This window comes from Pleurodeles waltl, chromosome 3_1 (genome assembly GCF_031143425.1).
Source record: "Pleurodeles waltl isolate 20211129_DDA chromosome 3_1, aPleWal1.hap1.20221129, whole genome shotgun sequence".
NCBI lineage: Eukaryota > Metazoa > Chordata > Amphibia > Caudata > Salamandridae > Pleurodeles > Pleurodeles waltl.
Genome location: NC_090440.1, coordinates 1572600249 through 1572744427, shown reverse-complemented (window position 1 = coordinate 1572744427; position 144179 = coordinate 1572600249).

The window sequence follows — 144179 nt, the reverse complement described above, 5'->3', positions numbered from 1 at the left end:
ATTGACAGCTATATCTGGTCTCCAGTTTTAGCCCATGTGAAGGCTGACTTTTATGGTTTTGCATGCATCCCACATATGGTAGGGGCCATTGATGGCACACATGTTGGCTTGGTACCACTGCAGGCCAATGAACAAGTTTATCGCAACAGAAAGAACTTCCATTCTATCAACGTGCAAGTTGTCTGTTTGGCAGATCTCTACATTTCACATGTGTGTACCCATTATCTGGGTTGAGCCCATGATTCTTCATAATGCAGAACAGCACCATACCCCAGCTGATCTCACACCTGTACCCAGAGTGAGCCTGGTTGGTAAGTCACATCCATCCTGTTTGTGTGTGTACAATGTCAGGTGCTGCAATCATGAAGTGAGTGACTCATTGTTGCACATATGTCCCATTCCTTAACAGGAAACCATCCTTGGTTGTTGACGCCACTAAGGGATCTATCTATGCCAGGGGAAGTTTGCTTCAATGATCAAGGAGGGCCATAGAAGAACACGGCAGGTAGTGGAGCAGGCTTTTGGGCTCCTGAAGGCCAGATTTAGGTGTCTGGACAGGACTGGTGGAGTCATCCTCTACTCACCCGGAAAAGGGCATAAGATCACTGTGGCATGCTTCACAACATCGCCCTCTTATCCCACAGAATATCCCGTTCATCCCAGAGAAGGGGAGGTCTGCAGTGCCACCGGGTAAGAATTCTGAAATACCAAGTGAGTGTCACAGTGTTGAAGATGAAGGAGATGACTTGCAGGAAGCTCTCATTAACAGCTACTTTATGAGTATGAGTATGACGTGATGTAATGACTATGACTGTACAATGAACTTTGGTTTTGAGACTGTGTGGAGTTGAGTGTTTTAGCAACAACTAAGGAGCTGATACTCTGCAATATTCAGCCAAAGGTTGCTTGAAGAGGTACCCTTTGACATATCCCCACCTTGATTATGTTGCTTTGTTTATCAGTTTCCTTGAAATGTACTTACATTTCCAGTGTCTTACTATGTGATTTGCGTAATAGGTATGTTTTCAAGCCTAAACTCCTTCTTTTGTTTTTGTACAGGTACCTTCACCAAGACATCCTCATGTGGGCATTTCAGAGTTGTGACTATGGCAGTTATCTGATACTGTTCTGTCAGACAAAATAGGCATGGATTGTTCCAGGTAATGTAGGTCATAGATATGGGGTGTATAAGACCTGTGCCGAGGCAGTTTGCACAGTGTTTGGGTGGAAGGTCAGAATGCACATTGGACTTATTTTCTGTGCTGTGTTGGGCCGATTGCATCATGTGTGTCATCATATGGGCATGCAATATGTAGTCATTGACTGCGAGCAAATCATTCACCATTCACAATGGCTATACACCATTCTGAATGATCTGTATGTAGCTGTAGATGTGTTTCATCATTGCAGGCCACAGTGCCTGTGCCACAACACTCATGTGTGTTTGTGTTATACCAGCAAGGTAACTGGATTTTGATGTGCCTGTGGTCAGGGACTGTTGTACTGACATCTGTCTGCACCTTGGGCTATGTTGGATTACATTTGTGTGCTATGTGATAAGGGACAAGCTGCTGACATCATCCACTTTAGTGTTTGCCCATTCTACAGGACAATGTCTGACAAATCCCTCCTTCCCATGGTCTGGGGGCTATAGCTTAGAATATATACTTTGACTAGGTATGAGTCACATATTCTTATGTCAAAAAGGTCCAGACATATGAACAGCCTGTGTGATGTACACCGGATTTAAATGTTTTGTGAGAATTGTACGTAAGTGTTTGTGTGTAATGGTTGTAATCCTGAGCAAGGCACTGTGTACCTGTCACATATACCTGCTTTACACAAGTAAGTTATGTCTTCATCATATGGTTCACATGGTCTTACATCTCAACATAGCAAAATGTTGAAACTAAGCAAGCAGACAATGAGTTTGTGATGGGTGAATTTATTGCAGTGCTGATGCAGTAAGTACAATTTTGACAGAAAGGAAGAAAAATAATGAAGTGAAGGTGAATGAAATCATTGGAGTAGATGCCACACAATTGGGAGTTCAAATTCCAGAGAACTGGTAGGTAGTTGAGGATCAGTCAACACAATGAATGTGTGGAACACAAAGGAGATCCTTTAGGAGGAGGTCACTTGCTGGCAGTGGTGGGTGTCTTGCCATGTGCACCTCCTGGATTCTTCGCTGGATGTCCCGGCTTCTGTGGGGGGGAGGTCAGCTGCTACAGAGGCAGGAGTGTCTTGGGTTTGTTCCTCTGGTAGGTCCTCTCTTCTAGTGACTGGCACCAATGAAGAATGACCTGGTGTCAATACACCACAGGATGAATTAAAGTGGTGTTGTAGTGGTGTTGTAGAGCCCTGCTCAGGGTGATGTAAATGCCCCTCATCATCCCTGTTAGGGAGGCCATGTTGGTTTTGTGAGTCTCCCACTGTGCATGCATCTCCCTTTGGATGTCCCTCAGTAGGTACTTGATTTCCTGGAGTTTGGTTACTACAAGGCACATCATGCCTTGGGACTCCTGATAGCTCCCAAAACATGGCTGATGGTGTCCTGGCCAGGAGCAGCCCCAGTGGCATGGGTCCGCTGGCCTACAGCATCCCTCTCATGCCCTATACCTGCACAAGCCTATACCCTTGCCACAGAATGCACTCTTCCACTGTGTCCTGGACCCTCATTGTCAGATGTGTTGCACTGCAACCCAGGATCCAGGAGTGGGGGGGGGGGTCACCAGATGGTAGACACTCTGGTAGGGACACAGTTTGGGGGGGTCTGTGATGTTGAGGCAATTGGGCTGGGACGTGTTGATATAGCCACAGTGAAACTCACTGTTTGTGTTTGACTAGGTTGCCAGAACCGTCCTACAGGTCCAGACATCCAGGAGTGTCCTCTTCACAGAGGGCTTCATTCAGGTGGGTAGTGGCAGTCCCTTCTGTGGCCTCTGTGTACCTAGTGGCAGCTTGACCTGTTGATGTCAAAAATACAATGTTATTGGTTGATTGTTATGCAGGCAGACCCAGGACGTTGTTGTATATGTGACTGGAGTTGTCATGTGGTCAGTGCATTGTGAATGTGTCTGCTGCCAATACCATTATGGTGATGCATCTGGAAGACTTTGGGATCATTGTTTTGCACACTCTGCAAGCTGTCCTTCCTGTCCTCAACAGTTTCATCTTGGGTTAGCTGATCAAGATGGAGCTAGGTAGCCAGACATATCTCAGAGTTGAGAATGATCTGTGTCTTGGTCCTTCCTAGGTAAGTAAACTTCAATTAAGATTTAGTAGGCAAGGGTATTTGGACAAGGGACCACTTTTCTGCTGTTTGGAGTTACTGAGACAATGTATCCTGGGAGTTGCAGTCCGGTCACTCTATACTACAGACACTTGAGAAATGGTATCTCCCCTGGTGAGTAAACTTCAATTGAGAGTTCATAAAGAGATAGATTTAGGCAAGTGACCAATGTTTTTGTAGATGGAGTCAGAGACACAGGGCTAATTGGGCTTAGCATTCCGGTTGCTCCCTCTACTTCCCAACACAATAGAAATGTCAGACAAGTAAACTTCATTTGTAAGTTAAGACAGAGTTGTATTTGGGCATGAGTGCACTGGGCTTGTGTTTGCAGTTAGAGAGACAGAGGTTCATGTAACTCCATGTACTACACACACTGAAATACATGTTATCCTCCCATGTGAGTTCACTTCACTTGAGAGATCACAAACAATGGTATTTGGGCAATAGAATACTGGTCTGATGGTTGGTTTTACAAACACAATGCCTTCCCGGCCTTAATAGTCATGTCACTCCCTCTTCTTCTTCTTCCCACATTTGACAAATGGTATCCTCCAACTTGAGTAAGTCTAAAGTGTGAGTTGCCAGACAGTGGTCTTTAGACAAGCAAACACTGGTCTGGTGTTTGGAGTTGCTGAAACAGTGCCTTCTGTGAGTTGCACTCTCTCTACTACACACACTTAAACGTTCTCTCCCCAACAGTCCACTCCAATTGAGAGTTCATTAACAGATGTATTGTAGCATGTAACCACTATGCTCGTGTTTGCAGTTGCAGGAATAGTGCCTGCTGTTAGTTCTAGTCATGTCAGTGCCTATACTACACACACTTGACAAATGTTATCTCTCCAGGTGTGTACCTGTTGGAAAATGGGTTATTGGTAAGGGCAGGTAAGTAACTGCACTTAGCAATAGGCTACTAACCTCCACTTAGGTCCAGTTAGGTCTCAGAAAACTAAACCCAGCTCAACCCTTGGTAGCTTGGCAACGAGCGACAACGCTTAACTTAGGAGACAGAGTGTAAAGCATTCAAATATCACAAAACAGTAATTAAATAAAACACAGGAAACAGTTTAAAAATCCAAAACCAATTTTTAAAAATAGATAATATTTTTATCTTTACAATGACATAAAAACAAATAAAATCGGATAAGGGGAACCAGAGATATGAATTTTTAAAGAATTATTGTTTTCTAGCGCCTAGAAACAAAAAGCGCCAATTTGGTCATCTGGTTGCACCTCGACCGGGGCAAAGTCAAAGTCAAAGTTTAAGGCCGACCACGATGGAGCCCGGCTCGGCTACAGCCCGTGGGAGGCCTCAGTCAAAGTTTCACCTTAGGACTTCGTCGTTTTTCTGAAGATTTTCTTTAGCGGGACAAACCTGTCAGTCCAATCCGACCTCCTCCCCAGATACGTGTTGCGGGAGCCCTCGGTGGAGATTTTTACTTTTATACTTAGTCGTTTTTTCGAGGTGAAAATCCTTCTACAGGGGCAAACCTGGATCTTGATCCGACATCCTTGGAGCCCTCCTTGGATACTCTGGCTGGGAGGTCCAGGTCAACTTCCTACGTTCGCACTTAGTCTCTTTTTTGGAGATTTTCTTCACTGGGACAAACCTGCAAGTTAGGCCTGGTCACGGTTGAGGCAAGCCAGCTAGAGTTGCCGCGGCGAGTCAGTCCCTCTATGGAACTTTTTTCCAAAAGTTCTCCAAAGTTCTCCAAACTTCTGGATCTTCTTCCAGATGTTCCTTTAAGGTTCTTTTGGGGTCCACAGCTCACCCCAAGATTCCAGAAGCTCTGAGATGACTACAACTCCCAGAATGCACCTGGCGCAAACTCCTTTTTGGCCACTGGACAGTGGTCAGCTGGTTGGTTTCTTCAGGAGTTGGTGCAGGGGACTCTGGTTAGCAATTTTTCACCTGTAGCAAACAGGGAGTCCCTCCTTGAACCAGTTGAAGCCAGGCAAAGCCCTTCTTGTGGTGAAGCCCAAGTGTGCAGCTGGTTGAATCATTCAGAGTGCAGGGTCCAGGTACAGGCCAGGGGTCCAGCAGGGCAGTCCTTCTTCTCCTGTAGTTCTTCCTTGTTGGAATCTGATGGGGATCTGAGGTGTGGGTGCAGGTCTGCCAGTTTTATCCCTGCTACTGGGTGAAAAACAGGGGGGTCCTGGTTCTCCAACCAGGGGCAGGGTCCTTCCCCCTGTGATGCCCACTTCCTGGAAAGTGTGGCAAAAATCAATCCCAGGGAGAAACATTCCTCAAAAATCCATCATGGCTGAAAGTGATTTTTTGGAGGTTACATCTGGCTGAGCCCACCCACTGGTGTGGCTAAAAATCCTAAACACACCCATCTCCTGCCCTCTCCTAATCTAATCAAGGGGGCACCTCATTGTCTGGGTTTGCAGGATGTGGGGGTGTTGCTGGTTGCTCCAAATTACCTTCTCTGCCTTTGAAGACCAGTTTGAGAGCCCTCCCCCTTCCTGCCTCACCATCTGCTGAGGGGAGATCTCCTCCCACAGGCACATCTCTTTGTGTGAAGCCAGGCCACTTCACACCTCATCAAGGCAGCCTGGCCAGGCTGCCAGAGGCTGGCCAATCAGAGCACAGCAGCAAAAACACTGCAGGGCTGAACTTGGCAACTTTTCAGGTAAAGTTTAAAATTCTCTACCTGAACAAGTTATATTAAATCCAACAACTGGAAGTTGTGGGATGTATTATAACAAGTAATTTGATACCAAACTCTTGGTATCTGTTACTTAAGGGGACTTTTAAAATTAAAATAAAGTCTCCCCATTCTAGCCTATGGAGGCCATTCACTACAATGAGGGAAAACCAAATGTGTCTGTTTTACCTCACCAGGGCTTATACAACTATTTGTATAAGGTCCCTGCTTATAGTTACGTGGCACCCAGCCCTGGAGGCACATAGGGCACACCTTAGAAGTGACTTATATGTACAAATAAGGGAGTTTAAGACTTTGGAACTACTTTTAATTCAAAAGTCGAATTTGCATGTAACTTTAATTTAAAAGCAGCCAGCAAGGCAGGCCTGCCTTTTAAATGGCACTGGGCACCTCAGCAGTGCACCTATGGGGGCACTACCTATGCTGGGGTCCTTAAACCTCCATGCCCTACCATATACTAGGGACTTATACAGTAGGTAGGTTAACTTTGCCAATTATAATTAGCCTAATTTGCATATCCACTTTACACAGAGCACTGGCCCTGGGACTGGTAAGCAGTACCCAGTGCACATCCAAGAGTCAGTAACTTCCAGTACCTGCCCAAAAGGTTTGGGTATGACCAGGACAAAAAGGAGGACTTCCTTCAGTACCCTTAAAAAGATAATATGCCAAAGAGGGGTATTTGGAGAAGTGTCCACTGGTCTCGTGTTTGGAGTTTTAGAACAGTGCCTGCTTGGAGTTGTAGTCATGTCAGTACCTGTTTACACACACTATACAAAAGTCATCTCCCCAAGTGAGCTGGACTAGTGGAGACTGGGCTGGTGAGTGGTGTGACAGTAAAAGTGGGAAAGGGTGCATTGTGAGCATCATGCATTTTGTTGACATTTTTGTGTTGTAACTTACCAGACTCCATTCCCCAGGTATTCCTGTCAAGTCCTCAGTATGCCCCAGACCTTCTCTCAGGGAAAGATATGTAATAGGGCACTGAGAAGCCACTGCCAGTTTTCTTGGCCTGCAGCTGGTGCCTAGAGACCAGCGAACAGTCCTTGCCCATGAGGTCGTTCCACCTCTTCCTAATGTCCTCCCTTGTGCGCAGGGTGGTGCCTACAGCATTGACTCTGTTGACAATCCTGTCATACTGAGAAGTGTATGCTCCAAACAATTGTGGCTCTACTCTCATGAATCCTAACACCATGACTAGTAACTCATCTTCTGAAAAACGTGGATTTTTTAAACTGGAGGCACAAAAAAATACAGGTGACTTAAAAAAGAAAAGTGCAAAATGGTGTGACTAGACAAAAGTGTGTGCAGGGTGTTGTATGGGATGGTGAAAAAAGTGGTTCCCAATCTCTGTACTGTGTGGAAAAATGTTGCTCTTGTGTCTGTGTGTTGCAGTGTATATACAAAAGATTGTGGTCTGTCAAGGGGTGTGTTTTATAGTTGTCATCACCTACATTGTGCTTACAGTTTTGAAGAAATTTGAGATTTCACTGAATCAACTTGTAATCAGTAATTAAAGATGTGGCCACTTTTCTTTTATAATGGTCGGGCTCATCCCCGTGTTGTGTATTTCATCTCAAGTCCCTTCCCTGCCCCCTGTTAGGATTCCCCTAAATAATGATATGCACTTTACAAATTGCTCACAATTTAACAAAATCTGCTGTTTTCTACTACCTCACCATCCTGTCTGAGAGGATGACAGCATGTTAAGCACTTGGTATGTTGCTGTAGTTCCACCTCTGGGGCTGCAAAGCATTTAAAAGAGAGACCAGCATTCTCGTGTTGGTGGAGCAGTGGACACTGATTTGTAATAGGTCTGAAGAAACTGCAGTGTGCAAATAAAGTCTGTATCTCTACCTGTAACACTACTTTAGCTCTAAAAAGATGGTTTGTTCAAAGGTATTCACAGCCACTGGTTTCATCAAGCTTCCATGGAGTTGTGAAGGGGAGAGTGGGTGGAATACAGTACAACATTCTAACAGTGATCAAAAGAAACAATTCTTAAACCTGTCTGTGGGTTTGCATGTCATGATAATGATGCAAGCAATATCAAGCTACAACAACATAAAAAACATAATATCCGCTATCTCTATGTCATCATGGTAAGTGTACACATTTAAGTGCAGATAGTGTATAGGTACTATCTGCAAATCTACTCACCTTGCAGATATATGAACGTAGATGTTGTATCACATTATTCAATTTGCAGTACTAAGAAGACAAAGATCCCATTTCTGAGGCTTCACGTGACAGATTATTCAACTTCTATGGTTCTCTTGGTCCATATTAAACCATGCAAGCAAGGCCAACTGAAATTCCTAGCAATGAAGTGAAAAGTGGAACTGTGCTAGCCTTCAAGAAGCAATAAGAAAACTCTCCTGAAATCTACAGATGCCACTTGTAATACGTGTGTTATTTTGTGGCAATTTAATAACATGCCACCCGTTATTCAGATTTTTTTGAAAAACATAGTGATAAAGCAAATTTGCTTTTTGAGTCATTTCTTTCTAAACTAATGGCAACACACAAATAGAAGCAACGGAATACATGATAGAACATATGTTCTTCAGAACAAAAAAACAATCTGCATGTACTAAAGATGAATATCCAGAGTGGAGATTTTGTGTATGGAATGATTGGACATCAACAGTTTCAGAGTGAAAGTGAAGCTGTGTATTGGGTGAACTTAAAACGCACAAGAAAATGTTCAGCATGAATCGTGACTGCCATTATAAATGTTCACATTTGTGTTCATATATTCATTAAACAATAACAACAAAAATAGTCCACATCTGATTGTGTATATGAGTGTGAGAGTAAATGAAATACAGGCCCATATTTGTACTTTTTGACACAAACCAGCGGCGGTGCTGGTTTGCGTAAAAAGTTTTCCAGCCGGCTAACGCCATTCCTACGTACCACGCTGGCACCTTATTTAAGGATTGACATTAGCTGCCGCTGCGGGCTGGTCATAGCAAAAAAAAAAAAGACTCAAACCAGGCAGTGCCGGCGTGGGGGAAAAGTGGGGTTGTGAGTCAAAAAATGGTGCAAGTCAGGTTTGAGTCCAAAATCATGGCTCAAACCGGACTTGCGCCATTTTCTGATGCACAACCCCCATTGAAATGACTCCTGTCTTAGCAAAGACAGGTGTTGTGCCCCCTTGCCGAATGGTCATGCCCAGGGGACTTCTGTGCCCTGGGCATGGCCATTGGGCACAGTGGCATGTGGGGGGGCCCAAATCAGGCCCCCCAATGCCACTTTAAAAAATAAAAAATAATACTTACCTCAACTTACCTGTACTTACCTGGGATGGGTCTATCCATCCATGGGTGTCCTCCTGGGGTGGGCGAGGGTGGCAGAGGGGGACCCTGGGGGCATGGAAGGGCACCTCTGGGCTGCTTCCATGGTCTGAGATCATGGAAGTGATCCCACAGGTCCCTTAACACCTCCCCTCACCCAGGCGTTAAAAAACAGCACACATCAGGCTGTGTGCCATTTTTTACGCCCCTCCTGTGCATCAAAATGACACAGGAGTATAAATAAGGCGCACAGGCCTTAAAGTCATTTTTTGGATGGGAACGCCTACCTTGCATGTCATTAACGCAAGGCGTTTTCCCGCATCCATAAAATGACGCACACAGAGGTTTTTTGACGTTCGCGGGGTCGGGAGTCATAGTTTAAATATGGAGCAAGGTTTGCACCGAATGTGCGTCAAACTTTTTGACACACATTCTGCGAAAAGAGAGTATAAATATGCCCCACAATTCGTTGCATCTCTAGCTTTTTTTCTACATTGGACATGAAACATTGCAATCATCTCTACATTAATCATTAGAGTATCTTCAATACCTACCAAGGCCCATATTTATACTTTTTGAAGTACAACTGCGCAAACGCAGTTTTGTGTCAAAAGTATAGTGCCAGCTTGCATCATTTCAGAGCGCCAGCTGGGTGCCAAATTGATGGAATCCCACAAGCCGGTGCAAAGGGTGGGCTAAGGTCTGGTAAAATGACATTAGCCAGGTGAGGGTGGCAGTATGGGAGACTGGTGTTTTGCACGAAAAAATGACACTAGGCTGGTTAGAGGCAAAAAAATGACGTTAACCAGCCTATAGTCATTTACTGTTACAAAACCATCCATACCGCATGACTCTTGTCTTATGAAGACAGGAGCCATGCCCACCACCTCAATGTCCAGCAAAGGGGACAAGGGTCCCCTGGGCATGGCCATTGCACCCACTGCCATGTAGGGGGGCCCATTTCAGGGCCTCCAGTGGCACTTTAATTTTTTTTTAAGACTTTCCTCTACTTAACCTACTTACCTGGGATGGGGTCCCCCATCCTCTGGTGTACCTCTGGTGTGGGTGGGGGTGTTCCTGGGGTATGGGGTGGGCACCTGTGGGCTCTTTCTATGGTGTTTGACCATGGAAATGGGTCCACACAGGGTGGAGCTAACCGCCGAATATGGCGGCAGCATAGCGGAGCAGCTCAGGCCTGCCTGCAGAGCATCCTGCCGATCCCGGTGCTGCCCGGGGCTACAAACTGCTTCCGACCCGATAGCACCTGACCGGGGAATAGAGCGGCTGCAAGACGGAGGACAACAGCCTCCTGTAATGCCCCCTCCTGTGCATCAAAATGATGCAGGAGTATAAATAAGGCCCACAGGCCTTAAAGCCAATTTTTGGACGGGAACACCTACCTTGCATGTCCTTAACACAAGGGGGTTTCCCGCATCCAAACAAATGACGCACACAGAGGTGTTTTTACATCCGCGGGGTCGGGCGTCTTAGTTTAAATATGGAGCAAGGTTTGCGCTGAATGTGCGTCAACATTTTTGACACACATTTGGCGCAAACAGAGTATAAATATGCCACACAATTTGTTGCATCCCTAGCTTTTTTTCTATATTAGACATGAAACATTGCAATCATCTTTACATCAATCATTAGAGTATCTTCAATACCTACCAAGGCCCATATTTATACTTTTTGACATACAACTGTGCAAACGCAGTTTTGTGTCAAAAGTATAGTGCCAACTTGCATTATTTCAGAGTGCCAGCTGGGCGCCAAATTTATGAAATCACGCAAGCCGGGACAAAGGGTGGGCTAAGGTCTGGTAAAATGACATTAGCCAGGAGAGGGTGGCAGTATGGGAGACGGGTGTTTTGCACCAAAAAAATACACTAGGCTGGTTAGAGGCAAAATAAATGCCGTTAACCAGCCTATAGTCATTTCCTGTTGCAAAACCATCCATACCACATGACTCTTGTCTTATGAAGACAGGAGCCATGCACCCCACCTCAATGGCCAGCAGAGGGGACAAGGGTCCCCTGGGCATGGCCATTGCATCCACGCCCATGTAGGGGGGCCCATTTCAGGCCCCCAGTGGCACTTATTTTTTTTTTTTTAATACCTTCTCCTATTTAACCTTCTTACCTGTGATGGGGTCCCCCATCCTCTGGTGTTCCTCTGGTGTGGGTGGGGGTGTTCTTGGGGTATGGGGTGGGCACCTGTGGGCTCTTTCTATGGTGTTTGACCATGGAAATGGGTCCACACAAGGTGAAGCTAACCGCAGAATATGGCGGCAGCATAGAGGAGCAGCTCCGGCTTGCCTGCAGAGCATCCTGCTGATCCGGGAGCTGCGCTCCGGACCCGGCGGCACATGACCGGGGAATAGAAAGGCTGCAGGACGGAGGACAACAGCCTCCTGTAATGCCAAGCAGCGGTGCTAAAGATGCGGTGAGCGAAGATGGTGCGGCCACACAAAATGACGTGCATGCGCCATCCCTAATGAGTTGGCGGTGTGTGCCGTTTACCACTGGTGAGCAGAGCACACCGGAACACCAGTCGCTGGTACACAGTGACACTGTGGAAGCCCCGGGCCCTCAGGGGCCAGAAGTTGGAAAGTGGCAGCGGACAGAGCAGATGGGAGGAGCATGATGGCCAATGGGACTTTGCCCCCCCACCAGGCCCAGAGTAGAAGTGGATGGGCGGATGGCACCTGATGTAGAGCTGCCAGTCTCCCACTGCACAAAAGGTGAGCTGATACATCGTGATGGGGAAGGGCAGTGAGGTGTGACCTGGGCAGAGGTACTAGCGCTAGTGAGCACTGTGGTTCCGGCCTTCCATAGCCTGCCTGGGCATGGCCCATAGCACCCGAAAGGAGCGCAATGGAGGGTGGAGAACATACAGCTACAGTGGAAGACGGAACCCCCCCATTAGACCTTTAACCCGGGAGTCACGTGGGCAACCGGTTTAGGATGGACCAATCAACCTGGGGGCCGGGGGAGATGCCGGGTCCCTGTTGAGGCGAAACCCGGGGGCGGCTTGGGTTGCAGGCGGCCTGCACCTTGGAAAACCTGCTGTGACACTCCGGACCCCGAGCAGAAGAGAGGGGGCCAACATTGGTGGCAAGAGGCCCTCCTAAACTTATACCTGGCTACCATGACCAAGTGAGCCTGATGGGGGAGTAATGCCCTAGGATGCAGGAATCGCGGGCAGCGAGCCGGGACGCCGACCATGGGACCACAGCTCGGACCCCTCAGAGAGCACCCCAGCCACCCCAGGTGCAAGACACCCTAAAAAAGATCCTGGAGGCAATAGAGGACTCTAAGAACACTCTTAGACAAGAAATAGGAAAAGTGTCAGCTGAACTGGGACTTCTAAGAACAGACCACCGAAATCTTGTGGAGAGAGTGGACAATGCAGAGGAAGAGTTGAATAAAATGGACACATCCCACCGGGCGCAACAAGCTCAACTTGTCCACCTTACTGACAGAGTGCAGAGACTGGAACATAGGGCCGAAGACGCTGAGGGCCTCAGCCGGCCTAACAATGTCCGAATAGTAGGCCTACCAGAAGGAGTGGAGGGCATGGTGCCCTACCTGGAACCCTGGATGAAAGGATTTATGGGCCCTCACGAGCTCACACCGTTCTTTGCCCTGGAGAGAGCGAACAGGGTTCCCGACCAAGCCCCCTGCATCGCGACGACCCCCGAGACCTGTCATGGCCAAACTCCTCCATTACAAGGATCAGGACTTTGCTTCTTCAAAAAGCACAGGAAGAAGGGGCCCTTTGATGTGGAGAACACCAGGGTCAGTATGTACCCAGACTACACAGCCGTGGTGCAGGCCAAGAGGGCATCTTATACTGAATTTAAAAAGGCCCTACGGACTGAAGGGATTCGATATGCTCTGCTCTTTCCCTCAAAACTGAAAATAATGTGGGATGGCCACACCCATTTCTGTCTGACACAGAGGAAGCATGGTCCTTGCTTAAAAAACATAAAACTGGGACAGACAATCAGAACCTGCATGAGTCCCCACTGGCCAACGTTGAAAAAATAGACACCGCTCTGGTGACCGCACTCGCAGAGAAAGGGGGCTTGGACCAACCAATGCACAATCTAGCCAAGGCAAACGGGTGGCAATTCAAGCAGCCATGTCTATGATGGAGTCACCCTCCTCTAATAAGGAAAAACTAAGTTACATGGATGCAGGTGAGACAGGGGACTCCTAGGACCATGAGTCGGTTGTGGATCCACTTGGCGGTCTGCAGCTCGTGACACCTCAGACAGCTGAAGACATTATTTAGCCCCTTTCACTTCTCGCTACTGCATGGAATTCTACTATAGGGGAGCAGCTCCCAAAGTGCGAATATGGGCCGGTCCGGGCTATACCGATGACCCACACCACTGCAAAGCTCACAGACTAACATAATCCCCCATTTGCCCCTGGACTGTTCCAGAAGGGTGAAGACGATGGCTAGTATTAGACTGTTAACACAGATTTGAGCAGTCAGCCATTTCCGTTCTGCCCTGAGGATGGGGGGTTGGTGATTGATTACTACTGTTGATATCTTGCTGTTGGTGATGCCCAGGATGGAGATCAGTGTGCAGGACTGGGGGGTGGGTGGGTGGGGAACTAGCAGCAAGTGACAGGCTGGTTCCCTGTTGCCTGCAGTAACAACTCTTAAACTGATGTCTTGGAACATTTGGGGGATGGGGAGCATGTCAAGGCGCCACAGTATCTTGACAAAACTGAAGCAAAGGGGAGTCCATATTGCACTATTACAGGAGTCATACCTCATCAAAGTGGAGGCCGGCCGCCTTCATAAAAGATGGCGGGGCAACTGTTTGCCACCACATACTCTGCATATGCCCGTGGAGCGCTGGTCTGGGTGAGGGCAGGAGTGCTGTTTGAGCTAGTCTTGGTGGACATAGACAGACAGGGCTGAAATATCTTGGTGGAGGCCAACTTGTGCAGATGACTGGTGGTACTGGGGAGTATATACATGCCCAACCAAGATCAGGTCTCCTTCTTACACAAGGTGTCTGCTCAACTGGCCATTTACCCGGGCGGCCCTTATCTGCTGGGGGGAGACTTCAACGCTGTCCCTGATCCCGACATAGACAGTTCTACTCCACCTCTGCGTGAGGCGACGGCAATCAGGGTGGCTAAGGGCCTGATGAGTTGGAGATCTCGGTGGGAAGTGGAAGATATATGGCGGTTGTAGCACCAGCACAGCAGGGAGTTCTCACACTATTCCCATATTTATCAAATACAAACTAGAATCGACCATATGCTCTGTACGGCCAACATTAGCAGTACGTTCACACACCCAGAATATTTAGGCCGCAAAGTGGCAGATCACAGTCCACTGCTAGTGACGATGCAGACAGCTGAGAAACTACCACTGATCCCGATGTGGCACCTGTATCCTTAGAGGACGCGGCCTTCTGCTGCACCTTAGCATCTAAACTGGCAGAGTATTTCTCATTAAATAAAGGGACAGCCTCAGATCGGAAGGTGGAGTGTGAGACTCTGAAGGTGCTAATCCTGGGCCATTGCCGAGGTCAAACAGTTGGAATCAGAAGGGATCTAATAGAATTCACAAGGAGGAGGGGATGGCTGGGAAGCTACTGGCTTGGCTGTTAAAACCGTACAGCAGGGGCACTCCAATTTTCCACCTGACAACCCAGTACGGGACTATACTGCATGCACCGATGCACATTAATGATGAGTTTGAATCTTACTACATGACTCTCTATAGCTCACCACTGCAGGCAGAGAGGGGTGCGCTGACCAATTATTTGAGTGACTTACAACTGCGAATGCTGCCAGGACCTGACAGTGAACAATTGGGGGTGCCACTGACGGCACTGGAGGTGTAGACTGCTATAAAAGACCTAGGGACGGGGAAAACACCCGGACTGATGGTCCCCCCCACCGAATTTTATCAAAGGTTCGTCGGAGTACTGATGCCACGACTGGTGGAAATGTACACAGAGGCCTACGAGAAGAGGGAATTGTCTTGCTCTGTTAGAGAGGCATTGGTGATACTTTTACTTAAGGGGAAGCAGGACGGGGCAACGGTTGCTGATTATCACCCACTTTCAAGGTTGACCACTCTTGCCCCTATTGTTTGCCTTGGCTATGAAGCCCTTGGCAGAGAAGTTCAGGAGTAGAGGACAGGAGTGGGGTGTGCTCAGATGGGGGGTCCCACACATCACATGTAGAAACCCCTCCTTACCTATGTATGAAATGGGGCCGCAGTGCTTCAACAGGTGCTCCAGATGCTGGAGGATTTTGGTAAACACTCTGGCTTCCGGCTTAACAGACAAAAGACGTATGTGTTCCCTATGATGGAGCGGGTGATACTTCCGCTCTTGTGCCCGATGGATGTACAATGAGCTCCCCAGACATTCAAGTACTTGGGAAACTACATTTACCACAATAAAAAAGACCTCCAGGAGGGCAACCTAGGAAAAGCATATCGGACTCTGAAAGCAGAGGTAGCCTTCTGATGTTCCTTAAAGCTACCAGTTATGGCCAGGATTGTGCTTACCAAGATGGTGATGCTCCCTAGATTCCTCTATTATTTCACCAACTTCCCTCTGATAGTGCTTGTATTGTGGTTCCGGACAATAGATTCTCTACAACGCGAGCTGGTATGAGACGGGGGACGCAATTGTGTGGCACTGGGGACGCTTCGTCTGCCAACTGAGAAGGGGGGACTTGGAGCCCCAGATTTTGAACTCTACTATCTGTCATCTCAATTACAATGGCTGGTGCGATGGCTAAATGGGCTAAACTTGGCAGAGACAACATTGGACGGTGAACCTGGGCGAGGGGAGGAACTCATAATACGTATGCAAAGGGGAAAACAGTACCGCCCAAACCACTCAAACTGGTATCTACAGGCCTGGCAGCGTGGCATAGAGCCCTTTGGAGAACAAACACAACTAACCCCTGTGCACCTGCACTTCCCCTTGTGGGACTCCCACGTGATGCAACTGGGCCCACCTTAATCCCCAGACAACTTAAATACTGGACAGAGGCAAGGATCACTACTGTGGGTGACTGCTACTGGGGGGGATGTTGATCCCCTTCGGGGACCTTGCAGACCAGAGGGGCCTTGGCCAATTCCTGACTTAGGAAGCAGTGGCACAAGCCATGAAAGCACAATGGGGAGACAGTAGTGATGACCCACCCATGGTGGCAGCCCTCCGGACTGTACTGGTTATGGGTGGAGGTTCACACTTAGTTAACTAGATATGTCAGGCTCTAAATGGGATCATTCAGAGGCCACTAGATGGACTGCGACTCAAATGGGATGCCAACATAGATAGAACCATGACAGATGCTGAATGGCATAAGACTCTAGCCTGAGCATGTAAGATTTTGCACAATACACGTCTGACGTTTATACAATACAACTATGTTCACAGGACCTATCAAACCCCGCACAGAATTAACCAGATATACGGGGGATGACGGAGCATGCCCTCAATGTCAGTTGGTTGGTGCGGACCTTCGCCATATGACATGGGACTGCCCATCGCTAAGACCCTACTGGGGAAAGGTGACTGCCCGTCTCAACACAGTTTTACAAAGACAATTAGACGATGGGCCAGCGGTGTGCCTGTTGGGCCTTTATGACAAGCCTCTAGCTAAAAAAGTGGGGAATATGTTTGCAGATTTGGCATTAGTACATGTGTGCAGGAGTATGGCGATGGCTTGGAAAAGCAAGTCTGGACCCCGGCTTGCCATGTGGGTGGCAGATGTTACTCATTGGGCAAGGGCATAGGAGAGAGTACTGCAAAGAAAAGAGATGAGAGGACTGAGGTGCCGACCGATTGCCCCTTTTTGGGCAGAAGTAGTGGACGCATGGGAGGAGCTGGACATCAAGGGGGATGATAACATGGGGGGAGCCCTGACTTTGAACGGCACGGAGATGACTGAGCCCTAATGCGGACCGGACCGCTGCCGGTCTGCATTCTGGGAGGGACTCTCCCCTCAAAACCTCCCCTTCGTGTCCTGCCTCTCCCACATGCCCTCCCTCCCTCTTCCTGGCCCCTGGAAATAGGGGCCGACACAGACAACCACACACCACACACATGACTTTTGAAACTCTGGGCAAGTTAATTGGTTAATTAAGTGGGATATTTTGTTTCTTTGCACTTAGTTTTTGGCTTACATGCACAGGGAAGACAGGTATGCATCTCTGAGATGTTGATCGGAGCGATTAACAGCTCCCTGTCTTGCAAACATACAACTGAGACCTTGAGAGAGATTGAGATTTTTCCACTGTGATTCTGTATGCTGTGGATCGAATAAGGTACTAGACACTTTGTAACTATGTGTTGGACCTGGTCCTTTTTGCAGGGTCATCCCCAAACATTTTGCCTCCTTCCTCATATTTTTCCTGACCTGTTTATGTTGACTTTTGAACTCTGAGCACTTTTCCACTGTTAAGCTGTGCTAAAATACATATGCTCTTTCTGTAAATCGTACTGTTGATTGGTTTATCAATGATTGGCATATTTGATTTACTAGTAAGTCCCTAGTAAAGTGCACTAGAGGTGCCCAGGGCCTGTAAATCAAATGCTACTAGTGGGACTGCAGCACTGGTTGTGCCACCCACATAAGTAGCTCTATAATCATGTCTCAGACCTGCCACTGCAGTGTCTGTGTGTGCCGTTTTTAAACTGTTAATTCGACTTAGCAAGTGCCCCCACTTGCCAGACCTTACCCTTCCCTTCCCTTTTCCTACATATTAGACACCCCTAAGGTAGGCCCTAGGTAGCCCAATGGGCAGGGTGCAGTATATGGTTAAGGTAGGACATATACTAATGTGTTTTAAATGCCCTGACAGTGAAATACTGCCAAATTCGTTTTTCACTGTTGCAAGGCCTATCTCTCTCATAGTTTAACCTGGGGGCTGCCTTTACACATGATTAAAGCGTAGATTCCCTCTGGGAGCAGATAGACATGTGGACTTTGGGTCCTCTGAACTCACAATTTAAAAATACATCTTTTAGTAAAGTTGATTTTAAGATTGTGTGTTTGAAAATGCTATTTATAGAAAGTGGGCATTTTCTTGCTTGAACCATTTTTGTGACTCTGCCTGTTTGTGGATTCCCTGTCTGGGTTAGTTTGACAGTTGGGCTGTTTGCACCTCTCTCCAGACAGTGACACAAAGGGGGCTGAGGTGTAGCCTGCATATTCTGATGAGCCATCTGTCCTGGGAGGGAGATGGGGAGTGGTCACTCGCACCTGAAAGGGCTGTCCCTGCCCTTACACAATGCAGACTCCAGCCCCAAGGTGTGTTTCTGAGTCCTTGCCCGGGCAAGGCAGGATTTCACAAACAAGTGAGACTTTTCTTTGAAGTAAGCTTACTTCAAAGGCCAAAATGAGTATAAGAAGAGGACCCCAAACCACAGACTTTAGACACTTCTTGGGCTAGACACTCTACCTCACAGACACTTCTCGACAAGAAACCTGCTGGTGAAGAATCCCTGAACCAGACCTGCCAAGAGGAACTGCCTGGCTGCCCAAAGGACTCACTGGGACTGCTTTTCTGAGAAGGACTGCTGCCTTGCTGCTCTCTGGCTGTGCTGAGAAGTACTCTCCAAGGGCTTGGATAGAGTTTGCCTCCTGTTCCCTGAAGTCTCAGGACCAAAAAAACACTCCTGCAACTGTACTCCTTGTGCAGTGAAAATTCAATGCACAGCCTGCTAAAAACGACGCACAGCCTGCCCTGCATGAGAAATTCACTGCATGCCGAACCGGAACGACGTAGCCCTACTTTGCAAGGAGAAGATCGATGTAGCACCTGCGTTGCGACCGGAACTTCGATGAATGGCCCACCGGATTGACGCACAACTGACCCAGAACAACTCAGCCGAACTTCCAGAGAGGAATCGATGCAGCGGCTCCTATGCCGGAGAAATTTCCACGCAACGCCTACTGGATTGACGCAGCGCTTGTGACTTTGCTCCGCAAGCCCAAAATTACATACACCATCCCCGGGGTGCCTGAAAACCCCACAACCCAAAGAGGAACCAAGTCCATGCATTGGAAATTGATAAAGAGCCTTCCCCTGCATGGAAAATAACAATGCAAGTCTGTGTGCGAAGGGGGGAAACCGACGCACACCTCCCTGTTTTCCACGCATCGCCTCCTCTTCGGTCCCTTGCAGAGATTTTGAACGCAAACCAGGTACTTTGTGCTTTATTGTTTTTAAGAGACATTTATTTGTTTTTCAAGACTTAAGACACTTTATATCACTTTTACAGTGATATTTCAACATCTACTTATTGCATTTTAATCTTTTGACCTGCATTCATCTAGATAAATATTATATATTTTTCCAAACACTGTGTGGTGTATTTTTGTGGTGCTATATGGTGTTATTGTATGATTTATTGCACAAATACTTTACACATTGCCTTCTACGTTAAGCCTGACTGCTCAATGCCAAGCTACCAGTGAGTGGGCACAGGATAATTTGGATTGTGTGTGACTTACCCTGACTAGAGTAAGTAACCTTGCTTGGACAGGGGGTAACCTGGCTGCCAACCAAAGACCCCATTTCTAACACTATGGTTCTATGAAGCAATTGATGGTTACCCACAAGCTGTATACCAATGTTATGTAGTGCCGATAAAAAGAATTGTTAAAAAAAGTAAATGAGTCCACAGGTCCCCTAGCGCCTGCCCTGACCCACACGTTAAATAATGGATCTAAGCAGGCCTCCCGGCGGTGCACCTTTTTTGGATGGGGCGCTAAGGACTTTGAGTCATTTTTTGGACGGGAACGTCTACCTTGCATCTCATTTACGCAAGGTGGTTTCACGTATCGAAAAAATGACTTCAACTCCAATATTTTGACACTAGACGGGCCTAGCATCAAAATATAAATATGAAGTTAAGTTTGCACTGAATTTGTGTCAAAAAATTATGCTAATTCAGCACAAAGAAAGTATAAACATGCCCCTCACTGTCTTCTTTCCCAAACGTATCAATCACTTTCAGACTCTGTATATTGTGGGATTGCTTAATAAGTAAATATTAAGATCATGATATTTTAATTTCCACAAGAAACACATTTCGTTAAATCGTGACCCTGCTTGGAAGATGCATGCTATTCAGCTATTGTTTCTCCTTCGAATATTGAAGACGTAGTTAAATGTTCTCTTCTCCGTTGCCATTTAGAAACTACAGTACAGTTGCATAGTTTTTATCTTTCAATAACACAAGCTGTCAGGTAAACAGTTTAATATGAAGCAGCTTTTAATAGCACATTTTGCCAGCAAGATTTGGACGAGTTGTTTACCCGGAGTGGAATATCTTCTGAACAGCTTGGAGTGTCTTAATTTATTACATCATGTTAATGGCCTTTATTGCAGCATTGCACTGCCTCAGTATGCACTCTCACATATCAAAACCACATTTTTAAATAATTGCAATTCATCAACTTGAGAGGAAGCCTGAGAAACGAATTAATTCTTCTGATTGGGTAGCTATTTTAGTATATGATTAAAAGAGAGATCTAATGTTTTTGGCAACCGAGAAACAAACGTGTATAAAAAAACAAAACGTAATAATCTATGTTAATGGCATAACATCACTTGACTCTTAATTAGTAGGAGAACGTACGATCAAATGATTTTCATTACTTCCCTTACTTTCGTGCAGAATTTACCCAGCAGCATGTCCTTTGTTGCATTGCTTAATTAAGAGGATATTTTTAAGACATGGGCTGAAGTTTGGAATTTGAGGGCTGTTCTTCCAATCTTCTACTGAGGCAAGGGCGCCACCTAAGCCACTCCTGCCGAATAAATGCCCATCTTTATGAAAAGTTTGCGCTTCGTTGGCACTATTCTTTATGCAAAAGTGATGCTATCCCAGTGCTATATTTACCAGTCTAGCTGCACTTTTCTAGAGTTAGCATAATTTTTTAGGAGGCTCGCCAAACCTTGCATCGTACATAGACAATGTTATGCAAGGTAGGGTTCCCTCCTAAAATTACATTAGTCTGCTAGCACCATAGTTATACCCCATAGAAAAAATTACACACTTCTAAAATCACATACCTAAAATGTCGCTAACTGTGGTTAGCATAAAAAATGTAATGCCTAGTCAGACCAGGCATTAAAATGATGCATAGACACATTTGTAAAAGGAAAAGCCACAGGAGGAACTCTGGCAACCAATTGGATCACATGAACCTGTTACTGTTACAGCTCAGCACCGGAAGACGAGAGCGACAACGCCAAGTGCCACCAGCACCATCGCAGCACCCTCAACCACCATCACAGCCACAAAGGCAGCGCAGGAGGTATGACAGACTATTCAATCGACGCACATCCATCCTTGCCCTCAGGGAGCAAGATGTCATCAGACTCTACAGTCTGAAAGGGGAGTCCATTGTATGGCTGCTCCACCACATTGCACCAGACATCACCGTAAGTGAAAAGTTCGACAATCATACCACCCATGACCAAGCTCCTAGCCGTGCTCCACATCCTGGTGGTCATTACAACCCTGGCGGTAAGACCGCCAACAGGCCGGCGGTAAAAAAATTGCAATTATGACCGTGGCGGAAACCGCCAACAAAGACAACCAGTTTAACACTCCGACTGCCACAGTGGTACAAACAAACAGTCACCGCCAACAGACAGGCGGAAGACAAAGTACCGCCCACAGTATCACAACAGGCCAATCCGCCACCTTTTCCGGGGCGGATTCACCGCGGATAAAAACACGGCGGAAACAGGATTCCGAAGGGAAAATGCTCACCTCTGCACACCCCACGAGGAACTAGGACACCATGGAGCCGGAACTCCAAATTCTCCCTGCGATAGTCTTCCTGCTCCTCTACCAGGAGCACGAACGCCGGCTGCGAAGACCACGGTGAGTACTGCACCTATGACACAGGGGAGGGGGAGGGAAAAAACAGGGACACACACACGCAACACCCCCACCCATACCCTCACCCACTACAACACCCACACTAATACATATTAATACATGATGGTCACAACCCCAACCCCCCCGGAAGAATGCAAAGACAAAAGGAAATTAGTGGAACCATCGTAATCTATTAAAATCAAGTATGCAAAAATATATATATATACATCATTAACAAAATATACACCAAGCATAGTAGACCACGTAGCGCTCCAATTAAGTCCGTGGAACACTGGGCCCACACGGTATGGGCGAGGCCCACACAAAATCCCCGACCATGACAGTGAGAACACTGCAGGGGCATCAGAGAGCAAGAAAACAGGCACCTCAGGTGGAGGGAAAGGGGGGGCACCTCAGCCGGTTGAGTGCACGACGCCAAATCCACGAGAGGGCCACATGCCCACTGTTCAATCCTGGGGAGTGCAAAGCCACAGTCTCTCAAGTCTCTACAGTGGGTGGGTTGCCCACTGTTCCGTCCTGGGGAGTGCAAAGCCACAGTCTCTCAAGTGGATAACAGTCTCCACTGGTTCTGGAGGGGGCTTTGTGCCCAGAGTGCTTCATCCTGCTAAGGACAGAGGTAGTTGATGTATCTCTACCACTGATTCTGGAGGGGGCTTTGTGCCCAGAGTGCTTCATCCTGCTAAGGACAGAGGTAGTGGATGTATCTCTACCACTGATTCTGGAGGGGGCTTTGTGCTCAGAGTGCTTCATCCTGCTAAGGACAGAGGTAGTGGATGTATCTCTCCACTAGTTCTGAGGGGGCTTTGTGCCCAGAGTGCTTCATCCTGCTAAGGACAGAGGTAGTCCTGCCCGTGATGGACTCAGTAGCATCAGTGCCCTTGGCGCTTATGGGCCAGCGGTGCTTGAGGCAGCGGTGCCCTGTTCAGCAGTGCTTGAGGCGGCGATGCCCTGTTCAGCGGTGCTTGAGGCGGCGGTGCCCTGTTCAGCGGTGCTTGGAACGGCGGTGCCCTGTTCAGCGGTGCTTGAGGCCGCGGTGCCCTGTTCAGCGGTGCTTGGAGCGGCGGTGCCCTGGTTAGTGGTGCTTGAGGCAGCGGTGCCCTATTCAGCGGTGCATGGAGCGGTGGGCTCCTTTGCAGTGACTCAGCTGCTGGCGGTCCTCTCTGGGCCAGCGGGGCTTGTGCTGGCGGTCCTCTCTGGCCCAGCGGGGCTTGTGCTGGTGGTCCTCTCTGGCACAGCGGGGCTTGTGCTGGCGGTCCTTTTTGGCCCAGCGGGGCTTGTGCTGGCGGTCCTCTCTAGCCCAGCGGGGTTTGTGCTGGCCGTCATCACTGGCCCAGCGGGGATGATGGCAGTGGCCTCCTGGGCAGCGGGGATGATGGCTGTGGCCTTCTGGGCAGCGGGGATGATGGCTTTTGCCCCCTGGGCAGCGGGGATGACGGCTGTGGCCTCCTGGGCAGCGGGGATGATGGCAGTCTCCTCCGCCGGGCTGCTCTCCCCAGACTTTCCTGGTTTCTTGTGTCCCTTCCCCACCTTGGAAGGTGTCGCAGCTGACTCCACACTCCCACCAGGACCCCTGGGAGCGGCTTTGGCGGCTGGAGTCTTCCCCCTCTACCGCCGGGCACTGACCAACCTTTGATGCTTCACAGGTGTGGGACTGTCTGTGCTGTGGCTCCATGCCACACTGGCTGCCCTGGTGGCCGGTGCACTCCATAGTCCGGTGACTACAGGCACCACTGGTCCCGGAGATGTTGTGGCTGAGGTGCTGGTTCGGGACCTAGGAGACGGACGGGGTGGGGAAAGTGTGGGAAAGAGGTCAAGGTTGGACAGGAAAAGTTTTCTGGAGACACTTGGACGGGTAGCTGGAGGGGGTTTGGGAGTGGAGGAAGAGGTTGTGGTTGTAGGAGGAGTTTGTTTGCTGACTTTGGGTGAAGGTGCATGCACTGGAGGCTGTCGTGAGGTGGATAGCTGTTGGGTGGGTGTGTGCCTGCGTTTGTGTATCTTGGGAGGGGGCGTCACAGACACACTGGGAGAGGACATAGGGGATGTGTGAATGGTAGTGGGGGTGGTGACTGAACGTGAGCGGGGTGTGGTGGTGCGTGTGCTGGTGATGGCAGTAGTGGCTGTTGATGTAGTGCACGCAGGTGTGAGTGGAGATGAGACTGGGAGGGAGGAGGAAGACGAGGAGGAGGGGGACACAGTGGAGACAGTGGATTTTGGTGTGTCTGCATGTGTGTGATGCTTGCGTGAGTGCCTGTGGGATATGTGGTGCTTATGTCTGCCTGAGCTTCCCTTGTGTGGTGACGTGTGTGCATGCTGGTCTGAAGGTGTGCTTGGGATAGGCTGGGGTACATGGGATTGGGTCTGGGTGGAGGAAGTTGGAGGGGGGAGGCTAGAGACAGGGACAATGGCTGCCATCAGTGCTGAGGCCAGAGTCTGAAAAGCTCGCTGAAGGGCCGCCTGACCAGAATGAATGCCCTCCAGGAATGCATTTGTTTGTTGCAACTGCCTTTCTACACCCTGGATGAAATTCAAAATGGTAGACTGCCCAACAGTGAGGGACCTGAGGAGGTCAATGGCCTCCTCACTGAGGGCAGCAGGGGTGACTGGGGCAGGGCCTGAGGTGCCTGGGGCGAAGGTCATGCCCCACCCTCCTGGGTGAGCGGGAACGGGGCAAAGGCTAAGGGGCTGCTGGGAGGGCGGTGCTGGTAGGGGGGTGGCGGCTGTACCTGTAGATGCGGGGGGCACAGATGTTGCCGCCACCACAAGGGAGCTCCCATCAGAGGACGAGTCCGTGTCGCTGGTGTCAGCTGCTGTCCCCGCCGTGGAGCTCCCCTCGCCCTCCATCCCACTGGTGAACTCCGAGTCCGTAGTTTCGCCCCCCAGGGCCATGTGGGATGCAGCTCCCTCGTGCTCCGGTGCGACTGCTCCTCCGCCTGATGATGCTAATGCACACAAGAACAGGGAGACCACAAAAAGTGGGGGGGACAACAGAAGAAAGATAAGTTGAGTGCATGCATTACCGCTATCGTTGGCGGACACGACAGACACAGAAGCCCCCTGCACTACGCTGCGCTCTTGGGCTCCACTGTTCAATTCCAGCGAAATGGCCTAATAGGCTATGGATGACATCTGAAGTTTCATCATCGGGAAGCTCCTCGTCAGACCGGCTGGTGCAATGTCTGACGGGCTCCCCTTTCGGGGGCTCTTTGCCGGAGATCTTTTTGATATGAGGTAGCTGCCGTTAAATTATAAAGGTCAGGCACTCTGAATGGCAGGAGAGTAATAAAATTAAGATTGATTAGTAACCCCTAAAAAATTTTTTATTTAATATCTAACTAGAGGGGTTACGATCAAGATTAAAAACATAGTTAAGTGGAAGATGAGAATGATGCTCAACCACTTTAGAAAGCCTGGAGTACTGGGAAATTGTCACCTGCCCCCTAGGGTCTGGTCAACATGTTTCGCGTAATATTGGTCGTAAAAGATCCTCTAACGCTTCATCAGGACCTATAACTAACTAGACTTCTCCTGGCTGTATATACAAGAAGACTATGTCTCATTGCATGTATGAAAGGAAATTTGCAGTCACTTACAGCATTTGCGTGAACTGTCTCGTCAATAGTCTGAAACAAAAAAAGGTCGCCCCGCCCTCTGCGTTTGGGGGGCCCCTTAGGGGGTAGCACGATCCAGCCTATAGCTTTTGTCTATAGGCGTCCTCAATTCGAGGCACCTACCCACGTTCGTGCTTGCCCCTGTAGTTCCCCTGGCGACCTTTTTTTGTTTCAGACTATTGACGAGACAGTTCACGCAAATGCTGTAAGTGACTGCAAATTTCCTTTCATACATGCAATGAGACATAGGCGGTCATTCTGACACAGGGGCATGACTAGGTGTACTTGGCACTCTACAGAGGTGGGGTGGGGTGGCCTGCCTTACGGAGGGACCTTGCCTACTAAACTCGCCCTGGCCTAGGGAAACCCACAGCCCACCTCCCCCACCCAGACACCTCCACTGGGCGCTAAATAAACAGGATGAGAGTGTACTCACCCCATTGTGGCTGCTGTGATGCCCTCAAGCGCCCATCCAACTCCGGGTACGCCACTGCCAGGATCCTGAACATCAGGGGGATCATGGTGCGATAGGCACCCCTCTCATGTTGGGAGGCCATCCCCAGCTGAGCCTCTGCCGTCTTCTTGCTCCAGCGGCGAATGTCCTCCCATTTTTTCCGGCAGTGGGTGCTCCGTCTGTGGTAGACCCCCAGGGTCCGGACGTCCTTGGCGATGGCACGCCAAATATCTTTCTTCTGGTGGGCGCTGACCTACATGGTTTGTACAGGGGCAAGAGAAACTTATTACCAACTGTACCGTCACAGTTATTGGCCCCCATCCCTACCCTTGGCATGTGGCACATGCACTCACCGTTGTTTCATGCACGCCGCACTCTACCCCCTTCCTTCTTACATCCACCCCTCTCCACACAGGCATAGCCCATACAGCATGCTCCCAGAGTACTTACCTGTTTGTATGGAGGACCGTAATGTAGCGTTTACTGGGGGAGGACCCCATCCACGAGTTTCTCCAACTCCTCCGATGTGAAGGCAGAGGCCCTTTCCCCAGACACTCGAGCCATTGTCTCTTCCAGACCGAGGTCACAGCAGCACTTGCAGTGTAGGTCCTCTACTGTCGAAGATCAGGTATCGAGTAATTGAACAGATAAAAAATGTCAGTCATGTCCGCGGCGGTACGTACCGTCACCACCGGCGTACATCGTCATTGGCTCCTGGGACCCATAGGGTCCAATGTTAACCAATGCAGCATTGCGCCACGGTCTTCGACCGCCTACCGCTACGGTGTACAGCGACAGCGCAGTTACCTCACATCCTATTGTCCCACTTTACAGGTCAGGCAGCCGCCATTTCAGGGGCCCACATGGCTTAATTTTTAACTGCGTCAGACATACCTAGGCCTAGACTCAACACACATACAGGCCACTTTTTGGATTATGATTCGTGTTCTGTGTAAGCTGTGGGTACGTACCTTTGAGTTGTTTGACTCTGTGCTCGCTGTTGTCCTTCATAGGCACCGTCCTCTGGGACATGTGAGGAGATGGCGGCATCCTCCGGTGTACCGACCATTGGTGGAACTGTCGACAATAGAGGAAAGACATGTGATCATCACCTACAGGCTTGACCGTGCCACAATCCAGGAACTGTGTACCCAGCTGGAGCCAGACCTGATGTCAGCTATCCGCCATCCCACAGAAATCCCCCCTCAAGTGCAGGTGCTGTCAGTGCTCCATTTCCTTGCAAGTGGGCCATTTCAAACAACAGTGGCCATAGCATCAGGGATGTCCCAGCCTATGTTTTCCAACGTGTTGTCCAGAGTGTTGTCTGCCCTGCTGAAACACATGCGGAGCTACATCGTTTTCCCTCAGGTGGAGGATTTGCCTACAGTGAAAGGTGATTTCTATGCCCTGGGACATATCCCCAACATCATAGGTGCCATTGATGGGACACATGTGGCTGTGGTCCCCCCCCACACGAGTGAACAGGTGTACAGAAACCGGAAGAGTTATCATTCGATGAATGTACAGATGGTATGTTTGGCCGACCAGTACATTTCCCATGTGAAGGCCAAGTTCCCTGGCTCAGTGCATGACGCCTACCTCCTGTGGAATAGCAGCATCCCTTATGTGATGGGTCAACTCCAGAGGCACCGTGTGTGGCTATTAGGTGAGCACCTGGAAGCAAGACAGTGGGAATGGTTGTCTGGGTCTGGGGATATCCCTCCAGGTTAGTGTGTGTCTAACAGTTGTCCCTCACCATTTGCAGGTGACTCTGGTTACCCCAACCTGTCATTGCAACTGACCCCAGTGAGGAATCCCAGGACAAGGGCAGAGGAACGCTACAATGAGGCCCATGGGCGACTAGGAGGGTGATCGACCGGACCTTCAGCCTCCTGAAGGCGAGGTTTAGGTGCCTCCATATGACAGGTGGATCCCTATTCTTCTCACCAAAGAAGGTGTGCCAGATCATCGTGGCCTGCTGTATGCTTCACAACTTGGCTTTGCGACGACAGGTGCCTTTTCTGCAGGAGATGGTCCAGATGGCGGTGTTGTTGCAGCTGTGGAGCCTGTGGACAGTGAAGACAAGGAAGCAGAAGAAGAAGACATGGCCAACAGGGACTCAGTGATCCAGCAATATTTCCAGTAAAACACAGGTAAGAATACAAACCTGCCTACTACATGTACTTAAACACTACTACCTCTCAACTATCTGTCGTTTTCACCCAGTGTATGGTCACTGAGTTGTCACTTTCCCTTACGATTTCACAGATGTCGGTCCCAATGTGTGACATCTGCTTTGATTCCTCATGGAATATAGCTGTGTGATATAGGTATGTTGACATTACAAATGAAAGAGCTTTTTGCCACAGTAATTGCTAATACACTATTTCGAAATCCCATACTGACTCCAGATTGTTTTGTGCTTTAAGGGTGTTTATTTTAGTGCTCAATATTGGAGGGGGTAGCAAAATGGTGAGGGGTAATGGCGGAGGAATGTCCATGGCAGAGTCCAGTCTATTAGTCTCACAGGTGCATTGCCCAAATGAGCATAGGAAGTGGAGCTGGGGCAGTTTAAGGATGGACAGGGTGACAAAGTGGGACAGAAGGATGACATTCAGGGTGGTCTCATTTCTTGGCGGGGGTCTTGGCATCGTTCTCTGTCTTTGTCCTAGATCTCAGGGACCGTTTGCGAGGTGGTTCTCACTCTGCAGTGGGTGGGGTGCTGGTGTGGTGGTCCTGTGGCGGTGCCTCCTGTCCACTAGGTGGTGGGCAGTTGATCGTCCATGCTATTGTCAGGGGCCCCTTGTAGTGCCACAGTGTCCCTCCTGGTGTTGAGTACTTCCTTCAGCACCCCAACGATGGTGCCCAGGGTGGAATTTATGGATCTGAGTTCCTCCCTGAAGCCCAAATATTGTTCCTCCTGCAGGCGCTGGGTCTCCTGAAACTTGGCCAGTACCGTTGCCATCGTCTCCTGGGAGTGGTGGTAGGCTCCCATGATGTCGGAGAAGGCCTTGTGGAGAGTGTGTTCCCTTGGCCTGTCCTCCCCCTGTCGCACAGCAGCCCTCCCAGTTCCCCTGTGTTCCAGGGCCTGCGTCCCTTGGACCGTGTGCCCACTACCACTGCCCCCAGGTCCCTGTTGTTGTTGGGGTTTTGGGTTAGCCTGGGTACCCTGTAGTGGTGGACACACTGCTGATTGACGTGTCCTGGGGACGGAGGTATGGGCCCGCTGGGTGGGTGCTGTGCCGGTGTTTCCAGAGGGGGTAAGCTCTGTGGTGGCCTGTGCCAGTGTGAGGGGAACCGACTGTCCCGAGGTCCCCGATGGGCCGTGCTGGTCATCTAGATCCAGTTGGACAGAGGTGCTGTCATCACTGTGGGCCTCTTCAGTTGGTGGTGTGGACATGTGTGGACCCTCCTGTCCGGTGACGTTGGGTAGGGGTCCTGCAGGGGTATAAAAGGATGTTTATTACATTTGTGTGTGCCATGGTGTGCAATGGGTGGGTGACCGTGTACCACAGTGCTTGCATTCCTGTGTGGGACCTTGTGTGATGATGGTTTAGGGGGGTGTATGGGTATGTGCAGTGGCCAAGCTTTAGTGATGGGTGTCCATGCTTTGTTGTTGCATGCAGGGCTTGGTGTTAGGATGTGTGGTTTGTGATGTTGAGACGTTTGTGAGGAGTTAGAGTGATGGGGTTGAGGGTGAGGGTGGGGGTATGTGCTGGCATGCAGGTAGGGTGGGGGATGTAATAGTTAAGATTTGACTTACCAGAGTCCATTCCTCCACCTACTCCTGCGAGGCCCTCAGGATGCAGAATCGCCGAGACCTGCTCCTCCCATGTTGTTAGTTGTGGGGGAGGAGGTGGGGGTCCGCCGCCAGTCCGCTGAACCGCAAGGTGTTGTCTTGAGACCATGGAAAGCACCTTCCCCCGTAGGTCGTTCCACCTCTTCCTGATGTCCTCCCGATTTCTTGGGTGCTGTCCCACTGCATTGACCCTGTCCACTATTCTTCGCCATAGCTCCATCTTCCTTGCAATGGAGGTGTGCTGCACCTGTGCTCCGAATAGCTGTGGCTCTACCCCGACGATTTCCTCCACCATGACCCTGAGCTCCTTCTCCGAGAACCTGGGGTGTCTTTGCTGTGCCATGGGGTGATGTAGGTGATGTGTGGGGTGATAAGTGTGCTGATATGTAGTGGTGTGTAGTGTGAGGTGCGTAGAAGTTATTTGGGTGATGGTGTTGTGTGCCTGGGGATGCTAGTATTGTTGATGCTGGTGTCTCTCTCTGGCCTTCTCTCAGTAATTGTGGTCGTAGGGGTTTGTGGGTGATGTGGGTGTGTGTTTTATATTGTATTGGGTGTGTGGGAGTGGTGTGTGTATGTGTATCAGGTGTGTGTATTTCGATTTGTCCAATGTGGCTGTGTTTTGGAGATGTGTGTGTATTTTGAGCGCGGCGGTTTGTATCGCCAATGGAATACCGCGGTTGAAAGACTGCTGCGTGGATTCGTGGGTCGTGATAGTGTGGGCGTATTTCTGTTGGCGTGACGGTGGAGGTTTTGTTTTCGCCAGTTTATCACTGACCTTTGGTGTTTGCGGACTTGTGTGGGTGTCTGAATATTGGCGGATTCCGTGTTTTGGGTCATAATAGCTGTGGCGGATTTCTGCATCCGCAGCGGTATGTTGGCAGTCTTCTGCACGGTGGTAAGCGGCTTTTACCGCCAATGTTGTAATGACTGCCCATGGCTTCTGGCTCATTCCAGACAACTGTAGTACAAGTGGGGGGATCTCCCAACCTCCTTTTTTACCTTCCTTCTTATTTTACTGGACGCCATCATCTGCCTCACTCCCCACCACATCCTGTTCCCCAACACCCAGAAAAAGCAGCAGGACACCAAACAAGGATTTTACCAAATTGCTTGGTTTCTGCATGTGCTTAGTGTACTTGGATGCACACAATTCCAACGTGTCCCTCCTGTTGCAGTGGAACACCTCTTCTGGAACAGGAAACACACACACTCAATTAATTTTCAGGCTATTGTGGATGATCGTGGAATATTCACAAAGATCCTTGCAAAATATTCAGGCAGCGTCAATGATTCATACATCTTCCTACAATCAATAATCAACCAACGTTTCCCGGATAGACTATATGACAATGGCCTACTTGTAGGTAAGGAAGCATACACAACATCATACAGACAACGTATTAAACATCTGGGACAAAGAATGCATACACCACACTCCACACACATGGACAGGAAACCACAGATGTCTGTTTAACAACATATATGCAATTTGCAGCACTCCACACATTCAATGCACATCACCTACACATATTGCCAAATGTACAAATCCTTTGCACCATTGGACTGTCATATTTAATGATGCTCTGGTGGAACAATGCTCTTTCTGCATTTCAAAGGTGGGGTCAAGACATCACGTGTGCTGACACTACATCAAAAAGATGTTCCTTTCCCACCTATATTGCATATATTGCATATAGGCACTGCCACGCATTTACTTCAATCTTGAAACCTGAGGTAACACCATCAAATAATAGCACCCTAGGGGTGACCCCACCATAGTCCCATCAAGTCAAATAACTGATACTCTCATTCTGTATACTTTTACCATGTGTGGTGCATAGTGCAGCATGTGTTCAAATTGGAACTTACCATCATTGATTGTTCATGTGTAGGAATGGACACCTTACTGCACAGAAATAATGAAATACGCAAAGCACCCATCTCCATCCCATGTTACAAGGGTAGTTTCAGTAGATTTTGGCAGCTGAACTACTTTCGGTGCAGTGGGCGAGGTCAGAAATCCTACATATCATGAAGGCAGGTCACATTGTTGGTCTTCAATGGTGATGCAGGGCACTGCATGAAAACAGCTCATTCCCTGTCTTGTGCCACAGGTATATTTAAACTTGTCACATACGTGGGCAAGACATCTCCAGCTACTCTGCCACTACATGATTTTTACATATACACATGCATGCTAGCCAGGAAATTGCTACAACAGCTCTGTGTGTAAGGGAGGAGTACCATATCAAAGGGGGTGGGGCACATGCAATACACAGTACACAAACCACATCTCATGGCACACAGCACACAAAATAGATACAAATGTACACAACATGGCTTTTTTGAAGGTCAAAAGTCATGGGACTAAGATATAAGTAACTTGAACATCACACATGTCCTGCATGGCTGAACTGACACACCAGACAAATCCAAAAATCACCATGCTTCTGAGGCTCAACCCGTGGCTGGAAAGTACATCACCATACAGCAATACAACCATACATGAAAACCCACAATGCCAAATGCAACTCTTATCATCCACTCCACTGACAAATACGTTGGCAGGTCAGTTTGAAACAAATACATAAATGCAAATCTGGCAATGTATCTCCCTAAGGTTATTGGGCCAAGGTTATGGGATCCAGTCATGGGTCACGACCCCATATGGTAATCCACAGACAGATGCTGAGAAGGCATACAATAACAAAAGGACCAGAAATGTGTTGGAGAGGACATTTGACATCCTCAAATCGAGGTTCAGGTGCCTAGATCTATCTGGCAGAAGACTATTTTATGCACCGCCCCTTGTGTGCAAAATCATACTAGTATATGCAACTTTGCACAACATTTGTGTATGCACCAATGTGCCTTGGGAGGAACAACTTGAGTCCCCAGGGTTGAGGAGGAAGACAATGATGCACGAGGGGATGATGGGGAAGTACAACATACTGCTGCCTTAGCATGCAGAAGGGAGCATATTGTGCACAACTACTTCACCTAGTAACTATATTGTAATAATCACTCAGCACACTTTTGTGAAGAAATTATTTAAACACAGATTTGTCTTGGAGTACTTCTTTTCACCTTCTCATACCTTATCAACTCACCCACATCTTGGAAAGAATGACTAGGTCACAACAGTTGGAAAACAAGTAGGAACACACTCAAGAACAACAAACAACTACACATATTGCAAAAATAAATAAATGTGTTTGTGAAATGTATGCCTAGCTGGTTGTCAAAATATCTTACATTGCAACACACACATTACACAAGTATGTCCGGTTGAAATTTGATAGCAGCCACACACACAAATATATGTGAAGATTGCTGTTCAGATGTTTTTCCTAGGTAGGACAAGTGTAGTCAGTATCAACAACAGTAGGTCAGTGTCTGCTGTGTAACTGTTAGACTTGGCATCCTTGGCATAATCTCCCCTAACTTTTTGCCTCTTTTTCCCAGGTTGTTGATGTGTGCTGGACTCTGTGCTGATTTTGATACTCTGGGTACTTTACCACTGCTATCCAGTGCTAAAGTGCCCCTATGTAAAATGTATATGTAATTGGCTTTCCATGATTGACATATTTGATTTACTAGTAAGTACCTAGTACAGTGCACTAGAGGTACCCAGGGCCTGTAAATCAAATGTTACTTGTGGCCCTGCAGCACTGGTTATGCCACCCACATGAGTAGCCCTGTAAACATGGCTCAGACCTGCCACTGTGGTGTCTGTGTGTGCAGTTTTAAACTGCCAATTTAACTAGGCATGTGTACCCACTTGCCAGGCCTAAACCTTCCCTTTTCTTACATGTAAGGCATCCCTAAGTTAGGCCCTAGGTAGCCCCATGGGCCTGGTGCAGTGTATGTTTAAGGTAGGACATACTAATGTGTTTTATATGTCCTGACAGTGAAATACTGCCAAATTAGATTTTTCACTGTGCAAGGTCTTTCTCTCTCATAGCTTAACATTGGGGCTGCCCTTAAACATTATTAAAGTGCAAATTCCCTTTGGGAGCAGATGAAAATCTGGAGTTTAGGGTCTCTGAGTTCAAAAATTAAAAATGCATCTTTTGGTATTGTTTGTTTTTACATTGTGAGTTTAATAAATACCACTTTTAGAAGGTAGGCATTTTCTTGCTTGAACCAATCTGTGACTCTGCCTGTGTGGATTTCCTGTCTGGGTCAGTTTGACAGTTGGGCTGTTTTCACCTCTCCTCTAGACAGTGACACAAAGGGAGCCGGGGTGTAGCCTCCGTATCCTGATGAGCCATCCGTGCTGATATGGAGGGGATAAGTGGTCACTTACACCTGAAGGAGCTGTGCCATCCCTCACACAATGCACTCTCCAACCCCCTGGTGTGTGTCTGGGGCCTGGCCTGGGCAAGGCAGGATCTTACAAACAAGAGAGACTTTCCTTTGAAGTTTGCCTACTTCAAAGGCAGAGAGAGGTATACGTAGTGGACCCCAAACCCCTGAAATTAGATCACTTCTGGAATAAAGAGGAACCTCTGCCAAGGAGAAGAGCTGAAGAGCTGAGGAGAAGTGCTGCCCCTGTCTATGACTGTGCTTTGTTGGGCTATCCTGCAGTTGCTGCTTCTGCCTGTGAAAGATGACAAAGACTGGACTTTGTTGAGTATTCCTGCTTGAGAAGACTCTCCAGGAGCTTAAATTGAGCTTGCTTCCTGTTGTTGAAGTCTCAGGGCCATCATAGACTTCCCCTGCCAGCACCTGGACTCACTGCTGAGACTCCTGCCCTGCCAGGTGGTACCCTATCCAATCCCAGGGCCCTTGAAAGGTGAAGTTGGCAGACAAGAACTGAAAATCCACACAGGATGCCATGCGGAGAAATTTACAATGCACCTTCCACAACGCGGCTGATAAACGATGCGCAGCTGGCTTCGTGGCTGAAATTGATGCTCAACCTGCATCGCGGCGTGCAAGATTGACTCATCAATAAACAAAGAGCAACACCCCCTTACGGAAGCTGATGACAACACAAACCCCACGCAGCTCAGTTTTCTAAACACTGTGCGACCGGATTTTCCAGGTGTTGTCCCTGGGCATCCAAGTCAACGCGACTCTACATGGATCTGAGGTGCTCCATCCGGAAATCGATGCATCGCTCTCTTGTGAGGAGAAAAACGACGCGTCGCCGACCCAACCGGAGAAGAAAATGACGCACGCCACACTTCTGAGTAAGGAATCAACGCATCGCTACCCTTTTCCGAAGCACGCCCACGAGTGCGGCTTTATTTTTTACACTAACCAGGCACTTTGGGTAACAAAGGCATTCCACTGTTCTCCAAGTAAAAAATCAGTGTCTAAATGTCAAAATCACAGGAGGCAACTTACAACATACCTCTCAGTGGCACTCACATATATGAGTAACAGAGAGTTAACTACAGAGGAAAAATACTCGAATGTCAAATCAGTCCACAAACCACGGACAATCTGCACATGTGAGTAAGGAGACAGACATGTTGAGACATGCATGTTCTACTCATAGCTGTCAGGAGTATTTACACAATCCAAACACACTTATAGAGTATGCGACAAAGACTGGTGAATGAAGCTCTGTGTGAGTGCTTATGTCAAACATAAAAATGTAGAAGGACAGCTGAGACACTTCTATATATTACTTTGCATTCCAATAGGTGGAGGTGACCTAGGGCCACATGTACGAAGATCCAGTTTTGCTACTCACAAACTGCGAGTCTTAGCGACTCACAATTTGCGAGTCACAAAACCGGATGTACAACAGTGTGAATGACACTGCCTGCGATTTGCAATGGGGTCGCAAATGACCTACCTCATAACTATTCATGAGGTAGGTCGCAATTAGCAGCCCCAATTGGGAATGGCAGCACTCACAGGGATGGTGGCCTGTTGGTGTCAGCAGACCACCATGTCTGTGACTGCTTTTAAATAAAGTAGTATATATTTTTTTTAATGCAGCCTGTGTTCCTTAAAGGAAAATGGAATGTATTTTTAAAAAAATGATAAGTTTTCTTTTAATTTTTTCAGAGCAGGCAGTGGTTCGTGGGACCACTGCCTGCTCCGAATTTTTTTTTTCACATGCATTCACAAAGGGAAAGGGGTCCCATGGGGATTCCTTCTCTTTTGCAGATGGGTTAGCACCAATTTGAAATTGGTGCTAACTATGATTGTTTTGCGACTGCATTCGTGGTCGCAAAACAATCATTCATACCATCTGTATTCGGTATTAGGGAGGGACGCCCTTGACACGCCCTTTCCTAATACAGAATCGCAAAACCCAAACTGCAATTCGGTAACAATTTACCGAATCACAGTTTTGGTTTTGTACATCCAAGAAACATTTTTCTAGTGACAAAGGGGCCAATTCTGCAAATCGGCCACTTTGCGACTAGAAAATTGCTTCGTACATCTGGCCCTTAGACACTACACAGGTGCCATGGCTGGTGCAGAGAGATGTGTGGGGGTCAGGCATCTCAAATTTTAGAAAAGTCAATGCAATGGCACATATTGCGTAGACTGTAGAAGAAGCAATAGCCTTCTGTAATGTTCACAAGTATATATAATCATGAAGTGCATGAAGAATTGAACAGTGAGGCTAAGGAAGATGAATGACATGGAAAATCTCCAGAAATTGTGCCAGCAATGCAAATCCCCAGAGGTTTATATGCAGAACAGACACTGTTCATTCCTGAAGTGCTGGACAGAGGTCATCATAGCTCATGTGAACACTGATTATGACTTGAACACATGTGTTGTTTACACCCCATAAACTATGTTTGATGTGGCAACATAGACAATCCATGTTATCCTCTTAGTCCTTGACATGTGCGTATGACATGAGGGATCTCCTTACAACAATCTCATATGGCATGCATTAAATCAGTACACTTTCAAAAAGTTACGGTCCTGACAATATCCAACGATGTGATGCAAATAGCTCCACACAATGAGCAGTATCGCCCAGTGCTGTTGCTAGATCACTGGGCAGATAAGATGTGGGGCATCCATACACCCACATATGAGAGGGTGTATCTGAATTCTTTTTTGCAACATGCTGACCTGAAAATATTTACACAGATGCAGATATTGGTCAGCATAATGTCAGACATATAGTTGCATTGGGACTGTGCATGCTACCATGACATAGCTCATCATGCAGTGAACTGAGTGGATATTGGAGTTGATCCTTATATCTCAGTGCCACATGATCAAGTAATCCACCCTACATTCACACATACAATACATGTGACATGTAGATTTAATGTAAAAGTGTGTTCAAATGTCTGTTCTTGCCTGATGAAGCACATAGGGGCTTCCTTTGAAGGCCATTGCGCTGTCAGTGCATCCCTTTTTTATATGGGAAACAGTGAGGCACCAGTGGTGCAAGGGCCTTGTGGATTAGAACCATTGTTTCAGAGTCCACATATAAGTTGCAGGCCTTATACTGATGAGTGTGGTACAGATCTTTGGAACTTAGGTAAATGATGTGTGCAGTGGCACATTCATGAGCTATCTAGCATGATGTGTATGACCGACCATGGTGAGAAACATTGTGTATTGGATGACCATGCTGAATGTTTACCTATTACTTTGGCGATGTTAAAAGCTTGTGCACTGGTGGTCTGCAACCTTGCTTGGCTATGACACCTTGGACATGAGGAATGTGTAGAAGATGTAGTGATGCAGATATTTGATGACCTAGGCCTTCAGGATGGTATTGTGTGCTGGTTAGGCCAATGTATATCATCTGAAGATGGTGTTTTTTTTGCATGCTTGTTCTCCCTCTGCCAAATGCATATTTCTATAACATGATCCCTTCATGTTTAATCAGCCTCCATGATAGTAGCACAGAAGCGGGCCTTCAAGAAAAGGAAAGAAAGTTACAGACAGATCCGTGCTGCAGATAAGGCCTACTAGAAAATGGGCTGCAGATACAACCATGAGAAAGCATTGTGTCCTGGTAGGAATTTGCACATGGAGGGCCACCAAAAGACCCTGCGACAGGGTTGGCTCCACAGGTTCCACAACCTCAACCTCAACCTCTAAAGGCCAAACTGCAGTACCATAACGTCCCCAGCCTGGAGGTCCAATTGTGAACAAAAATGTTAAACAAGAAATGTGCCTGGATATGACAGATGGAGGATGGAGGTAAGGCAGGAGAAGTCCTACAGGATGTTATGCTACATCAAAATGAAACTTTCAAAACTATGATCTTTTTTATCCCTTCTGCTCACCTCACCTCTCCTTCCCCATGATTAATGGTTGTTTTTTGTACATTAGGGGTTTTAGATTGTTAAGCTCAGTTTAGTTAGTGTAGGATAGGTTAGTTTTAGATCATAGTATTAAATCTTAGGGTGGTGGGTTTTGGGGTTTTGATTGTTTTGGGGTGTTTTTAGGGGGGTAGGTCATGTTTGGGTATGTGTTATTTACAATTCAATTTTTTTATTAAAACATGTAAAAAATATAGACATATATATTTGTTTAGCCTAAATGTTTAGTTAGTACAAGTTTAGTTATAGTCACTGTTGTAGTTGTTTACTGATGCCTCTAAAGGGGGTTAGGGGTTGATGTTTATCATGTGGCATTACATGTTTAGCATATGTTTTGATTAGATAAGTTAGCTGTAAGTATAGTTAAGTAAGTTAAGATAGTGTAGGTTAGGTTAGTTTAGGTTAGTCTGTAGTTTAGGATTTTTTAGGATAGTGAATTTTAGATGTTATTAAATCTTGATATTTTGCACACTGTGGTATCCTTCAAGCTTTGTTTTCTGGGTGGTATCATGTCTGCACAGATCATGTTAGGCATAAGCATTTGGTTTTGCGTCCAGTGACACTTTACATGTGTGACTATGTGCATCTCATATGGCCAAGTCCCTATCAGGTTGGCAACTGTATGATGTTAGCTACTCAAGATAGTCATCAGCACTGCAAGTGACACTCTGATTGTGATGCATAAACATCCCAGAGCAGATTCTCTTACACCATTCCTTTGTGCTGCCAAGTATTAAGACTTTCAGTGTTGAGAGTTTGATGTCAGTTCACTCATCCAAAATGTGAAAATTGTTGCTGGTACAAACATGGCTGCCTCTCACAGTTTCATAGCTGTCTAAATTAGAGTTTGCATCACTTTCCAACTGGTGCTACCATCCTAGCTTTTCCCAAATACTAATGTAGTACATCATGCACACCACTGCAAATTTGCATTCTACCTGTTGCATGACATGCTTGGGAGTCTCAGATTTACCTGCCAGTCCACATTACTATCAGTCAGGTTGATCATGTTTCAGTCATTGTGTGTGGCTTGGTGTGTGACACAATGCCAGGCATTTCCCTTTGTTAAGTGCTCAGGGGCAGATTTATACTCTGTTTCTGCCAAATTTGTGTCACAAACCTAACACGATGGCCCTCATTACAACATTGGCAGTAAATCCCGCTTACCGCCGTGCTTAAGTCCGCCAACACACCGCCACGGCCGCGGAAATCCGCTACAGCTATTACGACCCACAGCTCAGAATCCGCCGAAATCTAAACACCCACACAAGTCCGCAACACCAAAGGTCAGTGATAAACTTGAGTTACCAAAATCTCCACCGTCACGCCAACAGGAATACGCCCACACTATCACGACCCACGAATCCACGCAACGGTCTTTCAACCGCGGTATTCCTTTGCCGGTACACACCGCCGCACTCAAAATACACACACATTTACAAAACACTACCAAATTGGACAATTCCAAATACACACACCTGATACACATACACACACCACTCCCACACACCCAATACAATATAAAACACACACCCACATTACCCACAAACCCTTACAACCAAAGATTTGGCAGAAGCAGAGAGACAGCAAAGCAAAGACCACACCAGCATACAGAAGCACACAACACCATCACACATACACATCCACACACAAAACACTACACACCCCTAAACATCACCCCAACCCTTCACAACACACACCACCTCACACATCACCCACACCACCCCATGGCACCGCAAAGACACCCCAGGTTTTCTGAGGAGGAGCTCTGGGTCATGGTGGAGGAAATCATCCGGGTAGAGCCACAGCTATTCGGATCACAGGTGCAGCATACCACCATAGCTACGAAGATGGAGGTATGGCGCAGAATCATGGACAGGGTCAACGCAGTGGGACAGCACCCAAGAACACGGGATGACATCAGGAAGAGGTGGAACGACCTACGGGGGAAGGTGCATTCCATGGTCTGAAGACACCACATTGCGGTTCAGAGGAATGCCGACAGACCCCCACCTCCTCCCCCACAACTAACAACATGGGAGGAGCAGGTCTTGGCTATACTGCATCCTGAGGGCCTCGCAGGAGTAGCTGGAGGAATGGACTCTGGTAAGTCAAATCTTAAGTACTTCATCCCTCACCCTACCTGCATGCTATCACATACAGGAGGTTTCAGACATGTACACTCCACCCACAGAAGAGGCCCACAGTGATGACAGCAGCTCTGTCCACCTGGATCTAGATGACCATCCCGGCCCATCTGTGACCTCGGGACAGTCTGTTCCCCTGACACAGTCACAGGCCACCACAGAGCCTCCCCCCTCAGGAAACACCAGCACAGCACCCTCCCAGCGGGCCCATACCTCTGTCCCCAGGACACGTCAAGCAGCAGTGTGTCCACCACTACAGGGAACCCAGGCAAACCCACCAACCCAAAAAAAAACAGGGACCTGGGGGCAGTGGGCACACGGTTCAGGGGACAGAGGCTCAGGAAAACCGGGGAACTGCTGTGCGACAGGGGGAGGACAGGTCCAGGGAACCCACTCTCCACGAGGCCCTCTCCAACATCATGGGAGCATACCATAATTCCCAGGAGACGATGGCAACGATACTGGTCAAGTTTCAGGAGACCCAGCGGCTGCAAGAGGAACAGTATTTGGGGTTCAGGGAGGAACTCAAATCCATCAATACCACCCTGGGCACCATTGTAGGGGTGCTGAAGGACCACATGAACACCAGGAGGGAGACTGTGGCACAACAAGGGGCCCCTGACACGAGCCTGGACGATGAACTGCCCACCACCGAGTGGACAGGAGGTCCCTGAGATCCAGGACAAAGAGAGAAAACAATGCCAATACCCCCGCCAAGAAATGAGACCACCCTGAATGTCATCCTTCTGTCCCACCTTTTCACCCCGTCCATCCTTAAACTGCCCTAGCTCCACTTCCTATGCCCCTTTGGACAATGCACCTGTGAGACCAATAGACTGGACTCTGCCATGGACATTCCTCCACCATCACCCCTGACCATTTTACAACCCCCTCCACTATTTAGCACTTAAATAAACACCCTTGAACCACAAAACAATCTGGAGTCAGTCTGTGCTTTCACAAATGTGTATTTGCAATAACTGCGGGAAACAGCAATGTCCATTCTATTGTCAACATACCTATGTCACACAGCTCTAGTCCATGAGGTAACATAGCAGAGGTCACACAGTGGAACCCACATCTGTGAAATCGAAAGGGAAAGTGACAAATTAGGGTCCATGCACTGGGTGAAAGTGAGAGACAGATGAAAGATTGAACAATTTTATCAGATGTAGGAGGCAGTGATATCTTCTTACCTGTGTCTCACTGGAAGTATTGTTGGATCACGGTGTTTCTGTTGTCTATGTCCTCTTCTTCTGCCTCCTCTTCTTCACTGTCCACAGGCTCCACAGCTGCCACAACACCTCCTTCAGGACCATCGTCCTGCAGAAAAGGCACCTGTTGTCGCAAAGCCAAGTTGTGCAGCATACAGCAGGCCACGATGATCTGGCACACCTTCTTTGGTGAGTAGTAAAGGGAACCACCTGTCATATGGGGGCACCTGAACCTGGCCTTCAGGAGGCCGAAGGTCCTCTCTATAACCCTCCTAGTTTGCCCATGTGCCTCATTGTAGCGTTCCTCTGCCCTTGTCCTGGGATTCCTCACTGGGGTCAGTAGCCATGACAGGTTGGGGTAGCCAGAGTCACCTGCAAATGTCGAGGGACAACTGTTAAACACACACTAACCCTTAGGGACAACCCGAGACCCAGACAACTATTCACACTGTATAGGGTCCTTGTCCTCATCTAATAGCCACACACGGTGCATCTCGAGTTGCCCCATGAGATAAGGGATGCTGCTATTCCTCAGAATGTAAGCGTCATGCACTGAGCCAGGAAACTTGGCGTTCACATGGGAGATGTACTGGTCAGCCAAACACACCATCTGCTTATTCATAGAATGGTAGCTCTTCTGGTTTCTGTACACCTGTTCACTCTGCGGGTGGGTACCAAGGCCACATGTGTCCCATCAATGGCACCTATGATGTTGGGAATATGTCCCAGGGCATAGAAGTCACCTTTCACTGTAGGCAAATCCTCCACCTGAGGGAAAACGATGTAGCTGTGCATGTGTTTCAGCAGGGCAGACAACACTCTGGACAACACGTTTGAGAACATAGGCTGGGACATCCCTGATGCTATGGCCACTGTAGTTTGAAAAGACCCACTTGCCAGGAAATGGAGTACTGACAGGACCTGCACTAGAGGGGGGATTCCTGTGGGATGGTGGATAGCTGAAATCAGGTCTGGCTCCAACTGGGCACACAGTTCCTGGATTGTGGCACGATCAAGTCTGTAGGTGACCATTACATGTCGCTCTTCCATTGTCAATAGGTCCACCAGCAATCTGTACACCGGAGGATGCCGCCTTCTCCTCACCTGCCCCAGCGGACGTGCTCTATGGATGAGAACAGCGATCAGAGGGTCAGCCAACACTGAGGTACAAAAAACCCCAACTTTATTGCACACAATTGTCAATCTGCTATGTGTCTGTCTTAGTGTGTATGCAAGGCCTAGATATGTGTGACGCATTTAAAATTAATGCCATGTGGCCCCCTGAAATGGCGGCTGCCTGACCTGTAAGGTGGAACAAGGTGATATGAGGTAGCTGCGCTGGCGTTGTACACCGTCGCGGTAGGCGCTCAAAGATCGCGGCGCAACCCTGCATTGGTTAACATTGGACCTTATGGGTCCCAGGAGCCAATGACAATGTACAACGGTGGTGACGGTACGCACTGCCGCGGACGTGACCGCCATTTTCTCTCTGTTCACTCACTTGATACCTGATCTTCGACAGGAGAGGACCTACACTGCAAGTGCTGCTGTGACCTCAGCCTGGAAGTGACAATGGCTCAAATGTCTGGGGAAAGGGCCCCTGCCTTGACATCGGAGGAGTTGGAGAAACTAGTGGATGAGGTCCTACCCCAGTACATGCCACTCTACGGTCATCCAGACAAACAGGTGAGTTCACTGTGAGCATGCTGCATGGGCAATGCCTGTTTGGAGTGATGTGGATGGGTGATGGGGGGGTGAGGCATCCATGATAGGACGGTGAGTGTATGTGCATCAGGGCAAGGGTGGGAACGTGGGCCAATGACTGTGATGGTCCGTACGGTTAATGTTTTACCTTTTCCCCTGTACTATTCCTGTAGGTCAGCGCCCACCAGAAGAAGGATATTTGGTGTGCCATCGCCAAGGATGTCCAGGCCCTGGGGGTCCACCACAGACGGAGCACCCACTGCCGTAAAAGATGGGAGGACATTCGCCACTGGAGCAAGAAGACGGCAGAGGCCCAGCTGGGGATGGCCTCCCATCGTGGGAGGGGTGCCCGTCGCACCATGCCCCCCCCCTGATGTTCTGGATCCTTGCAGTGGCGTATCCGGAGTTGGATGGGCGCTTGAGGGCATCACAGCAGACGCAAGGGGGTGAGTACAGTCACATCCATCTGACTCTGCGTGCATTAGGAGGTGTCTGGGTGGGGGAGGTGGGCTGTGGGTTCCCCTAGGCTAGGGTGAGCCTTGTAGGCAAGGACTCTTTCTGTGGCATGCTAAGTGGCACCCCAAGCCCACAAGTAGTAAGAGCCATCTACACCTAGTCAAGCTCCTGTGACTTCCATGTGTGCAGCAATCAGGCATAGGCCATGTACCCCATGTCACTGTGATAAATTAGGGAACTCTAAGTGCATGGCGTAGTGCAGAGGGCTGCTGTGTCTGTAGTGTCCGCCAACGGTAGCGATGTTGCATGCACTGAACATGTCTTTCTACTTTCTTTCCCCCACCCTTTTTGTGCTTTCCCTGTTCTTGTGTGCATTAGCATCATCAGGCGGAGGAGCTGTGCCACCGGAGCAGGAGGGAGCTGCATTACACATGGCCCTGGAGGGCGAGACTACAGAGTCAGAATTCACCAGTGGGACAGAGGGCGAGGGGAGCTCCACGGCAGGGCCTGGAGCAGAGACCACTGACACCGACTCCTCCTCTGATGGGAGCTCCCTTGTGGTGGCGGGCCCCGCTGTGCCCCCCGCATCTACAGGTACAGCCGCCACCCCCTCTACCAGTACCGCCCTCCCAGCAGCCCCTCAGCGTGTGCCCCGTGGCCACTCACCCAGGAGGGTGGGCATCTCCTTCGCCCCGTGGCCACTCACCCAGGAGGGTGGGCATCTCCTGCTGCCCTCAGTGAGGAGGGCATTGACCTCCTCAGATCCCTCACTGTTGGGCAGTCTACCATTCTGAATGCCATCCAGGGTGCAGAGAGGCAGTTGCAACAGACAAATGCATAACTGGAGAGCATTCATTCTGGCCAGGCAGCCCAACAGCAAGCATTTCAGACTCTGGCCTCAGCACTGATGGCAGTCATTGTCCCTGTGTCCAGCCTCCCCCTCCAACTTCCTTCACCCAGACACAATCCCCAGTACCTCAGCCTATCCCAGGCACTCACACAAGCATCATACCCATGCATACATACCAACATCCACTGTCTCCACTGTGTCCCCCTTCTCCACATCTCCCTCCTCCCTCCCTGCCACATCTCCACTCCTGCATGCACTACATCTTCAGCCACTACCTCCATCACCAGCATGCCCATCACCACACACCGCTCACGTGCAGTCACCACCCCCACTACCATTCACACATCCCCTGTGTCCTCTAGCAGTGTGTCTTTGAGCTCTCCTCCCAAAGTACACAAACGCAGTCACACACCCACCCAACAGCCATCCACCTCACGACAGCCTCCAGCCCATGCACCTTCACCCAAAGTCAACAAACGGACACCTCCCACAACCACTACCTCTTCCTCCACTCCCAAACCCCCTCCATCTACCCGTCCCAGTGTGTTTAAAAAACTTTTCCTGTCAAACCTTGACCTCTTCCCTTCACCTCCCCCACCCCTTCCATCCCCTAGGGCCCGCCTTTCCAGGTCCCAACCCAGCACCTCAACCACCAAATCACCGGGCACAGTGGTGCCAGCAGTAACCAGCTTATGGAGTGCGCCAAGCAGCAGGGCTTCCAGTGTCTCAAGGAGCGAGGCTAAGGACATTCCCCCACCTCCAAAACAGAAGAAGTTGCCCACATCCCGGAGGGAGAAGGCCAAAACACCTGCCACCAAGGGCTCAGCCAAGACAACAGTTGGGATTGGCAAGACAGCTGCGCCACCATCCAAGGTGGGGAAGGGCCTGAAAAAAAAGGCAAGTCGCAGCCAACCTGCACGGCGGACAAGGCCGCCACCGGCACCGCCACATGCACCGCCACCACACCCACCACCGCCAGCACCCAAGATACTGAGCCCTACACCAGCACTGCAGACACTGTGGCCTTCAGCAGCACCGAGGTCAGTGAGCCCGCCACCAGCACCGCCGCTCATGACACCACCGCCAGCACCGAGGTCAGTGAGGCCACCACCAGCACCGCCGCTCATGACACCGCCGCCAACACCGAGGTCAGTGAGCCCCCCACCAGCACCGCCGCTCATGACACCGCCGCCAGCACCGAGGTCAGTGAGCCCGCCTCCAGCACCACTGCTCAGGACAACACCACCAGCACCGAGGTCAGTGAGCCCCCCACCAGCACCGCTGCCCAATGACCGCCGCAAGCACCTCCGCTACTGAGCCCCCCTCCAGCACCGCCAGTGGCCACGCCACATCCGGAGCCAGTGGCACCACTGCAGACATGGCTGCCATCCCGAGTGGTCATTCGTACGAGGCTGGTGGTCAGTTCCAGGGGCCTGGGCAGCTTCCATGTTGCCCCACCGTCAGTGGAGTATCACATCCACTACCTCAGTCCGCAGGATGAAGCACTCTGGGCACAAAGCCCCCTCCAGAACCAGTGGAGAAAGGCATCCACTACCTCAGTCCTTGGCAGAATGAAGCACTCTGGAAACAAAGCCCCCTCCAGAACCAGTGGAGTATCACATCTACTACCTCAGTCCTTGGCAGGATGAAGCACTCCGGGCACAAAGCCCCATCCAGAACCAGTGGAGAAAAGCATCCACTACCTCAGTCCTTGGCAGGATGAAACACTCTGGGCACAAAGCCCCCTCCAGAACCAGTGGAGTATCACATCCACTACCTCAGTCCTTGGCAGGATGAGGCACTCTGGGCACAAAGCCCCCTCCAGAACCAGTGGAGAAAGGCATCCACTACCTCAGTCCCTGGCATGATGAAGCACTCTGGGCACAAAGCCCCCTCCAGAACCAGTGGAGACTGTTATCCACTTGAGAGACTGTGCCTTTGCACTCCTCAGGATGCAGCACTGGGCAAACCACCCACTGGAGAGACTTGAGAGACTGTGGCTTTGCACTCCTCAGGATAATGCAGTGGGCAACCCACCCACTGGACAGACTTGAGAGATTGTGGCTTTGCACTCCCCAGGATAAAGCAGTGGGCAACCCACCCACTGGAGAGACTTGAGAGACTGTGACTTTGCACTCCCCAGGATAAAGAAGTGGGTAACCCACCCACTGGAGAGACTTGAGAGACTGTGGCTTTGCACTCCCCAAGATACATCAATGGGCATTGAGCCCCCTCGTGGAGCTGGCGTTGTGCACTCATCCGGCTGAGGTGCCCCCCTTCCCTTCCCCCTGAGGTGCCTGATTTATTTTGATCTGATGCCCCTGCAGTGTTCTCTCCATTTCGATTGGGTATCTTGTGTGGGCCATGCCCATGCATTTTGGGCCCAGTGGTCTTGAATTCTTGGTCTACATATTTGTTTATAGTGTATATAAATTTTTGAGTAATGGATTTTTCTTGATTACATTTGTTCAAATCATTTCCTTTTGTCCTTGCGTTCTTCCAAGTGGGGTTGGGGGGGAATGTAACATTTCAGCATGTATTTGTGTGTGTGTTGTTATGGGTGAGGGTGAGGGTGGGGGTGGGGGTGTTGCGTGTGTGTGTCACTCTCTTTTCCCTTCCCCCTCCCCTGTGTCATAGGTGCAGTACTAACCGTGGTCATCGTCGTCATCGGGTGTGCTCCTGATAGAGGAGTAGGAAGACAATCGCAGGGTGGATTTGGAGTTCTGGCTCCATGGCGTCCTGGTTCCTCGTGGGGTGTGTAGAGGTGAGAGTTTTCCCTTCCAAGTCCTGTTTCCGCTGTGTTTTTGTTCGCGTTGAATCCGCTCCAGAAAAGGTGGCGGATTGTCCTGTCATAATAGTGTGGGCGGTACATTGTCTTCCGCCTGTCTGTTGGCGGTGACCGCCACGGTCATGATTCAAATTTTTTTTCCGCCAGCCTGTTGGCGGTCTTACCGCCGCTTTACCACCGACCGCCAGGGTTGTAATGAGGGCCTATATTTTCAAACTTTGACATTAGACACGTCTAACATCAAAATATAAGAGTTTGCACCATTTTTTGGATGCGTGCACCTACCTTGCGTCAATGAGATGCACCATGGAATGGGTCCACATGTGCCCCCCCCAAGCCCCAGATACACACCCACCCCCACCAGAGGGACACCGGAGGATGTGGGACCCCATCCCAGGTAAGTTTGGGTAAGTATTTTTATTTTTTTGCCATTGGGGCACTAACTTGTTCCCCCTTGCATGGCACAGAGTGCAATGGCCATGGCCAGGGGACACTTGTCCCCTGTGCTGGTGACTGGGGTGGTGGGCTTGACTCCTGTCTTTCCTAAGGCAGGAGTCATGTTTTTGGTGATTGTGTGCCAGGAAATGGTGCTAGTCTGATTAGAGGATTTTTTTTGCCTCTAACCAAGCTAGCGTAATTTTTTTGATGCACAACCCCCTCCTTCCCTACCACCACCCCACCCGGCTAGTGACTTCTTTTAAGACACTAGCCCAAATTTAGCACTGGTTTATGCCATTTCTTTAATACGGCACCCGGCTGGAGCTGTGGAATGGCGCAAGCTGGCACTATATTTTTTGACGCAAAACTGCATTTGCACAGTTTGAGGCAAAAAGTATAAATCAGACCCTCTGTGTTTTGGTTTGCCACAATGCATACAGGTCATACAGTTATTGCATCAGACGCAATATCAACCAAATTGTAACTTGTATATTTATTTACATGTGCACCTTTGGTTTCTGATGATGTACATAATTCAGGAGATTGAACCCATGATGGACTTCAAACCATTGGATGGCCAGACAGAGTCCAAGAAGGTTGTGGGAATGGCGACATATTAACAGATATGTATAGGAGAGGAGTGCATCACTCAGGAGGTTTACAAATTGGCTATAGGTTGGATTAGGCGCAATGACAGTCGGTGTGTGATGAAGTCAACAGTGGGAGAGTTAAGAGGGAATTTTGCCAGTTGTTACAACACTGGCTTGATCATCAGCACAGAACTAAGGAGATACTGTCCATGTGCCACAGACTGTAGCTACTGAGTGGTTATTCGTATGATTGTTATTCCTTCCATATCTTCATCCTCTGATGTGTGTGGTGCCTCCTGTGCCATGGCTGGTGGTGGTGTTGAACTTTAGGGGTGCACACACACATCAGGAGATGGAGATGTGGTTTCCAAGTTACCGGCAGCTGTCATTTGTGGAAAGATATAAGGCATTACACCGGCAAGGAGTAACTGCTGGTTTCGCAGCATAGCAGCCACATCACAGTGTTAGGCAGCCGGTTTGTCAGTGAGGGAGCTTAGCATCTGCTGCATGGACTTTAGGACAGTTTGGATAGCCCCCAGCCTGTTGTCAATCATGTTGGTGGCACTTTGGGAGGGGTTGTGTTCAGCCCTTTGCCTCAGGATACCAGCTATGTCAGCCAGGGACTACGGGAATCCACTTAGCGGAGAGTGTGCGTCTCTGATGGTGGCGGAGTTGTCCTTATTGGAAATTAGACACCTCTATATTCCCTCTATGCTGCTCTCCATAGTCTCCATCCCCACCCGCACATGATGTGCCATCCCCTGCTTGACTCCTACCTCTGTTTTTTGAAAGATTATATCTGAGTCCTGGGACTCCAGGGCCATTGTTGAGCTGGCTGGTGGTGTGTGTTGGGTGGCTCAAGTGGAGACCCCATAACTCTGTGTGTCCTCCCTGCGACTAGAGATGGTGTCTGGATGGCAACCAGGGTATCCTTGAAAGTATTCTCATTGATGGTCATCAGCCGGTCATCCAAATCATCTGAGAATTCCAGGACATGCAGCTCGACGGGAGGTAAGGCATCATCATCTGCAATTGGATAGTGCAACGTGAAACTTGGACAGTGGAATCTTTTGACATGTCGCGATTTTCTGGATCAAAATACCTTAGTGACATGGTCCATAGCCAAACATCAAAGACCTCATTTATATGCCCCTAGTACACACTGTGCCACCAGAGTGTCATTTTTAGTTAATCTACTTCGGCACAATCTGCCAATCCCCATTTCACAGTCTGCTACACCAACCTTGCATAAATTATCATGAACCTCTGCATATGTACTACTTTCATTAAGTTGACTGTGTGACATCTGCCTGCCAATTCCATTATCTTGGATTTTTAAAGCCAACACCAATGGAGGCATACAGATATGTTGCTTTGGCAAGGCATAACTCTTGAGTATGAATCTCAGTCTTCTGCAAGACCATGTGAATTGTTAGAATGATGGAAGGGGGTGAGCTGTCCACATGCATCCTCTTCCTCACCTTGATTCATGTGTTGTGCATCCTGCCTCACCCATGGTAAGGATCAACCACCTCTTGTGTATGTGTTCAAACAGATAGGTGCGCCTTCCTGCACACCAATACTCATCCTTGTATGCAGGTCTCCTTACAGCAGGAGTGCAAGCTTACTTGCATTTCAGGAATGATTGCTGATATGCATTAACAGAGACATTCCTGTTTGAACTCATACACAAGAGGTAGTTAATCCTTACAATAGGTGGTACATGATGCACAGCACATGACTCAAGGTGAGGAAGATGATGCATGTGGACAGCTAACCCCCTTCCAAAACTCTTAGAAGACACATGGGGGTAGCATAGATATTTAATACATTTTCAGACATGAAGTACGGATGCATCAGCTTCAACACCACCTTAGAAGTGTCATTGTTGTAGTGCTACAAAGGACTGACATTGTTGTTGGCACAGTTTTTGGATCTTCCAATGGGTTGCAATCATCAACAGTCATTGTAAGTGGCAGGCAGCATTCTTGTCAGTTGCCGTTGCAGGATGCATCCCTTCCTGCACATGTGCATTTGGACCTGTAAAAGGGACACCTCTACACCAGGCTGATTGTGTGGCTGTGTTGGGCATGAGTTATTTGGCCCATCACTAGGGGTACTCCAGGGATGCATTGCATGTAAGAGACTACTACACCTCCCTACTCATTTGAAATGATGCAGCTAGCAGAGCACAGCAAGCTGGGCTGTTTCATGACACACCATCATTTGATCATAACTGTGTACATATATGCCACATTTTCCAGACACTGGCATCATGGTCCTCCACCAATGCATATTTGTTACCTTTTGTACCAATGGTGCTGTGTAGTAGCTCATGTTTACCACACCGAGAATTGGCACCTTGCATGCCTTATCATGGCCTGGTATTTATGTGGCCCTCTCACACTTGACAGTGCATGGAGTTGGCATTCCTTTCTGAATTTCTGGGGGTGTTCCCATTCAACACATGTGTAAACCACAAAGCTCCTGGAGGCTTCCAGATTTGTAAAATTTGTATTTGCTACAGTTCTGTCCACTGATTTAAGCGTGGTGTAGGAGTGACAAGGATGTATCTGAGATCTTGGTGTGTCCTTTGTACTTTGTTATTCAATGTGTATTGCATTGTGCATCACGCATAGTTTCCAATTACCACAACACTGGTGGATTGCTCCCAATGCAACACTTTTCTTGTACCGCTCCTTACCCCTACTGATGACACCATGGTAGCACCATATTTTCAAAAAGGTGCACCATGATACACATTTCCACAGTGGCCTCATGTGTTACGGCAATATTTTGCTGCTTTACTAGATTTGACCATGAATTGTGGCACTATGCAGCAAAGCACAGGGTGGACCACATATTCCAGTGGCTGTGTCCCTTGAACGTCTGCCTTTGGCAGGTTTTACGTTTGAGTTCATAGATCGCACGTTAAATATTTCTGATTTAACTATGCTTTTCCTTTCACCTCTCCCCGCGTAGGTCCTTCCCCCTTGCATACATCATATGTGACACAGTCATATTCTGGGTCAATTATTTACCAAGTGAAGATATACATGCATGGTGCAACTTTGTCGATATGTTAAAAGGGGGAATAGGAACCTTAAGGCCACATTACCATCATTGACACTGATATAGTGTTGCACTGAAGCCTTTAAAATATGGACCATTGGTTAGACCGCTTGTAGCTGGTGTTCTGTAGGCAGGTGTACCTTAGTGCAGAACACCAACCATCCCCAATTCACAGGTACCCTTGCAGCATAGTGACATGGCAGCTAGTTATACGGATGTGCAGATGATAATCACAGACATTCCCCATATGTGGGGTATTCTAACATTTGTGGGCCTTTCCAATGGGGCTAGGGAGCACATGAGAGTTGTTGCTGGACCACCCAATGCGCCAAATCTTGTACATTTTGGGCCATGAAGATTACTCATGGGCAGTTGTTACAGTTGCCAAAGTGAGCTGAGTGATGTGAGGGTGTGTGAAAAGGTTTGTGTATATGGGTGGGAGGTGTGTGACCTTTACACGTGTTTGGGCATTACTGTACCCCCATGCAGCCCTTTTGTATTCATACTGACACACAACCTGCATTTGTGGTAGTTCTTCATACACTGCACTGTCCTGTCCCTGGACTCTGGTGACCAACTCCTCCAAGATGACTGCTGCCACCATCTCCTCCAGCTCATCCAGCTTTTCCTAGGATGGCAGACTTCCACCTCTGGTCTGCAGTGCTGCCTTTTGGTGGTTGTCCAGTTTCTCCTTAGTTCTGTGCTTGCAGTCATGCGGGCACTTCTTACAGTCGGTGACAGTCCTCTTCACCTCTGCCACACTGTTGGCTTTATCAACTATTGGCTGCCATATGACCTCCTTCCTACCTATTGGCTATTTAGAGGAGATGAAGAGCTGATGTTGATGCTCTGTCACCTCTATGACAAAGATGTTAGTCTCCGCCTGACTGAAGCAACAGTTCCTCTTCCTTTTCCCCTTCTCCTGTGCATCTGTCTGTAGATCCAGACTTATACTGGGCTGGTTGGGTTTTTCTCTGGGGTCTGGTCTCACCTAAATTCTCCATCTTGGGTCTTTTTTGTTTGTGTTTAGAGTTTTACCAGGCTTTTGTTTTACGCTTATGACGCAAAAATGGTGCTAGCATGGTTAGAGTAAAAAAACATGCATCTAATCATGCTAATGCCACTTTTGCAGCATTAGCATAATTTTTGTTTACAACTTCTCATAAAAGTTAGAGCCATTATTTTTTACATTAGCATTTGTTAATGCCATTGTGCACCATTCCATAAATATGGCACACGCATGGCACTAGGTAAAGTCAGTATGCAGCGTTCAAAAAATGACGCACAACTGTGCTATGGCAGTTGTGAATAATTTTTCATAAATATAACCCTCAGAGTACTTCTGTGTGTCAACGAAAATGCAGTTCCAGCCAGTGTATCAAGACATTGCGACAGGTAAGCTTTTCTTTTTTTTAAGGATCAAACCCTAAAGCAGGTGTTGACATTCTGGAGAAAAAAAATCCATGAATTTTCTCCCATAGATGTGAGAGACATTGTCACTTTTTTCCTATTTGTGAAAGCCAGGCATTTCAGGCCAATTGGTTAGCGAAAAAACTACTTCAGAAAGCTCATCCAAATTAGGGCCAGCTCTCAGTGCCGTGGTACAGACAGAGATAGCCAGCTCGCCACCCCCTACAAAATATGCCTCTGGTCTTCAATTACTCATCTAATTAAAATCTGCTACCAAGCTTACATTATTCACATCTCTCTTTCTAGCTATTATGAGCAGAGTTCTGCTTCGTTTTATTAAGTCCTCATCACCACTTTCAATTCGATGCTCACAGTACACCAACTGTACCGAATCTCAGGGTTTTACCCAACCTGTGATGTGCATCACCGTCTGAGACACTGCTGGATATCAGAAAGGGTACAGATAACCGCCCTCAGATCCGCGTACAGGCGGATGGTATCATTTATCATTACTGGACCGAGTTATTAGATTCCAACTAGTCCATTGTCATTTTCAAAAATGTTGCTTTCTTGCTCTTTTAAAACATAACCAGTGCTGCAAGGTTATATGCAAACCTATACTATATATTTATATATATATTTATATATATATATATATATATATATATATATATATATATATATATATATATATATATATATATATGTATATATATAAATATATGTATGTATATGTATGTATATATATATGCATATATATATATATGTATATATGTGTGTGTATATATATATATATGTGTGTGTGTATATATATATATATATATATATATATAAAAACCACAGCCAGAGCCAGCCAATTTTGAGTCGATGCTGTCAGATTGCCTTTCCAGTAGGCCTCAGTTAAATCCTTTAAGTCTGGGGCTCCAGAGCGTTTCAGTGGGAAAAACCTGCAAGTCAGGATGGGTCACGGTTGAGGTAAGCCAACTTAACTCACGAGGTCGGGTCAGTCCCTTTCTGGAGCCTTTTTTCAAAAAGCTCTACAAACATCTCTAATCTTCCGGATCTTCGTCCAGAAGGTCTTGGAAGGTCCTTTAGGACTCCACAACTCTCCCCAAGGTGCCAGAAGCTCTGATTTGCTTCTGAGGGTTAGAGGAACTCCAACTCCTAGAGTGCACCTGGTTCAAACTCCAAAATGACCACTGCACAGTGGTCAGCTGGTCAGTTTCTTCAGGATTTGATGCATGGGACTACGGTTAGCTATTTTTCACCTTTAGCAAGTAGGGAGTACCTTCTTGAACAAGTTGAAGCAAGACACAGTCCTTTTTGTGATGAAACCCAAGCGTGCAGCTGGTGCAGTCCTTCAGAGTGCAGTGTCCAGCTACAGGTCAGGGGTCCAGTAGGACAGTCATTCTTCTTCCAACATTGTTCCTTGTAGGAATCTGAGGTGTGAGTGCAGCTCGGCCATATTTATCCTTTCTCCTGGGATGAAAAGCAGGGGGGCAACTGTCCAATCACAGGCAGGCCACCACCCTCTTGGATGACAACTTCTTAGGAAATGTGGCAAAAATCAATCCCAGGGAGCAACATTGTTTGAAAATCCAAAATGGCAGAAACTAAATTTTGGATGTTAGATCTGGCTGAGTTCACCCACTGGTGCGGCTAAAAATCCTTAACACACCCCTTTCCTGCCCTCTTCTCGTCTAATCAAAAAGGCACCTGGTTGTCTGGGTTTGCAGGAAATGGGGGAGGTCCTGAGCTGCACCAAATGTGCTTCTCTCCAAATGTCCTGCTCCCCCCAATCCTGTTTTTATAATCTGCTGAGGAAACTCTGCTTCCCAGGCACAGTCTTTGTCGTCTTCAGCCCAGGCCACATCACACCTCATCAAGGCAGCCTAGCCAGGCACTACAAAGCTGAACTTGGCAACCTACTTCTAAGCACCTGGTAGAGTGCACTATATGTGCCCAGGGCCTGTAGATTAAATGCTACTAGTGGGCCTGCAGCACTGGTTGTGCCACCCACTTAAGTAGCTCCTTAACCTTGTCTCAGGCCTGCCATTGCAAGGCCTGTGTGTGCAGTTTCACTGCCAATTCGACTTGGCATTTAAAAGTACTTGCCAAGCCTAAAACTCCCCTTTTTCTACACATAAGTCGCCCCTAAGGTATGTCCTAGGTACCCCATAGTGCAGGGTGCTGTGTAGGCAAAAGGCAGGACATGTACCTGTGTAGTTTACATGTCCTCGTAGTGTAAAACTCCTAAATTTGATTTAACACTGCTGTGAGGCCTGTTCCCTTCATTTGTCTAACCTTGTGGCTGCCCTCATACATTGTTTGAGTGGTAGCTGCTGATCTGAAAGGAGTAGGAAGGTCGCATTTAGTATGCCCAGAATGGTGATGCAAAATCCTGCTGACTGGTGAAGTTGGATTTAATATTACTATTTTAGAAATGCCACTTTTAGAAAGCAAGCATTTCTCTGCATGTAAATCTTTCTGTGCCTTACAGTTCACGTCTGGCTGGGTTAAGTTAACAGCTCCCTTGTGCATTCACTCAGACACACCCCAAACACAGGACACTCAGCCTCACTTGCATGCATCTGCATTTTGAATGGGTCTTCCAGGGCTGGGAGGGTGGAGGGTCTGACACTTGCATGTCAAAGGACTGTAGCCTGCCCTTACACAAAGAACTGCCATACCCCCTACTGGGACCCTGGCAGACAGGATTGAACTGAAAGTGGACCTTGTGCACTTCTAAGCCACTCTTTGAAGTCTCCCCCACTTCAAAGGCACATTTGGGTATTTAAACAGGGCCTCTGCCCCTACCAACTCAGACACTTCCTGGAGAAGAAACTTGAACCAGAACCTGCATCCTGCCCTGAAGAACTGCGTGGCTGCCCAAAGGACTCACCTGACTGCTTTCTGTGAAGGATTCCTGCCTTGCTGTTGCCCTGCTGCCTTGCTGCTCGCTAGATGAGGTGAAGAAGTGCTCTCCAAGGGTTTGGATTGAGCTTGCCCCCTGTTCCCTGCAGTCTCAGGACCAAAAAGACTTCATCTCTACAAGAAGGACTCCTTGTGCAGCAAAATTCGATGCACAGCCTGCCAGAAATGACACACAGCCTGCACTGCAGTGAAAATTTAACTGCCCTCTGAACCAGAACGATGCAGTCTGACTTCGCAACGACAAGATCGCCGCAAAGCCCACTGGATCAATGCACAGCCGAGCCAGAATGACGCAGCCCAACTTACATAGAGGAATCGACGTAGCACCTGCCGTGCAGTAAAAAATTCAACGCAATGCCCACTGGATCGACGCAGCTCCTGTGACTTCATCCTGTCAATGCAGGAAATCCATGCATCGTCCCCAGGGCAATTGAAAACACCGCCACCCGAAGAGGATCCATGACCGAGTGCTAGAAATCGACGCACAGCCAAAAAATAAATGACGCATCGCCTTTTGCGCCCCAAGAAATCGACGCACACCCCTTGTTTCCACACATCTCCTCCTCTGCGGTTCTTTGCAGAGATTTTCACGCAAACCAGGTACTTTATGCTTAAAAGAGACTTTGGTGGTCATTATGAACACGGCGGTAACAACCGCAGTGTTCATGCTGGCGGTCAAAAGACTGACCGCCAGAGACCCCGGAACCCTGCCGGCCAAATCATGAACATTTCTTTGGGCCGGCGGGCGGAACATTGTTTTCGCCCGCCGGCTCACAGAAAGGCCCGGCCGGGACATTGACGGCGGCTCCATGGAGCTGCCATCAATGCTTCTGTACAGCAGTTGCACCCGTCATGCAGATCACTGCCCGAAAATCGGGCAGTGACCTGCACAACAGGGCACTGCACTGGTGCCCCTGCACTGCCCATGCAAAGTGCATGGGCAGTGCAGGGGCCCCCCCCTCTGCCAGCCTTTCCCTGGCAGGTGAACCCACCAGGAAAAGGCTGGTGGAAATGGGAACATTATCCGCAGGGTAGCACAGCTACCCTGGCGGATAGTGTTTCCACTCACCGCCAGGCTGCCTGACAGCGGAAGCCTGGCGGTGAGTGAGGGCTGTCGATGGTGGCCCTCACCCGGTCCATTATGAAGCGGGTTGTCCCGCCATGCTGGCTGTTCATTATGAGAGTCTTTGTTTGCTTTTAAAAGACTGAAAACACTATGGCCCTCATTATAACCATGGCGGTCAGTGACCGCCAGGCAATAGTAGCGTTTGTAGCACCAACAGGCTGGCGGTACAGGACACCACATTTGGACTGTGGCGGTACTGCCGCAGTAACACTGCCAGGGCAGCGGCAGTGCTGCAAGCAGAGCTGCCCTGGGGATTTCAACTCCCCTTACCGGGAAATGAAGCCACACTTCAGGATAGTTTTGGCCTGCCGGTCTTCCTCAGAGCCACGTACACTGTGAAAAACAAGCTTCAAGTGCTTTAAAGAATTGTCAACAAACATGTGTAACAAACATAGACAAAATGCTTAAAAATCAGAAAAACAGTGCCCAATTACTTCCGTATCAGAACTCCAACATGATTAGATTACAAATCAAATCACAGTCCTTTTGCACATTAACCATGATGCTTTTGAAAATGGATCTGTATTAAAATGTGCCTGATTTAAAAATAAATCATCAACAAAAGTATATCACATGCACAGTGGCAGAACCTATACCTATACCAATGAACTAATATTAAATCCAATTATATAACTCATTATAATGTCAAGTGACATGATCATTAAAGCATCAAAAAAACCATATGGGAGCATAGGACCAGTTATAACAACAGTAAATAAGCATCCACAGCTCTACATCACAGTTGAAAGGATATCTCTAGCAATTACAAAATCACAGTACATTTATCATTCATAAGGAAACAAAAAAGTATTTTTGCAATTTAAACAAAAATGTTCATCAACATTATCTTTCAGAGGCAGGAAGATAAAAAAGATACAAATATTGATATAATTAGTATCGTTCCTTGGAATCCATACAACCAATATAAATAAACATCTCCTCATCAGAGTTAAGTCCTCCTGGATGTTTTTTTGTAACCAGAATAATGTATCTTGATTCAAATTCCCTTAGAGTTAGTTCTCTGTCACCACTTCTCAGAGAGAGTGGTACTCTGTTAATATCAAAAAAGTAAAGTTTCCCTTTATTGGATTCATGAAATGTATGCCAGTGTCTTGCTTTAGGGTAATTTAAATCATGATTTTTAATAGCATGTAAATGTTCCAAAATCCTCCCCTTGACTGGAAATATTGTGCTGCCCACATAGTACAAGCCACAAACACACATCAAAATATAGACCACAAAATCACTATTGTAATCAATATAATTCTTGATGGTAAATATTTTTCCTGTTGGCAATGTGTAATTCTTCTTACTGGTATTATGGATGCAAGATTTACATTTCCCACACTTAAAAATTACTTTGAGATCATTAAGCTAATTTCATTTGCCTTCCTGTTCTGGAACAAAATTACTATGAACCAGGCAGTCCTTTAGAGAACTACTCTTTCTGTATGTGACCAAAGGATGGGGGTCACAATCTTCCCAATCACCGGATCTGACTTTACCAGATGCAAGTGCTTCCTCAAAATACCTCTGACCTTGTTTGATTAATTGTTAAATGTAGTGATTAATCTAATATCATTTTGGGCATGATCTCTTGTTTTTGTTATCAACAGGCTATATCTGGTAACATTTTCCACATTTTCACTTGCTCAAATGATCACATTCAATGGATAGCATCTAGCCCTAAATCTCTTTACCATTTTATTCTGTTTAGTGTCGGAGGCAGCTGCTGTACTACTATACTACTATTACGCTTAGCTCAAAGTAACTCTCCATAAGGGACGCTCCACTTGAGCTTAGGTGGATGACTACTGCAAGCATGTAATATACTGTTCCCTGCATTGCTCTTTTGAAACAAATTGGTATGTATAGTCTCACCTTTGACTGTCACCAGTACATCCAAAACTAAATGTCTGCATTGTGTATCTTGTGACTGAATTTCAAATTTAAATCATTATCAGCAATAAAGTTCTGAGAGGCACTCATTTTGCTCTGTGGACCATACCAAATGATAAACAAGTCATCAATATACATTGTCCAAAAAATTAGATGTTGAGTCCAATCCTCATTTCTCTCTGTCCAAATATATTCTGCTTCCCACCAACCCCTAAAAATACAGGCACAACTCAGCACGAAGCAACTTCCCATGGCAGTCCTGGTCAACTGTCTATATGATTATTTGCCAAACAGAAAAAACATTATGATCAAAACAACCTTAGTAGGGCAGCAGCATCATGGAGTGATCATAAAGATACAGTGGCCTGTCCCTCAAACAATATCTGCAAGCCTGAATACCCAAATCATGATTGAAATATGTATAAAGAAATGCCACATCAATGGTCACCAAGGTATAGACAGATTTCCATGGAATCCCTTGTATTTTTGTTATAAAACCTGTACTGTCCCTACAATATGATGGGAAATTAAGACCGCATGGACACAGGAAAAAATCCAAATATGTGGATGCATTCTCTAATAGGCTATATTTGGCTGAAATGATAGGTCTACTTGGGGGATCTGTGAGGTTCAAATGGATTTTGGGTAGCATGTAAAAACAGGGAACAGTTGGTTTGTCCACCCTCATAAATTGATATTCCTCAGTATCCAAAATCCCTCTCTAATACCAATCTGATATTACTGTATGGAAGAGAGATGCAATGTTTCTATATATGCTCCTATCAGACTTTTCATAGCAACCAGAATGGTCCACCTGCCACTCGGCTTCCTCTTGATATTTTACCACGTTCTACAGTACCATATTACCCCCTTTGTCAGCAGGTTTTATTGCAAAGGAAGTGTTGTTGCAAAAGATTACCATGCCTGCCTTTGTCCTGAACTCAAATTGCTGTCAAACCCATTATGACTATTTTTCCAGAGTTTCATAAGATCCCTAATTACTACTTCCCGAAAGCAATCTTTTGCATTACGCGGGATGTTAGGATTACATTTAGATCTGATTTAAAATGACTATTACTAGCCCTGTCAATCTCCAAACCCAAATCACAGAGTAATTCCATTTCAGAAACCCACTCCTGATTACCACATTCCAATTCTCTCAGTAAAGCCAGACCCTTAATGACCCCAAAACATAAATTGTCAAACATTTGATTCTCCTCAACCAAAGTCAAATTATCATCCACATATTTCAATTAATCACTTTGTTGAGTTAACAACTTCAATAACTTCAATTTCCTGATAAGAAGAATTACATCAACACGTGTTTTATAATAGTCAAAATTAGCTGTTGGGCAAAATGACAACCCCATAGATTTTTTCTACATAGAGTGTTAGTTATAGTTACTTTAGGGCACAAGGTTATAGCTAGTTGAGATAACTATAACTTGCAAATTTCAACGTTTTTGTACATTTAAAATGCAAGCCCAACTACAACATCCCTGTAACCTTTGTTTTTTTCAGTGAATTTCTATGTTTGTTAAAATTCTATTTCGTAACTATAATGTCCCTGTACCCTTGTTTTTTTCAGTGAATTTCTATGTTTTTTTAACATGTAGTAATTTTCATTACTATACATTAATCCAACCACCAGTGGGAATGGCTGAGGGTGTGTGCAGCCACCATTGGCCACAGGGCCTAGCCTGTAGCCAGGCCCTGTGGCCAACCACCTATAAGCACCCAACCCTATGCTGTGCACGGCCTTCATACATGTGCACTGGAGGTTACCCGAAAGACCAGGCCTGCAGCCAGACTCTGCGGCCAACCTCCCTAATCTCCCAACCCATGCTGCACATTGCCCTTTGGCCGTGCACTGCAGGAGTTGTCTGCGGCCTCTCTTGGTGTGAAAATAGGTGTGAGAGGGTGTATCTGGGGTGAAAGTTGCTGTTGGATTGTCTGTCTGGGTGTGAGAGTGCATACATCAGTGTTTTAGTGGGTGCGTCAGTGTGTGGGTGTGTTTGTGAGTGGGTGCATGAGGGTGTCAGTGGGTCTGTGAATGGGTGTGTGACAGTCTGAGTGGGTACTTAACCGACAGTGTCTGTGAGTGAGTCCATGAAGGTCTGTCTGAGGCTGTGAGTAAGTACGAGGGTCTGAGTGGGTCTGTGAGTGGTTGTGTTACTGTCTGAGTGGGTCTGTGAGTGGGTGCATGAGTGCCAGCGTGAGTCTGTGAGTGGGTGTATAAGTGTCTGCGTGGGTGTGTGAGTGGGAGAAATTGATTGAAAGAGTGGCAGAAAGAGAGAAAGAAAGTGAGAGGAAGAGAGATAAAAAATTTTTAGGCTGTGATGTCTGATATACTTAAAATGAGATATTAGTGTACAATTTACAATAAAAATGTATTTAATATTTGAAAATAATATAAAAAAGGGAAATGCGCCTTTCACACTGAGCTATTTGTTTTTTTTAAAACATTTTCTTCAGGCCTTCATGGGATATCTGGGACCAGGAGGGAGCCCTTAAGGGCTCCCTCGTGGTCCCTACTGATTTATTTTATATTTATTATTTTATTTTTATATTTTCTAAATAAAAAGCCCTTTACTGGCTATCTGGCACCATGAGGGAAGCCTTAAGGATTCCCTTGTGTTGCCATTGCTTCAGCAAGCATGGAGCTGGGTTAAGAATGCAGCCAGCTTTGGAGTACATGTTTCTCATATGACAAGTGTTAATAAAAATAAATCACTACAACATAGGGGGTCATTCTGACCTCGGCGGTAAAAGCCGCTTAGCGCCGGTCAGAAGGCCGCCACAATACCGCTGCGGCCGCGGTCAGCCGCCACGGACATTCTGACCCACAACTTCAAAACCTCCAAAAATCCGCCCTCCACTGCAGTCCGCCACATCAGCGGCCAGCGGTAAACTGGAGAAGACCAAACCTCCACCGCCACGCCAACAGAAATACGCCCATCCCATTATGACCCGCAAATCCACGCGGCGGTCATTCAACCGCGGTATTCCATTGGCGGTACACACCGCCGCGGTCAAAATACACACACCTTTACAAACCCCTACCACATTGGACAATTTGAAAGGCACCCACCTGAAACACATACACACACCACTCCCACACATCCAATACCATATAAAACACACACCCACATCACCCACAAACCCCTACCAACAAAAACCAGAGACGAAGGAGAGAGAGACACATCAGAGAATAGATAGCCAGACACACAGAGGCACACCACAACATCACACACACCACATAGAAGCACAAAGCACCACACACCAACACACACATCATCACATACACCACCCCACACCTCATACACACCACCCCATGGCACCACAAAGGCACCCACGTTTTTCGGACCAAGAACTCCAGCTCTTCGGCTCACAGGTTCAGCACACCACCATAGCAAGGAAGGCGGAGCTCTGGCAGCGGATCGTGGACAGGGTCAACGCGGTGGGACAGCATCCCAGAAATAGGGCCGACATCCGCAAACGATGGAACGACCTAGGGGGAAGGTGCGATCGATGGTCTCTCGACACAACATCGCAGTGCAGAAGACTGGCGGGGGACCCCCACCCACTCCACCCGAATTCACAGCATGGGAGCAAGAGGTACTAAACATCCTGCATCCTGATGGCCTCGCTGGAGTACACAGAGGAATGGACTCTGGTAAGTACAAGGCCAACCACTTCACCCCCCCCCCAGCATGCTAACCCCCACCCTCACCCCCAACCCCCCAGCACACATCCTCCCTGAGAATGTCTCTCCAGCACAACCCACCCAACACCAACCCCTGCATGCCATCCCCAAACTATGGACACCCATCACCTAAGCATGACCACTGCACATACCCATCCCCCCCCCACAAAACACCCTCACAACACCTCCCCCAAGGGAATGCCAGCACTGGGGGACAAGGGCACCCATAAAACGCAAGCTAATGCACACACAGAAACAATAACCATACCCTCTTACCCCATGCAGGACCCGAACGACAACACACCGGTCAGGAGGGACCAGAAATGTCCATCCCACCCCCGGAACAGGCCCCTAGTGATGACAGCAGCTCTGTCGACCTGGACCCTGATGACCAGCCCGGACCATCGGGGACCTCTGGGCAGTCGGTTCCCCTCACCCAGACACAGGCCACTGCAGACCCAACCCCCTCTGGGAACAACAGCACAGCTCCCACCCAGCGGGCCCATGCCTCTGTCTCTAGGACAGGTCAAGCAGCGGTGTGTCTACCACTACAGGGCCCCCAGGGTAACCCACCAACCCAACAACAACAGGGACCTGGGGGCAGTGGGAGTGGGCACACCGTCCAGGGGACAGAGGCCCAGGGAAACAGGGCAACTCGGAGGGCTGCTGTGCGACAGGGGGGGGAGGAGAGGCCCAGGGAACCCACTCTCCAAGAGGCCCTCACCACCATCATGGCAGCCTACCACCACTCACAAGAGACGATGGCGACGGTACTGGCCAGGTTCCAGGAGATCCAGGCACAGCAGGAGCAACGCTACATGGGGTTCAGCGACCAACTCAGCAACATCTCAACCGCTATGGGGAGCATAGTCCAGGCCCTGAACCGTATAGAGGACACGTTTCAGGACCATGTGGCATCACACAGGGCCCCTGTCACTAGCCAGGAACAGGAACAGCCTACCACCTTCGCCGGCGCTAGTGGACAGGAGGCCCCACCACAACGACAGCCCACCAGAACCCCACCTCCTGCTGAACAACAACCACCCCGCAAAAGGAGCCTGATATAAAAAAAAATGACAGAGTAGGATGTCAAGACCCCCGCCAGCATCACATACCCCCTGAAGTCCTCCCACTGTTCAACATTGCCACCCTGTCAAACCTTGAACTGCCCCTGCTCCATCCTGCCACAGGCATATGGACAATGCACCTGTGAGACTGAGAACTGGACTCTGCCATGGACATTACTCCACCCCCACCCATCACTGTTTCACTATCATGTACCAATATCTATGCACTAATAATAAATCACACATTGCACTGAAATCAATCAGGACTCAGCCTGTCTTATTTACAAATGTATGACACATTACATATCAATTACGTATTTTTAACATTGTGAATTACACATACCGAGGTAACTTAGCATTAGTCCATGGGCCAACCAAGCCGAGGTCACGCAGTGGCTCATACAGCACAGAAAAGGGAAGGGAAAATCAAACATCATGTTTATAGTTCTGGGGGGAAATCGACAAAGTTGAAATGCAGGAGGCTTTCAGGAAATGTAAAATGGCATGGGTGATTATTACCTGTGTGCTACTGAAAATACTGTTCTATTACTCTGTCCCTGTTGTCTGTGTCGTCCTCTGAGTCTTCCTCCTCTTCACTCTCCGCAGGCTCCACAGCTGCTTCAACACCACCATCTGCACCATCCTCCTGCAGGAAAGGAACCTGACGTCGCAATGCCAGATTGTGAAGCATACAGCAGGCCACGATGATATGGCACACCTTCTTTGGTGAGTACATCAGGGATCCCCATGTCATATGCAGGCACCTAAACCTGGCATTCAGGAGGCCAAAGGTCCTTTCGATGATCCTCCTAGTTCGCCCATGGGCCTCATTGTACCGTTCCTCTGCCCTGGTCCGGGGATTCCTCACTGGGGTCAGTAGCCAAGGCAGGTTGGGGTAACCAGAGTCACCAATTAGCCACACACGTTGTCTCTGTAGCTGCTCCATCACATAGGGGATGCTGCTATTTCGCATCACATACGCGTCATGCACTGACCCTGGGAACTTGGCATTTACATGGGAGATGTACTGGTCAGCCAAACAGACCACCTGGACATTCATCGAATGATAACTTTTTCTGTTTCTGTACACTTGCTCATCGTCTTTTGGGGGTACCAAAGCCACATGGGTCCCATCAATTGCACCAATGATGTTGGGGATATGTCCAAGGGCATAGAAATCACCCTTCACTGTAGGCAAGTCACCCTCCTCTGGGAAAATGATGTAGCTCCGCATGAGTTTCATCAGGGCAGACAACACTCTGCTCAAAATCTTTGAAAACATAGGCTGAGACATTCCAGATGACATGGCCACTGTTGTCTGGAATGACCCACTTGCCAAAAAATGGAGGACTGACAAAACCTGCACCAGAGGGGGAATCCCTGTGGGTTGGCGGATGGGGGACATCAGGGCTGGCTCCAGCTGGGCACACAGTTCATGGATAGTGGCACGGTCAAGTCTGTATCGAAGTATTATATGGCGTTCTTCCATTGTCGACAGGTCCACCAGCGGTCGGTACACGCGAGGATTCGTCCTTCTCCTCGCAAGTCCCAGCGGACGGTGCCTAGGAAGGACAACATGGAGCACAGAGTCAGGCAAACCACAGGTACGTACAGACAGCTTGCACAGTTAAAGAATGGCAATGGGTTGAAAGGCGTGTATGTGTGGCAATACAAGGCCTAGGCCTGTGTGTCGCAGTCAAAATTAAGCCATGTAGGCCCTTGAAATGGCGGCTGCGTGACCTGTGAAGTGGGACAATGGGATGTGAGGTCAATGCTCTGGCGGGGCACACCGTGGCGGTAGGCGGTCGAAGACCGCAGCGCAAAGCCGCATTGGTTAACATTGAACCCTATGGGTTTCAGGAGTCAATGACGATGTGCGCCGGCGGTCGCGGTACGCACCGCCGCGGTACGCACCGCCGCGTGCGTGACCGCCATTTACTAGCTGATTGATCACTCGAGACCTGATCATCCACAGGAGAGGACCTATACTGCAAGTGCTGCTGTGACCTCGGTCTGGAAGTGACAATGGCTGCTGCGACTGGGGAAAGGGCCCCTGCCTTCACGTCTGAAGAGTTGGAGAAGCTCGTGGATGGGGTCCTCCCCCAGTATGCGCTACTCTACGGTCCTCCAGACCAACAAGTGAGTACACCGGGTGCACATGGAATGGGCTATGCCTGTGTGGATTGGGGTGGATGTAAGTTGGTGGGGTGGGGGCGAATGAGGAGTGCAACGCACGACAGATGAGAGCATGTGCCATATGGCAAAGTTGGTGGGGGGGCCAATCGCATCTAACATGCAGGTCATTGATGATTTCCTCCTTTCCACCCTGTACATGTCAAATAGGTCAGCGCCCATCAGAAGATCGAGATTTGGCGTGCCATCGCCAAGGAAGTCCGGAACTTGGGGGTCCACAACAGACGGGGCACCCACTGCCGCAAGAGGTGAGAGGACATCCGCCGCGGAACAAGGAAGACCGCAGAAACACTGCTGGGGATGGCCTCCCAACCTAGGAGGGGTGCCAGTCGCACCATGACCCCCCTGATGTCCCGGATCCTGGCGGTGGCCTACCCTGAATTGGATGGGCGCTTTAAGACATCACAGCAGACACAAGGGGGTGAGTATCAGCACATTCCCCTATCTTTCTGCGCAGTGGAGGCGTCTGGGTGGGGGAGGAGGGCTGTGGGTGACATTAGGCCAGGGCGCTTTCTGTAGTGTAGTCCTCTCCCTTAGGCATGGCCCTGTGCCCCCGGCCCCCACCTCTGGAGGGTGACAAGTACAGCCATTGATGGTCCAGCATCACCCATGTGCGCGTTTGACGTCTCTTGGCCTGTTGTCCTAGTCAGTAGTACTGAGTAGTGTACCCAGAATGCGCGGCTTAGTGCATGAGGCTCCTGTGTCTGTCCTCTCCGCCAACGGTGTTGACATTGCATGCACTCAACCTGGTCTTCTTTTTTCTCCCCCCACCCTTTCTCTTCATCTTCTTGTGCATGTGTGCATGAGCATCATCAGGCGGAGGAGATTTGGCATCAGAGCACAAGGGAGCTGCAGGACACAAGGCCCCGGTGGGCCCAGGAACAGACACCGAGGGCACCAGTGATCCGGAGGGCGAGGGGAGCACCAAACGGGGACCGGTGGTGACACCAGCGACTCAGACACGTCCTCGGATGGGAGCTCCCTAGCGGTGGCGGCAACATCCGGGCCCCCCGCCTCTACAGGTACAGCCGCCACCCAGCGCACCAGCACCGCCCTCCCAGCAGCCCCTCAGCCTACGCTCCGTGCCCGCTCGCCCAAGAAGGCGCGCGTCTCCTTCGCCCCAGGCACCTCAGCCCCTGCCCCTGTTGCCCCTGCTGCCCTCAGTGCGGAGCTCATTGACCTGGTGAGGACGCTCATTGTTGGGCAGACGACCCTTTTGAATGCCATCCAGGGTGTGCAAAGGGAGGTGCAACAGAGCAATGCGTACCTGGAGGGCATTCATTCGGGTCAGGCTGCCCATCAACGAGCGTTCACTGCTCTGGCCTCAGCACTGTCGGCAGCCATTGTCCCTGTTTCCAGCCTCCCTCTTCTTACTGCCTCCAGCCTGTCTCTGTCTCCTGTTCCTCAGCCTATCCCATCCACACCATCAGACCAGCCTGCACACACCTCAACACCCAAGAGCAGCTCATCCAGACACAAGCACCACAGATCCCACAAACACTCACCCAAGCAACACACAGATGCAGACATTCCAGCAGTCACAACCACCTCTGTGTCCCCCTCCTCCTCGTCTCCCTCCTCCCTCCCTGTGACGTCTACACTCACACCTGCATGCACCCCAACATCAGCCAGTGCTTCCATCACCACCTCACCCTCCAGTACAGTCCACACTCGTGCAGTCACCACCCCCACTGCCATTTACACGTCCCCTGTGTCCTCTCCCACTGTGTCTGTCACCCCCTCTTCCAAGACACACAAACGCAGGCAGACACCCACCCAACAGCCATCCACCTCACGTCAGCCTACAGCACCAGCACCTTCACCCAATGACAGCACACCTGACTCTCCTACAACCACATCCTCTTCCTCCACTCCCATCACCACTTCTCCTACCCTTTACCTTGGACCTAAAAAGATTTTCCTGGCTAATCTTAACCTCTTTCCCTCCGATGAGCTCCCCCCTCCATCTGCAAAGAGTCCCAAGAGCACCGCAGCCACCACCAGCCCAGCTTCGAGTGTCACTGTTGTGCATGGGTTCTGGAGTCCACCCTTTGCCAGCAGTGACACATCGATCAGCAGCAAGGACACGTCCAGCCCCCCCCCCGGGCAAGAGGACCCGCAAAAACAAGGGCCGCCGTGCGAGGATTGACAGGGCTGCCCCCAAGGAGCAATGTGCGGCCACTTCACCAGCCACACCATCTAGGGGAGGCAAGGGCCCGAGAGCCCCATCAAAGGAGCGGAAGGGCAGCAGGAGCGCGGAGAAGGTGGACCCCACATGTCACATCCCAGCTGGGAAGGAGGACAATAAAGAGGCCAGGAGTCCGTCCCAAAAGGGTCCAGAAACGTCACGGTCCGAGGGCGACTGAGCAGGGAGTGCAGCACAGGTCTGGCTCCCTTGACCTGCTGGATGAGCACCGCTGAAGAGGGCCCGTGGTGCAGAAGAGCACCGCTGAAGAGGGCCTGCCGTGCAGAAGAGCACCGCTGAACAGGGCCCGCGGTGCAGAAGAGCACCGCTGAAGAGGGCCCCGCCGTGCAGTAGAGCACCGCTCAACAGGGCCCCGCCGTGAAGATAGGCACCGCTGAAGAGGGCCCGCCGTGCAGAAGAGCACCGCTGAACAGGGCCCGCCGTGCAGAAGAGCACCGCTGAACAGGGCCCCGCCGTGAAGATAGGCACCGCTGAAGAGGGCCCGCCGTGCAGAAGAGCGCCGCTGAACAGGGCCCGCGGTGCAGAAGAGCACCGCTGAAGAGGGCCCCGCCGTGCAGTAGAGCACAGCTGAACAGGGCCCCGCCGTGAAGATAAGCACCGCTGAAGAGGGCCCGCCGTGCAGAAGAGCACCGCTGAACAGGGCCCGCCGTGCAGAAGAGCACTGCTGAACAGGGCCCCGCCGTGAAGATAGGCACCGCTGAAGAGGGCCCACCATGCAGAAGAGCACCGCTGAAGAGGGCCCGCGGTGCAGAAGAGCACCGCTGAAGAGGGCCCCGCCGTGCAGTAGAGCACCGCTGAACAGGGCCCCGCCGTGAAGATAGGCACAGCTGAAGAGGGCCCGCCGTGCAGAAGAGCACCGCTGAAAAGGGCCCCGCCGTGAAGATAGGCACCGCTGAAGAGGGCCCGCAGTGCAGAAGAGCACCGCTGAACAGGGCCCCGCCGTGAAGATAGGCACCGCTGAAGAGGGCCCGCCGTGCAGAAGAGCACCGCTGAAGAGGGCCCCGCCGTGCAGTAGAGCACCGCTGAACAGGGCCCCGCCGTGAAGATAGGCACCGCTGAAGAGGGCCCGCCGTGCAGAAGAGCACCGCTGAACAGGGCCCGCGGTGCAGAAGAGCACCGCTGAAGAGGGCCCGCCGTGCCGTAGAGCACCGCTGAACAGGGCCCCGCCGTGAAGATAGGCACCGCTGAAGAGGGCCCGCCGTGCAGAAGAGCACCGCTGAACAGGGCTCCGCCGTGAAGATAGGCACCGCTGAAGAGGGCCCGCCGTGCAGAAGAGCACCGCTGAAGAGGGCCCGCCGTGCAGAAGAGCACCGCTGAAGAGGGCCCCGCCGTGCAGAAGAGCACCGCTGAACAGGGCCCGCCGTGCAGAAGAGCACCGCTGAACAGGGCCCGCCGTGCAGAAGAGCACTGCTGAAGAAGGCCCCGCCATCTCAAGCCCCGCTCCGCTGGGCCCTTCATCTCACGCACCGCTCCGCTGGGCACCGCCGTCTCAAGCACCGCTCCGCTGGGCCCTTCTTCTCAAGCACCGCTCCGCTGGGCCCTTCTTCTCAAGCACCGCTCCGCTGGGCACCGCCATCTCAAGCACCGCTCCGCTGGGCCCTTCATCTCACGCACCGCTCCGCTGGGCACCGCCGTCTCAAGCACCGCTCCGCTGGGCCCTTCATCTCAAGCACCGCTCCGCTGGGCCCTTCTTCTCAAGCACCGCTCCGCTGGGCCCTTCTTCTCAAGCACCGCTCCGCTGGGCACCGCCATCTCAAGCACCGCTCCGCTGGGCCCTTCATCTCAAGCACCGCTCCGCTGGGCCCTTCTTCTCAAGCACCGCTCCGCTGGGCCCTTCTTCTCAAGCACCGCTCCGCTGGGCCCTTCTTCTCAAGCACCGCTCCACTGGGCACCGCCATCTCAAGCACCGCTCTGCTGGGCCCTTCATCTCAAGCACCGCTCCGCTGGGCCCTTCTTCTCAAGCACCGCTCCGCTGGGCCCTTCATCTCAAGCACCGCTCCGCTGGGCCCTTCTTCTCAAGCACCGCTCCGCTGGGCACCGCCATCTCAAGCACCGCTCCGCTGGGCCCTTCATCTCACGCACCGCTCCGCTGGGCACCGCCGTCTCAAGCACTGCTCCGCTGGGCCCTTCATCTCAAGCACCGCTCCGCTGGGCCCTTCTTCTCAAGCACCGCTCCGCTGGGCCCTTCTTCTCAAGCACCGCTCCGCTGGGCACCGCCATCTCAAGCACCGCTCCGCTGGGCCCTTCATCTCAAGCACCGCTCCGCTGGGCCCTTCTTCTCAAGCACCGCTCCGCTGGGCCCTTCTTCTCAAGCACCGCTCCGCTGGGCACCGCTCCGCTGGGCACCGCCATCTCAAGCACCGCTCCGCTGGGCCCTTCATCTCAAGCACCGCTCCGCTGGGCCCTTCTTCTCAAGCACCGCTCCGCTGGGCCCTTCATCTCAAGCACCGCTCCGCTGGGCCCTTCTTCTCAAGCACCGCTCCGCTGGGCACTGCCATCTCAAGCACCGCTCCGCTGGGCCCTTCATCTCAAGCACCGCTCCGCTGGGCCCTTCTTCTCAAGCACCGCTCCGCTGGGCCCTTCTTCTCAAGCACCGCTCCGCTGGGCACCGCCATCTCAAGCACCGCTCCGCTGGGCCCTTCATCTCACGCACCGCTCCGCTGGGCACCGCCGTCTCAAGCACCGCTCCGCTGGGCCCTTCATCTCAAGCACCGCTCCGCTGGGCCCTTCTTCTCAAGCACCGCTCCGCTGGGCACCACCGTCTCAAGCACTGTTTATGGTTCACTGTGCCCACCATGCCTCCTCCTTGACCAGTGGAGACTGTCATCCACCTGATGGACTGTGGCTTTGCACTCCCCAGGATAGTACAGTGGGCAGCCCACCCACTGTAGAGACATTGAGAGACTGTGGCTTTGCACTCCCCAGGATGGTACAGTGGGCAGCCCACCCACTGTAGAGACATTGAGAGACTGTGGCTTGGCACTCCCCAGGATGGTACAGTGGGCAGCCCACCCACTGTAGAGACTTTGAGAGACTGTGGCTTTGCACTCCCCAGGATGGTACAGTGGGCAGCCCACCCACTGTAGAGACATTGAGAGACTGTGGCTTGGCACTCCCAGGATGGTACAGTGGGCAGCCCACCCACTGTAGAGACATTGAGAGACTGTGGCTTGGCACTCCCCAGGATGGTACAGTGGGCAGCCCACCCACTGTAGAGACATTGAGAGACTGTGGCTTGGCACTCCCCAGGATGGTACAGTGGGCAGCCCACCCACTGTAGAGACATTGAGAGACTGTGGCTTTGCACTCCCCAGGATGGTACAGTGGGCATGGTGGCTCCTTGTCGATCTGGCGTCGTGGACTCATGTGGCTGTGGTGCCCCCCCTTCCCTTCCCCCTGAGGTGCCTGTAGTTTTTACATCTGATGCCCCTGCAGTGTTCTCTCCAAAGGACTCAGGTCTCCTGTGTGGGCTTTGCCCTTGTTTCTCAAAACTTTGGCCCACGGACATAATGAATTCGTAGGATGTGCAGGACTTGTTACTTCAGTTATACACTGATGTGTATATCATTTGTTTTCTTGTAAATATCTTTCATGGTTGTACGATAATTTTCAGGAGCTTTTTGGTACATAAATATTTATTCCAAATTTGATTATGTCATAGCATTTTTCAGGGGTGTTTGGGTGGTGTCACTGTGACTTGTTGCTCTGCATTGGTGTGTACATAGTTGGGGGGGGGTCGCATATGTGTGTGGCCGTAACCTTTCGTCCTCCCCCTCCCGTGTGTCGTAGGTGCAGTACTCACCGTTGTCGTCTGCGCCGGACTTCGTACTCATGGTAGATGAGAAGGTAGACGAGAGCAGGTAGGATGTTTAATTCGGGTTCCATGCTGTCCTCCTTCCTCCTGGAGTGCGTAGAGGTGTGCGTTTTCCCGTTCGTAGTCTGTTTCCGCCGTGTTTTTATCGGCGGTGCTCCCGCCCCGGAAAAGGTGGCGGATTGGTGAGTTGTGATAGTGTGGGCGGTACATTGTCTGCCGCCTGGCTGTTGGCGGTGACCGCCGCGCTGTTTGTTTGTACCGCCGTGGCGGTCGGAGTGTTAAAGTGGCTGTCTGTGTTGGCGGTTCCCGCCAGGGTCAGAATTCCACTTTTTTGACCGCCAGCCTGTTGGCGGGTTGGCCGCCGCTTTAACACCGACCGCCAGGGTTAGAATCACCCCCATAGTGTGTAATAACATGTATTAAAAGGCCTAACTGAAAACGTGTATTAGAAAAATAAACATGCAGCTTTATAAATGATTGACATGGTGTTTGCCGCAACAAAGTTCTATGTGAAATAATAATGTTTATGAAAATGTACTTTGATTAATCATAATAATGTACTAACAAAATATGACTTATTAATGCATTACAAAACTAATGGTTTGAAATTATATTAAAATTGTTTTATTTCTTCATGCATCAGAGAAAAAGCCTAAGTTTTTGTATTTTTCCAGAAGCACAATGTATAAATGATGTTGACGTGCTTTGCAAACATTGTTTTATTAAACTTCCTGTGTGACTTGCACAGTGGAAATTATATGTTCTGTTCTTGCTTCAACTGTCCTATTTCCTTGAGGTAATAATTGTAAATTTTAACAATGGGGTTTAGTCCAAGTAGGAAGTAATACTAGCTCAGTGTCATGTTCTAGGTTGCTTTCTAAATTGTAAGTTTTGCACAGAAACTGCTGCCTGGAGAGGAGAGAGGACTGACAATGTGAACCTATCCAGTAGAGGAAACACAGAATGGTTATGTCTGAGGCAAAGTCAAAGCCTGATTGGCTGTCAACAATCTTATTTTATAGTCTTGTTCAATAGAAGTTTAGTTAGTAACTTTTGGGACTTTAATGTAGCAAAGTCTTAGGTGATGTAGTTCAGTTGTTCTGTTTTAGAGTTCTGAGTTAGACGTGATTCTATTTAGATGTTATTCGGCTCTCCTCTATGATTCTAACAGTTCAGATACTTTAGGCCTTCATTACTGAACTGTTGTCCCCTTCATGATCCTGATGCTGACTAGTGAAGACCTGAAGCTCCAGTGCTTCACTTACGAAGATTCTGCTAGCTGCTGTCTCATTAGGAAAGCTTAAACAATGTGCATTTGTTTCACTTTGGAGATGATTCTCCCTTAGAAAATTAAACTGCTTATTTTTGGTTAGCGCAATGGTTAGATGTTTTTCAAATTAATTTTTATCATAGTTTTATTTTTGCATGAAGCCCGCATATGCTTTTCGAATTAGAGAAATAGCTAGGGAAGCCTGACATAATATTTGATTTAATTGTCTATTAATTGATTGTGATTAATTCATCTGCATTAGCTAAATGTATTCTGTTTCTATTATTCACTTAATTCTGTTTTTATTCTGTATTGTTCTTTTGGAGTGTCTAATGGTAAATGCTTTAGCTACATTGAGATTTGTAAGACATTTTGGACAGCCTGTGTTGATCCTGTATTTTTATCATTTGGTATTAGACATCGTCTGCATGACTTTAGCATTGTAAATTTGAGGTCAATAAATGTTTAAACTTTACTAAACTGGTGTGGTGATTCATGGCCACATAAGTCATGGTGTGCATAAATGACTGACTGCACATTGTATATGTTTGATTATTTGATGTTAGAATTGATGGCTATTGATTCTCATCGTCTGATTGGATGATCTCATACTGCTGTCTGAATCAAAAGATTTGAGTCAACCTTTAAAGGTAGTGTATGTCACTACCTTATTATGTGACACCTTAACTTTATATAAGTGGTCTTACACCTACAGTTTTTGGTAGCAGAGGAGGGTTTTGTCTCAACAGGAGAGAATCATCTGATGGTTTTGTCTCAATAGGGGAGAAAAATGCAGAATTTGAGAGATTTTGTTTTGCCAATGTTTGTTGAAAATTATTTTTTTTTGGTGGGGGGAAATTTGATTTTACCAAGGCTTGTTAAGATCAAATTTGGTATTTTCCCAGTGTTTTTTGAGTTCTGAATAGGCTTTGCGCTTGCAATTCTTTGGCAAATCGCATGTGACTTGTGATGTAAGACAGAAGTAGGGAGTTTGGGTACTTCAAAGTAGTTTGAGTAGAGGGTTTGCGTTCACCAAAGGGTGAATGTAGGGAAGTTGTAATAATTCAAATGAATGCCCACGTGATTGTTGATGTGACGGCCCCAGTGTGGTATAGGACTCCGGAGTATTGTACAAGAGTATGAGACACTTGGTTGTTGTTGGTTACTTGTCTGCAATTGGTTTTATTACTAGAGTGTGTTAAGGGAGTGTTTGTTTGGCAGATACTTGGTGATTTCTGAGTGCACATGGAGGATCTGGTATTAGTCAAGGGTGAAATTTGCAGGTCGTTTTACTTGCTCACAAGAGAAAGCTAAAGCCAGATGAGTAGCTCTTAGAGCTAAAAGCCACAGTTGAAAATTAAATTTCTGCAAAGCTTCCGAAGTGGTCGAGCCCCTACCTGTAGTAACCAGACAAGTTAGGTGGTTGATTTTGCTTTAATGCTCGCATGCAATATTAAGCATTTTGTTTTTTGTGTAAATCAGGTTTAAAGAAGGAGCTGTGAGGCTTTGTCAGCCGCTGTGTGAGTGAGTGTGACGTCACTGGGTCCACGCCGAGATGAGTTGTTGAAAAGGAGTTGCAAACAGATTGGATACGACTATGAACACCTATTGGTTGAGAGTAGCAACCGAAAAGGATTTTTGGATTGAAAAACGTCCTGTTTTGAATTTAATTCATAGTTTTAAGTATAGTAAAAGAAAACAATTACATTTTTCAAAGCATTAGCAAGTGCGATGAGAGGAGATGCTTTCATTCCAGTAAGAGTAGGGGATATTGCCCTGACAGAATGTACACCCGTATACATAGTAATTGAAGAGAAAGGTCCCTTAGCATGTATTTAGTTAAAACAGAGGTGTAAAATATTGGAGAAGGACAGGAGTTTAGCATTTCCTGTTTACGGACATTTTAATGTGAGAATTTTTGAAAGTTTGAAAAGAGTACTTTATGAATTGAAGCCCCCTCCGAGATCAGCACAATTTGAAGCTTTAGCTATTTGTGAGTTAGTAGCCAGACAAAAAGAGAAATGGACATTTGAGAGACAAATGCAAAAAGTTGAGAAGATGGGATAATGAGCAGAAATTTTGGAGAACCAATACTTTACTTGATTGATTTATGGGTTGAATGGAAAAGGAGTGTTGACTAGCTGAAAAGAGAGGCTCCATGAGATCCAGTTACAGGTGCACCATCTCTTGAAGTAATGAAAAGTTGTTACAAAGTGATTGCATTTTTTAAAAGAGAATTTTCCCTAAAAGCATTGATTGGCAGAGAATTGATTGAACAGTTCAGGACACAAAAGAGTTGAAACATGCATATTATTAAAGATTATTGCAGATATTTAAACATTTCAGTGGTACAAAGACAATTGAATCTAAAGACATGATTTGTTTCATGTTCAGGTTTGTTGAAGGTTTGAAACCTGAAGTAGGTAACATGCTTAAGAGTCATCTAATTTACTCGCAAGCAAAACCGGTTGATGAAGTATTACATTTTGCTAAATATTGTAGTGACAACATTGAAATTAAGCAGAAGAGATTGAAAGAAAAGGCAATGGTGACGCAGATTAAGGCAGCACACTCAGGGATACAGGGAATTTTCCACAGCAACAGGGAAATATATAAGTGGTTCAGAATCAGGGAAAGGCAAGAGGAAGAGGGCGTGGTGGTGGAAATGAAATGGAAATCGCGTTGGTGTTAATTTGTATACCAATGTTAATCTAGGTGATATGTAAACAATGAAGAAGATGTTACCTTGTCACGCTTGCGGGGGTCTTGGACACTGGAAGCAGGCATGCCCTATGATGGTGAAGGAAGGTATGGTGCAGATAAATTAAAATAAGCTTTTTCCAAATTTGAGAGGGCCAAGCAATGTGAATCCTAATTTAAATGTCCAGAGTATGAATAATCAAATGCAGATTCCTCAGCAAATGTACATTCCCCAACAACAGAAGAAGGTGTCTCATTTTCAGGTAGAACAACAACAGTAAATGCAACAGAATATGCAAATGATGTGACAGCAGCAATGACTACAGATACCTCAAGCTCCAATGGCATAGCACCAGGTAGTGGTTCCTCAGCAGAACATGCGTCAAAGATTTGGTTATAACAAACAGTTGATAACAGAGTACCCGTTACACAGTAAGGATGAATTGAGTGATGAAATTGTGAGTGACAGTTCGGATAAAGAAGAATGGGTGTTAGCAGTTTCATTAGAGATGGATTTGAGTGGTCCTTATTTAAATGGAACAAACATTGGTCATGAAGTCTCGTTCCTGGTTGACACAGGAGCTACATGCTCTACTGTCAGAACTGCAGCAGTTTCCAATGCGCCACTTTCTGGGAAAACAGTACAAGTTGTAGGAGTAACAGGTCAATACCTGACAAACCCAATTACTGAGTTTATTCCTGTTAACACTGGTACTTCTGAAGGATTTCACAGGATTCTAATTTGTGACTCAAGTCCAGTGTGGCTACTGGGAAGCAAAACAAATGTTTAAATACTTGTACAAATAATGGAATTGCCATTAAAACAAGTAGTGATGATGAGGAATAATCCATACCAATTGCCTGTAATCCAATTAATGAAGAATTCCTTACTAAATACTCTTTACCCTGCATTTACGGTACTGAACCACCTAACAACTATCTTACAAGATACAATTATTTTGAAAGTTTGGGATCTTTCTGGAAAATATATTGGTCTAATTAAAGGAGTTGAACCAGTCAAAGTCACAGTCAAACTTTTAGAAATGGGGCCCTAGTTGGCAGTTGGTTTGCACCCTGTCCAAATAGGGACCCTCACTCTAGTCAAGATAAGGAACATACTCACTCAGATAACCCTTGCTCACCCCCTTGGTAGCTTGGCACGAGCAGTCAGGCTTATCTCAGAAGCAATGTGTAAAGCATTTGCACATAACACACAGGGGGTCATTCTGCCGCCCGCCTGAAGGGAACCGCCAGAATACCGCTGCGCGGTCAAAAGACCGCCGCGGGTATTCTGGGTTTCCCACTGGGCTGGCGGGCGACCGCCAAAAGGCCGCCCGCCAGCCCAGTGGGAAACACCCCTCCATGAGGATGCCGGCTCCGAATGGAGCCGGCGGAGTGGAGGATGTGCGACGGGTGCAGTAGCACCCATCGCGAATTTCAGTGTCTGCTGAGCAGACACTGAAATTCAAAGTGGGGCCCCACAACACCCCTCACCGCCATCCTGTTCCTGGCGGTCGGAGCCGCCAGGAACAGGATGGCGGTGAGGGGGTCGGAATCCCCATGGCGGCACAGCAAGCTGCGCCGCCATGGCGGATTCCCATGGCCAGCGGAAAGTCACCGGTACACCGCCGACTTTCCGTTTCTGGCCATGGCTGTACCGCCGCGGTCAGAATGCCCGGCGGAGCACCGCCAGCCTGTTGGCGGTGCTACCGCCGACCCCGGCCCCGGCGGTCCTTGACCGCTGGGGTCAGAATGACCCCCACAGTAATGAATGAAAAACACTACAGTAGGACACCACATCAGTTTTTGAAAAATAGCCAATATTTATCTATATAAAACAAGACTAAATACAATAAAAATCCAACATACAGCCATAAAAATCGGAATTCTGCAACATTTACTCAAAATTACAGATCCGTCAAGTCCATAGCTCCACCTGGGTCTATCATTGCATCGTGATCAACAAAACCAACAGTCCAGACCAACCTATGGCATTGCGGGCCCGCTACGGTGTCTGGGAGACTCACAAACACTACCTTTGGAATTGCAGGGTGTCATGATCCTCGCGATGAGCTCCACAGAGCAGCGTCGCTGGCGTCACTGTGTCAGTTCCGGAGTTGGTGCGGGAGTCACAAGGAACTTGAAGTCACAAGTGTTGCGGAAGATCTCCGGGCTGATGAAGCCTGAAGCGCTGGTGTGGATGGCGTTAGGGCTGCGGTGTGATGCAAGAGGGCCCACAAGTCATGGTGGAGGCAGCGGCTTGGTGACACCGCCTGGCGACGTTGGTGAGACCAAGGCTGTGGTGTGAAGCGGGGCTGTGCAATGTGCGGTATTAACAGGTCACGGTGCAGGCAGAGATGTTGTCATTGCTGAAGCGCTGTCATCGGTAAGCCCAAGCCAGCGGTGCGTGGCGGGACAGTGGTTCGTCACACCCACGAGCGGTGTCCACAGGCCACGGTGCAGGCAGGGATGCCTGGTGACAACACTGGAGTCAATGATGCTGGCGTCGGTGGAACAGGGCTGCAGTGTGGCATGGGACAGTGCTTCGTGTAGCTCACGAGCAGTGTCCACTGCCCATGTTGCAGGCAGAGGCACCGGCTTCAGCAGGAACAGCATTATCGGGTTTGCCCAGGTTGCAGTGTGAGCAGGCAATGTCGGATTGTGGGGCCCACAGGTCACGGTGTGGGCAGTTTGGCTCCGTGCAGCATCGGGAGACCACGGTACAGGTAAGTGGCTTTGTTGGCAGCGTTTTTGTGGTTTCTCCCCTTGAACAGCACAAAACACACAGTTCCCCGTGCTGCAGATCGAGGAAACTGAAGACTTCGGTGTTCCTGAGACTTCCAACAGAAGGCAAGCTTTACTCCAAACTGGATAACTTTCTCAAGTAGGACACACACAAAGTTCATCCTTTGCACTCTTTTCATGCAGAAGCAGCAACCTCAGGCCAGTCCAACAAAGCAACACAAAGGGACCGTACTCCTTCTTCAGCCCTTCAGCTCTTCTCCTGCACAGAAATTCCTCTTGATTTCAAAAAGATCCTACCATTCTGGGGTTTTTCGGTCCACTACTTATACCCCTTTCTTCCTTTGGAGTTGTCAAACTTCAAAGCAAAGTCTCAAGTGTTTACAACATCCTTTCTTGGCCAGGCCAGGCCCCAGACACACACCAGGGGGTTAGGGACTGCACTGTTTGAAGGCAGGCCCAGTCCTTTCCGGTGCAAGCGACCACTTCTCCCTCCACTTTAGCTCAGATGGCTCATCAGGATATGCAGGCTACACCACAGCTCCCTTTGTGTCACTGTCTAGAGGAGAGGTGTAAACAGCCCAACTGTCAAACTTACCTAGATGGGGAATCCACAAACAGGCAGAGTCACAGAATGGTTTAAGCAAGAAAATGCCTACTTTCTAAAAGTGGCATTTTCGAACCCACAATCCAAAAACCCATTTAATGAAAAGATTTATTTTTAAATTGTGAGTTCAGAGACCCTAATCTCCATATTTCTACATGCTCTCGAAGGGAATCTCTGCTTTTAAGTGATTTAAAGGCAGCTCCTATGTTAACTTATGAGAGAGATAGGCCTTGCAACAGTGAAACCCTGTGTTTGGCAGTATTTTAGTTTTAGGACATGTAAAGCACACTAGTACATGTCCCACCTTTTAAATACACTGCGCCCTGCCCCTGGTGCTACCTAGGGCATACCTTAGGGGTGCCTTACATGTACAAAAAGGGAAGGTTTGGGCCTGTCACGTGGGTACACTTGCCAGATCGAATTGGCAGTTTAATACTGCACACACGGACACTTCAGTGGCAGGTCTGAGACATACTTACAGGGCTACTTATGTGGATGGCACAATCAGTGCTGCAGGCTACTAGCAGCGTTTGATTAACAGGCACTGGGCACCTCTGGTGCACTGTACTAGGGAGTTACCAGTAAATCAACTATGTCAATCATGGATAAACCAATCTACAGTACAATTTTCCTTATGGTTCACTTTCACTTTAGCACTGATTACCAGTGGTAAAGTGCGCAGAGAAAATAAACCATCAAAAACAGACCTGAAAAATAGTAGGAAGATGGCAAAAAGTTTGAGGATAACCCTGCAAAAAGGGCCATTTCAAATGCAAATCTAATGCAGTTTTCATGGAAACTCCTTGGTATCAAATGGCACCAGATGTAATTGAAGGATTTATTCCTGTAATTGCAGATTTTGTCATGCAAGGAATTTTGAAAGAAGTGCTAAGCAGTCCATGTAATTCACTTATTATGGGTTTGCGAAAGCCAGGTGGGAAATTTGTTATTCTTCAGAATTTGAGAAAGATTCATGATATTGTGGTCAACTGTTGTCTAATTGTACCCAGTCCAGCAGTGATTTTATTCCAAATTCCATGTGACACATATAGGCCCATATTTATACTTTTTGACGCAAAACTGCGCCGGCGCAGTTTTGTGTCAAAAATATTACCGCCGGCTAACGCCATTTAGGTGCGCCGTGCGGCGGCGCAAACAACAGGTGGGAGTCATTATTTTTGACGCACACCGCGGCGTCAAGTCGTAAAGGAAAACGACGTTAACGCGGCGGAAATGACTGTGGGTCGATTTACGACACCGCAAACCGGATATGCGCCGTTTTTTTTGACACAATAGCGTCAAAAAACACAGCGAACACAGCCATATCACCAGAGGAGAGCCAAAATGGATCCCAGACGCCACTACAGACCCCAGGAAGATGACAGCAGACCAGGAACCAGCCAGGAGGACCCACACAAGAACCAGGACACTTTTAAGAAGAAAAGAAAGTGTCGCTTCAGTGCAGAGGAGCAGGAAATCCTGGTTAAAGAGGTGACGGAACACCAGCACCAACTGTTTGTCACATCAAAGTTGCCAATCAGTAGGAGAGAGGCCATATGGCAACAAATTGTCGACAAGATTAACAGTGTGGCTGAAGTACGCAGAACAGTCATCGAGTGCAAGAAACGCTGGCATGACTGCAAACGCAGGACCAAGGAAAAGATGGCCAGGAACAGGAAGGCAGCACTGCAGACTGGAGGGGGGAGTCCAGCACACCAGGAGGCCCTGGACCACATGGAGGAGATGGTCGCAGCCGTCATCCCTGAGGAGATCGTCACAGGGATTCAAGGACAGGACAGCGCAGACTACCAGGAGACAACGCGCATGCAGGGTAAGTCGCATGGGGAATTGAAATGCAGTAATGTCAACTGCAACCGGGAGGGGGAAATACCTACTACACATTGCATGGAAGTCATCTAATACATGGAGTGGCATGGGTAAAGGGGCACGGCAGGGGGCATGGCCCGTTCTGAGAAGACCTGGGGCACACCATTACACAACACCAACAACAGTCCCATGGGGACATGCTGTCATGCCAACGATGAAGCAAAGGGAAAGCCACGGCAGGAGGGAAGGCCACTATGTCAAGCTGACATCCTGTCACTCATCAGCCAACATACCTCCTACATTAACTAGGGCCCTATTAGCAATCCTCTAGCCAAACCGGCAACTGCAATGTAACTGCGACAACAGTTGCCACTACCACCTCTGATCTGTGTGCAGCTCAAGTAGCCAATGGCAGTAACCTCCCCATGGAACATACATACCTAAATTAGGGGGCGAGGATGACATCTGCAACAATCTCCAAAAACAAGAAAAAGGCCCCAGTACACTCAAATGTCAATGCCCATAGTTGTCACAAACATCAGCCAAAGTAAACAACAATAGGAGCGACACAGCAATAAGGACACACCCATGCTGCATATGTCAGGGTCCATCCTGTGCCTGGGTAACAAGGCAACATCACAAATGTCATACTGCTTAGACAACAGCATTGAAGAGGGGACACATGTAACTGGTCACTGAAATACACCTGCACAGTCAGAGGATGAAATAGGACACTGATACGACTATCAGGGCAATCCAATGTAACACACATTACCCAACATCAGCAGGACCCATTAACAATGTCAACATCCATATCAGATCATAACTATGCCATGCATAGGATATGCAACATGTCAATTATATTTAAGTCGATGTGAACGATCAGGGATTGGGGCAGGTCCTGATAGTTAAGTGTGCTGCCAGGACCATCAGAACACCCACAGCCAGTGAAAGGTCTCACCATGAGAATGGATATACACGGAGGGTCGAGTAGGAAAAGAAGGTGGCAATTCTCTATTTGGCATAAAGCAACACCTAGAGGCGATGAGGCTGACAAGTCTGATAACTCAATAACATACAAGTGACACACAGGTGGGCCATAGGCCTGAAACAATGCCCATCTGAAGGACTGCAGATATTAATACAAAACAAGATCACAAAGTGAATTCACCAAAAGGCAGGCACGTCACGTCAAAATTGTCACAACACAGACACACTAATTTTACCCTGTTTCATTGCAGAGGAAGATGGATCTCCTGCCGATATGCCTGTCCCAGATTTCCCTGATGACATGGATGACGAGCCGATAAACATTCCCCAGGAGACTATCCAAAAGGTCCTTGAAGCCCTCCAGACCCCACCTTCAGTCACAAGGAGGAGCACAGAACAAGCAGCCATCGCAGAGGATCCACCCACCACCCCAATTGTAAGACCTGCCAGCTCCAATACAGCTGAGGACTCAGACGACACTGGCACCAGCTTTGAGAGAACTGTAGTTGGAGTACAGCGGGAGCTGACCAAGGAGGTGCAGGTGGGGATGCAAAATATGGCAGCCAACCTTGAGGGGGTGCGTTCGTGCATGATGTCATCTGCAGATCAGGCAGCAGCTATGCAAGCCCTAACATCTATCTTGCAGGAACTGCAGAAAACCCAGAAGGAAATCAGCACAGCTGTAATTCAGTTGACCCAACACCTACAACAGAAATCCTGTCAACGCGTGCACGAATGCAACATTGAACCCCTCAGGGCCGACCTGGCTGCCTACCATTGTGATGTGGCTGCTATTCTCAAGAACCAGCAGGCCCTCCTTGCAGCAGTACTGCCCTTAAGACCTTCACAGGGAGCAGCGACCGGGATGTCTGACTCCACGTCTTCTAACACTGAGGTGTGTGTTGCCCCTTCACAACCAACAACAACAAGGACAAAGCAGGCAACACAGACATCAGAAGAAGAAGACATGAAACAGATCACATTCACAAGGAAAATGACCCAGAAGCACTAGTCCCTGCCACATGGCCAACTATTACCAAAGTCCTGTGTTTTGAAACATGACAGTCTTACAACAACTGTACTCAAGCACTGTTCTGCTAACCACTGTATAACTTGTCACCCAGCCCAGTGATTGTCTCTCTCCTACTCTTTGGCTAAGTCTGTCCCTCTGCACTGTCTGAAACAGCAACCCCAGCATGACAAAAGCATTTTGGTAAACCCTTGTGTTGGATCACACTGGAAGATATCACTTTAATGGACTCACAATCATGGACAATGTACATATAGCACTACAGCGCTTTTCAATAAATAGCACTTACACAACAAATCTGTCTCTGGGTAATGTGACATATCAACTGCGCAGTAGATAATTGAAATCTCCCTACTGTCAAATAACGTAGCTTGTCAATACAACTGTCCAGAAATTATGTAGTTAGAGAAATCTGCACAGTGACCATGATTGCATCATACTCTGCCCATCCTGAGGGAATAATCTGATGAAGTGAGAAACCATACACCACCATGCTGTGTTGGACAGAAGAATGCTTCCTCAGGGGATAACTAAGTCATCAAATAGTGCCCGCTAAATGTTGTCAACGTGCAAAAATAACACAATAAACATGCCACACTAATCTAAGTAAACACTAAAAGAAATGCACAAATGAATGTCTCTGAGTTAACATACAAATAGGTAATCATGCCGAACTGTGTCACAAATGATGTATGAGGGTCATGAAGACAAGAATACAAGATTGCCAATGAGAACTCATCTTATAAGGGTGTGCATAATCATCACACTGCAGTCAGACCTAAAACTGTTTCCCCAATATCAAGTCTGGAAGCACTGTTAGTGACTTTGAAAACACACTCATCAACAGAAACACATTGTCATCCATATTTACTGTGATTGGTGGTTGCAACAAAGGGTAGACACTTTGCAAGGTAGCTCTGAGTTAGCTGCCAATCGTACAGCTCAGTTGGGATTTGTGTGGAGCATTGGACACAGATGTTATAGTACAAAAGAGACGTACACGGAATTCAAACCCACGATCAAGTACCATTCAACACATACTATTAAGGGGTAACCAAATATTTATTTAAAGCTAACCATAGATGAGGAAACTGAGGGAAAATGTTTACCTAACCTAATCTACCCTGACTACTCATTACCCACAACTGTCCCTAACTAACCTAAGCTACACTTACTTATCATATGTAACGAAACGTTCTAAATATCTACCCCCCACCCCCCTTATGAGACGGGACACATTGAGGACAACACATACTAACCTAAACACATACTATACTATCCTAAACAAATATATCTTTTTTTGATAATGTATTTTTAATGGTTTTTGCTTTTTTTGCTTTTTTTTTTTTACACACAAGAACCCCAACATAGCCCCTCACCCACCCACCCACACATGTAATAAGTCAAAAAAGAAACAAGCAGGACCCCCTACCCCCACCCACTAACACTGACTAAACTAACATCCTATACTAACCTAACGCTAAGCCCCCTAAGTATAAGAACAAGGAAAGAGGAGGGAGGGGAGGGTATCATGTCCATCTATTCAACTGTCTAGAGGTTGGCCCTCCGGAGGGTCCTCTTGATATCCTTGACCCGCCGTTTAATGTGCCGCACGTCCCGGCTCAGGTGGCTCACCTTGCGCAGCACTTTGTCCATCTTGTTTTCAAGACTATTGAAGGCTGCAGGGTCAACAGCTGGAGCAGTGGCAGTCTGGGTACCAGTGGAGGAGGTCTGTGTGGGCTGTCTGCACCGGTGGCAATGCTGGGGCCAGGAAGTCCAGCAGATGTAGATTCAACAGAGGCAGCTGTGGGTGGGGCCATCTGGCTCAGATTGGTGGTTGTTTCTGTGGTGGCTGTGGTGGGTACAGTAGGCCCACCCTGTGGGAAGGCTCGCCATGCCCCGGAGGCACGTTCATGGCGATATCGCCGGGACATCCTCCGGAACCCCGACTCCACCAGCAGGATGTGCTGGTATCGCATGTCCCGACGCTGACATTCACGGACCTGGTCTGGGGTCATGTTAGCTGCTGTGAAGACAAATGCAGATATGCCACATTAGTAACTGCATTGTGTGAAACAGCACAGCAAGTTAATCAGACAATACATCTACTGTACTTCTAACAGCTCTTATCACGATACAGAGCATCGAATGTCCCTGAGGAAGTCCATGCTAGGCCAAACAACAAAGGTCACATCACACAAAGCAGATTCATAACCCACAAGATGGGTAACAACTGGCCTTGACTTGCAATCTGAGTTCTGACAGTTAACATCTAAGAATCATGCTGCATATCCTCCACCAAGAGCTGGGCAACAAATGTCAGTGTACGGAAAGCAAAACTAAAGCCACATGGTCTGCAAGTTGTAACTGGACTTGCCAGTATGGTACCAAGTGCCAAACCTGAGTGTGTATACTAGTATGCAACCACACCGTCACTTCTTCACAGGTATGTGTAACATACTGGTAGCATCAATACTAGGTACCCCATTCACAAACCCATGGCCGTGTTTGAGGGGGGGTGGTGGATACACAACTATAATTTGCCAACAACATGTACACCGAGGAGTGTATAGGCTAATCCACACATGTTTGTCTCTACAGACACACCACAGGTAAGGTCTATCTACATTTTGGAGTCAGCAAACCCTAGAGCACTCATAGGGTCAGACATGTCAGGAAAATCAGAACTTAGTACACAACATACACTTCCAGTGAGGCCTGACTTACATCAGACACAGAGTTGCTAGAACACCCATGATCATCAATTGCATGCACACCTAGGCCATTACACTGAGGTTCCACAGACTTGATGCACTACATGTGGAAGTACATGATGCTAGGAGGTTCTACCTACTGTTTCAAAATTACGCAGGTAAATAGTGAAGCAGATGTCTATTGGGAAGCTATTAGCTCAACCAATCTTAGAGAATGTGGGTCTGACAGGCTGACTAAATAGGGGCTGACTTCCATTGCGACTCTTTGTGATACAAGTGTCAGAGACATGACTATCCCCTGTACTCACAGTGGGGCCTACAGGGATGTCCTACAATCCCTACATGATACCATTGGATACCATTGGCTAACTCAAAACATGTGAAAACTGCATTCCCACTCATGGAACAAGTGAAAAACTTGCCCACAGCATCACACCTTGCTATGCGTCCAACTCACACGAGTCCATAACCAGCAAACACAACACATAACAGACATATCAACACTTACTGTAGTGGTCAGGGTCCTCAAATGTCGCCACCTCTCCCACAGTGTAGGGCGCCGGTCCACCTGTAAGGTATGGAAGGAAGAAATGTGCTCAAAATCTGTGCACAGTGCAACATTTTCAGTATCATGTACAATGTTTAGGCTGAATAAGTAAATGGCAGCCATTCAGACATGATGGTACTGCATCTGATATTTCACGGCCAACTTGTACATAGCATGGGTCTCCTGTGACAGTTACACACATATCTGCACACATACATTGGCCCTAACTATCATGTGGTTGCAAACTTACCCCATAATTGGTGAGCAGAAAAAAATATGGAGTGTAATGGTCTCATCATGTGCATCCAAGAGAAACATCCAACGCCTGGTTACTTGAGGACTGCATTACCAGTCAAACATGTCTTGTGGCCATGACACATTTAGTGCACATAGGCCCAATGTACAGAGGGAGGGGCAGGGACTCCTGAAAGCCATCCTGTTGTTACAGTATAGTCAATTGATGTGGCCCAGCTATGGTGATTTTCACCAACCATGGAGATGTAAAGCCATGTGCATACACTTGGACTGCCATCCATATTTGGATTGTGGCTCAACCAATTCCAACAAACATCTTACGATGTTAGCTGAGGGCACCTGACACCTTTACACGATGTATTCAAATCATGAACTGACATTTATCCAAAAAGATTAAGAAACACAATAATCCCACACATTCATAGTACTTCTGTGAACACTTTCCTTCCACACTCACCAGACTCACTTGAGACCAATGTTTGAGCCACTTTGCTATAATAAATTGTCGTGAAGGCAGCACTCATTTTCAGCATCATGTAGTGATTCTAAAGTCAGTCTAGCAATTGCGTCAACATAGTTGACCTAAATGTTGGTACATCTGTACTTCTCTGTCAATAATACCCTATATAGACATGATTGGCTCCTATTTGGTTAGCTATGCTGACAGAAAGGCCGCACCAATTTCCTTCATGGTAAAGTTACCTGTAAGTTTGCTGAGCACGTGCTACCTGACAGCCAGCAATTGTGATCCTTGCCATAGTGCATCAATGATCCCCTTATATGTGCCCAAAATTACACACAGTCATCAAGTTAGCTGGCAGACATTGCACTAATCCACTGATGTCACTACAGAGCATTTATTTGTGCACAATAACAATAGTCATACTCACCAACAGTGCCACCAATCATGATTCCCAGGTGGTCCAAGAGATCCTGCTCCCTGGTGATGAGGTCAGCCCACCGGTGCTTCAGCTGGTGGTCACTCCTCTGGCTGGCATACACACGCTGCAGGTGATGCAGCACCTTTCCCCACCGGATTCTGCGCGCCTCTGTCGGGTACCCCTGTATGACCCTGCCCCCTGCCTGGATCATGAGCGGCAAGAAATGTGTCACCAGCCAGATGAAGCCCCCCAACTCCTCTTCCCCCATCTTGCCAAGACGTGGCCTACCAGACATACTTATAATTGAAGAGAAGGAATAGGGGTAAAAGAAATAGAAAGGGGAAATGGGTGAAAGTAGGGGTAAAAAGACAGAAAAAAAGTAAACTTAAACACTAAAAGAGCCCAACTATCCCCAAATTAACACTACCCACAACAGACTCCCACAAACAAGAAATACTCAAGATAAATGGACAAATGTAGACAAAACACAGTACTACAGTATACACAAACAAAATTTATTTCACAAAATGACTTTACAGATAGCACACAGGACAAATACAGCACAAAATCTCTGGACAACACTCTCTGCACAGCCACACAGTCTAGAAGGATCATAGACTGCAAAGGGAAAGTGAAAGTACACCTACTGTTCATGATCTGTAAACAGGATATCCTATTACATCTCTTCCTGAATGAAAAGTCCTGCCTTTTTTGCGTTATGCGTCATTTTTTGTTGCACAAAACGGTATTTGCGTCATTTTTTTGGACGCACAGACGTGAATATTAACCCGCATAATGATACATGGACTGTATAAATATCTGGATGCGGGCCATATTTCACTCCTGTGCGTCCAAAAAAATGACCCAAATACAGTTTTGGTAAACAAAAAATGACGCACACCGCTAGGGACGTGAAAATTACAGTGCATTAACTTGTTCTTTGGTTATTTTACATTTGGAACACATCAGAGATTGGCTAATTGAAGACAGTATGGTGTTGATGGTGTATGTTCACGTGTATGACATCATACTGCAACGGAACATCATCCACTACACCCTTCACAGTATGTTTACAGTTGGCTGACGTCGTAGATGGTCATAAGTGTGGCCTACATATATGTGTGGCACAAATTGTGCATGTTTGCCATAAGGAGAGGATAGCAATGTGACGCACATATGTACAATACCTAATTGCCTTTGGCTCAAAGTCTGTGCTTTGACAACTAATTTGTTGGTTGACCAGGTGTGTGTGTACATCACATGAAGCATTATTGTACATTTGGTTGTATGAATGTGACATCCATGTGTCCAACCCTAAGCTGCAAGTAAAAATTGGAATGAGCAAGGGCATGTGTTAGTCATACATGTAACAACACCCGCAAAGTATACTTCCAAGTTTTAGGGTCACGTAGACACCACATGTGACATAGCATGCACCAGATGGATGGCAGACACATGTTCATGTCAAAGGTCCACAATTTCTACATCCTATGTCCTAGAGTATTGGTAAGAGCTTCCTAGGCACTAGTTGATGAATCCCACAGTGAGTCATACACATGCATTGAGGAAGTGGGTACCATGTTGTTTGCACAGACAGACAAGGGTCAATCTCATATGTATGATGACACCACAGTTGAGGCCATAGAAGTAAGCCCCAACTATCAAGTGGCTGTGGTGGACCAGCATACAAGACAGCACGTGTCCACATATTTCCAGTGATCAATTGCACATAGGTGTCTTGTTCATGTGTGTGGTCCAATGATGATCCTGTAGATTTTTTGGGATGTAATTTGTCACAGTTCGGACCAGGACTCATCATGAGTCAGTGGCAGCTATTCCTGTAACTACTGAGTATCCTTTGTTGATCAATGTGAGTAAAGTAGATGTGGACATGTGAACCAACATGTGGATGGTCCCACCCTGTCACTAAAGACGTGTAATGAGACAGTCAACAGGGCAACCTTGGTGTGCTGAGTGAGATAATGTCTCAATTGTCATGATCCGGCAAGTGTCATTACAACATTTGTACACAGGTTGGCCTCTGCACTTCCCACTGCATGTGGGAACATCATAGCCTCTGTGCTGTTTATTCTCACAGCTATTCACCACACACGGCCCATCACTATGTTGTGCGCACTGTGATGCTGTGTGTGAACTGTCATGGTTCTGACATTTGTGTATTAGTCATGTACATTATCAGAGGTTGCTGGTTGTGCTGAAAGCCCCGTACCCAATCCCTGCCTATGACCCTGGGACACTGTCACACTTTGTCATTCATGCATAAATGCACCCCAGAAAAGGGATGGGCCATGAATTTTGCATTTCCAAGAGGATTTAACTCAAATGGTACAGTTAAAAGGCAGATGATGCTATGCAATGTATTTGTGTATGCATGGTGGAAGCCCATGCCCAATGCCCCCTGATGAATGGCAGGTTTGCTAACGCAAGTGTGGTACATATGTAGACACAGGGATACTTTATTGTGACGCACAGACAGTTGCCAGTCAGGCTGACAGAATGCAAGATGATTCAGGAGCCAGCTACTGGACAAGTCACATAATCAGTGGTCTGACTGAGACTGTTTGGAGGACAAACTAGACAGTTGACATGTCAATCTGTGTATGTCCTGTGTTTTTGGAGGTGACAAATGAACCCAAGGGCTGTGTTACACGGCTTAATTAGTATCAATGGTTGAAGATGTATTTGACATAATGGCAACTCCTATGCTGTTCCAGGCATCATCAGGGGCAGTGCTTTTTGTAATGGGTGGTGTGCATGGAGGTGATCACAGGTGTGGGCTGCATCTGTTTCTCACTAGTCCTGTAGGTGAGACTTGCATTCTAAGGGCCAACAGACATTTTCACAAGGGGAAGCAATCTACATGTGCTAACAGGGCTTTGAAACTAGAAGACAGTGTATAAATTGACCTGACGTCCATGCAGTCAGATGTTTTTTTGACAATGGCATACCTTAGGAAAGGGTGTAGCACACTGGTTTGCTAATGTTGGTCTGTGTTTGTAGAGGAGGTATTATCAGGGTACACATCTTAGTATTCCAGGGACCTCTTCCGACAGGTGGGTTGTGACCAGGTGCATGGGTGTGTCAGGAGTTAGGAAATGGGCTGACATGTGCATGGAATGGCATGTGCGCAATGCATGTCATATGTGTGGCACTTGTGCTGTCTATGTTCTGCTTCTATGGAACTCTAGTCACAGATATTCCTTGCAAATATTGGATGCAGTTGGACTAACTGCTGTCAAGGGTCTTGTCAGGCATTCCTGTTACTGATGCCAAAGCACATTGACTGCCTCATGTATGAGGCTTGTTTTCCCCTTATTGAGTGATGGTGTCATAGTTGTGTGCCATATGCTGCGTTGGACCTTGTTTTCAACATGTATGTGTGAAATAGTTGTGGTCCTCTGCTATAGGCCTTCAAAGGAGATATGTACATGATATATGTCATTAAGAGTGTGTGTGTATGTGACAATTGTATGTTAGGCATCACATAAGCTCTGGGATGTTCCGTGTCCTACTCAGTATCTCAGCAATGCTCCATGAGGCAACACTCTTATTCTGATTAGTAGAGATGAAGGTGTGTAAAAAGGAATAGCCAGACCATGATATGGTGATTATAATAGGTGTTTATTTACATTAGTTAACTAAAGTGGTGAAGGTGATCATATTCAGAAGAAATTATTTACAATCTGTTGCCGCCTGCGTATACCAGCAGCTGTGTTCTGTAGTTCCCCCTCCTGTTGCAGGCCAGCATCCTCCTCTTCCTCCTCTTCAGGCATGTGTGGCTCTGGTTCCAGGAGGGGAATGTTTCTTCTGATACAAATGTTGTGCAATATTGCACATGTGAGGATGATCCTACAGAGGGGAATATAGGAGGCTACCACCAGTGATGTCGAGGCAGCGGAACCTTGACTTGAGGATGCCGAAGGTCCGCTCGACAATGCTGCGTGTCCTCCTATGGGCCTCGTTGTATGCACGCTCTACAGCTGTACTCGGGTTGCCAAATGGTGTCATAATGCATGGCTGGATGCCATACCCCTGATCAGCTGCAAGAGAAAATAAATGGGATCATGTTGATGTAGATGGCACTATTGAAAAGACCTTTAATGGCAGTAGTTGTCTTGTGTTGTCTGTGACTCTTTTGTGTACTAATGTGACATCCTATGCTTGTAGGCTGTACCATCTGCATTGTGTTGTTTTCTTTGCTGAACGAGTGTTTGTCTGCTACAGTTTGTCAGCAGTATGTTTTGGGATTTTCAGTACAGTGTGCCCTCCCTAGCATTGTGACTTGTGATACAGGTGTCCGTGTGTCTTCACTGGGGGTGAGATGATAGTTCCATGCACAGTTAAAATTGAAAGTGTTGTTAACACGTTCATATCAAAGTACCCTGGACATCCCATACCTTTAGACTTATGCAATGTATTAATGTAAAGGTCATTGGGACACTTACACTTTGCAAGGTGACATTTAGGCAACCACACTCATTGACGTCTTCACATTAGACTGTACAGTAAATTACGATGTGTGACAGGTTCAATGGTGACTTAAGAAACATGGCTAGCGATGTCACGACCTCAGTGTGTTCCTGTCAACATTTTGCTGTTGTGGTGTATGTGTTGTGTGTCCTAGAGGGTTGCTGTGCAGTGTGTAAATAAGTATGTTTTTGTACTTACCAACAAGTAGTCCATTGCCATACCGTCCATCCTGGAAGTGTTGATTGATGGTGCAGTGACGGAAGAGGTATGAGTCATGTGCACTCCCAGGATATTAAGCCACGATGTTGGTGATCAATCCTTGGTGATCGACAATGGCCTGCACGTTGATGGAATATGTGTGCTTCCTGTTGCGGTAGAGGTGTTCAGTTGCGGCAGGTGGCACAAGGTGTACATGTGCAGTCGTTTGCCCCAAGGACGTGTGGGAAGCCACTGATTGCGTAGAACCCCTGTTTAGTTTCCTGCTGCTTCTGCAGTGTGTTAGAGAAGCAGATGTGGTGGGGTGTCAGTCGAATGATGGCGTCCAGTACTTTGGGCAAAAAGGCGGAGAATGATGGTTGTGATATTCCGCCAACCAGGGCACCAGTTGTTTGAAAAGAGCCACTTGCCAGCATGTGAAGTACGGCAAGCAGCTTTGTTTCTGTTGGGATGGTGCGGGGTGTCACCAAAGTGGGGGCCAACTGCTGTTCAATGTTTCGCAGCAGCAGCTGAATGGCCTGCCAGTTCAACCAGTACCTCTGGATGATGTCGTGTTCCCTGAGGCCCTGAAGGGTTGTTCTTGGGCGGAATATCCTCTCCTGCCTTCTGCGCTGCGTTTGGGGTCCCTGCTGGTGTTGTTGTAGCTGCTGTTGTTGCTGCTGGGCTCTGCGTCTGCGTGCATGCTGGATTAGAATCACCTCCATGGCTCCCTGTTGCTGCTCTGCTTCTCTGCTGTTTGTTCTGTGTGTTCTGATTAAATACAGGTGTGTTTGCCCCATTTTAACGCCTGCCCTGACCCAGGCGTTAATTTTTGACGCAAATCGGGATGTGCGTCATTTTCTGGCTCCGCCTCCCGGCCGTGCGTCATTTTTGCCCGAAAGCATAAATACGACGCACAGCCCTTTAAGCCATTTTCTGGACGGCAACGCCTACCTTGCATATAATTAACGCAAGGCGGGTTGCCGCATACAAAAAATGACGCACACGGCAGAATTTTGTCATCCGCGGGCTCGGGCGTCCAAGTTTAAATACGGGGCAACATTTGCACTGATTGTGCTTCAAAATTTTTGACGCACAATCGGTGCAGACAGAGTATAAATATGCCCCATAGTTCATAGTAGTGGACATGTATTCTTCCCAGTGTCTCTACATGAGAATAGACAGTTTCTTATCTGTTTCAGATTCTGCAATCATGTGTATTCCTAATGTAGGATTCTACAATGCTTTTCAGAATCCTCATCAATATTTAACCAGGTGTTGAAAAATAATTTGGAATAATTGGAAATGCCTTTCCAATCAACATTGGTTCAATACAGTGATGGTACAATGATGACTTACTGGTTGCCTCAAAGACACAGGAAGAATGCAGACAGGATACTGTTAACTTGTTGAATCATCTTGGTGAAAATGGAAAGTGTCCCCAGAGAAATTACAGTATTTTCAAAAATAGGTGAAGTACTTGAGACATCAAATACAGGAAGACTCAAGGAAGGTGTCTGGAGAAAGGGTTACAGCTATTTTGCAAATGAACCCCCTATTACTGAAAGAGGATTTTTTTGGATTTCCAATGTGTCTGTTACTCCAAAGCCATTGCAGAGTTTGACCCACAAAGACACCACTGATCCTGTTCCATTTGATGAAGCTTGTATGAAAGATTTTACTGGGCTGAGGGACAGTCTGTGCAGAGCACCAGCTCTGGGAATGCCTGACTACACAAAACCATTGCCATTGTTTTGTCATGAATGTGATTGCTGTGCTCTTTTGGTCCTAACCTAGGTACATGGTGGCAACAATCATCCTGTAGAATATTTTTCTGCTACTTTGGATCCAGTTGCTGCAACTTTGCCAGGCTGTTTAAAAAATGTTGCTACTGTTGACGTCAGCCTTGCCCAGAGTGAGAACATTGTGATGTGACATTGTATAAGTGTACTTTTCCCTCACTCCATCAAGATCTTGCTTACCAGGACCAAGACTCAATATTTTACAAACGCCTGATAGACAAAGTAGGAACTTCTTATTTTGGCCTCTCCCCATATTACCTTAGAAAGATGTACTGTACTTGATCCTTCTACTTTGCTACCAATAGACACAACTGAAGCTGAAAATGAAAATGTAAAAGAAGTGGAACATCTTACTAAGGTTACTGAGCTGTGCGCCATTCAGGATACTCCATTGTAGAAAAATGATCAAATAATTTTTGTTGATGGCTTTAGTTTGAGAGAAAATGCGGGAACATTGAGATCTGGTTATGCTGTGTGCAGTATTACTGTGGTACTTGAAGTTCATGGCTTCAATAAATATTTTTTGCACAAGTGGCTGAATTGGAGACTCTTACTAGAGCATGATGCATTTCAACACAGCTTAAAATTACAATGTGTATAGACAGCCAGTATGGATTTGGTGTTCTGCCTGACTTTGGTCAGTTATGGTTCCAATATGGTTTAATGACCTCTTCTGGTTCACTGATAAGAAACTGTGACAGAATGTATGATCTTCTGCAAGCTTCACAATTGTCTGAGAAAACTTCTGTAGTAAAATATAATGCTCACCAGAAATTACATTATTTCACCTCCATGGGTAACTCCTATGCAGTTCAAATTGCTAGATTTTGTGCACTTAACTGTGCCACCTACAAGGAAGAATGGAAAAAAATTAACAAATACTGATGAGACAAATCAAGGTTTTCTGCTGTTGACAGTGATTGACAGCTGGGAAGAATTTAAAAGATTATAGCATTAAGTTCCAGAAGATTGAAATTAAAGCTGGATAAAACTGGGTTGCATTCAAAGAGAAATAAATTGATGACATTTGGGTTTTAAATGAAGGGCAGGTGGTTTTGCCAAACTGTCCACTGACGCAAATAGCTAGCTGCTATCATGGTCAAACTCACATTGGCAGAGATGCAATGATTTGAAAAATTAAGCAATCTTGGTTCAATCCAAAGATTAGAAGCAATTTATCATAGATGCATTCCATGTCCACAAATGAACGTGGGAAAGAGAACTGTTGTCAATTTGAGTCACATTGGAAGTGCAGATGGTCAATTTAACAGAGTGCATATGGATTTAATTGAAATGCCTGTGTGTGGTGGTTTGAGATACGGGTTGGTGATTGACTGTATATAGGTTTGAAGTTTATCCCACACGTAGAAATGATAGTCTCACATTAGCAATATTGTTATTTAGGGAGTTAGGGCCAGATGTAGTAAACTCCAATTTTGCGACTTGCAAATTGCGAGTCTGACCGACTCGTAATTTGCAACTCGCAAAATTGGATGCAGGAAGCTGTCTCAGACACCTTCTGCGACTCGCTATGGGGTCGCAAAGACCCACGTCATAAATATTCATGAGGTGGGTTGCAGTTTGCGACCCCATAGCAAGTCCCTGCACTCACAGGGATGGTGGCCTGCTGTAGTCAGCAGACCTCCATGTCTGTGACTGCTTTGTCAATAAAGCAGTTATTTTTTTCATTTTGCAGCAAGTTTTCCTTAAAGGAAAACGAGCTGCAAAATGAAAACTAAACCAAAACCATTTGGTTTAGTTTTTTTTCAGAGTAGGCAGTGGACCACTGCCTGCTCTGAAAAAATATTTTTTTCGGAATTCACAAAGGGGAAGGGGTCCCATGGGGACCTCTTCCCTTTTGCAAATGAGTTACCACCAGTGTGACACTGGTGGTAACTGCGAGTTGGTTTGTGACCGCATTCGCGGTCACAAAGCAACTCTGAATGGCGATGCGGTCGCAAATAGGAAGGGAACACTCCTTCCTATTTGCGAGTCGCATTCCCAAATTGCGAGTCGGTACCGACTCGCAATTTGGGGATGAGCATCGCGTTCGGCCTTTTGCATGCCGCAAACGGCGTTGTTTGCAGTTTGCGACATGCAAAAGGCTTCGTACATCTGGCCCTTAAGTCCCAGATTTGGTTTTCTGGCCTCTCACGAATCAGACAGAGGAAGTCACTTGAATAATGAGGTGATTAAATTATTATGTTCAGCCTTAAACATTGAGCAGAAGCTGCATTGTAGTTACTGCCTTGAAGCTTCTTGATTAGTAGAGCAAGTGTACGGCACTCTGAAAGTTCTACTAGCAAAACTGTTTACATCTTCTAATCTGAAATGGCCTGATGCTTAACCTTTGGTTCTCATGAGCATGAAAAGTATGCCTGACAGAAAGGCTGGCCTCTTTCTACATGAAATCTTGATGGGCAGGCCAATTAGGTTGCCAGCCGTTCCTGTAAATGCACTGGTAAACATAACTAATGACTTGGTGCTGGATTACTGTAAAGGGCTTTGCTGATGTGATTTGCTCTTTCTTTCACCAGGTGGAAGCTACACCCATGCCACCATCCCAAGACCAGGGCCACAGTCTTCGGGCTGTTGATTGTGTGGTGATCAAGAAGCATATGTGTAAGGTTTGCTTGGAGCCTAGGTAGAAGGGACCATACCAGATTATTCTGGTAATGACGACTGCTGTGAAGTGTGTTGGAATTCCAAACTGGATCCATGCCAGCCACACTCATAAAGTGCCATATCCTTTGGATGATGAAAATTCAGTGTTACTGAGAGCACCAGCAGATGTTGTACAGTCTCAAGAAGAGCAAGTGACAAAAGCAGAGCAAGAGACTGAAGAAGTAAAGACAGTGCAAACTGGTGAAGATCCAGGTACCCCTCTGATAGATGAAATAGAGGACAATCCTCATACTCATCTATCAGAAGAATCAGAAGTCGGTAAAGCAGGAGAGTCAAGTCTGACCCAAAGGACTCTCCCAGAAGGAGACAATTGGGAAAAACAGTTAAAACAGATCTTGTTTCCTGAAATAGCTGAGTGGAGTGGAGTTGAGTTGAATCAAAGTCATGCAGATTTGACTTCTCCTGAAGAGGGTAATGGTGCAGGTGAAACAAGTCAAATCCCCGCTGAACCAAGAAGTATAGTAAGTGTAGTTTTTCCATCACTGTCTAGAAATCTGTGAAAGGAGATACGGGGTCTACTTTGCATACAACTGAAAAGGTTCCTGATGTGTTGTTGACCATAAATGAGGTAATGGAAACAACAGAAGGAGCAGCTCTGAGTGAAGGAGAAACAAGTGCAAATCAAAGATCAAAGAAAAAAAGAGTTGCTAGCCAAAGATACTCAGGTCCTGAATGGGGGTACCTTGCGGCATATGGGTGGGACACAAGTTCATGTCCTTTTGTTTTGACTGTGCCAATCAAGTTAAACTTTCTGGAACTTGAAATCGCATTTGAGATGACTTTTGAAGTCACATTGCCAATTGAACAAGGGAGACATAATGGCCCTTATTACAACATTGGCGGTAAAAGCCGCTTACCGCCGTGCAGAAGACTGCCAACACACCGCCGCGGCCATGGAATTCCGCCACAGCTATTGTGACCCACATTTTGGAATCCACCAAAATTCAGACACCCACACAAGTCCCCCACACCAAAGGTCAGTGATAAACTGGCAAAAACAAAACCTCCACCGTCACGCCAACAGAAATACGCCAACACTATCATGACACACGAATCCACGCTGCGGTCTTTCAACCGTGGTATTCCATTGGCGGTACACAACGCCGCGCTCAGAATAAACACACTCTTACAAAACACTACCACATTGGACTATTCGAAATACACACACCTGATACACATACACACACCGTTCCCACACACCCATCACAATATAAAACACACACCCACATCACCCACAAACCCCCAAGACCACAAATTCCGAAAGAAGGCCAGAGAGAGACACCACCAGCAAGAACAACAGCATCCACAGGCACGCAACACCATCACCCACAGAACTTCCACGCACCTCACACAACACCCCACTACATATCAGCACACTTATCACCACACACATCACCTACACCACCCCATGGCACGGCAAAGACACCCCAGGTTCTCGGAGGAGGAGCTCAGGGTCATGGTGGAGGAAATCGTCCAGGTAGAGCCACAGCTATTCGGAGCACAGGTGCAGCACACCTCAATTGCGAGGAAGATGGAGCTATGGCGAAGAATAGTGGACAGGGTCAACGCAGTGGGACAGCACCCAAGAAATCGGGAGGACATCAGGAAGAGGTGGAATGACCTACGGGGGAAGGTGCGTTCCTTGGTCTCAAGACACCACAAGGCGGTTCAGCGGACTGGCGGCAGACCCCCACCTCCTCCCCCACAACTAACAACATGAGAGGAGCAGGTCTTGGCGATTCTGCATCCTGAGGGCCTCGCAGGAGTAGCTGGAGGAATGGACTCTGGTAAGACAAATCTTAATTATAACATCCCCTACCCTACCTGCATGCCAGCACATAACCCCACCCTCACCCTCACCCCTAGCACCCCAACTCCTCACATATGTCCCAACATCACAAACCACCCATCCCAACACCAAGCCCTTCATGCAACAACAAAGCATGGACACCCATCACTAAAGCATGCCTACTGCACATACCCATACAACCCCCTAAACCATCATCACACAAGGTCCCACACAGGAATGCAAACACTGGGGTACACAGTCACCCACCCATTGCACACCATGACACACACAGATGTAATAACCATCCTTTTATACCCCTGCAGGACCCCTACCCAACGTCAGCGGACAGGAGTGCCCGCACATGTCCACACCACCAACAGAAGAGGCCCACAGTGATGACAGCACCTCTCTCCAACTGGACCTAGATGACCAGCCCGGCCCGTCGGGAACCTTGGGACAGTCGGTTCCCCTCACACTGGCACAGGCCACCACAGACCTTCCCCCCTTTGGAAACACCAGCACAGCACCCACCCAGCGGGCCCATACCTCCGTCCCCAGGACACGTCAATCAGCTGTGTGTCCACCACTACAGGGAACCCAGGATAACCCACCACCCCAAAAACAACAGGGACCTGGGGGCAGTGGCAGTGGGCACATGGTCCAGGGGATGGAGGCCCAGGAACACAGGGGAACTGGGAGGGCTGCTGTGCGACAGAGGGCGGACAGGCCAAGGGAACCCACTCTCCACAAGGCCCTCTCCTCCATCATGGGAGCCTACCACCACTCCCAGGAGATGATGGCAATGGTACTGGCCAATTTTCAGGAGACCCAGCGCCTGCAGGAGGAACAGTATTTGGGCTTCAGGGAGGAACTCAGAACCATCAGCTCCACCCTGGGCACCAACGTAGGGGTGCTGAAGGAAGTACTCAACACTAGGAGGGAAACTGTGGCACTACAAGGGGCCCCTGACACTAGCATGGACGATGAACTGCCCACCACCTCCGCCGGCGCTAGTGGACAGGACGCCCCGCCACAGGACCACCACACCAGCACCCCACCCCCTGCAGAGGGAGAACCACCCCGCAAACGGTCCCTGAGATCCAGGACAAAGACAGAGCATAATGCCAAGACCCCCGCCAAGAAATGAGACCACCCTGATTGTCATCCTACTGTCCCACTTTGTCACCCTGTCCATACTTAAACTGCCCCAGCTCCACTTCCTATGCCCATTTGGGCAATGCACCTGTGAGACTAATAGACTGGACTCTGCCATGGACATTCCTCCGCCATCACCCTTCACCATTTCACTACCCCCTCCAATATTGAACACTAAAATAAACACACTTAAAGCACAAAACAATCTGGAGTCTGTCTGTGATTTCGAAATAGTGTATTATGAATTGCAGTGACAAAATGCTCTTTCAATTATAATGTCAACATACCTATGTCATACAGCTCTAGTCCATGAGGAATCTAAGCAGATGTCACACAGTGGGACCCACATCTGTGAAATCGTAAGGGAAAGTGACAACTCAGTGACCATACACTGGGTGAAAACGACAGACAGTAGAGAGGTAGTAGTGTTAAAGTACATGTAGTAGGCAGGTCTGTACTCTTACCTGTGTCTCACTAGAAATATTGCTGGATCACTAAGTCCCTGTTGTTCTTGTCTTCTTCCTCTGCTTCCTCGTCTTCACTGTCCACAAGCTCCACAGCTGCAATAACACCGCCATCTGGTTCATCCTCCTGCAGAAAGGGCACCTGTCCTCGCAAAGTCAAGTTGTGAAGCATACAGCAGGCCACGATGATCTGGCACACTTTCTTTGGTGAGGAGAATAGGGATCCACCTGTCATATGGAGACACCTGAACCTGGCCTTCAGGAGGCCGAATGTCCGCTCAATCACCCTCCTAGTTCGCCCATCGGCCTCATTGTAGCGTTCCTCTGCCCTTGTTCTGGGATTCCTCACTGGGGTCAGTAGCCATCACAGGTTGGGGTAACCATAGTCACCTGCAAATGGTGAGGGACAACTGTTAGACACGCACTAACCTGGAGGGATATCCCCAGACCCAGACAACCATTCCCACTGACTTGCCTCCAGGTGCTCACCTAATAGCCACACACGGTGCCTCTGGAGTTGACCCATTACATAAGGGATGCTGCTATTACGCAGGATGTAGGCGTCATGCACTGAGCCAGGGAACTTGGCATTCACATGGGAGTTGTACTGGTCTGCCAAACATACCATCTGTACATTCATAGAATGATAACTCTTCGGGTTTCTGTACACCTGTTCACTCCTGTGGGGGGGACCAAAGCCACATGGGTCCCATCAATGGCACCCATGATGTTGGGAATGTATCCCAGGGCATAGAAATCAGCTTTCACTGTAGGCAAATCCTCCACCTGAGGGAAAACGATGTAGCTCTGCATGTGTTTCAGAAGGGCAGACAACAGCAGATGGCGGATTGCTGACAACAGGTCTGGCTCCAACTGGGTACACAGTTCCTGATTTGTGGCACGGTCAAGCCTGTATGTTATAATCACATGTCGCTCCTCCATTGACGACAGGTCCACCAACGGTCTGTACACCGGAGGTTGCCGCCATCTCCTCACATGTCCCAGCGGATGGTGCCTATGAAGGACAACAGCGAGCACAGAGTCAAACAACTCAGAGGTACGTACCCACAGTTTACCCAGAACACAAATCATACACAAAAGATGGCCTGCATGTGTGTTGAGTCTAGGCCTAGGTATGTGTGATGCAGTTGGAAATGAAGCCATGTGGGCCCCTGAAATGGCGGCTGCCTGACCTGTAAAGTGGGACAATGGGATGTGAGGTAACTGCGCTGGCGTTGTACACCGTTGCGGTAGGCGGTCGAAGACCGCGGCGCAATTCTGCATTGGTTAACATTGGACCCTATGGGTCCCAGGTGCAAATGACGATGTACGCCGGCAGTGACGGTACGCACCGCCGCGGACGTGACTGCCATTTTCTATCTGTTCAATCACTCGATACCTGATCTTCGACAGGAGAGGACCTACACTGCAAGTGCTGCTGTGACCTCGGTCTGGAAGAGACAATGGCTCGAGTGTCTGGGGAAAGGGCCCCTGCCTTCAGATCGGAGGAGTTGGAGAAGCTCGTGAACGGGGTCCTCCCCCAGTACACGCTACTCTACGGTCCTCCAGACAAACAGGTAAGTGCACAGGGAGCATGTTGTATGGGCTATGCCTGTGTGGAGAGGGCTGGATGTAAGAAGGAAGGGTGGAGAGTGCTGCGTGTATAAAAGACGGTGAATGCGTGTGCCACATGGCAAGGTTTAGGGATGGGGGCCAATCACTTTGACGGTGCAGCTGGTAATAACTTCTCTTTTTCCCATGTACATTTCATGTAGGTCAGCGCCCACCAGAAAAAAGATATTTGGCGTGCCATCGCAAAGGACGTCCGGACACTGGGGGTCTACCACAGACGGAGCACCCACTGCCCGAAAAGATGGAGAGACATTCGCCGCTGGTGCAAGAAGGTGGCGGAGGCTCAGCTGGAGATGGCCTCCCAATGTGGGAGGGGTGCCCGTCGCACCATGACCCCCCTGATGTTCAGGATCCTGGTGGTGGCCTACCCGGAGTTGGATGGGCGCTTGAGGGCATCATAGCAGCCACAAGGGGGTGAGTTTACTCTCATTCTGGTGGCTTTGCGCGTAGTGGAGGTGTCTGGGTGGGGGAGGTGGGCTGTGGGTTTCCCTAGGCCAGGGCGAGTTCCGTAGGCAAGGACCCTCCGTAAGGCAGGCCATGTGGCACACCACCCCACCTCTGTAGAGTGCCAAGTACATCTAGTCATACCCCTGTGTCATCTATGTGTGCAGATGTCATCCATAGCCTTGTAGGCCATTTCCCAGGAATTGCACAGTGGAGCCCAAGAGCGCAGCGTAGTGCAGGGGGCTTCTGTGTCTGTTGTGTCCGCCAACAGTAGCGGTAATGCATGCACTCAACATGTCTTTCTTCTGTCTCCCCCCCCTTTTTGTGGTCTCCCTGTTCTTGTGTGCATTAGCATCATCAGGCGGAGGAGCAGTGGCACTGGAGCACGAGGGAGCTGCATCCCACATGGCCCTGGAGGGCGAGACTATGGACTCAAAGTTCACCAGTGGGACGAAGGGCGAGGGGAGCTCCACAGCGGAGACAGGAGCTGACACCAGTGACACGGACTCGTCGTCTGATGGGAGCTCCCTTGTGGTGGCAGCAACATCTGTGCCCCCCGCATCTACAGGTACAACCGCCACCCCCCCTACCAGCACCGCCCTCCCAGCAGCCCCTCAGCCTTTGCCCCGTGCCCGCTAACACAGGAGGGTGGGCATCACCTTCGCCCCAGGCACCTCAGGCCCTGCCCCAGTCACCCCTGCTGCCCTCAGTGAGAAGGCCATTGACCTCCTCAGGTCCCTCACTGTTGGGCAGTCTAACATTTTGAATGCCATCCAGGGTGTAGAGAGGCAGTTGCAACAAACCAATGCATTCCTGGAGGGCATTCATTCTGGTCAGGCGGCCCTTCAGCGAGCTTGTCAGACTTTGGCCACAGCACTGATGGCAGCCATTGTCCCCGTCTCTAGCCTCCCCCCTCCAACTTCCTTCACCCAGACCCAATGCCCTGTACCTCAGCCTCCTACAGCCTACACCTACAGACCAACATGCACACACGTCAACACACAAGGTAAGCTCAAGCAAACATAAGCACCACACATCCCACAGGCACTCACGCAAGCATCACACACATGCAGACACAACAACATCCACTGCCTCCACTGTGTCCCCCTCCTCCTCGTCTCCCTCCTCCCTCCCAGTCTCGTCTACACTCACACCTGCATGCACTACCTCTACAGCCACTACGTCCCTCTCCAGCACCCCCACCAGCACACCCCGCTCACGTGCAGTCACCACCCCCACTACCATTCACATGCCCCCTGTGTTCTCTCCCAGTGTGTCTGTGGCGCCCCCTCCCAAGATACACAAACGCAGGCACACACCCACCCAACAGCCATCCACCTCACAACAGCCTCCAGCGCATTCATCTTCACCCAAAGTCACCAAACGTACACCTCCTACAACCACCACCTCTTCCTCCACTCCCAAACCCACCTCCAGCTACCCGTCCCAGTGTGTCCAGAAAACTTTTCCTGTCCAATCTTGACCTCTTTCCCACACCTCCCCCACCCAGTCCATCTCATAGGTCCCGAACTAGCACCTCAGCCACAACATCTCCGGGACCATTGGTGCCTGTAGTCACCGGAATCTGGAGTGCACCGGCCACCAGGGCAGCCAGTGTGGCACAGAGCCACAGCACAGAGAGTCCCCCACCTGTGAAGCATCAGAAGTTGGCCAGTGCCCGGCGGGAGAGAGTGAAGACTCCAGCCACCAAAGCCGCTCCCAGGGGTCCTGGTGGGAGTGTGGAGTCAGCTGTGACACCTTCCAAGGTGGGGAAGGGCCACAAGAAACCCGGCAAGTCTGAGAAGAGCAGCACGGCGGAGAAGACCGCCATCATCCCCGATGCCCAGGAGCCCACCTCCAGCACTAGCCCACCTGCCCAGGAGGCCACCGCCAGCACCAGCCCAGCTGCCCAGGAGGCCACCGCCAGCACCAGCCCTCCTGCCCAGGAGGCCACCGCCAGCACCAGCCCACCTGCCCAGAAGGCCACCGCCAGCACCAGGCCAGCTGCCCAGGAGACCACCGCTAGCACCAGCCCACCTGCCCAGGAGGCCAGCACCAGCCCAGCTGCCCAGGAGGCCATCGCCCACACCAGCCCACCTGCCCAGGAGGCCCCCGCCAGCACTAGCCCCGCTGGGCCTTGAAGTATCACCAGCAAAAGCCCCGTTGGGCCATGAAGGACCGCCAGAAAAAGCCCCACTGGGCCATGAAGGACCGCCAGCAAAATCCCCGCTGGGCCATGAAGGACCGCCAGCAAAAGCCCCGCTGGGCCATGAAGGACGGCCAGCAAAAGCCCCGCTGGGCCATGAAGGACCGCCAGCAGCTGAGACCCTGCAATGGAGACCGGCATCGCTGACTCAAGCACCGCTGAACAGGGCACTGCCATCTCAAGCACCGCTGCACAGGGCACCGCCGTCTCAAGCACCGATGAACAAGGCACCGCCGTCTCAAGCACCGCTGCACAGGGCACCGCCGTCTCAAGCACCGCTGAACAGGGCACGCCGTCTCAAGCACCGCTGAACAGGGCAACGCCGTCTCAAGCACCGCTGCACAGGGAACCGCCATCTCAAGCACCGCTGCACAGGGCACCGCCGTCTCAAGCACCGCTGCACAGGGCACCGCCATCTCAAGCACCGCTGAACAGGGCACTGCCGTCTCAAGCACCGCTGCACAGGGCACGCCATCTCAAGCACCGCTGAACAGGGCAACGCCATCTCAAGCACCGCTGCACAGGGCACGCCGTCTCAAGCACCGCTGAACAGGGCAACGCCGTCTCAAGCACCGCTGCACAGGGCACCGCCATCTCAAGCACCGCTGCACAGGGCACCGCCGTCTCAAGCACCGCTGCACAGGGCACCGCCATCTCAAGCACCGCTGAACAGGGCACTGCCGTCTCAAGCACTGCTGGCCCATGAGCGGCAAGGGCACTGACGCAACTGAGTCCGTCACGGGGTGAATGATGCACTCTGGGCACCAAGCCCCCTCCAGAACCAGTGGAAAAAAAAGCATCCACTACCGCAATCCTTGGCAGGATGAAGCACTCTGGGCACCCAGCCCCCTCCAGAAGCAGTGGAGAAAAGCATCCACTACCCCAATCCTTGGCAGGATGAAGCACTCTGGGCACCAAGCCCCCTCCAGAACCAGTGGAGAAAAGCATCCACTACCCCAATCCTTGGCGGGAGGAAGCACTCTGGGCACCAATCCTCCTCCAGAACCAGTGGAGAAAAGCATCCACTACCCCAATCCTTGGCAGGATGAAGCACTCTGGGCACCATGCCCCCTCCAGACCCAGTGGAGACTGTCATCCACTTGTGAGACTGTGGCTTTGCATTCCCCAGGATATGGCAGTGGGCAACGCACCCACTGTAGAGACTTGAGAGACTGTGGCTTTGCACTCCCCAGGATATGGCAGTGGGCAACCCACCCACTGTAGAGACTTGAGAGACTGTGGCTTTGCACTCCCCAGGATATGGCAGTGGGCAACCCACCCACTGTAGAGACTTGAGAGACTGTGGCTTTGCACTCCCCAGGATTGAACAGTGGGCATGTGGGAATTTGGAGTTCCGGGTCCATGGCGTCCTCGTTCCTCGTGGGATGTGTAGAGGTGAGCGTTTTCCCTTCAGGATTCCTGTTTCCGACGTGTTTTTATCTGCGGTGAATCCGCCCCAGAAAAGGTGGCGGATTGGCCTGTCATAATAGTGTGGGCGGTATATTGTCTCCCGTCTGTCTGTTGGCAGTGACCGCCGTGCTGTTTGTTTGTACCGCTGTGGCGGTCGGAGTGTTAAAGTGGCTGTCTTGTTGGCGGTTTCCGCCACGGTCGTAATTGCAAAATGTTTACTGCCGGCCTGTTGGCGGTCTTACCGCCACTTTAACACCGACCGCCAGGGTTGTAATGACCACCTATGTACTTGAAGTAACAGTTAATGCTCAGCAGAATATCAACTACTAAATAGACATTTGAAACTGATTTTGACAAAGCTGCTAAACCAATTTTTGACACTTTCTGGAAAAGTCTGAAAGCTGCTATAACTAACTGCAAACAAGACGGAAGATTACTTTTTTATTTTTTTGTTTGGCTGAATAGTTAAATCTATTTTTCTTTCACAAGTATATGTGTATTGGATTGGCAGTTGTATATGTTTTAGTACGTTTTTTGTTGATTATAAGCATTAGTCTTTCTGATAAAGCTGAAACTACTTAATTTTTGAACAGACATGTTTAACAAAGATTAAAGAAATACTTGCACTTAGACATCTCACAAGGAGATCTTTCTTCTAATGTTTTCTATCACTTGTCTGAATATGTTGAGACAATGGATGTGAGAAAAAGTTATATGTGTACGCAAATTTCTTCATCAGTGCAAGAAGGAATTATATATCATAGCTTATCACTAATATATGGGATTAGTTGCAGTCTTTTATTAACAAGGCTTTGTAATCAGGAATGCATACAATATTTTTGTTCTAACTATGACAGGGTCTTTTCTTTTGTTCCAGTTAACCAACACTTAAGTAGTATTGCTAAAGCTAGAAAGATAGACATTGTAGGTGGTTTCTTTGAACTTGCACTATAGTTTGGGACTGCCTATGCACACAGAAACAACTTAACATGCACACTTTCACCAGTTGAGAAACCTTTCCTGGATCAAACTGATGATAGGAGAAAGGCGATGAAGGAGAAAATAGATAAGTGTTTAGTGAAATGCACTTGCATATAGTGTAACTAACACACAAGGGAAGTTTGCTTAAGACTACCAACATGTAAGAAAGCTTTGTATAGACAGGCCACAATCCAAAACTGATACTAAGGGGGTCATTATGAACATGGCGGTAAACACCGTTCCCCGCCGTGGCGACGATGATCAGGAACCCGCCATTGACGGTGAACAGAAACCTGCCATATAAAGATGCAAAAATCAGAATACGCCAGAAATTTCTCAGCCACCAGTCACTGCCAGGATCTTGTTGGTGAAAATGCAGTACATTCCACCCCACCACCCACAAGCACACAAACTTCCCGCCCTCCAAATAATGATGCACAAATAACAGCGGCGGTCAGTGGAAGTCGAACAACCATTGGCGGTACAGACCGCCACGGCCAGCAATGGAACCCAACAGTAAGAATTGCACACATTGGCAATTTGAAACCTACACACCTGACACACATCCACAACACTATAAAACACTCACAGACACACCCCACAATCCTTTACATCGCTAATAGGACAACTGAGATTGAGAACTCCACAAGCAGACACTGAACTCCATACCAGACTAATCACACGCCCAAACACATAACAGCACCTTCACCTAGATCCACATAACACACCACTCACAACACACACCATGGCATCCCACAAGCACCCATGCTTCACAGAAAGGGAGCTAAGGACCCTGGTGGAAGAGATACTGAAGGTTGAGCTACAATTATTTGGGGCACAGGTCCAGCACACACCCATCGCTAGGAAGATAGAGTTATGGCAGACCATTGTCAATAAGGTCAATGCAGTGGGACACCATCCACGCACGAGGGACGACAGCGGCAAGAGATGGAACGACCTGCGTGGGAATGTGAGGTCCATGGCATCCCGGCACAACATTGCAGTCCAGAAAACTGGGGGAGGACCTCTACCAACACCACCTGACTACACTGACTGGGAGTAAAGGTACTGGCCATCCTGCACCCTGAGGGCCTCACTTGACTCACTGGAGGAATGGACTCAGGTACGTCATCTACAATTACCCCATATCCACCACACCTGTAATGCATGTACGACCCCACCCCTCCAACATCCACCAGGACCACTACCCCACCCAGGACACCTTCACAACATCCAGTCACCCTGCATACCCACAATTCCACCAACAGGCCCACATTCCTCCCCCTGTGCATAGTCACCTACCCCTGCAAGTAATCACAAAGGCACTACACCACCCACAATGCACCTCTACATCCTAAGCAAAATGCAATGGTAACCTCACAAAGGCACCCTGCATGCCGAAAAGTGGAAAACCTGCAAAAAACAGCCCAGCCCTGGGCACCCCTTCTGTCTATGCAATTGTAACAGACATGTCCATTCCCCCCAACAGACACCACCACCCATGCCACCCTGACGGACAGGACAAGGAGTGGCAGTGTCACACATGGAGACAGAGGCACCCCCCAGGACACTGGAGAGGGAACCCTGGACAGTGAGGAATACCCTGGCCCCTCACACAGTCCTGGACTGTCACCATCCAGCAGCCCCACCCAGGACACCATTGACACCCCTACCATACACCCACCAACATCAGGCCAGGGCAACCCTAAAAACTGTAAATAACAGATGGACATATCCCCACTGCCAACAATCGCTGAGACCATGTAGCCAATATGGACATCCACCAGTAGCCCACTCCCATCTCTGTAAAGAACACCATGGCATCCCTGACACCAAAGAAAACACCTGTTCACTAATGTAAATGTCCCCTGTCATTATGATGAATCAAATGGAAGTGTGCATGCAATTGTAATTGAAATTATTTATTCATTTCTTAATTGCATGAATGGCACCCAACGCATAACATGTGGTTGTGCCAACAGAAATGTCAAACAAGTTGTCCATAATGTCACATGTCCCATGCAAACCTGGTCACAATGACAATGTCTGTAGACCCAACACCCCCATTGAGGATAAGGCATACCGGCATTATGCTGCACAGACAGCAACGCATCAAAGAGTACCACTTAGTTACTGGAAGTACAGTTGGATAAGTTTTGTTCCTGGAGTGTACATCTTCCCCCTCCTCATCATCACCATCACTCTCATCCCCACTCTGAGGAAGCTGGTCTGGATATACAGCCCCCTCCTTCTCCAAGAGGGGAATAGATATCCTCACAGCCACGTTGTGCAGCATGCAGCAGGCCACCACTAGTCTATACTCCCTTTCAGGCTCATAGGCCAGGGATCCCCCAGTGATATGGAGGCAACGGAATCTAGCCTTCAGGAGAACTATTGTGCGCTCTATCACCCTCCTAGTACGTCCATGGGCCTCACTGTAATTCCTCTCTGCATCTGACCTAGGATTCCTCACTAGGGTCAGGAGTCAACGCATGTTGGGGTAGCCAGAATCACCTGCAAAAGGGGACAAAACAGGACTGTCACTGACAACCCACAGTTGGAGACAGCCTGGCTGTCTGCTATGTGCCAACAAGTGTCAGACACACTTACCTATGATCCATCCTCTGTTCCCTTGTAGTTGTTCCATCATGTGTGGCACACTGCTGTTCCTCAGTACAAAGGAATCATGGACTGATCCAGGGAACATGGCATTCACATGTGAGATGTACTGGTCTGCAATACACACCAATTGAATGTTCATGGAATGAAAGATCTTCCTGTTTCTGTACACCTGTTCATTTACTCTTGGGGGGATGAGAGCTATGTGGTTTCCATCAATGCACTATCACATGGGGAATGTTGGCAAAGGCATAGAGGTCTGACTTGATGGCAGAGAGGTCAGCACTTTGGGGAACCTCACATATGACTGCAGGAGTTGTACAAATGCATTCAGGAATCTGGACAGTATAATGCAAAACATTGGCTGTGAAAAACTTGCACCCATGCCCACTGTCACTTGAAATGAGCCCGTGGCCAGGAGATGGAGTGCAGAGAGCACTTGCACTTCAGTAAGGATGGCATGCTGATTCCGATTAGCCGGTCTCAGTGCTGGATCTAGTAATGCACAAAGTTCATGAATAATAGCACAGTGGAGTCTGTGATTGATAATGATGTGACACTCCACTATGGTCCCCAAATCAACAAGTGGTCTGTACACCGTTGGGGCTCTCCCTCGCCACATGGGTCTGTACCTAGGAGGAGTTGAGAACACCTTGGAGAAACACACATACATCTGCCCAACATGTTAAATATGCAGCACTGCTGGCATTCAAGATGATGACACATATTCATAGTAGGATGTTAAACTGGAGGGCCATGTCCTCAATGATACATCAGGACTGTTGTGGTGAGTAAATGTATATTTGTTCATGCCTATGGGGGTTGGTGACAATAGGGCCTGCATGGGCAAATGAGAAATTAATAACTGCATAGTATTGACCAAAATGTCTGCCCCCTGTAATCCAGACATGTTTTAGTGGAAGTGACCTCATACCGCTAGCGGTTGGTGTAATAGCGTAGGCGGTGTTCACCGCCGTGCGACCATTCATTGCTTAACATGGTTGTCAATGGGGAATATTAGCGTATCATGATCGCCGACGGCAGTGACGGTGCACACTGCTGCAGAGCATACGCCATCTCATCACCCCAACTTCACTTGACTCCCGAATTACTTGCATATAGGTACTCCACTGAGTGTGTTACTGTGTCCTGGAAATGGCACGAGTGGCAGGGGAAAGGGCCCGACCTTTACCACCGAGGAAATGGACAAGCTCATGGACGGGGTCCTACCCCTGTACGCCAAGCTCTATGGACGACCAGAGGTACAGGTGAGTAGGTGGGTTGGGGGGCATGGATGTGTGTAATGGTGGTAGATGGCTGTAAACATATGTGCATGTTTGACACTGTACAGTCATAGGATTCATGACATGCTGCATGTGTGAGGTCATGTTCTGATGATGTGAGTGTCCATCCGATAGGGGAAGTGTAGCCAGCTGTATCTAATGGCAATTGTCTGACCTCTGTGTTACTTTTTCTGTGTGTCCGATATAGGTCAGCGCCCATCAGAAGTGGGGACTCTGGCTTGCCATCACCAGGGAGGTGCGGACCCTGGGGGTCTACAATCTACGGAGCACCCACTGCAGGAAGCGGTGGGAGGACCTGTGGCGCTGGGCAAGGAAGACCTGCGAGGCCCCGCTGGGGAAGTCCTCCCAACGAGGAAGGGGTGCCGTCGGGTCCTGACCCCCCCCTAATGTGCTGCATTCTGGTGGTGGCGTATCCGGACCTGGATGAGCACTTGAAGGCTGCACAGCAGACACAATGGGATGTGATGGATATGTGAGTGTGCTGTAGTATGTATGATGTCTATTGGCAGGGACTCTGACAGATGTCATTTTACATAATGGCCCCCATGGGAAGTAAGGTTGTAAGGGACAGGTCTGCAGTACTTCAGGTCCTTCTGTGATGTCCAAAATGGCTGAGGAGCAGGGTTGTGGTCATTAGTCAGGGGCATAGCCATGTGTATAGCGGTAGGTGCTGCAGGGTGGAATATTTGCAGGGTGGGTGTATGTGTGAACCAGTTATGTACCTCCATTAAGCTATTTACAAGTGTTTCTCCTGTTTTGTCTCCCCATCCATTTTCTCTTGTGTTGTCTGTGTACATCAGCATCATCTGGCGTGGGAGCTGTGGCACCAGCGAGTGGGGATGCAGTGGCCCATGGTTCCATGGAGGCAGAGTCGAGCAACGCCAAGGGGACCAGTGGGTTGGAGGGTGAGGGGAGTACCAGTGGGGAGGCAACTACCACTGGAGGTGTCAGAGTCACCAGATCCTCGGGGTCTGTGCACGTTCCCAACACTTCCACCACAAGACAGCTCCAATACTCTGATTAGATTTATCACAGAGTCTAAGAGAGTCCCTGTGGGGAAAAGGGGATTAGGACGGGAACAGCTGGGAAGGAGACCTGTAGGAAGCAAAAGGTTAAAACACAACATCAAAATTACATCTCATGAAATCAGTACCATGCTACAACTCTAAGCTTCTTCTTTTCCGAAAAACATGAACAACCCTAGAATAGTCCTAAAACTGACTAGGCTTTAGATGAGCGAATGCCTGAGGAGGAAACAGGAAAAGTTAAATAGGACTTTCAGATTCGAGTACTTTCTTTAGTATGAGAATCAGGAAACACTCTGAGCAATTTCTAAACAACCATATGAATCTCCTTTTAAGAATATATATCAAGAACACACAGCATTACATCTAGAACTCTGGTATTGTTGTGTTCATCTCAGAAAAAACATTGGGAAGTGAATTGCGCACATTACAGATTTTTATATGAGTATTAAACACCATAAAGGATTGTGCACCATGAAATCACACAACGTAGATTCAAGGAATAAATCACGCAACGTGTCAACTTGAAATGCTACCAAGAAAATGTCTTAGAATAGTACCGCACAGTAATTTACATTATTTATACACGAGGAATGAATTGCGCGTCTTGCCGATTCAAATGCCACCATGCAAATGCCAAGAAATGGTAGCGCAAAATGAATAACATGAAAAAACACTCAAGGAAAGAATCGCGCGTGTTGCCGATTCGAATGCCACCATGTAAATGCCAGAAAATGGTAGCGCACAATGAACAGCATGAATTACACACGAGAAGTGAATCGCGCTTTTCGCCGATTCGAATGCCACCATGTAAATGTCAAGAAAAGGTAGCGCGCGCAATGAACAACAAAGTTAAATGCTCATGAAACGAGTTGCACGTCTTGCCAACTCGTAAAACATCATGTAAATGTCAAGAAATATCAGCGCGCAATGAACAACAATGTAATAACGAAGTCAAATCTTTATGGAATAAATTGCGCGTCCTCCCTATTTGCAAACCACCATACAAATGTCAAAAAATGGCAGCACACAAGTAATCTGTTATTCATTTAAGAATTAAAATCAAGAATATGAAAATTCTCAATTACGGTGTTGGGAAATGTCCAAACACCGTCTTACCGCCTGGAGACAGTGATCACCAATGAGAGATGAGTGCAGAAGACTGGAAAATCCAAATAGGCCGCCAGGACAGGAGCTCAGGAAGAAGCTGCTGCTCTGCACCGGGACCTTTGAATAGTGAGCACTGGAAGTTGGGCTGACTCTCTTTTATAGAGTCTTGGCCCAGCCTAGAACCACGCCCAGGCGTGTTGCAGGGAAAGTCTCTAGAAGGCCCAGGAAAGGGACCACACCCTAACACACTCTGAATGTCTGCAGCAATACATTGCAAATGTACAGTATTTATAAGCACCTTAAAAATGAATCTTTTGGATGGAATTCTGCAATGCAAAAGGTTAAACAATAACATATCATCACAATGCATGAATTACATTATCTTGCGAGTGTTGGGTTTTTGCATTCTAGATGCCCGTAGAGCGCGCACTGTCCTGGTGTTGACAGGAGGTAGTGACTCTGATACCTCCTACAATGGGAGCTCCCTGGCAGTGGTGGACCCTAGTCGGCCCACCCATTTTGTGTCATCTTCCGCCACCCCCATACCATCACCGCTCTCCCATTTGCTCCCCAACGAGTTGCCCGTGCCCACTCACCCAGAAGGGTGGTTGTCTCCTTCGCCCCAGGCACCTCATCCCCTAACCCAGTCAGCCCTGCTACCCTCACAGAGGAGGCTATTGACCTCCTGAGGACCATCTCTGTAGGTCAGACAACTATCGTCAATGCCATCCAGGGGCTAACATCAGAGGTGCAGCAGACCAATGCCTACCTGGATGGAATATACAGTGCCATGTCTGGCCTATAGAGATCTTTTCAGGCTCTGGCCTCTTCTTTGATGGCAGCCAGTGTCCCTGGTCATTCCGCCCCCCCCTCCAACCACCTCTACCCCTTCCAGCACCTCACTCCCTTCACCCGTCCCAAGCACCCATTCTGACGACCATGCACACACCTCAACACACAAGAAGCACACTGAAAAACACAAGCAACACACTTCCCACCACAGGCATACACACAGCCAACATACAAAGGCACAAACACCAAAATCCACTTTCCGCCAGTGTGTCCAACTCTTCCGCCTCCCTGTCTGTCACCTCTACATGCACACTCACAGGCACTGCACCTTCATTCACTGTTGCTGACCCCAGTCTGGCAGTTACCACAAAATCAGACATCCATTCATGCACCCCAGGCACCACACCTGCACTCACCACAACGACTTTGGTTGACACAAGCAGCACCGTCACCAAACTTGCAGACACACAGACAACATACATTTACACTGGCAGCCTGTCTTGTCCCACTGTGTCCACCCCCCTCCTCCCAAGACACTCAAAGGTTCCAAAACACCCACCCAACACACATCCACCAAACCTCAGCATACTGTTCAGTCACCTTAACCCACGTGACGCACAGCTACACCTGTCACGACCACTCCCTCTACCTCCAATCCACACCTTCCTCCAGGTCCACCCCGATTGCCCCTAAAAACTTTCGCTATCCAGTGTTGACCTATTCGAACCCACTGGCCCATCCTGTCTCATCCCTAAACGTACCCACCTCCTTGCCCTGTGCACACCTCCCATGTCACAGCCCGCCCCTGTCCGCCCTTTCCATTCCCGTGCTACCTCCCCTGTTAGCAAGAGACCCCATGCTGGCCCAGGTACATCTGCCGCACCCCAGTCCAAGGCCGCTCCACCAGCTTCAAAGACCAGACCCAAGCCCCCTCCACCTCCCAAACATAAAACTAAGACCCCCCCTCCCAGCCGTAAGTACTGACCCCACCACTCCCTGCCCCTGTTCCCTGAGGTGCCTGGATGCCCCATTGTTGACCCTTTAAGGATAGAGTGACATTTGCACTTGTGTGAGTCAAGTTGGGTCCATTATGGGCCCTTCGAACTTTGAACTATGGACTGGCCATTGGCCTTCTGTTGGACTTCTGTTGCTCCTGGAGCTTAATAAAAAGTTTGTGTGGCCAGTGTTGGTTTTGGCACACACTGGATCCGTAGTTCATTGTTTCTTTGGTGGGGTGGTGGTCGTTGTGCACATGTGTGTATTTTGGGCAGGTTGTCTTGGCCTTGTGTCTGGTAAGTACCTCTTGCTCTGGTGTGTATGGCTTGTGCTGTTGTGAGGGGTTGTGGGTGCGTTTCGGGGCGGGTTTGTAACTGTGCCCTTTCTTCCCTTGTTTAGTAGGTTGCAGTACTTACTGTCGTTGTCTTCATTGGCGATCTCGTCGTGGAGTTATATGGCAAGGAACAGGACTGGCATGATTTGCAACTCTCTCTCCATGTCTGCTTCAGCGTGTTGTGTGAGCCTCCGGTGAGTGTTTCCTTATATTTGTTTAATTTCCGCCTGGCATTGCATGGCAGTAGTTCCCGCCCCGGAACTGACGGCTGTCTAGTGCTTCATTATTTGATGGGTGAGTAGGGTCTTTCCATCGGCCTGTGGGCAGGCTCTGCCATCATTGTCAGCACTCCTCTTGGCGTTGAGTGGTTTCAGGCTGGCTGTTTTTCAGGTGGTTCATAATTGGGCAGCCCAGACCGCCTGCCTGTTGGCGGTAGTTACCTCCATGGCCGGCAGAGCGGTCTTTCCCACTGTGTTCATAATGAGAACCTAAGTTTGTGGGAATGAGTGAATGCAGACATGTGATTCCTGGGGTATATTACATCTGTAAAGAATTGCCTATCATAGGCTCCCTGGGGGATGGTGTGGGACTTATTACCTGGGAGTAGTTTCTTCTACAATATAACAAATTGAAAACATAATTGACACACATGAAAACCTGAGACCAAGATCAAAAAGGGCAAGTTATTCAGAAATAGTTGGAACAATTATCCTTCTGTAGGAGTTGTTCTGAATGATATGAAAAGTCAAAAGCTGTCTACCATTGTGGATAAAAAATGTTAACAGATTTTTCTTGGGCAATTATTTTCATTGATACAGAAATGGCTGTGGTACGTTATATGGTTCTTCGGAACTGTCTTGCATTAGACATCCTTTTAGCGAAGGAAGGCGGAGCCTGTAAGATGCCTAAAGTGCAACATTTCTGCACTTTTTTCCCAGACAACAGTAAAGAAAGTAGGAGCTTCATTAGAAATTTGACAAATTTGAATCCTGATCTAAAAGACCGTAAAGAGACAGGTGTTTAGGAAAATATAAGCAAATGTTTTACTGAAATTGTTTGGGAAATCTTGGTCAGGGTGCTGTGGGAATGAAACTGAAACCATTATTCATAGTAGATCTATGTCTCATTTGCATAATCAGACTTTAAAAACTGTATAGATTGACATATTGACAATGAAAAATGAGAAGCAGATATTTTTGTGATCTGAGAAATTTTGAAGAATGGAGAAAACTAAGAAAACCTAACAGTAGATACATTAGACAAACTAAGTTTTGAATTGTCTCATTAGTATTAATATTAGTATTAGTATATGTTCTTTTGTGACAGCACATATGGCCGTCAGGGGAGGGATTGTTAGAGAGCAAACATTATTGATAGAAATAAATCATAAACATAATTGTATTAAGAGGCCTAACTGAAAATGTGTGTTAGAAAACTAAACATGCAGCTTTTAAAGTTATTGTTCTATGTGAAATAATAATGTCTATGAACATGTATTTTGATTAATCATAATAAAGTACTGACAAAATATGAATTATTAATGCATCACAAAACTAATAATTTCAAATTATATTAGAAATGTTTTATTTCTTCATGTATTAGCATTAGCGTTTTAGTATTTTTCCAGAAGCACAATGTTTAGATGATGCTGACATCTGTGAAATGCTTTGCAAACATTATTTTATTAAACATCCCTTGTGACTTGCTGTTCCTGCTTCACTTGTCGTATTTCCTCAAGATAATGATTGTACGTTTTAACAATGGACTTTCGTTCTGGTAGGAAGTAAAACTATCTCAATATCATATTCTATGTTGCTTTCTAAATTGTAATATTTGCATGGAAACGGCTGACCTAAGGGGAGAGAGGAGTGACAATGTAAACCTATCTTGGAGAGGGAACACTGAAAGGTTACATCTGAGGTGAAGTCAAAGCCTGATTGGCTGTCAACAGTCTCACCCTATGGTCTTGTCCAATAGAAGCTTAGTTAGTAACTCTTGGGACTATAATGAAACAATGTTTTAGGTGATGTAGTTCAGTTGTTCTGTTTTAGATTTGTGAGTTAGAAGTGATTCTGTTTAGATGTTATTCAGCTCTTGTCCATGATTCTAACAGTTTAGATACATTAGGCCCATCATTACTGAACTTTTGTCCCTTCGATGTTCCTGATGTTGACTAATAAAAATCTGATGACCCAGTGCTCCACCGACAAAGATTCTGCTGGCTGCTGTCTCATTTATGACAGGTGAAACCAATGTGCATTTGTTTTCCTTTGCAGGGTTTTCTTCTTTAGAAAATCCAACTGCTTATTTTTGGTTAGTGCCATAGTTAGATGTTTTCCAAATTAATTTTTGTTTTATTTTTATTTTTGCATGAAGCCCACACATGCTTTTCAAATTAGAGTAATAGCTAGGGGTGCCTGATAAAATATTTGGTTTGATTGTCTATTAATTGATTGTGATTATTTCATCTGCATAAACTAAATGTATTCTATTATTCATTTAATTTAGGTGGCTATTCCGTTTGGCTCTTTTGGAGTGTCTAATGGCATATAAGTGGTCTCACGCCCGCACAAGTATACATAAGATGTGAGCCCTTCAATGCTGTAGTTCTAACCTCCATCCTAACCAAGGGACTGGGAGCAGGCGGAAGTAGGTGCTCAAACATGATGAACCCTTTGACGAATGTGTGACTAAAAGGGACATTGTCCCTGCCCCAGACTAGGGGTCCCAAATCCCTATAATTTTGAGTATCGATAATCTATTACTGCAACTCAGGTAGGCCTTGAGTATATAGATTTTAAGTATTCCTTTTCAGTAGTGGGATAGAACTAAGTCAGCTCAGTGATGCATGGCTAGGAATCCTTGGCCCTGAACAATGCACCATACCAGGCCAGGCTTGTGAGGGCAGACATATATTGGCTTTGTCTTAAGTGCCAATGAGTATGTCAGCAGAACTTTAAGCCATTCAGCATTAAATAGGGCCGTGAGCCATTTACTCCATGATTAAGATACCAGATCATCCTGCATATAAGACGATACATGTAAAGACAAGAGCATGTTCCTATAGCTGTACATCTGCTGGGATTCACACAGCAGCTCCACCAGTTCTCTCAGCAGTAGATTTCACTGTTGCCTGCTGGTTTGATCTGTGGCCTTTGGCAGCACTGCCTACAGGGCAAGCGGCAGCCTTGTACTTTTTTGGCAGTTAACAGGGGTGCTCCTCGTGGTATCTCATTTTATCTGGGACAGGTGAGGCTTGCGCATGATTATGTGGACCGGCCCAGCGCGCCTCATTAAAACACACCCTTTATGGCCTTCTGTAGTGGCTCTAGACCTCTGCAATATCTTTCATTACCAGCTCCTTGCTACTGCCACAAGATGGAGGACATCTGATTATCTCCATACACTGCTGGATATGTGCTGTGATTCCTGGGGACCCGCTAACAACCAGCAGCCATCTTACATATGGTTAAAGCCCTTTTCTTCTGTTGCTCCACAAAGTCTAGGGGGCCACCATCATGGTCTGGAATGCCTTGTGGGCCATACCTCTTCACAACTTTATACTGCTGGATGCACTTGCATGTGTCCTCGATTGCCCACACTAAATTGGGATCTTTCTCCCTGCCAACATTTCCCTGATCAATAGAGGCAAAGGAACCTTCTTTCTTGGTGGGAATTTGTTGTCAATACCGACCCTGATACATGACCTATTCCATGGATGCTCGCAAACATTTTCCAGGGGGGCGGAAAGTTTGAACAGAGGATTGATGCCAGCAGGGCAGCAGTAGGGGAGGGGGCAGTGGGGCTGAGGTTGGAAAGTGGGTAAAGTGGAGAAAAGCATGACATCTAAAGGCTGAATTGCACATTGTGAAACCAGAAAACCTGGGATTAATCATGACTTCCCCTCCTGGCCAAATTGTGCGATCCCTGGCAACTGTTTCATAATTTAATTGGCCTCCTTTTCCTTCACATATAAGAGAACATCAAAATACATGATTTCAAGACGTGCACTATGCAAAATCTGTCCTTATGTATTATTGTATAAACTATAAAGTTGTCATTGTATAATAACAACCCAGGCACTCGGGGGCGACATAACAACTAACTAGCATCTTAGTTCACTATTTATATTGCTTCTGGGGAGGGGGATGGTCTCCCAGAGGAAGCAACAAACTTCAGAGAGGATGTGTGGCTAAAGTCCTCCATGCGAACTCGACTACAGTGAGTTGTCTGGGAGGCACACACACAAATCCTTGCCCTCCATGTTTATATGGACCTGGGCAGATACAGGGGGAGGGTATATTTTTGGTAAACTCTCTATTCAAGGTACTTGCTTTGTAGCAGGATCTATATATGCCCCTGTCAGAGACAAACCAAGATTTCTCTCCTGTGTCAGAAGATTGCTCACGTCACTAGATAGCTTGAAATTTGTGTTGGGGGAGACTGGGGTTATGTGTGTGTCAGTACTATCAGTATTTCAAAGGGGATGCCTAAGTGTCTGCAGCTCTTTCTGTTCCGATGGCATCAGGGGCACAAAGTAAGTCAATGCACATTAACAGCAACTTACCAAATGCTGAACAAAAAAAAAATCTCTCCCAAAATAAATTCTAATAGAGGGAATTGAAATTAAAACAGAGAAAGTAATAAAACATGAAACTAAATTGCATATCGTCTGGCACAGCCTTGGTGCCTCTGGTGTGTGATGGTATAAAAGCAGTATTCAGAGGAGGTGCAGAAAACTAAACATAAAAGATAATGACTGGGGGAAAACTGGGCTGAATGCAGAAGCTCCCTAATATTTTCCCCATCTATCTCTATGCTGGTGTTTTCCTGACTCTGATGGTGCCCTGGGCACTGCTAACCAGTCCCAGGGCCTGTGCTCTGATTAAAATGATAATTCAAATTAGGCAAATTATAATTGGCTCTGTCAACCTGCCTATATGTCCCTAGTATATGGTAGGGCATGCAGGTTTAGGAACCCCAGCATAGGTATTATGTCCATTGGTGCACTACTGTGGTGCCCAGGGTCATTTTAAAGGTAGGCCTGTCTTGCTGGCTGTTTTTCAGTTAATGTTACACCCAAAGTCTTAATCTACCTTTTTCTACATACAGGTCACCCCTAAGGTGTGCCCTCAGTGTCCCCAGGGTTGGGTGCAGTGTAAATATAATCAGAAACTTTATAAACAATGTTTTATAAGCCCTCGTGTGGGAAAATAGCTACATTTGTTTTCCCCCATTGTAGTGAATGGGCTCCATAAGCTAACATGGGGAGACTTTATTTTTAATTACTAAAGTCTCAAACGGAGCTAGATCTTTCAAGTTTGGTATCAAATTTATTGATATAATAAATCCATTAACTTGCCAATGTTGAATTTAAAATAGCTAACTCAGGGAAGGAGTTTTAGAACTCCACCTGAAAGTTACCAGTTTCAGCTCTATAGTGCCCTTCTCTTTTTGGCCAGACTCTGGCAGCCTTCCCAGGCTGCTTTGATGTGGTGTGAAGTGGCCTTGGCTAAATACAAAGTAAGTGCCCAGGGGGAAGAAGAGTTCCTCCGCAGATGGTGAAACAGGATGGGGGGAGAGCATTCAAACTGTACTTTAAAGGAGGGTAGGGCATTTGGTCCAGTAAGGGGACCTCTCCCATTTCTTGTAAAACCAGACAGCCAGGTACCCCCGATTAGATTAGGAGAGGACTGGAAAGGGGTGTGTTAAGGAAAACTTAGCCACACCAGTGGGTTGGCTCAGCGAGACCTAACCTATGAAATAGAACGTCTGCCATTTTGAATTTTTGAGGAATGTTGCTCACTAGGATAGATTTTTGACACACTTCCCAGGAAATGATCATCCAAGATGGTGGTGGCCTGCCAGTAACTGAACAGTTGGCCCCCCTAGCTTTCCACCCCATAAGCAATAAGTATGGCAGAGCTGCATCCACACTTCAGATCCCTACAAGGAACAACGCCAAGAAGAAAAAGGACTGCCCTGCTGGATCCCTGACCTTCATCTGGACACTGTATTCTGAAGGAGTGCACCTGTTGCATGTTTGGGTTTCATTACAAAAAGGACGTTGCCTGTCTTCAACTGGTTCAAGAAGGGACTCCTTGTTTGCTACAGGTAGAAAATAACTGGTCAGTGTCCCTTCATCAACGCCTGAAGAAACTAACTAGCTGACTACTGTTCAGTGGTCATTTCTGGATTTGAGCCAGGTGTATTCTGGGAGTTGGAGTCCTAACCCTCAAGGAGCAACTCAGAGCTTCTTCAATCTTGGGGTGAGTTGTGTACTTCTAAAGGACCTTCTGTAAGAAGATCCACAAGTTTGAAAAAGATTGTTGAACTTTTGGAAAAAAGCTCCATAAGTGGACGTTGTGAGTCAAGCCGGCTTCCATTGACCACAACCTGGCCTGACTTGCAGGTTTGTCCTGCTGAAAAGCTCTGGAGCCTGAGACTTCCAGGATTTCACCAGGGACTCCTGGAAAGAAAATCCAACAACATCAACTCAAAGTTGGCTTGCTGTGGAGGGTCGTCTGATGTTGGAGAGAAAAAGCTCCCAAAAAGTTACAAAGTCCGAATATAAAAAGTTGACTGAGGCTTCCCACGCAGCGTACCCAAAGAGGGCTCCAGGGAGGTCGTATTCAATTTTAAGTGCAGCCTAGACAAAGATTTTCAACATGAAAAATCCTCTAAGTCCGGTAGAATTCTTCACTGAAGTTTCCTGCGACATGTAAGAAACTCATCCTGAAAAAAAGACTAAAGACCTCATTATAACATTGGCGGTATTGACGCCTACCGCGGTGGTGACGGCCGACAAAAAAAACGTCGCCTCGGCTACCTACTGTCTCCCATATTATGACTGTAGCCGGAATTCCACTAGAAGGATAGCGGAATTCCAGCTGCGGTCATGGTGGCGGACGGCGGTAAGGTGGCCGCCACGCCAGTAGATCGCCGCAGACCGTATCATGACTCATGATACGGCCTGGCAGTGTTATGCTGGCAGACGCTGCTACTGGCAGCAGCTCCCCATACCATCTCCTGCCGGAGGACCCCCTCACAAAATGTAAGTCGGGTCCTCCGACAGGGGAGGGGAGAGTTTTGTGTGTGTGGGGGTCGTGTGGATGTATGTTTGTATGTGTGTGCATACGGGTGTGTGGCGTATGGAATGGTGTGTGCATGCATGGTTGAGTGTGCGTGTATGTTGTGTTGTGTGAATGTGTGGGTGCGTGTATATATGTAAGTGTGTGTGGATGTGTGTGTAAATGGATGTATGCTTGCGTGGGTGAATGTGGGTATGAGTGTGTGTATGCATGTGTATGATGGTGTGTGAATGTGCGTGTATGTCATGGGGATCTGGAGTGGGAGGGGTCTGGAGTTTGGGGTATCTGGGGAGGGGCGGGGAGACCCCTATCATTGACAGGGAATTCCTTCCATGTCAGTTTTAGTGCCTACCGCCATGGTTTTCGTGGTTGTAAGGAAGCCATGAAAACCATGGCGGTAGGTGGGGTCATAATCCTGCGGATGGGACAGTGAGGACCGCCTGGCTGGAGACTCATGTCTCCAGCCCGGCGGCTGTTACCGCTCTGTCGGACAGAGTGGTATATTGGCAGTTTGGCTTGAGCCAATTCGCCAATGTCATATTTTGGGGAAGAGTACCGCCAGCCTGTTGGCAGTATTCTTCTCCAAAATACCACCGTCCACCAGGTTCATAATGAGGTCCTAAGTCAGAAGGTAAAATTTTGACCAAGGCCTCCCGCTCACTGTAGCCAAGCAGGCCTTCATCGCGGTTGGCCTCAAATTGTGAATTTACACCAGTCAAGTGCGACCAGATCTTTTAATTGGCGATTTTTGTTTCTATTCACTAAAAAACATTTAGGGGCTGATTTAAGAGCCCCTAGCACCTCCTTGTGCCACATTAGTGTTAAGTTTTTTATGCTAATGTGGCCCAACGAGGCCACAATTAAAACACCAAATTTACAAAGTGGCGAAAAGCATATATTGCGTCACTTTGTAACAATTTGGGTTACTTTATGGCTGTGCCAGGCATAATGTATGCAAAGGGGGCGTTCTCCCCGTCTAATCTAAGAGATTTCTTTGTGTCATTATTTGGGACTTTTAACGCCTGCTCAGAGCAGGCATTAGAAGGAGGCACACTATTGTTTTAAATGTGCCTCTGGGTGATTTGCGGGATTAGCATCAACATTTTTTACATTAGTCCTGCAAAGCTTCGAACTAGCGTCTAAAAAGGTTTGACGCTAGTTTCCCTAACTACTATTATGATGCGCTGTATCTTAGACATGGCGCACACATAGTGGCATTAGGGGACACTAAGGGGCATAAGGAAAGTGGGTGCAGTGCAACTTTCCTTAAACAAGGCCCTTAATCTTTAAAAATGTATATCTCTGGCCCCCTTTATTGGAGTTTTGTCATTTCAGTGCCATTTTAAAGATAAAAATATAATCTATTTTTATAAATTGGAGTTGGATTTTTACTGTGTATTGTGTTGTACTTATTTACTGTTTTGTTGATTTTTTAATGCTTTACACACCTGTCTCCTAAATTAAGCCTAATTGCTCATTGACAAGCTGTCAAGGGTTGAGCTGGGATTTATTTATTAAGACCTAACTGAACCTAGTTGGGTTAGAGGCCTATTGCTGTGTGGGTACTTACCTGCCCTTTCGAGTAATCCACTTTATAACAATGAAGGAAAATGCTAAATGATCAATTCAATGATCTAACAGCTATGTCTATTCCTCACCAGCAAGGGAGTCGGGAAAATAAACTAAAACCTATTAGGAACAGCTATTAAAAGTGTGAAATTATCAACAAAAGATATATGAGGAAGTCAGAACATTTTGGTGTGGCAAGCTAAAGGAGAATAAGCGAGAAATAAAATATGCTGTACACAGGAAACTGTAAAGAAGAAGCTTGTATTTGAGCTAAATGTAGTTACAAGGACTTTCCAATAGAAGTGTGTAAAAATTTGGTAATTTGCTTTTGAAGAAATTTCAGGAAATTTGCATGAAATTACACATAATTGCAAACCATCAAAATCCAACAATTTGCAGTATATTTTAGTGTAAAATGCATCATCTTGTCAATTTTCGATGCAGGGACACTTTTCACAGTAAATATAAAGCACGAAAAATACAAGTGGTAAGTGGAACAGCTGCTCACATTTTGCACATTTGTGTGATTCCTAAGTGATCAAAGTTGCACTTTGCTCAAATAGTGCATTATTATGTAACATGGAGTACTTTCAGGATTTTCAAGTAACAAGTGTAGGGTTAAATGCCTGAAATTAAGCAAGTTATGCCAGTAAAATTTAAATTTCCCCCCGGCCTACTTTTAACTAGGCTTTGTGAGATATAAAACAAAAAAATTAAGCCTCAGCATAGAAGATATATTGGAATTACTTCAAGATATTCTGATACCATGCATGGCTCCCACACAAATAGGTAGCACATGACATTTATTGAACAGGAAAGAAGTTGAAAATGCCATTAAAGAACTGCTACCAAGAAAATCTCCAAGGCCTGATGAAATCAGCTGCTAAATCTAAAATATTTTTAAATGTATTATTATTAGCAATCAATCAATCAGTCATTTTCATAGCACGCTACTCACCCCTAGGGTCTCAAGGTGCTGTGGGATGTGTCCTCAGTGTTCAGTTGAAGAGCTAAGTTTTGAGGTCCTAACGGAATTGAGGTAATAATGGTGACTATCTGAGGTGGAGAGGGAAGGTGTTCCAACATTTTGCAGCGAGGTAGGTGAACGATATTCCTCCAGCCAAGGACTTATTTATGCAGGATATGGTGTCAAGAGACTTCTGGGAGGAGCGGAGAGGTCTGGCAAAGGAGTACCAGGTGATATGGTGGTTCAGGTACTTGGGTCCGAGGTTGTAGAGGGCCTTGTAGGCGTGTATAAGGAGTTTGAAATTGATCCTTTTCTTGAAGGGGAGCCAGTGGAGATCTCTCAGGTGTTCTGTGATATGTTCTAGGTGGGGTATGTTCAGGACGAGTCTGCTGGCGGCGTTCTGGATTTGTTGCAGCTTGCTCAGTTTCTTCTTGGTGTTTCTGGAATAGAGGATGTTCCAGTAGTCAAGTCTGTTCATGATCAGGGCCTGTGGCACAGTTTAGCAGCAGTCACTAGGGATCCATCCGAAGATCTTGCGTAGGAGTCGGAGGGTGTGGAAGTAGGTGGAGGTGACGGAATTGACCTGTCTTGTCATGGTGAGCATTGAGTTGAGGATGACACCCAGATTTTGTGCATGGTCTGTGGGGGTGAGAGGACTGGCAAGTGTTGAGGGCTATCAGGAGTTGTCCCAGGATGAGGAGGATGGCCCCAGGATGAGTATCTCAGTCTTGTCAGAGTTCAGCTTAAGGCAGCTCTCCTTCATCCAGGTGGTGACTGCTTCCATCCCATCTATGAAGCTCTTCTTGGCCGCTGAGGGGTTTTCAGTCAGTGAGATTATCAGCTAGGTGTCATCAGCATAGGAGATAATGTTCAGACCATTGCTCGGATGTACTCCATAGGGGACTCCACAGCTGATTTCTGTAGGTTCTGACAGGTGTGGTGGGAGCCTGACGCTCTGCGTTCTGCCTGTCAGGAAGGAGTGTATCTATTGAAGGGCTTTTCCGCAAATTCCCTTCTGTGTGGAGTCTGGCACATATGGTGTGGTGGGACACTGTATCAAAGGCAGCGGATAGGTGTAGTAGGATGAGGGTTGCTGTTTGGCATTGGTATGAGGAGAGAGCAGATGTAATCTGTGGCTGTGAACAGGGTAGTCTCGGTGCTGTGATTAGTTCTGAATCCTGATTGGGAGATGTTCAGGATATTGTTGTCCTCGAGGTGTTGATGGAGTTGATCGTTGATTGCTTTTTCGGCGACCTTGCCTAGAAAAGGTAGTGGTGAGATGGCGTGGTAGTCCTTGAGATCCATTGGGTCGGCTGTGGGTTTCTTCAATAGCGGGCGAATCTCGGTGTACTTCCAGACCTCGGGGAAGGTGGCTCACTCTAGAGAGCAGTTAATCTTGTGGAGCTAGGGTGTGATTGAGGCTCTGGCTTTGTTGAAGATGTAGTGTGGGCAGGGGTCCTGGGGGCTCTGGAGTGGATACTGCTCATGATAGAGCGAGTCTCATCCATTGTGAGGGGGTCCAGGCATGCAGGATCCATTGGCGTTTGGTGGATCCTGGTTGGGGCGTTGTTTGTGAGTTCGGAGAGTCTTGGGGTCCAAAGCTGTTGTAGATATCCTTGATTTTCCAATAAAAGAAGAAAGCTATTCTGTCTCAGAGGTCCTGGGATGGAGGGATGTTAATGGTCTCAGCTTGTGATCAGGCGAATTCCTTGATGATGTTGAAAAGTTATTTTGTGTTGTATGTAGTGCTGTTGATGCAGTCTTGCAGGGCTGTTTTCCTAGTGGATCTGATGAGGCCATGGTGGAATCTTGAGGTGGATTTGAAGGCTGCAAGATCCTCTGGGAATTTGCTGTTTCTATATTTCTTCTCCAGCCTCCTGCAGGTGCGCTTTGATTCCTGGAGTTTGGGGGTGAACCATCTGGCTTTCTTGGTGGTGTGTTTTCCTGTAATCGTTTGGAGAGGAGATAGGGTATTTGCTCAGTCAGTGATCCATTTGCGGAGGTTGTGTGCTGAGGTGTTAACATCTGTTGTGTCCGGGTGGCAAGTTGCTGAGGGTGTTGATGAGTGTTTCCTCTGTATTTTGGTTCCATTTCCTGTGGGGTGGGTGAACGGTATTGTCGTGCACTGTAGGTGTAGAGATCGAAAAATGGATGCAATAGTAGTCGGTCCAGTGTAGTGGTGTTGAGTCATCAATGGTGACATTGTTGCTGGCGGAGAAGATGGAGTTGAATGTGTCCGGCGATGTGTGTTGGTGAGGTGACCAGTTTCTTAAGATCTATAGTGTGCAGTTTCTCAAGTAGTGATGAGGTGTTGTGGTAGTTATGGTCATCGATGTGGAAGTTGAGATCTCTGAGGAGTAAGTAGTTGGTGGTGGCGAGTGCATGGGGGGCTATGAGGTCGACAATAGAGTTACTGAAAGCTGGGCGTGGTCCGGATGGTCTGTAGATGAGGGTGCCACAGGTGGTGGTCACTTGGAAGTGGAGGTGCTCCATGAGCGGGGAGTGTTCCTGCTTGTTGATTGATAGTCAGAGGGTGGACTTGTAGGTGATGGCTATGCCATCTTCTGGTCTGGAGGGTCAGGCCTTGTGGAGATGTCCAGTTCAGATGCTGTGTTTGTCCATGTCTTGGTTGGGAAGGCGATGTCGGGGTGGTAGAGTGAGGTGGCCAGGAGGGGTTTTTGATGGTTCTGCGGCTAGGGGGTCTGGTGTTTGGCATGTGGAGAAGGTGTGGTGGCAGTTGTGGCAGGAAAAAGGTCCATGGATGTCAATGGGGGAGGCGCGGTGGCAGATGATCAGATGTCCAGGGTTCAGTGCATTGAGGGTTTTGGTACTGTATCAGTGGATGGTGCAAGAGCCAGGGGCTGTGGCACCGGGCGCGTTCCAGTCAAGGATGGGCACAAATAGGCTTGCCTTAGGCACTTTATTGGTACGTCTTCTGCACAAGGCCACATAGCAGGCCACCCTAAAGAAGGGAAGGAAGGGGAGAGGGATTGGTCAACTGGAAAGCACTAAGAGGGCTGGGGCAGCAGTGGCAGGGAGTGGGTAAGTGTGGGAAGAAACGAACACACAGGGAACGCACAGAAAAGGCCAAAAAAGCAGAGGAAAAGAGGAAAAGTCAAAACAGAGAAAAAGAAAAATCAGACAGACACTGATGGTCACTATGCTACCAAGGAAGAGGCACAGGCAAGTGCCTGCGGGTGGAGATGGGCCTTGAGCACAGAGCGAGCAGGCTCTGTCAGCAGCAGCAGCAGTGGCCACGGAGGAGGGAACGACAGACCCTGGCCAGAAAGGTCAGTGAAGTCGCCTCTCACTGCTCAGCGGCTACCCTAATGAAGACGAGGAAGGGGGGAGGGATTGGTCAGCTCCGAGGTGGGAGGGCTGAAAAGTGATAAAAGGTTGGGGGCCAGATCCGTGGGTGCCTCAGTGGCAGGGAACGAGGAAACACAGGAAGAAACTATCACACAGAGAAGGCACAGAGAAGGCAGAAAAAGCAGAGGAAAATAGGATAAGTTAAAACAGACTAAACAAGGAAAAGAGGAAAAAACAGATAAACAGATAAACCAGACAGACACAGATGGCCACTAGGCCTCCAGGGATGAGGCGCAGGTGAGTGCCTGCAGGTGGCGGGCATCAAGCACAGAGCTGGCAGACTCTATCAGCAGCAGCAGCAGTGGACACGCAGGAGGGAGTGACGTTTATAGTCATATTTGGCAAGCAGACAATTCTCCCATTTCTTTTAAGGAGGTTTTACTAGATACATTCTTAAACTCCAATACAAAACCAAAACAATTCTAGTACATAATGATCCATTACACTCCTGCATACTGAATATAATTGTTTTATGGAAAACCTAACAAATCGTCTAGCTTTGGTTATAGTAAGTGTTCTTAGTCAAAATCAATTGTGCATTACAGACAGACACAAATTGGCAAACCAAGCTCATTTCAAAGCTATTTGTATTTAAGTGAAGAAAAAGAGAAAACACTAAGGTCCTCATTATGAGTTTGGCAGTCCTTAGACTCTCCAAACCCCCAGTGTCAGTCAGACCGCAGCAGTCCCAGTGGTCAGACCCTCAGATTACGATCCTGGTGGTTGGACTGCCAGGAGACCACACCCTTTGCCAGGATCAGGGATCCTGATGGGTTGGCAGTGGTAAAAGTTGTGGTCAGCCATGGCGTTGCTGAGTTCGGCACCACGGTGCTGATCATGACTTTCCTTTCTGCTAGCTTTTCCATGGTGGGGTCCCTGCCATTAAAAGGTTGGTGGAAAGGCATAGTTGGGGCCACAGGGGGGCCCCTTCATTGCCCATGACCATGCAATGGACAGTGCAGGAGCCCCCCTGTCAGCACCCTCCTAATGCACACTGTCTAATACGACAGACAGTATGCATTCTGAGGAAGCTGTGCACGATGGCATTGGCCTCACTTCCCCGAAGAAGCTGAAGCTAATGCCCCCACATTGTTTCCTTCGGGCTGACCAGCGGAAATATTGTAACATGATGTTTCCACCGGTCAGCCTGGTGGAAACATCATAATACAATAGTGGTGAGGCTGTTGGCTTGATGGCAACCTCAATACCACCGTATTGGAGTTGTGTTGGTTCAACCACCCAATTTGTTCTGAGGCCCTAAGATTGATAGTATTTTTAAATGCTGAGAAGGCCTTTGGCTTGCTGAACTGAGATTTTTTTGCGGTCAGTATTTAAGAAAATAAACAGAGTTGCATATTTACGAGCCTCTTTGCATTGTTACTGCACCACACTACGTGGTGCAAGAGCAACACAACTAAAAATTGAGATTGATGGTGCCATGCGAGGCCACATTGCATGGGCCTGAATTATTTCTTAAAGTTTGAGTAATGCAATGCAGCGCAAATTGCTGAGTTGCATGACTCTGTGCCAGGGATGTGTTTCTGTGGGTGCTGCATGGGTGTTCCCATGCAATTCATGGATCTTGACGTATTGCTTGACGTAACCTATGCCTCCCTGAATGAAGTGCAATTAGGAGAAATACCCTTATTTCTCCTTGTTTTATTCTCTTTCCTATCATAAATAGCTAGTTAGGAATATTTTGTGTAGCAGATGAGTCATGTCAAGTACTGAAAAATATTATATACCATCTGGACTAGGGTTTGTCAAAAAAGAATCTGAATTAAGCCAAAAAATGTATGACTCCTGGAAGCCATCCTAGTTAAGGCATTCACCAAGGATCAGTTTAAAAACTTTGGCCCATATTTATACTTTTTGACGCAAACCAGCCCCTGGCGCTGGTTTGCGTCAAACAATTTACCGCCGGCAAACACCATTCCTATGCACCAGGCGGGCACCTTATTTAAGGATTGACGTTAGCTGGCGCAGCGGGCTGGTCAGAGTAAAAAAAAAATTACTTAAACCAGGCAGCACCGGCATAGGGGAAAATGGGGATTGTGCGTCAAAAAAATGGTGCAAGTCAGGTTTGAGTCAAAAATCATGGCTCAAACCGGACATGCGCCATTTTTTGATGCTCATCCCCCATTGAAATGACTCCTGTCTTAGCAAAGACAGGAGTCATGCCCCCTTGCCCAATGGCCATGCCCAGGGGACCATTGGGCACAGTGGCATGTAGGGGGACCCAAGTTAGGTCCCCCATGCCACTTAAAAAAAATAATAAAATTATACTTACCCAAACTTACCTGTACTTACCTGGGATGGGTCCCCCATCCATGGGTGTCCTCCAGCGGTGGGCGAGGGTGGCAGGGGGTGTCCCTGGGGGCAGGGAAGGGCACCTCTGGACTGCTTCCATGGTTGGAGACCATGGAATTGGGCCCACATGTCCCTTAACGCCTGCCCTCACCCAGGCGTTAAAAAACAGCACACATCAGTCTGTGCGCCCTTTTTTAAGGCCCGCCCCCTCCTGTGCATCAAAATGGTGCGGGTGCATAAATAAGGCGCACAGGCCTTAAAGTCATTTTTTGCGTGGGAACACCTACCTTGCATGTCATTAACGCAATGTGGTTTTTCCGCATCCAGAAAATGACGCACACGGAGGGATTTTGACATTCGCGGGGTCCGGCGTCATTGTACAAATATGGGGCAAGGTTTGCGCCGAACGTGCATCAAAATGTTTGATGCACATTCAGTTCAGATAGTGTATAAATATGCCCCTTTGTGACCAAAAATATTTTAAGAAAGTTTATTATCAAATCATCGATATTTAATTACAAATGCATGGTAAAATTGCCAAAGGGTTTAAAATTTCTCAGCTCCATGAAATAACTCCCATTTGCTATAACCCTAGTATCAATCTAAAAAAAGAAAGATTGAAGTGCAATTTGGCTTCAATATGGCATCACTAAAGTTGGAGACATAATTTGGGTCAAACTTGCCTTCCTTTGTGCCGATTTGGAGCAGCACAATTTCTTCCTTAGCATGTTATCATTGTACAATTGGACATTTATCTTTGATATTATATTTACTGGGTGCCCGAAACAATATTAATATCATCTGACCCCTGAAACAATTTCTGGGACTATCCCACAATATAGAATCTTAGAAATTCCTAAAATGAATATGCCAACCACACAAAGAGCAGTCATGATGTTTTTGGGAATGGTGGGCTACTGTCGCTAGTGGATACCCAACTTTTTCCTAATTGTCAAGCCTTTACAGAGGTTGACACATACAAATATGTCTGATCCGACACCAAGGGATAATTACTGCTTAATTGCCTTCTTAGAGCTGAAAGAAAGTTTCTGTCAGGCACCTGCACTATGAATGCCTAATTACAATAAAGCTTTTGTTCTTTTCTTCAGTGAGAATGAGGACTGCACACTCTCAATGCTAACCCAAATGCACAGAAATGCAAGATGACATCCTGTGGCTTACCCTTCTGCTACTCTTGATCCTGTAGCTGCAGGTCTGGCCAGGTGTCTTAAAGCCATGGCAGCAGTTGGTGTCAGTGTAGAAAGGTGTGAAACTATTGTGCCGGGACATCCTTTAACTGTTTTTGTGCCACATTCAGTTGAGATTTTGTTGACATGTACCCACACACACAATTTGCCACCTTAATGCCTCTTCCGGAGAATGAAAATTATTAGGGGGAGGTTGAGCATGAATGTCTTGATGCCACTGAACTCTGCACCGAGCAAAAATCAGATATACAAGATAAGCCGTTAATAGAATATGTTTACATAGTGTTTGTGAATGGATCATGTTGAAGAGACAATGAAGGAAGCCTAAGAGCTTCTTACATAGTCTACAGTTTCAGGGGTAGTCAAAGCCTCCTGGCTCTAAGAGGTGTTCTGTGCACAAGTGACTGAACTGATAGCTCTTACTAGAGCTTGATGTGTCTCTTAAAAGCTGAGAGTGACAATATTTACAGATAGTATGGCTGTTGTGTTGTTCATGACTTCAGACAGTTGATGTCACTTAGAGGCTTTATGACATCATCTGGATCGACAATGGAAAACATGTCATGAGCTTGCTTGACGTACTACAGCTGGCTACAAAAATTGGAATTGTGAATTGTCCCGCTATCCGCTATGATGATCGTGTGACAATGGGCAACCGTTATGCTGATGGAGTTGTAGAGTACTGTGCTCATGGGTCACAAACATTCAATGGTGAATATGTAAATTAATCTGAATGTGAGACCAACTATAACCTTTCCTGTCAACAGCTGGTACCTGTGATGAAGTGAAGGGATTGCATGAGTTTCTGTAGTTGGCAGACCAGTGTTGCCAGACAGCATGCCTTCTCCAGTGGCAAGACGTTTCCCTGGACCAACACAAATTGGGGGTGTATTATGGTCAGGTTCTTCAGACAACATTGCTTTAAGTTACTATTTAGAACAGTGACTGAGTAATTGTGCCACAGATGTGTTGAGTCTCAACAGATGAATGTAGGGCAACTCCTGTGAGATACAGGGGCTTATTATGAACACGCTGGGAAACCCCGCCATGTTCAGCTGGCGTTTTTTTTTTTATAGACCAGCCAGCCCCCTTGAGACCCCACCGCTGAATTACAAACATTCTGCTAGGCCGGGACATTGCTGACAGCTCCAATGCCTCAGTGAGACGGGTGCAGCAGCACCTGTCGCACAGATCACTGCCTGTAAATCAGGCAGTGACCTGCACGACGGGGCACTGCACGGTGAACCCACCAGGGAAAGGCTAGGGGAAACAGGTATCATTATCCGGAGGGCAGCGCTGCCCTGTCAGATAATGATATCCACCATCGTCAGGCTGCCTGTCGGCGATAGCCTGGTGGTGGCAGAGGGCCGCCACAGGCGGCCTACCCATGTGTACATTATATGGCGGTTCAGAACGCCATGCCGGTGGCAGTATTTACCGCCACTGCTGGCATGGTGGTCTAAACTGCCGGGTTCATAATGAGCCCCATAATCACAAAGGAAGATCAGGTGGGCCATTTAGCAGAATATGGATGGATTTCTTTGAAATGCCTGAGTGAAATGGGCTGAGATATTCTGAGTGATTGTGTGCATCTTCAATGGATGTTTGAAAGCCTACCCAACTAGGCGAAATGAGAGCTCACAGTAGTGACGTTGTTGTTGAGAGAGTTGATGCCTCGGTTTGGTTTCCCGACTTAGCTGGAGTCAGAGCGAGGGGCTGATTTCAATAATGAGTTTCTTCAAATATTCTGTGCCACATAACAAATCGAACAGATTGAATTCTAGTTGCCTTCCAGAGGCTTCTGGCATCATGGAGCCTAGGGGGTGTGAACTGTACCAGGTCATCCTTGTGACAAATACTGCTGTTAAGTGTGAGGGTATTCCCAACTGGATTCCTGCAGCCCACAATTGTAGAGTGGAATATCCTCTTGATGTTGTGACATTACCTCTTCCTGAAGTGCAACACACAACTGAGAGACCGCAAGAAGGGGATGCACAGCGTATAGATACTTGGCAGGATCCTGTGACAGCACATCCTTAGTCTGAGGGGGGTCTTAATGAACTGACAGTTGAGCAGTCTTGGTTTGAACAACAACCTGAGCCAAACTGAGACCCTGATGAATGGCCTACTGCTGTGTCATTCTTAGTGGAGACTGATGAAAATTGGGCGAGAAGGCAAGAAAGTGGGAGATTAAGGACCATATTTACAAGGGCCGATGAGAAAAATAGTGCAACAAGTGCCTTGCTGCACCATCCTGTGCCTCTTGTAAATGGCAGAAATGTGCTGTATCCACAAGATATGGTGCATTTCCATCCTCCCTCCTGTTCTGGCACAGAAATTGCTGCCATGTGCCAGTGGGTGCCTGCATTGTGGGTATTATTGTTTTTGTGCAGGAAGGGACAACTTCCTGAACAAAAACAATCAATGGAGGCAATTTTCCTCCTTCTATGTGTGCTGCAGAGGAAAAAACAGGGATGAATAAAGATATTTCTCCCACTGCATCACTCTAACGCCACCCCTGGGTGGCCTTGGCGTTTGACTCATTTCCAGATTTACAAAACCTTGTAAATATGGGAATGCATCAAAATCCATGGATGTTGCATGGAAACACCCAGGGAATACCCATGGAAATGCCTCCTTAACACAAAGTAAGGCAATGCAGTGACTCTTGCTGCATTGCCTTAATCCATATCTACAAGGTCATGGAAAGCCACTCAGTGGCTATGCGTGGCCTTGTAGATATGGGTCAGCAGTCTGGTGGTGCAGACTGCTTGTAAATATGGGCCAAAGATTGCTTATGGAATGAGGACTCAGCACTAGTCTTGAGGTCACTGAGGATTCTGACGTGAGTAACAGTCAAAGTAAACAACCTGTTCTCAGGTGATCACAAACAGCTAGAGTGCCATGCTGAAGGTACTCATCCCCTGAATGGGCATGTTTTGCTGATAATGATTGTAGAGAGGAAATCTGTGATTTGGGAGACAGGAGTGAGATCCTAGTTGAGCTTACGTGAACCGGAGTTGGAACCTCAACTCACTCTCATTGGACTCTGTAAATAATTTCATTTCAGATCGTTTGAGCTTAGTTTTGCCTTGTGCTAACCTCTACCTAATGATCTGATTCTGACAAAGTCATAGAAACGAATAACACAAATGGATATAGCTACATCTCTCTCTATATGTATAGATATAGTTATATCTCTCTCTCTCTCTCTATATATATATATATAAATATATATAGATATATTTATATATATGTAGGTATATTAGTAGGGGTGATGTTTGCCATTGTTGCAGTACTAAATATTTTCCTTGTAGGGATATCTTCCCCTTCATTTTTCACAGTAGGCAAGCTTATGCTTGCTGTTACCCCTAAAACCCAGTGTCAGGAGATTAACCATTAAATCAAACTTCTACAGGAGCAGATGCGTTTTAAATCACAAATAAGAGTACGGGGTTCTTGTAACGTGAGTAGGTCGGAAGTGTATCAATTATGACACTAGACCACTCGTGAACCTCAACTAGAGGTGAAATGTGGGTGAGCTGTGGTGTGGTGTGTGGTCTGTGAGAGGGATTTCCTTTACGGACTAGGTGGTCTCCCACACTATATAGTGTCATGCTTCATCATATGACCACCTAGCCCCACCCAGGTAGGACAGTGCCACCTGGGCGGACTCAACCTCACTGTTAGAAGAACAGGAGGGAGTGCGTAAATTAATTTTATTTCTGGAAAAGGGGATCCAGCTATGCTAGGGAAATAAAAACACCTACTCAGATACCCGGGTGGATTTTAATAGAGGGTTCTGTGTGGTGTGATTAAAAAGGAATGGGGAACCGGTGTGAGAGCAATGACTCACAAGGTCCCCTATCTAAAAGAAGTAGCCGACATGTTTCTGCCCTTGAAATTGAGCTATGGAGGGTCTCTGGGCATTCATCAGGGCATTTTACCCAACTCCCTCCAACAGATGCATGCTCAGACTTTTCTGATTATCTGAACCCTGCATCCGCTAGTGGGAAATGGAATGGGAATAGAAAAAGCGATCTCGCCTCTAGATCCAGTTCTAGCCTGTGTTTCCCACTTCAAGATAGGATATTCAGTGTGTGCTTCTGTTACCAGTATCTTTCTTCCTATTGGGATTTCTTTAAAGGCAGGACATGTAGTCGGGTGATAAGACACAGATAAGTACATTCCTACTTCTCATTCAACTATTCAGCCATTCATTCACCCAATGCTTTTGTTCTTCTAATCTTTTGAGAGACTTGCCCCTGCACTGCTTATGCCATTGGTATGGGCAGTACAGGGGCCCCTAGGGGCCCGCGACTCCCCGTACCGCCAGCCTTTTCCTGACGGTTCAAACCGCCAGGAAAAGGCAGGCGGTAGGGGGACTCGTAATCCCCTGGGCAGCGCTGCCCTGGCGGATTATCATCGCCGGGGCAAATGTTGCGGGAAACCTCTGGCCCCGGCGGTGCGACCGTGGTGCTACCACCGCAGTCGTAATCCCCTCTGAAGCACCGCCAGCCTGTTGGCGGTGCTTCAGCCAAAACAGCCCTGGTAGTCTTGGACCGCCATGGTTGTAATGAGGGCCATAGTGTTACATGTAGCCTTCTGTTAAGTCTATTTTATAGAAAGGCTCATTCCCAATATTATTTCTTAAATTATGATTTGGTACTTTTTGAAGTTCTTCTGTTCAAGTATTTGCATCATCATCCTTATTCTAAGAAAATGGAGACAGTTAATGGTTGCCTTAAATCGAATTTGACACTGGAGACAGTTTATGTGCATAGAAAGAATTTGACATGCTCTTTATCTGAGGTTGAGAAGACATTTTTGGATTTAACCCCTCGGGTGCCCTGGATGTGATGGTTACATCCTGGGCAGCACCACTCGGGTGCCCAGGACGTAACCATTACGTCCATATAGGGGGCCTCGGGGAAGCACTAACACTCCCCCTGGGGGCCTCGCACCCCAGTCCCCTGGGCAGGGATGGATGGGGAATCGCTTCCCCTTCCACCAATGGCCCTCCCTGATCCCCTCCTGGCGTCTGATGACATTAGCGCGCAATTGCGCGCTGACCTCATCAGAGGCCTACCCCTCCGTGCTAGAAGCTCAGCTTCCAGCGTGGATCGGAGGAGAAATGCAAAAGCATTTCTCCTCTGATCACGTGGAGGGGGTGAGAGAGGCATGAAAGGAGAGGAGAGGCCTTTCCTCTCCTTTCATGTCTCTCTCAGCATTTCTGCTGCCTGATCGCAAATGCCACTAGAAGCCAGGGAGTTTGTTATTTTTTTTTATTATTGAATAAGGGGAGTGGCCCCTTGTGCAAGGGCTGATCCCCAGGGGGCAAACCTTCAGACACCAGGGATACATTTTTTTTCTTTTATTTTTTTATATGTGGGGAGCGACCCGTTAGGAAAGGGTTGATCCCCTGGGGGCAAAATTAATTTAAGGCCATTTCTTCCCCCATTGGGGGCAGATCGGCCTATTTTTATTAGGCCAATCTGTCCCCATAGGGGCAGAAACAACTAGACACCAGGGATTTTTTTTTTTATATTTAAACATAAGGGGACCAGCCCCTTGGGCAAGGGCCGCTCCCCGGGGGGCAATTTATTTTTAGGCCATTTCTGCACCCCCCCCAGGACATATTGGTCTATTATAATAAGGCAAACCCCTAGACACCAGGAATCTTTTTTTTTGTGTGTTTATTTTTTATATGTGGGGAGCAACCCCTCAGGCAAGGGTCACTCCCCTGGGGGGCAAAATTAACTCTAGACTATTTCTGTCCCCAATCGGCCTATTTTTATTGGGCCAATCTGCCCCCAAGGGTGGCAGAAACCACTAGACACCAGTTTGTTTTTTGACAGTTCCACATGAATGGAGCTACTCCTTAGGCAAGGGTCGCATCATGGGGGGGGGATTTGTTTTAGCCCATTTCTGCCCCCCTTGGGGCAGAAATCTCTAGACACCAGGGAATTTGTTTTTTTTGCTTATTGTATTTTTTATATGTGGGGATTGACCCCTTAGGCAAGGGTCTCTCCTCTGGGGGGCAAATTGTCTTTAGGCCACTTCTGCCCTCCCTTGGGGGAAGATCAGCCTATTTTTATTACGCCAATCTGCCCCCAAGGGGGGCAGACACCACTAGACACCAGGGATTTTTTATTTTTCTGCATCAATTTCACCTAAGGGAAGCGATCCCTTAGGCAAGGGACTTTCGCCTAGGGGGGGCAAATTTATTTGAGGCCATTTCTGCTCTCCTTGGGAGCAGATCGGCTTATTTCTATTAGGCCAATCTGGCCCGGGTGAGGGCAGAAACCACTTAGGCACCAGGGATTGGTGTGTGTGTATGTGTGTGTTTTGTTTGAAGGGGGCAGCTCCTTGGGCAAAAGCTCCCCATGGGGGCACTTTATTGTTGGTCATATCTGCCCCTCTTGAGGACCGATCGGCCTATTTTTGGAAGGCCCATCTTCCCCCAAGGGAGCAGAAATCCCACCCGAGACCAGAGAAGATTTTTTTTTCAAAATAAGAGGGTGGGGGTATGGCATACCCCCAACCCAAATAAATGGGGCCAAAGTTGTTCTGCCCACCAGGGGGCAGATGGGGCAATTTTCCCCAATCCACACCTGAGGGGCAGAAAGTCTACTAGATGCCAGAGAATTTAAAAAAAAATTGTGGGGTGGTGGCTACCAACCAGTATGGACATGGTTATGCCCCCACCCCACCTGAAGGGATTAACAGTCTTTCAGCTCTCCCCCGCACATTAAAACATCTTTTTCCAAGGCAAGAAAGAGGACATTTGATTATTTTGGGTTTTGGTTGTATATTTGGGCCATGAGAGCTTGGCTATCTCTCAAAATCGTTCTCTTGGAATGGTGAGGGCTGCAATTTTTGGACTTTGGGACGCTGCCATGTAGAAAAATCTACAAGACCTATACACATCTGAAAACAAAACATCTGGGTGAGTCCAGGGTGGTGTGCTTCACATGCATACCGGACCATTTTCTTAGCCACAATGTCCTACAAACCTCCACTTTGCTGTAAATCACACATTATTTTTCACATTTTTGTGATGGAACTTTCCGAAATCTGCAGGAATCACCAAAATTCCTACCACCCAGCATTGTCTCATCTATACTGATAAAAATTCTGCCCCACTTGTCAGCCAAGAAATGTTTTTTTTCAAACTGCCCTTTTAGACCCGCTTTGGTTCCCCCTCAATTTTGACATGTTTTTGGCACTTCCCTGTCACAAGCACTTGGCCCTCCTACACAAGTGTGGTATCATTTTTACCGGGAGACTGAGGGGAACGTTGGGTGGAAGGAAATGTGTCCCAGTGCTGTGATCCTACAAAGAAATGTGGGAAAAATTTGAATTTTTAGCTAAATTTGAGGTTTGCTGTGGATTCTGGGTAAGAAAACACTGTGGGATCTGCACAAGTCACACCACCCTAGATTCCCTCGGGTGTCTAGTTTTAAAAAATGTCTCGGTTTGGTGGGTTTCCCTGTATGGCTGCTGAGCCCAGTACCAAAAACACAGATGCTCCCTGCAAAAAGAGGTAGTTTTGTATTTGATCATTTTGATGTGTCCAGATAGTGTTTTGGGGCATTTCCATTTGCGGGCACTAGGCTTACCCACACATAATTGAGGTGTCATTTTTATCGGGTGACTTGGATGAATGCTGGGTGGAAGGAAATGTGTAGCTCCTCTCAGATTCCAGAACTTTCTGTCACCGAAATGTGAGAAAAAGGTGTTTTTAAGCCAAATTTTGAGGTTTGCAAAGGATTCTGGGCAACAAATCCTGGTGAAAACTCCACAAATCGCCAAATCCGGGATTCCCCTAGGTGTCTAGTTTTCAAAAGTGCACAAGTTTCGTAGGTTTCCCTAGGTTTCCCTAAGGTAAAGGCCAAAATCCACAGCTTGGCACTTTGCAAATAAACATCTCTGTTTTCTTTGAGAAAATGTGATGTGTCCATGTTGAGTTTTGGGGCAATTTCTGTAGTTGCCTACCCACACAAGTGAGGTACCATTTTTATTGGGAGACTTGGGGGAATGCTTGGTGAAGGGAAATTTGTGGCTCCTCTTAGATTCCAGAACTTTCTGTCACCGAAATATGGACAGGATTCTGGGTAAAAGAACCTGGTGAGAGCCCCACAAATCACCCATCCTGGATTCCCCTAAGTGTCTAGTTTTTAAAAATGCACAGGTTTGGTAGGTTTCCCTAGGTGCCGGCTGAGATAGAGGCCAAACTCCACAGCTATGCACTTTCCAAAAAACACGTCAGTTTTCTTTGGGAAAATGTATTTTGGCCATGTTGCATTTCCTGTCATGGGCATTAGGCCTACCCATGCAAGTGAGGTACCATTTTTATCGGGAGACTTGGGGGAACACAGAATCGCAGGTGAAGTGTTCTTGCCCCTTGTCTTTCTCTAAATGATTTCCTTTGAAATGTAAGACAGTGTGTAAAAAATAAGTAAATTTGAGAAATGCCCTGTAATTCGCATGCTAGTATGGGGACCCCAGAATTCAGAGATGTGCAAATAACCACTGCTTCTCAACACCTCATCTTGTGTCTATTTGGAAATACAAAGGTTTTCTTGATACCCAGTTTTCACTCTTAATATTTCACCAAATGAATCGCTGTTTTTCCAGTATAGAATGAAAACCCATTGCAAGGTGCAGCTCTTTTATTTGCTCTGGGTGCCTAGGGTTCTTGATAAGCCTTCAAGTTCTATATAGCCCCGCAACCAGAATCGTCCAGTGGACGTAACGGTCTATTGCTTTCACTAATCTGACATTGCAGGAAAAAGTTACAGAGTAAAACATGGAGACAAATGGCTGTTTTCTTAGCTCAATATCAATATTTTTTAATTTGTTATTTTCTGTAGGAAAACATTGTAGGAGCTACACAAATGACCCCTTCCTGGATTTGGAATTTTGTCTAATGTTCAGCTCTCCGGGATCTGGCATTGGTTTAATACTCATTTCTGTCACTAACTGGAAGGGGGCTAAAAGCACAAAGAATAGTATAAATGGGGTATGTCCAAGTAAAATGCCTAAATTATGTTGAGAAGTGTGGTTTTCTCAATCGAGTTTGCCTGTTCCTGGAAGCTGGGAAGATAGTCATTTTAGCACTGCAAACCCTTTGTTGATGCCATTTTCAGGGAAAAAATCACAAGTCTTCTTCTGCAGCCCTTTTTTCCCATTAAAAAAAATGACATGGGGGCGTGTCCAAGATGGCGGAGCGCTAAGACGTTCCCGCTAGCTCTCCGCCGCCTCAATCCAGGAAAGTGCCTTGCGGCCCGTTTGGTGGAAGCCTGGAGCGCATTGTGAGGCTCCCCCGTGTGTTTTGTGCCGCTCGGCTGCGGTCGGGTCTGGGCTGTGCTTCTCCCGCGGGAAGAACTGAGTCCTGCCCCGGAGTCGGGGCGGGGCCGTGGAGCGGCGCGAGAGGCCTCCTGCGTCGCGGGACGGGCCTTTCCCTCGGTGGCCCTTATAAGAGTGGTGCCGAGGGAATGGGGGTCTAGGGGCTCACCTGGGGCCCCTTATCAGCTGGAGAGCCCAGCGGGACCCGGCGCCTGGAGACTTGAGCGCCCTGGAGGATATAGGCCGGGAAACGAGTGAGGGGGCGGTTATGCCGGAGGGGGGCCCTCCTCATTGGTGGAGAAAAGAGAAGAAAAGGAAGCTGCAGCGCCCGACGGCCTCGGAGCTGAGATCGGAGAGAGAAGCCGATTTGAACAGTGTGCCCGCCGGTACTTCAGCCTTGTGTGGACACCCGGGGGTGCCCGTGATCACTATTGGCCGCATTGCTAACAATATGCTGATCGTCGAAGAGGATCCAGGTGGCGGGGGCAATGGACCTGGTCACCGACATGGTTGGATTTACTGCCCTGTGGAGACTGCACCTCATGAGGATGGATGATAGAGGACTTCTGTGTTCTATGCACCTGTTGTGCTTATTAGTTGTCTGTTGTTGGGTTTCCCTGCGATGCTGGCTCTTTGAGGAGACACCCTCAGGCCTGAGTGTTATAGGAGGTCTAGATATTAACGTAGGTGGTAGTGCTCTGTTGTGCTCTTGCCTTCTCTGCTTGCTCTCCTCAGTATAGGCTATGACCATCAAATGTATAAGCTTCAATGACAGGGGGCTAAATAACCCCACTAAGAGGCTAGCCATCTTATCCGCTTTAGAGAGATCCGTGAGTAATGTATGTCTTTCGCAGGAGACGCACCCTGTCTTTAAAGATACCTACCTTATGCGCTCTAAGTGGTTCCCCAGGCAGTTCTGGTCCTCGCTACCATTAAAGCAAGCAGGGGTGGCAATACTTTTATCACGCTCATTCCCGGGGGAAGTGATAGCAAAATTGCATGAGGTTCCAGGGAGACTCTTGGCCATGAGGCTTCGACTGGTTTTTTTTTCCTTAACGATTGCTTCCCTATATGCACCCAATTCCCAACAAGAAGCCTTCCTGAGACAGTCTCTGCCTCCGCTGCTCCAGTCCCCTGATGGTGCTGTATTGCTGGGGGGCGATTTTAATTTGGTGATGGACGGGGACCTGGATCGCTCAGGCCAGCGGTATGGTCAGACGGGGTCTTTGTCGGATGCAGGGCGGCAGTGGTTGAGTGAGTGTGGTCTGGTGGATGTGTGGAGGAGTGCGCACCCCTCGTTGAGGGACTACTCTTTTTACTCATCAGCAACCAAAACATACGCTAGGTTGGACCTTTTTCTGTCATCCCAGGAGCTTCTCTCCAGGGTTAGAGACTTGGCGATTGAGCCGCGGGCCTTGTCAGATCATGCCCCGGTTAGAGGTGATATCCACATGGACATGGAGAGGGTCAGTGCATCGGGATGGCGATTTAGGGACTCAATGCTTCAGAACAGTGCAACGGTGGAAGTGATCTGACAGGCAATAATAGATTACCTTAGCTTTAACGATAATGGGACCACAAGCATTGCAACACTGTGGGAGGCACTGAAGGCTCTCTTGAGGGGTGAGGTGATGTCGCTTTCTTCTAGGGACAATAAGGCGAGGACTCGTCTCGGGGGGACTTGGAGCAGCGAGTGAGGGTGTTAGAGCACTCACATAAACACACCGGTGCTCCTAGAATATGGCGAGAGCTCGAGAAGGTGCGAAAGCAGCTGAGGAGGTTGGACTGGGACAGGTCTGAGTATTCGGTAGTCCGCCTCAAACAAAAGTATTATGTAGGAAGTAACAAGTGCGGGAAGCTACTGCCGCATAGGTTGAGAGCGCCGGCACAATGATAAAAATGGTGCGCACCCCTTCTGGAGCAGAAGCGCACACGAGCGACCAAATAGCACAGGCTTTTGCGGAATTCTATCGGAATCTATACAGGGCTGAGAAGCCCGGTGACTTAACTCCAGAATCCTTCCTAGAGAGCATAGCAATCACGCCTTTGTCTGTGACAGAAGCAGCCGCGTTAGAACAAGCTATAAGGGCAGAGAAGGTTATATCTGCGATTGTTCGGCTGCAGACCGGGAAGTCACCTGGCCCCAATGGTTTTTCTGCGCTTTTCTATAAATCCTTCTGTGTGGAACTCCTTTCGTCAAACGGGCGCTCTCCTGCCTAGTATGTTAGACGCTACTATCGTGGTTATCCCGAAACCGGGGAAGGATCCCGAGGAATGCGCCTCGTACAGGCCGATCTCCCTCCTGAATATCAATGCCAAACTTGTCACTGGCATCTTGGCACACCGTCTCAACTATTATATGCCGGGGCTTGTGGATCCCGACCAAGCAGGATTTATACTGCATAGACAGTGTAGCGATTTCACCTCTTGGATAAAACCGAATGTTCCCGTAGGGCGGCGCTATTCCTTTCTATTAACGCTGAAAAGGCCTTCGATAGGGTTTACTGGCCATACCTGTTCAAGGCGCTTGAACGCTTCGGATTGGGTTCGGGCTTCATGGCATGGATTCGCTGCATTTATCAAGCGCCTCGGGCGGCGGTTGGGGTTAATGGGACACTCTCTTTGCCATTCGCCATCCAAAGAGGTACCAGGCAGGGGTGTCCGCTTTCACCCCTCCTGTTCGCGCTTTACATGGAGCCTATGGCGCAGAAGCTCCGGGACAACCCTCAGATCACGGGCGTGAAGTTCGGGGGGGGTGAACATCTCATTTTGCTATACGCGGACGACGTCATCCTTACTCTGGCGGAGCCCATGACCTCACTACCGGCACTAATGGGTGTTTTAGAGAAATTTGGACGGGTCTCGGGGTTCCGAATGAATATGCTTAAATCACAGGCTCTGGGCAAGTTTATCAGTGCGGAACATGAAAGGGACCTAAAGGCCGCTTTATATGGTCCTCCTCGGGGCTCCCATACTTGGGGATCGAGCTTGGCTCCACAGTTGCCCGCACAGCGACGTTGAACTATTCGAAACTAACTCGAGAGGTGCAGCGCGACTTAGAGACATGGGGAGGCTTAAATTGTCCTGGCTGGGCAGGGTTGCGGCAGTGAAGATGACCATCCTACCACGTATACTTTATCTGTTTCAGGCGGTCCCGCTGGAACCCCCCACGAACGATAGCGACCCTCCAAACGGCGGTTTTAAGATTTATTTGGGAAGGGAAGGCGGCGCGGTTATCACGGCAGGTCCTGTATCGCCCTAAGAGGGATGGGGGGCTGGCGTCCCTTGCCTCCTTCGATACTTCCAGGCAGCAAAGTTGCGTTTCCTTTTGGAATGGAGCCAACCGTCTTCTGAGAAGCATTGGTGTTTCATGGACCAGGCAGTGGCTGG